Source organism: Cetorhinus maximus, chromosome 18 (genome assembly GCF_964194155.1).
Source record: "Cetorhinus maximus chromosome 18, sCetMax3.hap1.1, whole genome shotgun sequence".
Lineage (NCBI taxonomy): Eukaryota > Metazoa > Chordata > Chondrichthyes > Lamniformes > Cetorhinidae > Cetorhinus > Cetorhinus maximus.
Window position 1 is genome coordinate 17,657,311 of NC_135896.1, and position 144,179 is coordinate 17,801,489.

General features: G+C 44.1%; 1 long non-coding RNA gene across 1 annotated transcript; it reads right to left on the reverse strand.

The window, feature by feature from the left end:
• Positions 1 to 19,676: 19,676 nt before the first annotated feature.
• Positions 19,677 to 93,500, reverse strand: LOC144693454 (uncharacterized). The gene is made up of 3 exons (XR_013579531.1): positions 93,375 to 93,500; positions 86,691 to 86,765; positions 19,677 to 19,732 (listed from the first exon to the last, which is right to left on the reverse strand). It is a non-coding gene; the product is annotated as an uncharacterized LOC144693454 (long non-coding RNA).
• Positions 93,501 to 144,179: the final 50,679 nt, after the last annotated feature.

A 144,179-nucleotide genomic window follows, 5' to 3' on the forward strand; every position in this document is an offset into this window, starting at 1 on the left:
TGCAATTCCTTCCTTCACGATTTACTTAGAAAGGGCTCCAAAGCAATTCTAAACATTATCCGGAGCTGCTGTTCTGAATAGGGCTGGTGTATGGATTGGAGCATAGCTGCATATAACTGCCCCTTCAGCCTGACAGCTGTTCCCTTCACAACAGACCAGAGCAACAACAGATGCAGAAGACAGCAATCTGAGAGGAAGCAGAAATGGCTAGATTAGGGTTGCATTAGTGTAATTAGCAATTAAAAAGAGATCAAGTCATTCTTCCAAAGCAACTTCTGAAGCACTAAAGCGCAATATATGAAATCATATTAAGTAGATTAAAATTAAATTCTTGGTATTGGTTGTGTCCAACATTTTTTTGCCACTTAATTATACTCACCATGGACCAAGTGCAAACATTTAGGAGACAAAACAAAACACTGACCTACTCATTATGATTGCTAAATTAAACACAACTATTTAAGCATAATTTCAATACACATGAAAGCATTAGCTCTGAACTCAGCTGTAAGTGGATTTTGAATTCTTCCATCCATGAGGGGGCTGTGACCTTACCAAACTGTTTGACCTGAGATACTAAAACACCTAAACCCAAGACTGTGAGTGCTAATAGAAACTGTTTTATCAGGGCTCCGTGGGTTCAGTGAGTTGTATTTTGACCAACTTCAGACCTCTGCTTTGTAAGTTGTTATTTTTTTCCCTTTAAAAAAATGTGCAATCATTTCATTTCAAGGCGTAATGAATATTCTTATCACCAAAGAATTAGACGTAGATAGAAATGTAAAGCATTGATGCTCAAAGGTGCAAAATGATTTGCATAAGTACGATAGGACTCACCACCCCCTTCTCAAGGGCAATTAGGGATGGGCAATAACTACTGGCCTTGCCAGCGACACCCACATCCCCTGAACAAATAACACAGACAGATCAAACTGTCTAAAAAAGCGTTATTAAAAAAGAACTTCAACGAGGAATGTGATTGTGAGCAGATATTTGATGAATAGTATAAGCAACTTTGTGGCCAGGTTGTCTGAGGCAGTTACATTCCAAATCAGCAGGTTGTGGGCTTAACCTACTGCAAACATGGGTATCTAATCTTAACTGGCACGCCAGGATGCTGCATTGCTGAGGGTGCTGTCCCATGGGGTGAGTTGTTTAAGACTGACATCTCATCCCTAAGTGTATGTCAGAGATCACATGACAATACCTGAAGAACAGGAAGATGTCCTAGTCAACATTTTTGCTTAATTAATCCGATGAAAATGGAAATTATCCTTGAAAGAGCTGGGCAAATTGAATCCGATGTGCTTTCCGTCCCTAGAATCTAAGTAAGAATTGGTTTGGGGACTGAAGGAGCAACGATAGTGAGATGAGGAGAGCGTAGATCTAGATTGAATACTCGGACATCAACTGGGCAGCTCAGCTTGATCAAAATTATCCCTGTTCAAGCTAATTAAAATGAATACTTTTTTAAATGATGCAATTCTGTGTCATCATTGCAGATACCCAGAATCCAGAGGTGAATAGATGCTGGGAGGGGTAAGCAGCAGGGAAACAAGGTTTTGAAAAAGGCACCAAGACAACTATTAGTGCGAGAACTAATGTTGCCAGTGCCCACTCTCCAAATGTGCAGTGAGGCAAGTTTTCAGTTTGTCATTGCTAGGGAAATAGGTCCTGATTGTGTTTTGGCACCCAAGGCGTGAGGGCATACACACATTGTACAGACAGGGAACGATGCTCTGATATCTTGTGTATTGAAATATACACTCTCACTGCACCCAAAGGACCATGCTATCTCGTGGGAGAGGTAAAAAAAATCAGATAAAAACTCAGGCCAATTGGGGGAAAAGAATCTGGGAATTCCTCTCATGCTTCCCTGCTAGCTCCCCCCCCCACAAAACCCCCCCACCACGTACCCCCGCCCCCCCCACCCCCTCCACCCTCAACACCACACACTCAATGGGATTTGAATAGAATTGGTGCATAATGCCATTTTGTTGGAGTTTAGCCTGAAGGCTACATCTTAAGCACTATTGTCAGGATCAGTTCAACAATTAAAGCGCTTCAGGTTTTGAAAATAACCTGTGGGGATTTCCTAATATTGGACACTACAATAAAGAGGTACATAAGATGGCTGTGGGCTCAAACCCCACTGTATGACTAGAGCATCTAATCAAGACTGACACCTCAGTGCAATGGGATGGCTACACTGTGGGCCTTGTCGTATTTCAGATGAGGCGTTAAAGCAGTTGACATAAAGGACATTTTCCAGAACTGTCCTAGGGATGGAGCATTTTACCTTCAAGGTTAGATTGCAGATGCTGGGGCTGTTCCCATTGGAACAAAGAAGATTGAGGGGAGATTCGATAGAGGCGTACAAGATTGTGACATGATTGGATAAAGTAGACAAGGAAAAACTGTTCCCATTGGCTGATGGTGCAAGGACTAGGGGGCAGAGATTTAAGGTTTTGGGCAAGATACGCAGGGGGAATGTGAGGAAGAACTTCTTTTATGCAGTGAGTGGTACCTGGAACTCGCTGTCCAGAAGCTTGGTGGAAGAAAGACAATAGCTTGTTTGAAAAGGATGGATACTTTAAGAAATAAACTTGCAGGGATATAGGCATAGACTGGGGCAATGGAACTGACTGGATTGCCCCATAGAGAGCCAGCATGGACTAGATTGGCTGAATGGCCTCCTTCTGTGCCTTGAATAATTCTATGACTATGACTTTCTGAGGAGTAACAGGGAAGTTCTCCTCGTGCCTTGCAAAATATTTATCCCTCAACCAAAGTCACGAAAACAGATTGGCCCGGGATCTTTGGCGAAGCTGCAATCCTCATTGGATTGCCACTCCGCTTAAACTTTTCCATGTCTCAACACTGCTCAGTATTTCTTGCCAGGTCTTCCAAGCCCGGCTTCTCCACAAATGTGGAGCACAGCATCCACCGGAGAACTCCACCACAGCACTGAAGCGTCAGAGGGAAGGCAGGGCTTGCCCCCTTTTCACTGCACTAGCTGCCGTATGTTAAGTTTAAAGGTCCTGTGTGAATGTTAGTGAATGAGTAAATGGGTGAATGATTGCGAATAGGTAGGTGGACGAGTGGACGAATGAGTGAATGGGTTGGGTGTTAGGGTGGGTAGGTGGGTGAGGTAAGTGGGTAGTGTGGGTAAATGAGTACAGTGGCAGGTGGGTGGGGTAGCAGATGGGGACAGACAGGTTGGCAAGTCGGTGAGGAGGTAGGTGGGTGAGATGGTGAGTGGGTAGGGTGGTATGTGGGTAAGGTGGCAGGTGGGTGAAGTGTTAGGCGGGTAGGATTTTAGGTGGTAGGATGGCAAGGCAGTAGAGTGGCAGATGGATGGATAGTAGGAAGGGTGGCAGGTGGTAAGGTGGAAGGTGGGTGAGATGGTTGGTGGGTAGGGTTTTAGGTGGTAGGGTGGCAGGTGGGTAGAGTGGCAGGTGGTAGGTGGGTGACATGGTAAATGGGTAGGGTGGCAGGTGGGTAGAGTGGCAGGTGGTAGGTGGGTGACATGGTAAATGGGTAGGGTGGTAGGTGGGTAGAGTGGCAGGTGGTAGGTGGGTGACATGGTAAATGGGTAGGGTGGCAGGTGGGTAAGGTTGCAGTGGGTGAGCTGGCAGGTGCGTGAGGTGTTAGCTGGGTCGGTTGGGTACTTGATTCGGGTCAGGGTGGTAATCGGGCTGGGATTTCAGAGGGATCGGGGGGTAGTTGTGTGGTTGGGGGAGGATTTCAGTAGGTCAGGGGGTAGTCGGTGGGTTAGAAGGGGTTGATTGGGGGTCAGTTTGAGTGATAGGGGGTCAGTTCCTTAGTTACCCAGGAGTTTCCTGGGTAACTATTCAGGTAAGTCCCATGGAACTGTCTAAAGTTTTTGACTCTAACTCAGAATTGGAGACATTTGCGGAGGGTCCCGGGGAGCTGGGGAATTGCCCACCAGAAGTTGAAAGTCCCTGGGCAATTTCCATGAAGTTCAGTGTGTCCGGACTTACTCAAGGTCCCGACCTGCACCTCATGTCATATGTATGGTCTCCAACGATCCACGGACTAGAAAATCTGGGCTATCTGTTCATTTATCTCATTGATATTTGTGAGGCCTGGCTGTGTGCAAAATGGCGGCTGTATTTCCTGACATTACACAGTGACTAAACTTTCATGGGCTGATGATGGGTCTGCTGTATTTTCCCATCATTTTCTTGTTTCATTTCAAATTGTCAGCATTTTCAGTTGCTCTTTGAAACATCTTTATTGATACAAGAATGGTGCTCCTTATGTTCCCAATTCCACAATGGTTTAGGGTTGGTCCACATCTTTCATTCAGAAGTATCGACAAGGATCCTGCAGGATCTTGCAATGCTTAAGATATAGACTGAGCACCCATTTGCCACAGAAGAGGGGAATATAAGCAGGAATTTGGGTCAAACAGAGCAGGAAACAGTTAAAGAGTTAGATGGGTTCTCACTGGTACCAGAAAAGGGTATGATAATTGTTCTCATAATCAGCTCAGTTTAGCAGATTAGCACTTGCAAAGGTGGAAATGGGGATTGGTATAGAATGCAAAACTGCACACTTAACTGAAAACCACCCTTATTATTACATACTTAACAGAACAGGTGTCCACAGAAATGAGCAGAGGAGGTTTTGGTTGTAAGAATACATATATAATTAAACAGGCTGTACACTTGACAAGTGCAATGCTTAGTGCAGCAAATAGGTCTGCTTAGAGTTTGGTATTACCCTTTTAAGAAGGGGTAATGTATGGCTCTACTGCATGAAATGTGGGATTCTCAAGTCTAAGGCTTGTCCAGTGAGTGCCACTGTGTAAAACTAGTGCCCTCTTTTGTCAGCACTTAAGTCTACAGTGTGCATTTTGAGAAGTAAAAACAGAAAGTGCTGGAAGTATTCAGCAGGTCAGACAGCATCTGTTGGGAGAGAAACATTTCAGGTCAATAATGTTGTTTCAGATGGAAGATAGTGTTTGGGCCCCGGATGTTGGGAAGGGTGTAGTTGAAAGGGCAGGTGTTGCATCCCCTGCATTTGCACTGGAAGGTTTCATGGGAAGGGGAGGAGGTGTTGGGGGTGACGGAAGAGGGAATCAGCATGCCACAGAAGTAACTATCCCTTCGGAATGCTGGGAGGTAAAGTGTGCTTGGAGGTGCCATTGTGCTAGATGTAATGGAAATGGTGGGGGATGATCCATTGAATTTGGAGGCTGGTGAAAGGACAAGGTGAATCCTTTTGCCTTCTGCGTCTTTCACACCATCCACAGCTCAAACACTCCTTCCAGGTGACACAGCAATTTACATGCACTTCTTTCATTTTAGTATACTGTTATACTATATAGTATAGTATATTGCTGCTCACCACCCAATCTTCTCTACGTTGGGGAGACCAATTGCTGGCTGGGTGATTGTTTCACTAAATATCTCCATTTGGTCCAAAGCATAACATTGAGTTCTGCACACTTTCCATTTTTAGTTCTCCGGCCCACTCCCACTCTGACCTCTCTGTCCTCAGCCTTCTAGGCTGTCCCAATGAAGTTCAATGGAAACATGAGGAACACCACCTGACAAGAACACAGGAAATAGGAGCAGGAGTAGATCACATGGACCATCGAGCGTGCTCCGCCATTCAATACGATCATGGCTGATCTTCAGCTTCAACTCCATTATCCCTCTGGCATCCCCTATCCCTTACTTCCCTGAGAGACAAAAAAAAATCTATCTATCCTAGCCTTAAATGTACTCAACGATGGGGTGTCCACAACCTCACTATTTGAATTAGGTATTTTGCAACCTTCAGAACTTAACATTGATTTCATTCACTTCAGATCATAATCACGACTCCTATTTCTCTCCAACAGGAGGAAGGAATAGGGAAGTGCAACCCTTACGTCCCATAAACGAATAAAATAAGATGCTGGTAACAATTCTGCTTTTTGCTATTTACAGCTCCTTTCGACCCATCTTTTGTTTCTTTACTTGTCCCATTGCCACCCCCTTCTGCCTTGCACTAGCAACCTTTTGTACTTTTAAACACTCTTGCCTTACATCCCACCACAGATCTTCCTTTTTGCGTTTTCTTCCTCTCTTCCCCGCAACCCTCTTTCCCTCTCTCTGTACTTGCTTAGAGCAGTTAAATCTCCAACTTCTTTTAGTTCTGGTGAAAGGCCAGCGACCTAAAACATGAACTTTGCTTCTCTCACTTCAGACGCTGTCTTACCTGTTGAGTGCTTCCAGCATCTTCTTGTTTTTACTTCAGGTTTCTAGCATCCACAGGAATTGTTCATTTTTTTTTATATAGGTGAACATTCTAAGGCCTGAATCACAAAAGGAAAATGAACATCTTTGGTGTAAGACATTATATGAATACCAATATGTAGTTTAGGCTATAAATAACCACTGCACACTGCTAAATAGACACAACTACAGGAATTCTGCTTAGTAGTTTAAGCAAATGCAATCCTTTCCCTCTCTTGTTTCTGAGATAGCTATGTGACTGCAGCTAGTGCAACATCCTGTGGGTGCTGGTTTTAAACAGCATCATTGTTTACTGATGCTGCTCTATGCTTGTCGTGTCACTGGCATAACCCCTTTGAAAATTTTAATTACAAAGAGTTACTCTTTTTTTTCTCTGCTTGCTTCTGCTGTTGTTTTTCCTTTCAACTTATTGCTGCTTTATCTCTGGCCAGGGTTTTGCAGCTCTCAACTTCTCTATTAATTCACTCACATGAGCCTCAGTGATTCAGCGACGAAAACACAAAATGCTGGAAGTGCTCAGCAGGTCAGGCAGCATCTGTGGAGCAAGGAACAGAGTTAACGTTTAAGGTCAATAACCTTCAGCAGAACTGGGAGGAGTTTGGGATGTAGCAAGTTTAATGCAAACACAGAGGCAGCAAACGCAGGGAGAAATCAGGGAGTGGCGGGAGTGGAGGGAGAGCAAAAGGGAAGGTCTCTGATAGGGCAGAAGGCAGGAGAGATTAAATCTCAAAAGAGTTGATGGGGCAAGGCAGAAGGAGATAGTGATGGGACAAATAAAGAAATGAAAGATGGACCTGGAACATTGAGCAGAATTTTCACTGCCAAGCTGAGGTGGGTTTGGATGTGGGCACAATGAGGTGTTGGGGGGGGTGGGTTTAAAGAACTGAAAAGTGGTCTCGCGCCGGAAATCCAACATGATCCTGCCCTCTCCTGGGTTTAAACTGGGCGGGTTTCAGGCAAGTGGGGAACCAGTTTGTAGATGTCGAGCAGGTAACTTTAATATGCAAAGAAGCAATTCCTGTAACTCAGGATTTAACCCAGCATTCCAGTTTTAACAGCCAGAGCTCAGGTTACCCGTGTTGTGTGGAACTCACCACACGGTAAGTGTGCAGCAGGGAGTGCTACTCCAGTGAAACTAAAGGCTGGGAAAACAGTGAAACAGAGTAACTGCGACCCTGCCTACATGAGAAACTGCAGTTCACAGCACTTCTGCTGAGAGCATGTTCTTACTGGTTGAAAGGCGATTTCCAACTGCCCCGAAGTCAGTTCACCTGTCTTGGACTTCACTCACCTTGATCTAATCTTCCACGCTGTCAACCTTCACTGCAGCATGGGAGCAGAGTATGCAGATCTACCTTTGATCTCTGATGGGATACAAGGGCAGCAGCAACACCCACAGCACTAGGTGCAGTAGCAGCAACACCAGCAGCAGCTGCCTTCTCCTTATGCTCCTCCAGAAGGCAGAGGGGATGGATGCAGAGGTCTTGCTGGAAGGAGGTGAGACCTCGCCCCCCCCACCACTCCTCCAAACACAGGGTATGCAGGCAGAGAATCAGCTCCCTCATCATGCGTGAGCGCCTCAGGAGACCCAAGCTTTCATGGCAGGTCACTGCTGACACCTGCAGCTTCTTGGAACAAGACCTCCTGGCCCAGTGGACCAAGTGTACATGCATTGCCAATGGCCGTCGAGGTGCCAGTCACTGGAGCAAACCTGCCCACTTTCTCTGCCTCTCCCTGGTGTTCTGCCCTCTCTACTCCTACAAGGAGAGAAAAGCAGAGAATAGTGGGTATGGGAAATGGATTGCCTGAAGAGGAGGGAAGGACAACATTTGTGGACGGTGAATGTGAGGCATGGGCGTGAGAGGGGCACAAAGATGAGGGTGAGCGTGAGAGCCAGCTGTTCAGATGGGGGCTTGAGGTGCCCTGAGAGAGGAGGAATGAGCGGAACTACAAGTTTGTTGGTCTGAGGAGTGTTGTCCAGGAGATTGCTGGTATAGCTGGAGTGTGGGACTAGGAAGCTGAAATTGTTACACCGCTCACCATTCCTGGCCTCCTGGGGTCCTTGATCCTCTGGGCGCACTGTCTCTAGGTTTGTGGGGCCACACTGCTGCTGCTGATTCCCCCAGTCACTTCCATCCATACTCTGCTTGGTTGGAGAGATTGGTCTCTTCCCCCCATCCTTGGCAAACATCACCTCACTGCAAGCCCTCAGATCTTGCAGCAGGACCTCCAGGTCACCCAGAGAGAAGCTTTTCTTGGTCTCTTCCCCATAGTTGTAGTTACTAAAGCCACAGGAAACAATGTACAGTTCAGTCATTCGAACCCATGTTGCAGTCTCTTTAATTGGAAATCCTTCCTTTGACAGATCTGATGTGTCGTTCGACCTATCCTTTCTGGTGGGAAAGCCTGTAGGCGGGATACTAATGCTGTGGCATTAAAGATTCATAGGAAAGCCCCAATGACAAACAGGCTTCTGACCCACAACTGGCTACTTTACTGTGGGTGGGTTGGGTTTCAATAAAATTCCACCCGTTAACTCTGTTTCTGTCTCCACAGACGCTGCAGTGTGCTTCCAGCATTTTCTTTATTTTTTCATTTCACATTTCCAGCATCTGCAGTGTTTTGCTTTTCTGTCAGTAATTCAGCAAACCTTTTGTTCCCATTTAATATTGTCAGTGCTTCCTTTTTAAACAAAAAATATTCATGCAATTCACCTCAGAACTCAAATAAATGGACATTAAGCCGTAATCATTCCCTATAACTGCGAACCTTGAGAATCTTTCACTTACATCTAATAGGAGCAAGAGAGACCTATGGTAGTTCCAATGTAAAGCACTCCCCCCATCCAATTAACACCAAACTGTCAGTTGTTTTGTTTTAATTCCCTATGTTGTAGCAGAAATTAGATTGTGAACTTGTTTTCTGCTGCCTCTGGAGATCCAGCTAACCAAACTTAGTATTTCTGTTGACATAAGTTCAACGTGAGCTTATGCAGAAAGAACTTGTTGTTTGATAGGCAACCTCTCTATCACCTTCAATATTTCTGTTGCAACCTTACTTGCCTCTCTCTATTTTATCAATACTACCAAGGTTCTGGCTTCTTTGACACTCCTTGTCCGTTCTTCAGGGGTTCCAAATACACCAGGGGTTATGGTATTGATCTAACCACTCAGAGGTCAGGAGTTCATACTCCCAACATAGCAAGGTGTGAAATTGAATTCAATAAGAATCCAATATATTGCGCTATCATGAGAAAACTAATCATGGACATAATGGATTGTTGTGAAAACCCAACTGGTTCACTAATGTCCTTCAGGGAGGGCACCAGCTACCCCATGTGATTGGTTGCATGTTCTTGGGGCCACCAGGGACTAGAAATAAATGCTGCCTGGCTGGTACTGCATATATCCAAAGGACACATTTTTCAAAATGTCATGGTCAACCTTCCCCATCTTTGCATCCATGCTGTGTTGAAATCCAAACTCTTCGCACTCTCTCTAACTGATTGTTTCCCACATCCTAAGGCAATGGAATTCCTTGCTTCCTTCATTCTTCCTCAGCCTTAACTTTAAACTTGCAGGCTATTAAAACCCAAGATTGCTATCAGCTAACCATTACTCCTTGATCGACCCCACCTTCCCTTTCCAACTTAGCGCTGGCCTGCACTGTGAGCCTTGACTCTTCACCTTGGTTGTTTAATATAAGAAGAAAATAAATGGCACAAGGCTCTCGACCTGCTTCCACAGGTGTGCCATTTTTGTGTGGATTTTGATTCAACCTATAGAGAGGGGTAGAATTGCATCAGTGACAGATAATATACAGAGTTCATTCTGGATCAATGGGGATAAAGTGATCATTGGACTGTAATATAACCTAGGGTTTCAGGTGACAGTATGAAGTTGAACCATGAACATGAAGCTGATACCAGTTTACAAATGTTATTTTAACTTCCCTAATCTTTTCTCCTCCTCTCTTCAGGCATTCAGCTAATCTAGGGGACAGAGCCACAGGAAACAACTAATCTCTAGTGTATCACTCAGGTTTTGTTGTACAGTCGCCAGTTTGTTTTATATTTTATATGTTTGATTTGCCTCAGAGCAATGCAGAGATGACATTAGTTTCTTAGTGTGCCTAGGTTTTATTTACAGTGTTTTAAAATAGCACTGCTATCACAAAATGTCTGCTCCCATGCTTATCCCAGCTAAGCTTCTAGTATCTTTTAACAGCTCTTTTTAATTTAGCATTGAGTCATCACCCAGGCTTAACCAATCAAGCACAGTGAGCGTACATTAGTTACCAGACTCACATTATCGAACACAGATCAATTAAACACTATAGGTTTGGCTGTTCACCATGACTACCTCAATGGAGTGTGAGAGTATTGGTGAGTTAATCTTAAATCTTTTTCTAAAAATCTAATATTATATAGATTTAACATTTAACTGCAACTGCTTTTTAAATTCTAAGTCTCATCCAAGAGCCTAAACAGGGAGATAGAAGCTATCCATTGGCAGTAGCTAATTAATTAAAGGAACAAGCTTGAACTGGCTTGTTCTGTACCTGGGCTCAGTCCCTTTGTTTCACAACATATAAATTCAGACATTCTCAGTGTGACCAGCATCAAGTGCAACTTTAAGGGATCGTGAGAGTTTGGTGAGCTGGGGAAGTTCAGTGAGGAGGAGAGGGAGGTACTCCTTTTGTTCTTTTTTCTAATTTTTTCACCTTGCAGGAATTGGTTCTTGCTCTACTACAGGGAAGAAGCTAGCTGACTGGTATGTATCTGGTAAGCCGATAAATCTATTCTCTTCCTAAGGTTCAAAATAGTACAGAAATTTGTGGTCTGATTTGATAAACACACATAAGAAGATAAATGATTGACTAAAATAATTAAGTCATTAATTAAAGCACATAAAGAGGACAAATGATGTGTCATGGCTGCAGTATGTGGGAGACCCTGGGTGCCAGTGCCATAGGGCAAACATGTCTGCAGTCGGTGCCTGTGCCTTGAGGAGCTTTGGCTCAGAGTCATTGAGCTGGAGGCTGAGCTGCAGACACTGTGTCACATCAGGGAGGCGGAGAGTTACCTGGATGCTTTGTGCCAGGAAGCAATCACAACCCTTAGGATAGGATCTTCTGATTTGGAAGGTGGCCAGAGAAATGAGGCTGTGACTGCAAGTGAGGCAGGTAAGGGGACCCAGAGGCCAGGAGTGTGAGCCTTTGCCATTGTCCAACAAGTTTGAGATTCTCTCAGCTTGTTTGGATGGGAGTGGGAGCTGCAGGGTCAATGAACTGACTGACCATGGCACTGTGGTACAGAAAGTCATTCAAATGGGGGGGAGCAAAAAGGAATGTAGTGCTAGTATGGGACAGTATAGTGAGGGAAATTGACACTATTCTATGTAGTAAAGAGCAAGAGTACAGTCTGCTGTGATGCCAACCTGGTGCCAGGGTTTGGAGCGTTTGCTCAGGTCTGGAGAGGAACTTACAGTGGGAGGGGGAGGATCCAGTTGTCGTGGTCTGTGTAGGTACCAACGACATAGGCTGGACAAGGAAGGAGGTCCTGCATAGGCGGTATGAGGAGCTAGGCACAAAATTAAGAAGCAGGACCTCAAAGGTAATAATCTCTGGATTATTACCTGAGCCATGTGTAATTTGGCATAAGGCAAATAAGATTAGGGAAATAAATGTGCGGCTGAAAGACTGGTGTGGAAGAAGTGGCTTCCGGTTTGTGGGGCACGGGCACCAGTGCTATACCATTGTACCATTGGGACAGCCTGTCTGTGCTGGCATTACTAGGGAAGTGGGGAGGGCTTTAAACTAAATAGTGGGGGAAAGGGATCAAATTTGAGAAGATGTGATAAAACAGTAGAGACAAGGCAAGAGTGAAAGATACTAATATGGGAAATGATAAACAGAATGTGAGAGGAAGCGACAGAGAGTACAACTCTAAGAGTAAATCAGCAGATAAGGCCAGACATTACAAAAATAATAAAAGGACAAAATTAAAGGCTCTTTGTCTAAATGTACATAGCATTCAAGACAAAACAGATGAACTGATAATGCAAATAGAAATAAATAAGTACGAACTGATAGCCATTACAAAGACACAGCTTCAGGGTGACATAGATTTGGACCTGAATGTTGAAGGGTATGTGACATTTAGGAAAGACAGGAAGCCAGGAAAAGTTGGATGGGTGGCTCTATTAATTAATGATGGTATTAACACATTAGAGAGGGATGACCTAAGTTCAGGAAGCCAGAATGTAGAAGCAATTTGGATTGCGATGAGAAACAATAAAGGCAAAAAAACACTTGTGGGAGTGGTGTACAAGCTCCTTAATTGTAACTACATGGTAGGACAGAGTATAAAGGAAGAGATAATGGGATCTTGTCAGAAAATCATGTGGGATTTTAATCTACAGATAGACTGGAAAAATCAGATGGACAAAGGTAGCCTTGATGAGGAGTTCATAGAATGTTTTTGGATAGTTTATTGGAACAGCACGTCTGGAGCCAAACAGGCAGCAGGCTATACTAGACCTGGTATTGAGCAATGAGGTAGGATTAATTGATAACCTCATAGTGAAAGCACCCCTAGATAGCAGCGATCATAATATAATTGAATTTTACATTCAGTTTGAGGGGGAGAAGAGTGGGTCCAGGACTAGTATTTTAAACTTAAACAAGGCCAATTATGAGGGCATGAAAGCAGAGCTAGCTAGAGTGAACTGGCAAATGAGGTTAAGGGGTAGGCCCATAGACATGCAGTGGCAGAGTTTTAAAGGGATATTTCAGAATACACAGAATAGATACATTCCAATGAAGAAGAAAACTTTCAAGGGGAGAACCCACCATCCATGGTTAACTAAAAAAGTTAAAGACAGTATCAAACCTAAAGAAAAAGCATATAATTGCGCAAGATGGATGGCAGGTCAGAAGATTGGACAGAATATAAAGAACAGCAAAGAATGACAAGAGGATTAATAAGGAGGGAAAAATTAGAGTATGAGGGAAAGCTAGCTGAAGATATAAAGACGGATAGTAAAAGTTCCTATAGACATTTAAATAAGAAAAGAGTTAACAAAGTGAGTGTTGGTCCTATAGAAAGTGAGTCTGGGGAATTAATAACGGAAAGTAAGGAGATGGCAGATGAATTGAACTGGTATTTTGCATTGGTCTTCACTATTGAGGATACGAGTAACATCCCAGAAATTGCTATAAACTATGAAATAGAAGGGAGAGGAACTCAGGAAAATCACCAGGGAAGTGGTATTGAGCAAATTGTTGGAGCTGTGGGCTGACAAATCCTTGGGTTCTGTTGGACTTTATCCTAGGGTCTTCAAAGAAGTGGCTAGTGAATTAGTTGACGTGCTGGTCTTAATTTTCCAAAATTCCATAGATTCGAGGAAGGTTCCATTAGATTGGAAAATAGGAAATGTAGTTCCTTTATTCAAAAAGGGAGGGTGATAGAAAGCAGGAAACCACAGGCCAGTTAGCTTAACATCTGTCATAGGGAAAATGAAGGAAGCTATTATTAAAGTTTAATAGCAGGGCACTTAGAAAAGTTTGAGGCAATCAGGCAGAATCAACATGGTTTTTGTAAAAGGGAAATAATGTTTAACCAATTTATTGGAATTCTTTGAATGAGTCACATGTGCTGTGGATACAGGGGAACTGGTGGATGTACTGTACTTAGATTTCCAGAAGGCATTTGGTAAGTTGCCATATCAAAAGTTATCAAAAATAAAAGCCCATAGTGTAGGAGGTAATGTATTAGCATGGATAGAAGATTGGCTGGCTAACAGGAAACATAGCCATAAATGGGTGTTTTATGGTTGGAGGGACGTAACAAATGGTGTGCCACAGTGATCAGTGCTGGGGCCTCAACTTTTTACAATTCATATAAATGACTTGGATGAAGGGACAGATGGTATGATTGCTAAATTCGTTGATGACGCAAACACAAGTAGGAAAGTAAGCTGTGAAGAGGATGTAAGGAGACTACAAAGTGACATAGATAAGTTGAGTGGGCAATGACCTGGCAAACGGAGTGTAATGTGGGCAAATGTGAAATCACCCATTTTGGCAGGGAGAATAAAAAGAAGCTTATTGTCTAAATGGTGAGACATTGCAGATCTCTGAGATTTAGAGGGATCTGGGTGTCCTAGTGCATGAATCACAAAAGGCTAGTATGCGGGTACAGCAAGTAACTAGGAAAGCTGATAGAATGTTATTGTTTATTGCGAGGGGAATTGAATACAAAAGTAGGAAGGCTATGCTTCAGCTATACATTAAGGAAAGATGTAAATGTGTTAGAAGCAGCTCAGGGAAGGTTTACTAAACTAATATCAGGAATTGTCTTATGAGGAAAGGTTGGACAGGTTAGGCTTGTATCCCCTGGGGTTTAGAAGAGTAAGAGGTGACTTGATTGAAACGATTAAGATTCTGGGGGGTCTTGACAGAGTGGATGTGGAGGGGATGTTTCCTTTTGTGGGATAACCTAGAACTAGGAGTCATAGTTTAAAAATAAGGGGTGGCTCATTTAAGACTGAGATGAGGAGAAATGTTTTCTCTAAGGGGGCCGTGGCTCTTTGGAACTCTTCCTCAAAAGGCAGTGCAAGCAGGGTCTTTGAATATTTTTAAGGCAGGGCTGGATTCTTGATTAACAAAGGGGCTGAAAGGTTGTCAGTGGTAGGTGGGAGGTTACAATCGGATCAGCCACGATCTTATTGAATGCCAGAGTAGGCTTGAAGGGCCGGATGGCCTACTCCTGCTTCTAGTTCGTATGTCCATATGTGAGGGCCTACACAGTGACCGTCAATAGACTGTGGGAGTCGTAAGTCCCAAAACTATTCCTGTCTTCATCCAACATATGATCATGAGAAATTTCCACCAGGAGCCACTGGTCAGCAATCAGGAGCAAAGTCCCATCGGCACTAATTGGTCAGTTGCAGCATGCCCATAAGATCATCACAATCAATAATTGAACCTTGACCTAACGTGCAAGATTCACTGTCTTTACCAACATCAGAAGACCTTCTGTGGAATTACATAGAATATACGGCAATGAAAGAGGCCACTTGGCCTAACTAGCCTGTGCTGGTGTTTATACTCCACATACATCTCCTCCTGTTCTAACTACCTCATTGCAGCCTGTCAGCGTATTTTTATTTCCTTTTCTGCATTTAAATCCAGAGCTTAGGTGATACCCTTGAACTAAGTCCCTTCTTTGGTGGTACATTATGTATTGGTTGTCACCGTCTGCTTCAGCTTACTTGCCAGTCTTACAATTTCTAGCTGCAGTCTGGGGCCTGTGTATCATACTCTGGGTAAGCTTCATCTCAGCAGGTGTGATTTTATTTGCATTCCTTTTTTTTTAAGAGGGATGTTATTCTCCAGTAGGTGAATTGAATTATTTCACTCCTATTAGTAATAATGGTACAACGAGAGTCGATGGAAGCTCATTTCAATTTATTTTAATAAGTGAGTTGCTGCTGTTTTAGTACCTGTGGATATTTTGTGATGTAGTAACAGTTTAAAAACAAAGGAGTGTGACCTTCGTGAGGGGGAAGTATATTAATTACTCACTTTGCGTCACTCCTGAGAAATTATCTCCACATAATTAAAAGGAAGGTCGATATTGTAAGATTATAATTATAGTCAAAATTTTCCAAATCCAATTTGACATTCCAGCCAAGGGTCCAGTCACTCATGAGCTAGTTATAGTAACTTTCTTGAGTCAATGAGTCACACGTTCACCTAGTGAAAATGAGAATAATAATTTCGGAGTCATATTAGCATTCACAACAACACCTCGCATTTGTATAGCATCTCTAACATTCTAAAATGTTGCTAAGCACTTCAATAGAAGCTCAATCAGAAATGAATTGATAGTAAGATGAAGAAGCAGACATTAGGACAGATGGCCAAAAGCTTGGGCCCAGATTTTTGCTCCCAGGTTGGGTGAACAGAGACAAAAGAATTCCTGGCTCCACAAACACGACCTTTAAAAATGGCTGCCCGGATGTCAGATTTTCAGTCCGGGGGCATGGGCTGGATTAGAAGTTGGGGCAGGTGGCGCAGGGTGAACTGTGAAGGATGCCAAGTGTAGAGGCAGGTGGAAGGCTTGCCTCGAATATCCGGCACTGTGTCCAAAGTTTAAAAATATAGATTAAAATATGAAACATCCCTTCAACCCTCACCCCTCAACCCCCCTCACCCCCACACACTTCATGCCCCACCCATGCCAACCCATGCCACCTCATACCCTCCCCAACCCCTCATATCCCCCATGCCAACCTGTGCACTTCACCCACACTCCATGGCCCTTTATAGCCCCTATGGCAACCTATGCCCCTCCACCCACTCCCATGGGCTTTAATAACCCCTGTGCAAACTTAGTGCCAACCCATGCCTCCCCACCCATCACCATTTTTCTTATACCTACCATGCCAACATACCTGGTACTCACAATGGCCAGATCTCAGGACCCATGCAGGGATTAAATAAAATTAAGTTCTATGAAATAAAGTTCTATGTATCTATTGCAGACTTTACTATATTGAAAAAACACTCTCATTATTGAAAACTCACGTACTATGTTTAGATTCCTTCAACTACATAAAGCCGTATAACAATAAACATTAAAGTCAAGTGCACGATCCCTTATAACAACAAGCATTGGAATTCATAGTTTCAGTTCAAATAATCTAAAACCACTTGTAGCTGTCTATCAAACAGTGAAATGGCAGGCACCCTACTGTGATAATGTATAGTTGTGCAATCAGTAATGCCACACTCATTCAGTAATGGAAGCTCTCAGGCATATGTCAACAGATAGAGTGAAATAGCAAGCAATCACTTTTCTTCATTCCTCCAGATATTATTTTTCAAAGATTTAAAGAGCTGGACTTTAATTTTTGACAGCTTGACAGCTGCCTCTGACAGCTCCCTCTGACAGGTCCTTCTGACAGCTCCCTTTGACAGCTCCCTTTGACAGGTTTCTTTGACAAGTCCCTTTAATAGATGCTTTTGACAGTTTTGACAGTTGATTGTGATAGGTCTATTGACAGTTTCCAATGGGCTTGACAGTAATGCGTTTATGCATTTTTTACCTACATTTATGCCTACTTATAACAATTCCAAAGGGCACCTTACCTCCCCTAAAGGTGTCCAAGGACCAGATCCAAAGGGGTACCTTACCTCTCCAAAGTTCAGACCTGCTCTTACCTGGTAATCTGCACACTTTGGGTTTAATACTACTACTGACCTACCAAAATCCCACTTCAGTGAAGGCAGTTGATGATTTAAATGGCCAGTTGCCTCCAAAAACTGAAACACTTCCTGCGCCCCGAATCCACCCCCGCAAAAATGGAAAGTGTCGTGTTTCGTGGCGGGACCTAAGATCTTTAAGCATGTCTGCTATTTTCACCACGGTGGAGAGGCTTTTGAAAATCTGGTCAAAGAGAAACATTTTAAGTAGGACCTTTGAAATTTTCTCCCCCTTAGGGCTTTGGATGTTTAGCCGATGAGTATATTTAAGAATGAGGTTGATTGATTTCTGGGCACTAAGGGAATCAAGGATTACAGAGTGGAAAAGTGGCATTGATGCAGAAGTTGAATGCATTGTAATATTAGGTGCCTAACCTGTACTGTCAGACCTGGCAAGGGATGTCTTTCTGAACAGAATGATTAACAAAAAGTTTCCTGAAACTTTTCTTTGTTTTCATTCAAATTTGAGTAACTGAACCATTACATTTGGGAATAAAGTTACCCTAGCTGTATTCCCTTCACACAGGGAACACACGCTATTTGTATAACATAAAGTGCAGCTGTTGTAGCCATCTATGATGAATGAGTTCAGTCTCCTCCACCATTATAACATCTTGTCCTATTCCCAAATATCAGTTCTTCTGCTGCAGCAAGCATACAACTTACACTGTTTCTAGGAATATAGCAACAATGGAATAAGAGTAGACCATTCAGTTCCAGTACAGCATGGTACATTGCACCTCTTCAACTTAGAAGTTATGTATGCATGTTGCCTGCCACCTTGAACACAATGCCATTGAAGCTTTAGTCTATATCTGCTTTTGAGACATTGGCCTGAACACTGGAGTGAAGTTCACGGCCCTTCTAATAGTGCCATGGGATCTTTTATGCCTCTCTCAAAAGGGCAGACCAGGCCTCAGTTAACTTTTGATAATGTAGCACTCCCTCAGGACTGCACAGGAATTTGAAGCTGAACTATGTTCTCAGCTCTCTGGAGTGGGGACTCGAACCCATGGTGGAAATTAAAATAATGAATTGAATGCATTAAAAACAAAAGCCGCTAAATCATAAGACATGTGAAGCTCATAAATGGATAGACTTACATTTTTTTCAGAATAAAGCTTTTGGTATTCAGTTAACATTTTACTAAGTTCGACACAACTGCTTGCTTCCAGACTGGATAACTGTTAGCGCTACTTTGCAATGCCAGATGTGGGTAAACCATTAGGCCTTCTCAGCACTAAAAATTTCTGTTACAAAGATACCATTCCCAGAGGATAAGCAAGGATTGGGAACAGGCTCCCCTTGAGGAATGATGTTGAAAAATTAGACATCAGAATCTGCGTATTCTGCATTTACCCTTGCCGGACTTGTGTGTATGTGCTTTGAAATGAAAGATTATACAAATAGTTACAATTTCTCTTTTTCAACAAGGAATATAATAAAATGAGAAATGCCCAGAGGTTCTGAAGGTTTTCTAATCCTCGATTACTATAGTCAGTGTCAGGAATCAGCAGAATATGATTTTAAGAGATGCTTTATGACCAGAGATAGCTGCATGGTATGAAAAAGTGAGAAAGACAATCGGTGCTGAAACTGTTAAAGTCTATTTCTTATGGGAGCTTTTTGTACATTTATTCCCACCATCTTATGTACAAGCAGAAACTGTGTTTTTACTTTTTTTTTTAACCTAAAATGGTCCCGGGATGTTTCACTTCTTTATGTCAGTGATTAACCTTCATACTAATAAAGGAAAACCTTTACCAAGCCAAATTTACAGGAAAAAAAAATTACAGCGCTTTCCAGTAGCATGTTGATCAAATAAAGAAATGTTTCACAGCATCTGGTACCTAAGGGGACAGACCCCATGCTCAAAGGTAAAAGGAAAAATCGCAAACGTAAATCTAAAGAAGCAGAAAATGCTGGAAACGCACACCAGGCAAGTCAGCACATAGCAGAGAACAGCCAGTCTAATATTTTGAGTGGAGACCCTTCATCCGAATCATATGAAGATTTCTTCCCTGTTCAGAGTAGGTTTGCTGAGAACCTTATAATGAATAAAGTGCCTCATTAAGGAAAGCAGGCACCATCACAGAAGATAACTGTTATTGACCTGTAGAGAATGAGACAATTCATCCGAATAAAGTATCGGTTTCAGTTGCATCAGGTGTTCCATTTGTGAAGTATTGCTGTAAACACAAATTATTGATGAATTTACAAGAAGCAGTGACTGAATATGCGTTAATAATTTTTTTGCTGTAAATTCATCTTTCAGTTATTGTTTTCAGTCCTGTCAGGGGCTGAGGTGTTTTTTTCATGCAGGGGTTTCTGATGCAGTCACTCCACTTGGGCGATTACCTGGCCGGTGACTGCATCTCCGTGAACTGAAACTGAAAATCCACATCCGTTTCCGAGCTTTGCCCATTGCTAAAGTCTCCCTGTTAAATGAATCACCTTTCGCTGCAAAAAAGACTCTTTTTTTTTGCCAAGCTTGCATTATTATTTGACCGCACTTACAGTTGCTTTCTGTGTCATGCAAGGTCTGACTTACATTATTTACCAAACTGCAGAATTACATGACCCAACAGTTTACAATGGAGAGGATCTTCTGCCCTGTCATTCCGTGTTGCTCTGAGCTTTGCCTTGCTGCCCGATTTACTTCTGAACAGACATGAGCCGCTTTCCATGGCGATCCCAATCAATTTAGAAAAAAGGCTTTTATTATGCTCCAAGCATAAGTTATGGGAGTACTTAACAAAGCTAGAAATTCAAAGGAACCAGATGCTTTGGGCATGTGGACCTCTAGGGTGTGACAGGAGTTGGACACATCAATTAGAAAACCCTTCAGAATGCCAAGGGGCATTCATCCAGATGTGCCCCTAGGCCATCAAAGGCACCCATTGACAAGAGCCACCTGGGGAAAGAATAGGACAGATGCATTGGCCTTCGAAGCTGCAAGGTACCAGACACTGGACGTATTGAAAAGCATCCAAAGAGCTTATAATGAAGTGGGTTTGAGAAAAGGCCTCTTGGCCTAATGCCAGATAGGAACAGATGTGAATTTCAGATGAAAACTTCCAAGCACTTATAGCATAACCCCCAAAACATGAAACATTCTTTGTTGTAGTCCTCACCACATGGGCTGCAGTGGTTCAAGGGAAAGGCCAATCACCTTCTTAAGGAGAACCAGGGATAGGTAATAAATGCCAGGATGTCTTGTGGTATAGTGGATAGCGTCCTTGCCTCTGAGCCTGAAGATCTGGGTTTAAATCCCCCTCCAAGATTTAATGGGCAGGATCACGGAGCCTGGTGACCTAGCTGTATGCCTCATGGCGTACAAAGAGCAAAGACAACTAAGAAGAGACTGACTGAGATGTCTGATTGTGCAGAGGGGGGAGCAGTGCCCTTTGAGAACGTCTGCCTCCTGTTTGGCCAAGGGCAGCTCGCTTGTGATCAGGGTCATATCATAAAGGCACAGCCATGAAACTTTAAAAGCACCTGATCCTTTGTCTGCCTTCAACACCTAATTCCTTCAGGAGCACAGGGTCACTGGACACAGATGCTGAAGAGATGCAGGCCAGCCCCACCTTAAAGGTGCTGAGAGCACACAGAGAGAATGGTGAAACTCTGTGACACCTGCCCACAACATTCTGGCAGCAATGACAAGCACCGTTGAGGTGCAGGCTTCAGTAATGTGTCCAGTGAAGGCCAGGCCAGACCATCACTTCAGTCTGAAGGCTCCATAAAGCCCAGGGAAGGGGCCTTGGACTGAGACATCTGCCTTTATCTTGTGTAGAAAGGATTCACATCTGAGTGACATGAACACTGCTCATCAGAACAAGGAGCCATGGGCAGGGAGACATTCTTGGGTGTTTATTTATAATAGTAAACATATGTACAAGTGATTAACACCCGTGCCCAGGCTGTGCAGCTTCATCTTCTTAACCTTCCTAATCCTGCTGCTACATCTTGGTGCTCCCCGGACATCGACAACAGAGGTGGAGGCAGCCTGCTGACTGCTACACCCTGTCGGTGATGACCTTGGCGGGAGTCCTCTGGAGGGCCGAGACTTGGAGGGCCCCAGCCTGCTTTCGGAGTCCTGCTGTGTGGCAGTGGCACCCTCTTCAGCCCATGAAATTGGAGCTGCTGAGGTCACAGGAAGAGGGGATTCAGCTGGGCCGGACACTCCTGGAGTCACCTGGATGGATGGCCCTGGGGGGTACCCCTGCTGATTCTCCTCCCTATAGGTACCCAAGGGCCTCTGGCTGACTTATTGAGAAGGGGTAGCTGGGGTGAGATCGAGGAGCCCCACACCCCTCTCGCATACACATTGTTGGAGACCAACTATTGCGTCAGTGATGGAATTGAGCCCGCGCATCAGTGAAGGAGCGACATCCTGGACCTAGACCTCCATGGTGGCTGCCATCCTACCAGTGTTGACCTTGGTGCATTGGCATGCCGGCACTATCACCTCAGCCTGAAGGCAGACGGACTCTTCCATCGTGCCTTGCAATCTGAGGAGTGCAGCGGACATCCCTTCCTGATGTTCCTGAGCTTGCCTTTGCAGCTCCAGCAACTGTGACATAACCAGGTCCAGAGGCTCGTCATCTGACTCGGACTCAGCAAATTTCTGGCCTCCAGCAGTCCTCCGAGTGCCAGATATCTGGAAGTCCCTGCCGCTGCCTGCTATGGATCAGACAGTGTGATGTGCTCACCAGATTGTGATTCCGAGCTTACCGTGAAGCTAGGACACACTGAGGTGTGTGTCTCTGCGCTGGTGGAGGGTGTGGCTGAGGGCTGTGATGGAGGGTGCCTCTAGATTCTTCTTCAGAGATTTCTTCGGGGCTTGATTGGAGGCCCTGGGTCATGGGCTCTGTCGGCTTTTATCCAGATGTGCCTGCAGAAGCAAGGTGAGATAATTAGTGCATGGCAGTGGCCTGTGAAACAGGACACATCACTCACAGCATGGTTGTCTGATGCATGTTGCACTGCTGTTCCTCACTTGGTAGAGCACCGCCAACCTGACCGCCAACACAGGACTGGTCCAGATCCTCGCCGGCCAGCTGGATGACCCCGTTTTCAAAGTCCGTGAGGACCTTGATTTCAGGCATTCCTCCACCGGTCTGTGACCTCTCCCTGTTGTTGTGTGCCAGCTTGTCCTGCATGAATAGAGATGGAGAAAGCATAAGAAGGATGCCTGCCAGGCCAGGCGATAAGTATCTGGCATGTATTGGTGAAGAATGGTCCCATGGATGGGATGAGGACAATGAAGGTGTGTGTGAGAGAGTGAATGGTGATGTCCCTTGAACTGGCAGTGAGTGAGGGACCTGTTGATGTGTGATGGGTTTGTGAGTGTGTGAGTTGAGAGTGATGAGAAGAGTGACTTACCTTGACAGAATGGAGGAGATTTATTCATCCTCCCGTGGCACTGGGTGGCTGTCCTCTTTTGAAGGGCGTTGGCGCTGACCACCACTGCCACCGCCTCTCAAACTAGATTAGCGAGGTTGCTGCTGATCCTGTGGCCAGAGTGAGGGTAGAGGACATTGCAGCGGGCCGCTACAGCATCCAAAAGGCATTCCAGTGACGTGTCATTAAATCTGGGAGCTGCAGTCTTTTTGCGTTTCATGGACATCTTCTCTGCAGCAGTTGAGGGCTGGAAGCGCTGAGATGTGTGCGCGCAGCTGGACTTTAAACATGGCGCCCGGCATGATGAAGCAGCGAGGTGGTGATGGCGTGGCAGGCGAGTGACGGCCTGCCCACCATGGAAATGGCGTGTTTCCCAGGAATGCATAATTACTGCGGCAGGTTTGGGATGATACGGTGTGAAAAGCCACCATTGTGGCCAACGGGTAAAACGTCATTTTACCCTCCTGCCATCGCACTTAGTGCAAATCTGGAATGATTCCGCCACCTGACACATACTTCACACCTTCGTCAAGGCAGGAGGCTCAACTCTGGCTCAATGTTGAGTGTAGAAAGGGTTGCCGGGGTAACACTGGCCATAACTTGGAATGAGATATGAACATACTGAAGCTACAATGCAGAGTTTAATCTGGGTCTTTAATTTCCGACCATTAGTGACACAATTAACTTTGTGATCTTCCACAAACTCTCTATATAAACCATCAATTATCGGTGATTAAAACACTATTTCTATTCTTTTGAGCTAACCTTACACATTGAACACTGGTTTGTCTGTGAATGTACCCAATTGATTTTTAAAAATGAAAACAAGTTGCTAACGCCTTACCTCCATAAAATTAACCACATATTTTCACAGGACAGGAAACCACGATATTAACCTCTGTGTCTTTCTGCTCTTTTATGCATGTTGTTTTCTTATAATGATTTTATGAGGACATTCTGCGAATTAACAAGTTTTATGCAAAGGTATGGTCGCATGAAAACCTTTTGAATGCAAATGTGATATTACGTACTGCTAGGGATAAGTTATTTGCTGAATTATGACTGAAGTTAAACCAGTTATTTCAATGCCTCGCACCTCAACATTTTTTTCAAGAATATTAAATAAAAAGGGATGACAGAAATGTACCATCTGCTCCCTCGTGTTTATTCACTGAACATTTGCACCATAGACCAGATCACAGATTAGATCCTTGTTCTGTGCTGAGTTAGGTGAGCAAAGGGGGACTTTTTATTTTTTCATGGGATGTGGTTATCACTTGCAACATTTGTTGCCCATCCATAGTTGCCTTTGAACATGCTACACCATTTCAGAGGGCAGTTAAGAGTCAACCACGTTGCTGTGGGTCTGGAGCCACGTGTAAGCCAAACCAGGCAAGGACAGCAGATTTTCTTCCCTAAAGGGCACTAGTGAACCAGATAGGTTTTTTACGACAATCATTTCATGGTCACCATTACTGAGACTAGCTTTTCAATTCCAGATTATTGATTAAATTTAAATTCCACCAGCTGCCATGGTGAGATTTGAAATCTTATCCCCAGTGCATTAGCCTGGGCCCCTGGATTACTAGCCCAGTAACATTACCACTATGCCACCATCTCCACTGAAATGTGTTAAAATCACCCTTAACATTCCGCAGATCAAAGGGAGGTAAAATTGTCCACGGCTCCCAATTTTGACTGATGTCCAGCAACCGCTGGAAGTACATGAATGTCAGGCGAGGGAAGGATCATATACACAGCTGCGGTATCTCTCCCACCCACCATGTTTAAATAGGCTGTTAGTGCTCAGTGACTAAACACATACATGATAAATAAAGGGTGGTCTAGCACCGATGAATCCTACCCTTACATCACAGCAGAAATCATAAAATCATGAAATGGGGACAAAACAGCAGGAGGACACTCGGCCCACTGTGTCCATACTAGCTCTCTGCCAGCACAACATGGCTAGTCACATTCCTCTGCTCTCTCCCTGTAGCCCTGCATCTCTTTATTCTAAAGGTGCTTATCTAATTCTGATTGTATCTGCCTCCGCACTCTCAGGTAATGTGGACCAGATCCTACCTACTTGCTATGGAAAAAGAATTTTTTCTCATGTCACCATTAGATCTTTAGCCAATCACTTTTAATCAGTGTCCTCTGGTTCTTGACTCTCCCACCTACAGGAATAGTTCTTTAGTTAATCTGTCTAGACCGCTCATGATTTTGAATACATATCAAATCTTGTCTTATCGAGACAGAACAATCCCAGTTTCTCCAACATAAAAGCAAAATACTGTGGATGCTGGAAATCTGAAATAAAAACAGGAACTGCTGGAGAAACACAGCAGGTCTGACAGCATCTGTGGAGAGAGAAACACAGTTAACGTTTCGTGTCCATATGACTCTTCTTCAGAGTTGAAGAAAGGTAGAAGTGAGATGAATGTTATGCTGTTGAAGAGGGGGAGGAGCAGGTGGAGCAAAATAGAAGGTCAACGATAGGTGGGAGCTCAGGAGAGATTTGACAAAAATGTCATGGACACAAGACAAAGGGAGCGTTGATGGTAGTGATAAAGACTAAAGGATGTGCTAGTAGTGGCATAAAGGTCAGATCGCACAATATGTTAATAGTAGAACATGGGTCAGCACTTTCTGAAAGCAAAACATAAGAACAAGTCACAAGGGACCTTGTGGTAGGTGGGGGTTGGGAAAAAAATGGAAAAAATGAAAAAAATGATCAAAATGGAGAACAAAGTTCATGGTCTGAAGTTGGTGAATCCAGAATGCTGTAAAGATGAGGTGCTGTTCCTTCAGTTTGTGTTGGGCTTCATTGGAACATTGCAGCAGGCCAAGGATGGAAATGTGGGTATGAGAGCAGGGTGGTGTGTTGAAATGGCAAGCGACAGGAAGTTCAGGGCCATGCTTGCGGACTAAGCGAAGGTGTTCCGCAAAGCGGTCACCCAGTCTGCATTTAGTCTCCCCATTGTAGAGGAGACCGCATTGTGAGCAGTGAATACAGTAGAGTAAATTGAAAGAGGTGTAAGCGAAGCTCTGCCTCATCTGAAAGGAGAGTTTGGGGCCTTGGACGGTGAGGAGGGAGGAGGTAAAGCGGCAGGTGTTGCACCTTCTGCGGTTGCATGGGAAGGTGCCGTGGGAAGGGGGTGAGGTGTTGGGGGTGATGGAGGAGTGGATCAGGGTGTCACATAGGAGCATGAGCTCTGCCCTCCATTTTGATCATTTTTTCCTATTTTTTTCCCAAACCCCTCCCCCCACAGGGCCCCTTGTAACTTGTTCTTATATTTTGCATTCAGAGAATGCTGACCCTTATTCTGCTATTAACACATTCTGCTATCTGACCTTTGTGCCACTATTGGCACCTTCTTTTGTCTTTAACACCATCGCTAACACTTCCTTTGTCTTGCACCCATGACATCTTCGTCAAATCTCTCCTGAGCTCCCACCTATTGCTGACCTATTTTGCTCCACCTGCTCCTCCCCCTCTTCAGCAGTATAAAATCTATCACATTTCTACCTCTCTTCAGTTCTGAAGAAGAGTCGTATGGACTCAAAACGTTAACTCTGTTTCTCTCTCCACAGGTGCTGCCAGACCTGCTGAGTTTTTCCAGCATTTTCTGTTTTTATTCCAGTTTCTCCAATCTATCCATGTAACTGCAGTCCCTTATCCCTTCTCGTAACTTTTTGCTGCACCATTTCTAAAGCCTTCACATCCTTTTTACAATGTGATGCACGGAGTTGGACATAATACCCTACTTCATTTAACTGTTTCCTACCATCTAACAGTTTTTCATGCAGTTGTTAACCTCACTTTAATCCCATAGTCCTTATTCTTCTCTAGTAATCTCCAATTTAGTGGCTTGTCAAAGGTTTTCCTAAAGTCCAAATACACTACACCCACTTGAATTCTCCATCTACTACACCGGTTACCACTTCAAAGAATTCTATGAGATTTGTCAAGCACAGTCATTCCTAAATGCCTGCTGATGAAATACATTCGAGCTGCAACATCTTTTCCTTGGCATCCTAAGACTCAGGATCATTACATATTGGCCCAGATCTTCTAGTCTCTGGATCGTTGGAGGCTGGATGTAGAAGCCAAGATGTGTGTCAGGGCCCGGCAGAAGTCCCGACGCACTGACTTCATGGGAATTGCCTGGGAAGCCTGAACTTCCGATGGGCAATTCCCTTGCTCCTCAGGATCCTCTGAAAAGGTGTCTGACTTCTGAGTTAGAGTGGGAAATTTCAGACAGTTCTGACCTACTTAACTGAATAGTTGCCCAGGAACTGTTAGACAGAAAAATCCTAGTCTAACTCATGGGTAACTATACAACTGACCTCCAATCACTCGCACTGACCCCCTGGCAACCCCCTCAACCCTGACTACCCGCCCCCAGCCCCCTTACCCTGCTATCCACTCACCCACACTAGCCATCTCACCTACTACCCTATCCGGCGGACACTCCAACTAGTTGCCACCTTTCCCACTCACCCACTTACCTCACCCACCTACCCACTTACATACCTACACACTTAGCCATTCATTCACCCATAATTCACACATTCACTCACCCATTCACTCACCCATTCACTCAGACATTCACTCACGCATTCACTCACCCATTCACTCACACATTCATTCACACATTCACTCACACATTCATTCACACATTCACTCACACATTTACTCACCCATTCACTCACCCATTCACTCAGACATTCACTCACACATTCACGCACCCATTCACTCAGACATTCACTCACCCATTCACTCAGACATTCATTCACACATTCACTCACTCATTCACTCAGACATTCATTCACACATTCACTCACACATTCACTCACTCATTCACTCAGACATTCATTCACACATTCACTCACTCATTCATTCAGACATTCATTCACACATTCACTCACACATTCACTCACACATTCACTCACCCATTCACTCACTCATTCACTCAGACATTCACTCACCCATTCACTCACCCATTCACTCACACATTCACTCACACATTCACTCACCCATTCACTCACACATTCATTCATTCATTCAGTCACACATTCACTCACTCATTCACTCACACATTCACTCACACATTCACTCACCCATTCACTCACCCATTCACTCAGTCATTCACTCACCCATTCACTCACACATTCACTCACCCATTCACTCACCCATTCACTCACCCATTCACTCACCCATTTACTCACCCATTCACTCACCCATTCACCGCACTTACCGCATTGAATGTGATTCCCAGGACAAGTGCCTAGTGCCAGATTGCCTTAAAACAAATAAGCTGAAAAAAATCAAGACAAGAGGGTAAATAGGGGCTTGCTCAATAGGAGCAAGTCAGAATAAAAAACCGGACTAGTGTCAAGTTTCTTCTTGAGCTGTGCAGTCCCATGTCATTGGCATGTTTTGCTGTAGCTGTACATGAAACTAAGAGGACAGCAAATTGCCTGGAAGATTTTGAAACCAAATTGACTTGATTAGCAGTGTTCCAGTTTTCAAATTTAATCCTAAAGTTCTGTTCTCCTTTGCCACGTGGGAGGGATCAGAGAGAAGAGCTTGATTGCTATCAGAAACCAGGTCACAAAGGGGGAAGAGGTAGTATAGAAGCTCTACCCACTTCCCACCCTTTTTATTTTGATCTGTGTACAGTAGCTCCATTCTAACTACTCCAGTCACTGACATTGGTGAACCCTGTAGGCAATCCAGGTAATACAGCTTAATGTCTGAATGTACAATGACTGTAATTTACGGTTAATTACAGCAAGTTATTTTTCTGTATAACACTGGAGGCAAGAGAAGTAGCTCTTGTCACGATGTGTAGCAGATCATAGATAATATTAAAAAAGATGTAACTATCAGAATAATTCTTCCCTCCTGGTATGATCCAGATTTCTTGTACTTTTAAGGTCATATACGTGTATAAATATATATGTACTTAAATCCTTCTCTTCTTGAGCTTCTCACCTCTAAATGTCTTCAGTCTGCTTGCTGTTGGGTCAATTAAGGTTGAGTGCTCCATCCCACTGATCCAAAGGTACCCCATTTTCAGTAGAACAAGCTGGACAGTTTTGTTTTTCTTTTCCTGCTTCCTGCTGGTAGGTGTCTCATTGAGTGAATCAGGCTGAAAAGGAACAAAATACATCCTTGCTATGGCAGAAAGACTTGAATTGTCAAGGAGGCCTTGGGACATGTGCCCAGAACCAGCTGGACATCAAGCCAGGACGGCAAACAGTCAGCAACTGGGGCTGCACGAGTTGCTGACTGATTTTTAAAGCATACGTTTGAAGGGAGGGATCAGTGTTGCTCATTTTTGTTCCAACTTTTGCTTCAGGGTTCATAAAATCAGGGAATTGGAAAACTTGGAGAGTCAGATCCTATTTCCAATACTGCACGCCAGCAAACCTCTGCAAAAGATCAGGGAACACTCATATAGCCTCTCAGATGACATTGCGAGGGAGTCCAGATACATTTTTTACCCTCTACTGGCTCAGATTGGATGCAGGCTTCCATTGGCAGATCAACACTCCCTCCTATCAAAGATTGATGAACTTTCTTCCCAGCGTTAAAAGGGAGGGATTGAAATCTGAAAGAAAAACAGGAAATGCTGGAAAATCTCAGCAGGCCTGGCAGCATCTGTGGTGAGAGAAACAGAGTTAACTGTTCAAGCTGAGAAGCTCTTTAGCTCTGAAGAAGAGTCATACAGACTTGAAATATTAACTCTGCTTCTCTCCCCACAGATGCTGCCAGGCCTGCTGAGTTTTTCCAACATTTTCTGTTTTTATTTAGGCCAAAGCAGCATACTTTCATGGAAGAGCATTAGTGAACCAATAGGTTTTTAGAAGAAAGCAGTCATTTTTAAGTTATCTCATAAAGAACCAAATTTGGCGAAGTCAGTTTTGTTAATAGCCATGGCGGCATTTGATGTCAAAACCATTGACTTCCTAGTTGATTAGCACAACCACTGCACTCCTGTATTACCCAATGACATAAAGCATCACCTTAATCTTCACTATTTATTTATGCCAAAATGGGAAGTTGTTTCATACAGCTTCATATGAAACAACGATAGATGGGCAGATGCTGCAGTCCTGGATATCGAAATGAGCTCTTAGCCCTTTTCAATTTTGGGAGGTCAGACCATGAGGTGGTAATTTTGACGTTGTGTGATTATATAAAATGGGTGACAGTAAATCAGTAGCTCCTTTTGCATCGCTCTCAGATATTAATTTCCATTTAAGTCAATAAAAATGAAAATCAGGAGAGATGTAAAATGGGCTGCTTATTTGTGTCACCCATCTTACAATATCCCCCAAAATTAACATTACCTCTTGAGTATTGATGGTACTGAAGACTGTTTCATGTCTCTGTGGGTGCTCAGAAAATATGTCACTGCTATAGCAGAATGGATGTTCTCTTTTAAGTTTGAGGTCATTCTCAGCATGATTCTCAGAGCTGAGCTAAAACCGAGCTTTTGGATCCTTAAATTTACATGAATCGACCAAATCGGGAATAGATTTTGGTCTGAAGTTTGTTATTGCTCACTCCTCCACTTGACTCTACAGCTCCCAATGGGATAGAGAGCTCACCATTTGCTAAATCTCCCAGAGGAAACCTGTTGGAACTTTTCATCCATCTAGATATTACCCCCAACAATAGAGATTTATTTTGAAGTGAACTCCCTAATTTAATTCTCTCCCCCATTTCTGTGTCTTCAACGACCACAAAATAGTTTTATTTGGAGATGCCTTTTAATTAAAAACTGCTCCTTTCATATCTCAAAACCCAATTAAAGTCCAGATTGAAGCACATTTTCACTTGCAATACCCCTGCTAGAAGGAAATCCCCTCCATTTTGTACATTGAAATTGAGCCTGTGACTTTAAGCGCTGGTTGGACTTTTATAGCATCATGTATTCTTACAGTACCAATTTGCAACAAAGTTGAAAATTGCTGCACAAACCACATATGGCATGTTCAACTTCACTTAATCAATAGTTCTAGAAGTAACCAATAAGCCACACGAAATCTTTGTCATGATTCCACAGCAACTTGTTAAACTTTGGTCCACAAAACGACAAGAATAATTTGTGGGTGTAATCAGAGGTTAACCGAACTGTGTTGGCTATATAGATAAATGGCTCAAAGCTGCTCTGCATTATGGGGTGCAATCTGAAGGTTTTGGCACACACTGTCCAGTCCATTTGGCTTGCACATATTTCTGCTACTTTCCATGTGGAATGGTGTGGTGGTCAATGCAAGCCAGTTCCATTGGCCTGTAGGAGCGAAGACGAATGTTAGAGACTTGAGATCACTATGATTAACAGCTGCGTTTATAAACACAGCTCCTATGATGCATATCCTAAGAACATACAACACAGGAGGCCATTCAACCCATCATGCCTGTGCCAGTTCTTTGAAAAAGCTATTCCCAAAGCCTGTTCACCATATGCAAGGCACAAGTCAGGAATACAATGAAATACTCTCCACTTGCCTGGATGAGTGCAGCTCCAACAACTCTCAAGAATCTTGAAACCATCCAGGACAAAACACCTCTGACAACTAAACTCCCACGATCACTCCAGCTGTGACCAGCCAACCAGTGTGTCCAGAACTAGTCAAATCTTCAGGAATTGCTGCATGAAATGTAGTCCTATGAGAATCCGATGGCCATTCAATTACAACGCATGAAATGCATCACAAGACAGTGTTTTATGCTGAACAAGTGCAGCACATTTCATGCTCAACAAGGTTTGAATCTCTAACTTTTTAATAGCCAGATTATCATGTGAAAAATGGGATTTCTATGAAATAAGGGAAGAATTCAGACAGGATTTAGTTTGCCGAAATAGAACAGAGAAACTATGATGCCTACAATTTGTGAAATGCTGGAAATGCACAATAGGATCCATCAGCACCCGAATGGGAGAAGACCAGGTAGTGTTGCAGTTGGTACCCTTCACCAGCACAGTTTCAATTCCCAGCCTGGGTATAAGTTCCCAGGTTTGAAGAAAGTAAGATATAGTGCCGATGAAAGTGTAGTGCTGAAGACGCTAATCTGTTTTCTCATTCAGATGCCAACTGTGCACTTTCTATTTCTGTTTTGCCTTATTGCATTCGTATTTCCTGCCTAACTTTAAAATACATGCAGAGTGATTGTAACACCAAGAGTATGTGCATTATGCCATGAGGTGTATGCATTGCTGAAATTAATACCACAGGCCCAGTGCCCAAATAGAAACAATCTATGACAGATCTCCTGCCTGCCGTCATTATTATTGTATGACATACTTTATTCATCCTATAAAAGCCCTGTAATATTCTTTATACTTGCTACTTATGAGCCCTTATTTATCATAAGAGAATGACGATGAGCGAAGATCGGCATGTCTCCAAGTTGATGGTTGGGCATGCCTGAACTCTTTAACATGCCACAGACTGCTGGTTATTTGGATCCAGTTTCTGTCTGATGCAATTTAAACTGACAGCAACAAGAGAGGCAAGTCATCCAAGTTAATTTAAAAGAGAACCCATCGAGGGGAAGCCAGCTTCTTGATGGGAGCTTCCATATTTGATGCCACTGTGAGGCTAGATGTTCGAGCATCATGGGCCAGATTCTCAAAGCGGGGTCAGGAACCCAACACCTGGATAATTCCTGGGTCCCGACCTCGCACTACCACCTTGTTGTTCACACGATGCTATTTTTAAATGCTTATGCCCCAAGTAGGCCGGAGGCAAACTCGCCGTCCGATTAGTGGTGCTAAGAGTCTTCAGCAAGTGGGGGCTGCATGCACAGCCATATGGGCTCTGCTGCTGTCTTGCTGAAGAGAACAGGCATCACCTGAGAGAGCCAACAGTGTTCGTGAAAGTGGCTAGACAGCCAAAATGAAGGTAAAGCGCACGATCCAAAGAAGATCCCCCCCCCATACTTCTCATTGTTTAAAAACAAACTTTAACTTCTCTCCGCATTAAACTCTACAGCTGTGCATTAAATTGTGCCAGACTGTTTGGGTTCACCAAGCTCAGCTTTCAAACTTGCCTTCTCACCCTCACCGGCCAGTTAACAAACACCTCAAGGAGCTTAATGGGCGTTAATTGGGGGCGAACTGGTTCCCCAATCCCCCCTCCCCTCCCTCTGTCCATCTGAAAATTGTAGTGCACCCATTAGGCATCTGGATCCAGAGACGCCCTCTGGGAATGCAGTTTTTAAATTATACCCACACCTGTTCTCAACTCTGCCGGTGACCGAAAATCCAGCCCGATATTCCTGCATCAACTTTGTCATCCGGGCTCTCCCCTCTGAAAGTGATTGATGTACAGAAAGCAGTGAGTTTTCACTTCTCACTGTTGCTCAGATGTCCGGAAAGGATGAAGACAAATAATGCTCCTATTCCAGGGCCAAATGGCCCATTTCTGTGCTGTAAATTCTGTGTCATTCTTCTCATACGTAAGAATGGTTAACTAATTCATGATTAATCTAAAAACAAAATTCACTTAAAATTAACAATTTACTAAATGGAAGATTGGTCCAGTTGTGGACATTATAACTGTAGATTCTTAGAATATTCTATAGTCCAGTCCTCAACTGAACGATTTCTATTTAAGCGCCCTGTTTAGTGGGAAGATCCCACAAATGAAAGGATTGGGGCTAATGCAAATTATACAACGTCAAATGGGCTGAAATTCAACTTTTAGGAGGCAGAACCAGACTCCGTTATACACCCTGCCTCCCAAATTCCTGCCCATCTTTCTCAGTATTCCATGTTTGTATCCCTCCAATCCGAACTCCCGACTTGCCATAGTACTTGCCAATGCCTATTATTAAAGTTACAAATTATATCCTGTGTGATCTTGACAAAGGTGAACTATGCCTCTTTGTCTTTCTTGTGCCTGGTTGACCATGCCATCCTCCTGCCTGTCCATTACCATCCAGCTGGGTGAGACTGCACTCAGCTGGTTCCAGTTTTACCTATCCAGTTATATTCAATGGCTTTTTTTCCTGCTCCTGCTCCTTTAACTCATGTGCCCCCACAAGGATCTATCTTTGGCCCCCTCCTACTTCTCACATATGAACTGTTCCTTGGCGACATCATCTGAAAACATTGTGTCAGTTTTCACATATATGCTGATGACACCCAGCTTTAGCTTGACCCCTCCATTGTTTGAAAATTTTCAGACTGCTTGACTGACGTAGAGAACTGGACAAGCAGAAATTTTCTCCAACTAGATATTGGAAAAGCCGAGGCCTTGCATTTGATCCCGGCCATAACCTAAATTCCCTGGGCACTAGCTGCATCTCTCTCCCTGGCAACTGTGTGAAGCTGAACTAAACTGTAAGCAACATCGGTGTCACATTTGACCCCGAGATGAGCTTCGAACCACGTGTCCAATGACCATAACAAAGACCACCTCTTTCCACCTCCGTAACATTGCCTGACTCCATCCCTACTTCAACTCATCTGCTGCTGAACCTCTCATACATGCTATTGTTACCTCCAATATAAGAGCTCGAAAGTGCTCCTGGCATTGTCTCTTGTCCATACATGTGAAGTCATCCAAAATTATGTTGCCTGTGTCCTAACTCATTCCAAATCCAGTTCACCATCACCCCTGTGCTCACAAACCTATGTTAGCTCCCAGTTAAACAATATCTCAATTTTATAATTCATATCCTTATTTTCAAATTCTTCCATGGCCTCTGAGCTCTCTATCACTGTAACCACCTCCAACCCTAACACCCCATGAAATATGTGTGCTTCTCCCAATCTGGCCTCTTAAGCATTCTCAATTTTAATTAAATGCTGCACCATTGGTGGCTGCGTCTTCAGTTGCCAACGTCCTAAACTCTGGAATTCTCCCCCTTGGCCTCTTTACCTCTGTTGTTCTCTCTTCGGTTTTAAAATGCACCTTAAAACCAACCTCTTTGACCAAGCTTTTTGTCATCTGTCTAAAATATCTCCTTGTGTAGCTTGGTGTTAGATTTTATTTTATAACTCTGTGAAGTGCCTTAATGGGACATTTCACGATGCTAAAGGTGCTATTTAAGTAAAATATGTTGTTGTGATAATTCATCTGCTCCAATGTCACCGCATTTGGCTACCCACATTATACTTCTGCCAATACCTTTGTATAACCATGGTGTCATGAAAACATATAGGAAATAAATATTGACTGCTGTGTTTCAATGTGCCTTCATCCCACACATATCACTGATAAATTACATTTTCAGTTTCTGGCATAGCTTTAATTGTTTGATTTCACTGGGCTTTAATTTTCATGGTTTTAATTTTTTTGGAACATATTTCCAGCTCTCCATTCCTTGACAAATATAGGCATGAAAATTTGTGAGCCTTTGTCATATGTCGTGATTATGTGGCCTATTTTCGAGCGGTCCTGTTATAGTAGGGTCTTCCTTTTCCTGATGCTCAGAGAGCTCATTGAAGCACAGGACAATCATCAACTTTATTGCTATTTTCTTACTGACAGAATGAAAGTAACACTGACAGGATATCCGCTCTTTGCACTAAAGGTGAAGGCTGATTACATCATTTTTTTTTAAATAATACAAAGGAAGCTGTGGTGTCAGCTGTCAGTAAGGCCTGTATGCTTCTCTAGTCAATGATTTCATGCAATTGTTGCTATAAACCTGTCCAATGGTTATGTTTTACAGGTTTAGCTCTCTGCAGCACTCTATTCATTCCTATTCTTTCGTAGGGCCTCAACCTTTCTCAGGCTTTCCTTTCTCGGATCGTCTTTTTTTATTATTCATTCATGGGATGTGGGCTTCACTGGCTGGGCCAGCATTTATTGCCCATCCCTAATTCCTAATTGCCCTTGAGAAGGTGGTGGTGAGCTACCTTCTTGAACCGCTGCAGTCTATATGGTATAGGTACACCCACAGTGCTGTTATGAAGGGAGTTCCAGGATTTTGATCCAGCGACAGTGAAGAAATGGTGATATATTTCCCCAAGTCAGGATGGTGAGTGACTTGGAGGGGAACTTCCAGGCGGTGGTGTTCCCATCTATCTGCTGCCTTGGTCCTTCTAGATGGCAGTGGCCGTGGGTTTGGAAGGTGCTGTTGAAGGAGCCTAGGGTGTTTCAGTGATGGCAATGCCATTGAACACCAAAGGGCGATGGTTGGATTCTCTCTTGTTGGAGATGGTCATTGCCTGACACTTGTGTGGCATGAATGTTACTTGCTGCTTGTCAGCCCATGCCTGGATATTGTCCAGGTCTTGTTGCATTTGGACATGGACTGCTTCAGTGTCTGAGGAGTCACGAATGGTGCTGAACGTCGTGCAATCATCAGTGAACATCCCCACTTCTGACCTTATGATGGAAATCTTCAGTCTTTCATAACTTAGCTGGGTGCCACCTGATTTACCTCATTTTCTCTCTTACTCTTTTCGATGTCATTGCCCAATGGTTCTTGACATCCTTGAAAGGATTGATATGGGCCTAATGGTGGATCTCAGGAATGATGATTGTAACTTTTCACTTCACAGTGCAAGAATAAACTTTTCTACTCCTGTACCCACAATACAAATGAACCTCCAAGGCCCAAAACAATTAAATCCATGAAAACCCGCATTAAAGCAATGATAAGAATGACATAAGTACAGGCCTTTGCTTGATATACCATATAAGAACGCAGAAACAGGAGGACTTCATTCAGCCCCTTGAGCCTATTCCACGACTCATGGCTGATCTGTATCTTTCCTCCATCCCATCTTGGTTCTGTAACACTTAGGGTAGGATTTTTACCTCGTTAGGCGGGCGCAGCAGGCTGGCCCAGGAGTGGCCGCACAACCAACTGCCGCCTGCAATCGGGCCCCGACCACACTTTCACGCTAGCTGGCCAATTAACGGCCAGCCAGCGTGAATCGCACATTGAAATGCGCAGCGTTGTCTGGGTGGGTTGGGGGGGCAGGGGAGGAGGAGGTCGAGTGCAGAGGTCAGCACATGCGTGCAGGTGCGCTCAGTGAAAGCTCCCTGAAGGCACAGAGCTGTCTCAGGGGGCTGCAGACTTTTAACTTTAAAAATAAAGAATTGAAAAATAAGGAAAACGTGTCCCCTCTGTCACATGAGCAGGGACATCGCTGTCACATGAGCAGGGACATTTTAGAAATGAGTTTTAAAAGTTTTGTAAAAAAAACCACTGATTGAAAGCTCGTCCCGCCCGTGGACAAGGTTTTGCAAAAAATGCAAAGGCTGCTTGGCCTATTCGCTGCCCACCAACCGTAAAGTTGGATGGGCAGGGAAAAATTCAATGTAATTAATTAATTAATGGGCTTAACAACCCTCCTAATTTTCGGCAGGCGCGCTGCTGACTCCCATGTGCGCCCGCCGACCGAAATATCGCCATGGCGTGCGATGACTTCGGGGCGCTCGCCTGACGTCGTAATGTACTATTTTTCTCCCGTTCGGGTTGGGTGCGCAGCCACCCGGTGAGGGAAAAATTCCGCCCTTAATATCCTTTCCCTCATGTGTAAGACTGAGTTCAGTTAGCTCACAGCTGGCTCACGGTGTGCCAAGCATCTGGGGTGCGGGGGGTGGGGGTTGATCCAAAATCCATAGCATCTGTTTGGGGTGGCACCTTTCACTTGGTGTGCCTGACCACATATTGCCTACTGGTTGACATGGGCTGTGTACTTGCTGCGAACATATGCATGTACGATAGCTTTTGTAACTTGTGTTATCCTTACAAATCTGTATAAACCTGTAAAGGTATAGTCAGGGGTGAAGGAGTATTGTAATATAGTTCGTCTTTTCTTGTTTAATAAATGGTTTATATTTTTGTTAAAAGTTCATCATCTGACTCCTGTGACTCTGTTCAGTAGCCGCCCTCCACTTTTCCAAACAAAAAATAAAAGTTAGGATCTATCAAGTCGGGTTCCACCCTGGGATCAGGCTTGTCCAGTGGTAACAACAGTTGGGATCATAACAGTGTATATCTTGTTTGTGATATTGAATTCATTTATTTCTATCATGTTAGGATCTCTTCCAGCATCACGTTGTATGAGCTTGAAGCAAAAAGAAAGTTTGTCACCTCAGGGAGACAGATATCTCCCCAGATGCTGAATCCAAAACCTCTTTTCCCTAATGCCAGGGAAGACAAGTTTAAAAATCCCCTCTCCCCTAAAGACAGCACTGAAGAATTGCCTTTTAACTGAGTGTTCCTGTATGCTGATGGCAACATACCTGTCACCACTAGCTGGGTAAGGCCTGAGTTTGGGGATCAGCAGTGCAAACGCCCAAGCGAAGCAGCTTGTAGGTTAAGACTGACATGCAGCAAAATAAAATACAAACACCTGTGCCAAAGCATTAGGTGAACACATTGGACAATATAAAAGGCTAGTGGAATGTGTATATTAACTCACAGAGGGCAGGTTCTAATGGATCCATCCCTGCTGCGTGAAACCTTCAGCCAAAAAGGGGAAACAGGCAGAAATATGGATAAAAGTATCCTTAATCCCAAAATAATAATTTTCTGCTCAGCAGTAAGTGGGCAGTTACATTAGTGTTTTTTTGAGAATGCCCCTCTTTGAATGTGAAATAAATAGTCTTGCTAGTGATAGCAGCAGCTACTCTGTCGCAATCTCACAATTTCCCTTTTGAGCTGCAAGACACGAGCTATTCAAATCACAGATGATGCTAGGTTTACAGATATATTGTAATCCATAGCTGGAAATGAGGTAATAATCCATGCAGGGTGCATTATATTTGCAGAGTGAGTCGCAGGGCTGCAGCACAGAATAGGGACCCCATGGCTTCAAAAGACTAGGAAACCATGAGCATTTTTACCACCTGAGCAAGAGGTTTTGCTGCTGAGACACCAGCTATTCTGTCATGGCGAGCACATAACTGCACCATTTTATAGTTTACAGGTGTTGACATTAGATGCACAAGACATATGGTGCTCGATAGGAATGAGTCGTCAGAAAGGTGTTGTATAGCATGAGCTTCGGGAGCTAGGTGGTCAAACGTCCAGTACTTTGGAGAAGTCTGTGTAACGTTATCCTTTACACATTCAAAGCCCAAGCACTTGCATCACAGCAGCATAGTATTCAATTCAAATTCACTGCGACAGGAATATCTCCTATTCACAATGAGCAATGATCTAAATCTAAATGTATTCAAATCTCAGAGGTTTTGATTCAATTGCAAGCTGGGTTCAAATTTATCTTCTTGAATTCAGTGTACTGCTACAATCCCAAGGGCTGGAAAGGGTGGGGGAAGGTAAAAATGTTTACAGGTCGAAACAACAGACTGCAACTGTGTGCGTGATAACTGCACAAATGAATGAACATTTAAGAAATGTTTCAGCTCCTAGAAGGATGCACAGATATGTTGGAACCCCAGGGACTATTATATATTCAGCTGTATCTTCGTGGGATAGGAGCGAACTTGTCAGAAGTACTGCATTGAGAGGCAGCACTTGCAAATCAACTGACTTTGGACTGATTTGGTTTGCCAAAGCCTCAACCTTATGCAGTTGAGCTGACACAGGGAAAAAAATGTTCCTCCACATAACAAAACTAAAGCCAAAGCATCCAAACACGGGCCGAAGATCATAGGAACAGGAGTAGGCCATTCAGCCCCTAACCTGATGTACATTCAGTTAAATCATGGCTGTTCAACTTCATTTATCACAACCCCCCCCCCCACCCCACCCAAGCCCCTCTGCCATAGCTCCATCTCTTCATACCTTACCCCACAAAAATATATTGATCTCAGTCTTGAAAGCTCCAATTGTCCAGCATCCATAGTGGGAGGGAGTTGCCGATTTCTGCTAACCTTTGTATGAAAAACATTTTTCTCAGGCTTAGGTATCTCTCTTTGCTGTTGTTTGTCATATGTACATACGAATTAGGGGCAGGAATAGGGCATTTGGCCCCTCGAGCCTGCTCTGCCGTTCAATAAGTTCATGGTTGATCTGAATGTAACCTCAACCCAACATTCCTGCCTGCCCCCAATAACCTTTCACACCTTTGTTAATCAAGAATCTATCTCGCTCTGCCTTTAAAATATTCAAAGACTCTGCTTCCACTGCCTTTTGAGGAAGAGAGTTCCAAAGATTCACAGACCCCTGAAAGAAAAGAATTCTCCTCATCTCTGTCTTAAATGAGTGACCCCTTATCTTTAAGCAGTGATCCCTAGTTCTAAGTTCTCCCAAAAGAGGAAACCTCCCTTCCACATCCACCCTGTCAATACCCCTCAGGATCTTAAAGGTTTCAATTAAGTCACCTCTTACTCTTCAAAATTTCAGTGTATACAAGCCTGACCTGTCAGCCTTTCCTCATAGGACAACCCACCCATTCCTGGTATTAGTCTAGTAAGCCTTCTCTGAACTGCTTCTAACACATTTACATCTTTCTTTAAATAAGGAGACTAGCACTATACACAATACTCCAGATATGGTCTCACCAGTACCCAGTACAACTGAAGCATAACCTCCCTACTTTTGTAATCAATTCCCCTTAGAGTAACTGATAACATTCTATTAGCTTTCCTAATTACTTGCTGTACCTGCACACTAACCTTTTGTGATTCATGCACTAGGAAACCCAGATCCCTCTGAATCTCAGAGCTCTGCAATCTCTCACCATTTTGATAATAATTTTTATTCTTCCTGCCAAAATGAATGATTTCACATTTGCCCACATTATACTCCATTTGCCAGATCTTTGCCCACTCACTTAAAACATCTATGTCAATTTGAAGTGTCCTTACATCCTCTTCACAATTTACTTTCCTACCTATCTTTGTGTCGTCAGTAAAATTATCAACCATTCCTTCAGTCCCTTCATCCAAGTCATTTATATAAATTGTAAAAGGTTGAGATCCTAGTGCTGATCCCTGTGGCACAACACTCATCACATCCAGAAAAAGACCCATTCATGCCAACTGTCTGCTTACTGTTAGCTAGCAAATCTTCTATCCACACCAATATGTTACCCCCTACTCCATGAGCTTTTATTTTCTGCAATAACCTTTGATGTGGCACTTTATCGAATGCTTTCTGGAAATCCAAGTACAGTACATCCATTGGTTCCCCTTTATCTACAACACATGTGGCTCCTTCAAAGAACTCCAATAAATTGGTTAAACATGATTTCCCTTTTCCAAAACCATGTTGACTCTGCCTGATTGCCTTTAATTTTCTAAGTGCCCTGCTATAACATCCTTAATAATGGCTTCTAACGTTTTCCCTATGAGGGATGTTAGGCTAACTGGCCTGTAGTTTCCTGCTTTCTGTCTCCCTCCCTTTTTGAATAAAGGAGTTATATTTGCTATTTTCCAATCTAATGGAACCTTCCCCAAATCCAGGGAATTTTGGAAAAGTAAACCAGTGCATCAACTATCTCACTAGTCACTTCTTTCAAGACCTTAGGGTGAAGTCCATCCGGACCTGGAGATTTGTCAGCCTACAGCCCCAACAATTTGCTCAATACCACTTCCCTGATAATTGTAATTTTCCTGAGTTCCTCCCTCCCTTCCATTTCCTGATTTACAGCTATTTCCAAGAAGTTGCTTTTGTCATCTATAGTGAAGACTGAAGCAAAATATCTGTTTAATGCATGCGCCATCTCCCTATTTTCCATTATCAATTCTCCAGACGCACTCTTTCTAAGATTAATGCTCATTTTGTTAACTCTTTTCTTATTTAAATATCTGTAGAAACTCTTACTATCCATCTTTATATTACTAGCTAGCTTTCTCTCATACTCTAATTTTTCACTCCTTATTAATCTTTTTGTCATTCTTTGCTGTTCTTTACATTCTTTCCAATCTTCTGACCTGCCACCAGTCTGCATAATTATATGGTTTTTCTTTAAGTTTGATACTGTCTTTAACTTTTTTAGTTAACTATGGATGATGGACTCTCCCCTTGGAATCTTCCTTTCTTATTGCAATGTATATATTCTGTGTATTGTGAAATATTCCTTTAAATGTCTGCCACTGAACTTCTATTGACATATCCTTAACCTCATTTGCCAGTTCGCTTTAGCTAGCTCTGCTTTCATGCACTATTTGAAAAGGTGGTGGAAACTGATTCCAGGAATAATTTTATAAGGCAATTGTACAGGTGCTTGAGGATGAGAAACTTACAGGGTTACTAACAAAGAGTGGGGATATGGTACTATATGATTGCTCATTCAAAGGGCCAGCACAGGTGCAGTGGGCTGAATGGCTTCCTTCTGTGGTGTAAGTCTCTACCATTCTATGATTCTATAACTGTGTAGCCCTAGCACTTAGTTCCTCTGTTAATTTATTGCATAGCTTGGGCAGCGAGTTGTGATGCAATACACAGGCCTATACTGATTAGATGAAGGATTACCTGTTGGCCCCCTTGTCTTCTTAAATAATCTCTATGGTAACCACTAGTTGCTTTTATTTCAAATAACCTTACTTAGCATCAGAAATGCCATCATTGTTTTCAGCACTTGCGCTTTTTCAAAAACGTACTGAGGGAAATGACGAGGGTCATGTTTTACAATTATTACATTGAGAAACAGGGCAATCTGATCCGAGTAAAATTATAAACTACAAATGCACAAGTTTCCAAGCCACTGCAAAATCATAATGGTGTCACACATTGTGGTCTCATTCATAGAATCATAGAATTATCAAATGATACAGCATTGTTCCTCATCACTGGTACCATTCTAGTACAGCTCTTCTATACCCTCTCTGAAACCTTGATATTCTCCCTAAAGGGTAGTGTCCAAATTTGAACGCAACACTCCAACTGAAGATTTAACCTATGTCTTATTAGGAAATAGCAAAACTTCCTTGAGCTCTATTTCTCTGTTACTAAAGCCAAGAAACCTGTATGCTTTCTCAACTTTTCCTGCCACCTTCAAAGACTTGTTCGCATACACCCACAGGTCTCTCTGTTTCTACACCCACTGTAAAACTGCACCATTTAATGGGGCGTCCTTACTAAAATGCATCATTTCACATTTCTCTGCATTAAATCTCTTCTGCCCTGTGTCCGCCCAGTTCAACAATCTGTCTTTTTCCTCTGGGGGCTGAATTTTCCAATGGCCGTGGGGGTGGGACCGAGGTTGGATGGGCCTGTAATTTCCTGCCACCAGCCACTCCTTGCAAGCAGCAGGTAGCTAATTAGACATCCTTAAAGGTTTGTTAGGGCCACTCAGCCAGTGCCAATGGCAATTTTCTGGTCAACCTATGAGAACCTGCTGAAGCTGAAACCCGACTGAGGGATGGAGGCAGACTCCCAGCAGCAGACCCAGGTGCAAGTCAGTGGGGCTGTGGGGTTCCAGTGCTCCATCATTAAAGTAAAGCCTCCGCCTCCCACCATCTCTGCTCCCTCCCCACCCCACCCCCCCGCCTATAACCAGAGGGCCACAGCTACAAGCCACCCTGTTCTCCCTCCATGATGATGGCCTAGCAGCTTTGGCCACTTTGAAGCTTCTAAAAAGTCTTCAGAGGACAAATCTCTCTTTCTTTAAATTCTCCCTTGCTGCATTCTTTACATCCAACTCTTCAATTTTTTGCGCACATCATCAGAATTAGGAACAGCGTTAGAATGAGTTGATGTGAGATATGCTGTAAAAGGTTGCTTTGTATTCGCCGTATTCAGATACTTAATGAAATGAAAAGCATGATATTAATCAGACTAGATTCTAGTACTGTGCCTGCTGAATAAGTGCGGGACACTTCACCAAGAGTGGCCTAACATCCATAAGCTCATAATGTTACAATTCAATGCGATTTATGTGGCATTATGTGTTTCTCTGTAAAATGAAAGAAAAAGCTTTCATGAAGGTGATGCCCCTTTGAATCGAGGCGCACATAAACTTCTGCTGATTCTAAGCCCTCGGCTCATTGTGGGTTGAGCTTTCCCACAGGCATCGGGAACCCAATGTTGGGTTTCTATCCTGCTGGTACCTGGTTCCCCTCTGGCGCCACCCCCCGCCCCCCCCACACCATTTTACAGGAGGCGACCAATTAACAAGCCATCCAATTAGGGACGGAGGGCAGGTTCTGGAAATAAGAGTGCAGGATGTCAAGGTCCACTCCGATGGAGGCTTCATGGCAGCCCTCACTGTGAGGCCAGTAGGATCACTGCTGAGTACCAGACTGGGGTTGGCAAGGAGGCACTGCAGCCACCATTAAAGTTCGTTCACTGCATATAGCCATTGGAGACATCTATCCCCACAATTTTATCACTCAATGACAAGGCTGCGATAGGGGTAGACAGCAGCCTTGCCATTTGCTGCTGAGGAGCTCTTGATCAACAACCTTAGAAGTTAGGAGGACTCCGACCTCCCATTGTAAAGCTGCCTCCTCTCTACTGTCAGGGAGCGAATGCACAGGGGTCCCCACGCACCACTCGCAAAGCTTCAACTCTGTCAAAAGACTAGGCTCAATTGTCCTTTTAAGTTTTGGTCTCCCTACCTAAGAAGGGATATACTTGCCATAGAGGGAGGTGCAGCAAAGGTTCACTAGGCTGATACCAGGGATGGCAGGACTGTCGTATGAGGAGACATTGGTTCGACTGGGCCTGTATTCACTAGAGCTTGGAAGAATGAGAGGGAATCTGATTGAAGCGTATAAAATTCTAACAGGGCTAGACAGACTAGATGCAGGAAGGATGTTTCCCCTGGTTGGGGAGTCTAGAACCAGGGGCCACAGTCTCAGGGTATGGGGCAGGCCATTTAGGACTGAGATGAGGAAAGATTTCTTCACTCAAAGAGTGGTCAACCTGTGGAAATCTCTACCACAGAAAGCTGTGGAGACCTGGTCACTCAGTATATTCAAGAAAGAAATTGATAAATTTTTGGATATTAGGGGCATCAACGGATATGGAGAGAAAGCCAGAATATGTCGTTGAGCTAGAGGGTCAGCCATGATCTTATTGAATGGCGGTGCAGGCTCAAAGGGCCAAATGGCCTACTCTTGCTCCTAGTTTTTAGATTTCTATGTTTCTATGTAAGCGCCTTGATTGGCTACTCGGCACTGTCACTAGGACCCCATCTCTAGGAAAAGTGCTCGGAGGCAGGAAGACACCTTGACGTGTGATGTTCCAAATTTTTACATACACGTCACCCCTTCCAACACCCCCTCCCCACAACCCCTCGCCCCCACCCTCCACCCCGCCGCACCCCACCTCCAAAGTTGCCTCTCCTGGAAAAATGGGCTGAGAAAGTCACTGTAAGACAAGTATTTGTAGTTCAGCATAGCTGTGGGGAAGTCTGCAGATTGGACACAAGAACTAAGGAAAATACCTCTGAAAACAAAGGCAGAAGCTTACAGAAGTAATGTATTGTCTCCTCATATGTGCGTTTGTTGGTGGGGCTGGGGTGGTGATGGTGGGGTGGGGGGGGGGTAAGGGGGGAGGGACAACTTACAATGGTGTGGAAACAAGCCCTGAAAAAGGTGATAATCAGCTGGCAGCAGAGTGTCATTGGAAGGCCAGAAGATAAAGCTGAATTCTTCACCTATAGTGCTAAGTATTTCAGTGAGATCGCAGGCCTATTGCTCGAGATGTTAAGCAGTGAAGCCTCATGTTTTGTGAGTGAATTTAGTTGCAGGGTTGCTAGATTTGATAATTCAGTTAATGATGAAAGTATGTAACCTATCCATACAGATCAGGGAGACTGTCCTTCAACCCCTAGTCTTTACTGAGGTAGTAAAACTCAGCCTAGTGATGTTAGGGCACCATGATTGGTCTCAGCAGCTCTGGTTACAGAATCAGCCACAGTGTCTGCTCCTGATCATTATCCAGTGTCAGCGGCTGGAAGGTATGGGGAACTTATTATAGGCCAAACCAGGCCCTGCTTTGATGCCTTCCCTCCATCCGATCCCACATTGTCAAATACCCTGTAGACACACAGGGGCAAATTTTACCTGAACAGTCAGGTGGGAAACCCACGGGATCATGTGGAACACTGGTCAGTGCAGCATTGCTTTCTATTCACTTCCATGGAGATTAAAACCAGGCAGTGCTGTAAAACCAGTGTTGCACCCAATCCCATGGGTTTGCCGATCGGCAGGTTAGGTTAAAATTGCAAAGATTACACACAAAGAACACTTGGGGAAGGCATTCAACAACACCCTAAAATTATCAGTGTCTTGGTAGAATTAGAGTCGAATATAATGCTGAACTTCAACCTTTCGTTTACTGTAAAAAGTGCAAACTTGTGACACAAAGTTTCTTATCACCACAATAAACAGGTTGCATGTTTTGAACTGAAAAAAAAATTGCAAAGTATTTTCAGGAAACTTGTTCTTTGGCTGAGAATTTAAGTCCTCTGTAAGGAGCTGTGTTAGTTTGTAAATCACACAGCAAGGTTGCAGTGAAACACAGCAACAAAATCAGTGATATCATGAGATCATGTCAGTTGTTCATTTTTATGAAAATTGCACATCAAGACCAACGCTAGAAGAACTAAGCCTAAGGGCCGGGCCGGGCTGGGCCGGAGGGGGTGGGGGTCATGGGTGGCAGGGTCATTCTATCTTTAGTCAAGGGAGTGAAATGGGCAATATCGGACTGGATGTCTGGGAGACGCCACACCCAGTTTTGAATTGAGCACGAAGAAAAATTGGACCAGTTGTGCACTAGACTTTTTATGCCATCACCAAAGGTTATGCCATCCTAAAGGATGCCTTAGAAACAGGTATAACAACTGCTAAAACCTTTCCTCAACAGGCAACAGGGTAAACCAGACTGTTTGACTTCCCAATCAGGCAGCAATGCCCCTGTAAGTGACTGTGCTTTGATTGATCCTGTACCACAATGGCTATCTCATTGGGATAAAGAAGCGGGGTTTTGATTTTTAACAATGGTGCATGTCTACAAGAGGCACACTGGTTGGACTAGCTGCACTGTGAAGTACACACTGACGATTTCTTTCCACAGTGTGTGAGTGGCAGGCCGAACTCCCTTGTTCCGCACACAGCTGAGCTAGCACTTGTCTAAACTCCCGTTTTAAAGGTTGAAAGGGGTGGGCAGAGAGTCCCATGCAACCCACTATCAATGCGATCTGGCCTTAAATGATTTATTAGTCATTTTGACCTGGGAAGGGAAACTGATACCTGATCAGTCTGCTCCTCCAGCACTCTGCAACTGAAAGGTTTCAGCTGAATCACAGGATACATTGCTAGTAAAAGATGCTTTAATCTCAAAAGAAGACAAAGAAAAAAAAAAATGACCCTAAATCAGGTCAGTGGATTTTAGCTGTAAGGATCGTAAGGTGACGCACATGATGGCAATGAGCAAATCTTACGCATATGTTTACCTCCGCATTTAAAATGAAAGAGCAATTCTTTTTTTAAAAAGCTGTCGCCATCTAATGATCATTTAGTACAGGGATTTTTCTTTAGCTTGAAATCCAAAAAATGAACGGACGTATAAGTAGCAGTAAGTTTAACTTAACCCATCCATTGAATCCACCAAAGAAAGCAAAACCGGAGAATGATTAGAGAACGGCTGGCTGACTCGATCCTTTCTGTTTGCTGCCAGGTATATTGGAGAGAATAAAGAAAGAACGTGAATTTATATAACACAATTCATAACTGCAGGACGTCCCAAAGTGCTTTACATCCCACTTTTAGTGATGTCTGTCCGCTGTTTAATGTAGGAGGCAAGGCAACCAATTTGCCCACAGCAAGATCCCACAAACAGCAATATGATAAGATCATCTGTTTTCTCAGTGACCTTGGGTTAAGGGATAAATATTGGTCAGGAGACCAGGGAGGGCTCTAAAATTAGTCCCACTATTACCAACCAATATAGTTTAAAAGTATTTATAGCACAGGAACAGGTGATTTAGCCCAATGGGTCCTGGCTGATGTTTATGCTTCATACAAGCCTCCTCCCATACCCTTCAACTAAAGCTAAATGTTTCACAATAATTATCTGTAGATAAACCCAATGACACTTCCAATTTTATGGTTCCTTTAACACAGAGAAACATCCCAAAGCATTTCACAGAGGCAAAAGCAGAAAACACTAGGCAAAGTATCACATGTTGGGAGGGCGGGCCTAAAGCCTGGCCAAATGATTGGGTTTTTAAAAGGGCTTTAAAGGAGGTGAGGGAGGAGGACCGATTTTTGAAGGCATAGCCAGAGATGGTGGGACAAAGTGGGTAGGGATCCTCAAGAAACCAGAAGCAGATGAATAGAAAGTTTAGGAGTGAGGGAAAGTGGGGTGTGGGGTTTGAGGAAATTGCAGAGATAGGTGGCGACGAGGCCATGAAGGGATTTGAACATAGGAAAGCACATCTCAAATTTGTGGCATTGTGAGGCGCAGAAATAAATGAAAGACATGCTAGTGGGAGAATGAGACTTCCAACAGGCCAGGATATGGACAGCAAGGCAATGGAGTAGCTGAAAATGGGAGGGGCAGTGATGGATGATTCCACAACCTGCATTCCAACCAACATATCAACAATGTTTCTAGGTGAGTTTTGCACTTGTTTGGCAGAATCTTGTGCCCTCCTCTGTGGTGAGTTTGGTGGCGGGAGGCATTTAATCAGGTGGGTGTGTGGTGCATGGCGACCTCGCCACCTTCTCATCTCCATCCCCATTGGGTCCTTGATGGGGAGGCCCATGGATGGCCTTCTTGCACAGCCACCAAGTGAGGCTTCAACCCTCTGCCACTGGTAGGTGGGGGGCGGGGCTCGCCAGGTGGAGTATGACAAGCTCATGCGTGTTTGCTTTTGGTCTTCCGAGAGGGCAGGGCGGGGGTCTCTTGTCCAAAGGCTAATCGAGGGACCTGACATCGGGACGGGGCATCCACTGAGAGCCATCCCTCTGCCCTTGCTGTTGACCGACCTCCCCACTCCCTTGCCACCTCCTCCCTGCCCTTGCTTCTTTTTTCCTGGCCCCCTCAGCGATCCACGAGGCAGGAACTTCCCCCCGTCGGGGGCAAAGTTGAAGGGCATACGCGCACAGGTTCGCGCTTCCGATCGAAGCCCCCAATTGGGGGCGCGGCACCATTTTATGTGGGTGGGCCAATTAATGCCCACCCAGAGTGACGTCCGCACGGAAGTGCTATGTGCTCCCTGTGCGGGCAGGGGTGGGGGGGAATCCCAAAATGGAGAGTGTGCTCTTTCGCTCATGCACACAAAAGAGCGCACTCATCTCCCTGAAGCTAAGTGCAGCCTCAAGGAGATCAGCTCTAAATGTAAAAAAGCTTAAAATAGAAAAATAAAATTTCCCTAACATGTCCCTTCATGTGACACTGTCACATGAGTTGGGACATGTCCATAATTTTTATAAAAACTTTATTAAAATTTTTAAAACCTACATGAAATCTCATCCCGCCCGTGGATGAGGTTTCATGCTTTTTCTAATTCCCGCCGGAGCTCCTGGCCTGCCCGCCAACCTTAAGGTTGGACGGGCAGGTCCATTAATTAGTTTAGTTACTCTGTCAATGGTCTCAGTTGGCCATTGACAGGTCGGCGGGTGCACAGCTGATTTTGCTGCGCCCCCAATTACTGGAAAATTGAAATGGGCGTGGTGACGTCGGGTGTTCCGCCCAACATCACCCGCATCATTTTATGTGTCGGCGAGCAAGCCCCACCCCCTGCTTGCCGACGGGAAAATCCAGCCCACGGTCTTGGGTGGCTGTCGTACTGGCAGCAGCCACCACCTCCCCGATGGCGCTGTTGAGTACAGAAGAGCTGCTGACCTCCTGATTGGCTTGCACCTCTCAGTGGGCGGGACTTCTACCCCCAGGGTCCTTGATCCTGGGGGAAGGCCTCCACTGGCCTGTCAAGTGCCTGTGAGGCACAAGATGCGGTGGGCCTTTCTGTAAAGAGGCAACACTTGGGGGGGGGGGGTTCTTATCGATTCTCCAGCCAGGGGCCAAGAGCCCCAGAGCCTCCACAATATTCCACCTGTTATTATGCATGCATTGTATTGCATAGTATTTACTGCACAAAAAAGAGGCCATTCAGCCCAACAGACCCATGCCGGTGTTTATGTTCCACATGAGCCTCCTCTCACCTTTTTCCATTTACCCCATCAGGGTACTCTTTTATTTCATGTCTTTATCTCACTTTCCCTTTAATACTCAATGCTAGTCACCTCAACTACTCCTTATGATTGTCATTTTTTTCATGGTAGGGACAGTCCAGAATCATACTTTCCCTGCAATCAGCAGATACAATATGTCATAATTGCCAGTCCCTAAAATCAATTTGGGACAGTCCCAGCTTTTTTTTTTACATATAGAGTCCCAATTTACAACCGAATAGCCCCGATATGGTGATTCGATGGATTATTTCCTTCCACTTCCTGTTATTGGATGCTCTTGAGCTGGTGCAGTATGAGAGACATTCCACATGAGTTAGGCCCCTTCGGCACTTCAACTCCAACCCGAGTACCTCACAAACACAAATGCACAAAGAGCTGGTCACTTGGATGTTAAAGGTGGCTGACCACAGAAGCAAACTTGAGAGGAAAAGACCTCACGGGCTATACCCTGGTCCTGAATTCTGGTCAACAGACATTTGCCAATGTGATATCCAAATATAAGATAACCGTACCATACACAACTGGTTGTGAATGGAATTTTAGCCATCCATCCGTCCCTTTGATAGGGCATTCTCAGCCTTACCACCCCATTCCTGCAGGCCATCATTTTAACTGCCTTTTGAAGGCTGAGGCACCTAATTTTGGTCCTAATGGGACACTGATTACATTTTAACTTTGGCCTGAGCAACAAAATCATCACAATATTCCTGTCTGGTGAAGGCAGCCTAAGAGGATGAACTGCCTTCTAAGGGGAGTGGAACTCTTTCTTTTGTGGGGGGGGCAGGGTGGAGCAGAAGTGCTCCTCTGGGCTCCACAAGGAAAGCCAAGGCCTCCCCTGCCTCGGACCTCCCCCACCCTCTCTCCCCTCCAGTGACACCCTTCCCAATTCCTTCCCGTTGCTTTGGCTGTTCCTTTGCGACTGCTACACCTTGTGCCTACAGACCAGCTGCTGTCTTCCATTTGTTTTAGACAGGCCTCTGACTATGTAACACACAGGATTAAAATGCCCTAGACCTGGAATTTGGGCCTTAGGTTACGATTTTGATTTGCCTCACCCGAACCTTGCGAGGAGTTAAATCCAATATTTAGCTTTAGTTCGGTTAGGGGAAGTGCCAACAATGCCGACTCCTTTACATGTGCCCCACAAGGTTCGAGTCTTAGTCATAGAGCAAAGTAATACTGAAATTCTGGGCATCCAATTCAGTCTTTTGAATTTGCCTTTCAAAAGTAAATTTCTTGTCTTCCTGTATCCCTCTCCCATATCTACCCTACAACTGCAGAGGCTGTAAATGGATCATCAATTACGTTTACACTTTAAAGAAAATGGATACCTTAAAAAATGCTTCATATTAATCCAGCAGTGGCTCTAAGCACTAAAATTGTTGGGAAAGGAGGAAATAATTCTTAATTGATCTTCAGATTTCACTTTTCTTTTCCTGATTATTGGTTCAGAAAGCCAGGTGATTTCAGCTATGAGATTTTGGGGAACCCCCCCAAAAATATGAATAGTTGTTATCAGAAAATAGAGCAGTAAAACAATATTGGAAGCAACTGATAAGGCACTTGAAATAAATTTCCCAACTGCCTTCAGAAAGCCTAATGTTAAGTACTGAGGTACATAGTGAGCTGTGTCCTTAATGGCTCACACCTCCACCCCTCCCAATCCAGAGGACGTTTATTCAGCTACCTGTACAAGATGCAGGTGAATGGAAGGTATCTCTTCAGCAATTCTTCCCATCATATGGGGAGAAGATGAGGCACATCCATGGAACAGTGAAATCAGCCAGTTGCGGCTCTTCAGAACTGCAGTTTGCTGATATTCATGGGGTATGCTTTAACCCTCATTTTGAAATTTATCCTCAAGGGTAAGTACAGACTTAACCTACAAATCAAAAAAGCTTAATTTATCAATGATACATATTAATGGAAGGAGTGTGAGAGAGTAAGAAAGAAAGAGAGAGAGAGAGAGACATTCTGTGGCTTTCACTGATAGCAGTTGCCATTCTGATCCTATACAATCAAATACTAACACAGGGCTGTTTACACCGAAGTGATAGGCTGGCAAATTTGCAAACAGCACTTAAAATAAAGGAGCAAATTATATTTCATCACATTTTCTGTTAAATTAAGTGCAAGTTTATGCCTTGTCGCGATGGCAGAAGAGCTGATGTTTGAGACCAGGGACAAGCTGTTCCAGTGTTGGAGGAAGAGGATTCATCTGTCCACCACCTCAGGCAGTAATAGCAGTGCATAAATATCCTCTGTTCGCAAACAAGTACGTCTCCAGTATCAATGGTGTGCATCTTGCATGTGTAGTTACACATGCAAAGTGCTGACCAAACATCCAGGTCTGTAGAGTGGGTGCAATGGGTGGAGAGTGGTGATAACACAGTGTCAATCTGTGAGCTGCTTTGACATTTGGAGACTGCCAGTCCTTGCTAACTTGTGTCAACTGCTTTGAGTTTCAGTCTTTTCAAAGTGTGGAATCAAGAATTTTACGCACTGCTTGCAGTGAGAAGTACAGCTCTGTGTGGCCTGGCAGACAAGCGCACAAGCAACTTAGTTGATGCAGGTTAGCAGCCCCAAATTAATATTCCCATGAATTGAAGTTATTCCTGTAGCACTTATGTCTCAGCTCTGTTGGAATTGTGACTGGAGTCCAGGGGAGGGAGGTGACCTTGAACTGCATGGGGACTACACATGCTTTGACTTAAGAACTGGAAGATATAGAGCTTCATCCTGGACTCGGTGGAATGAGCAATGCGTGTAGCATTGTTGACCCATTCTATACAGAGTTAGCTGAACAACCTGCTTCCTGAAACAGGTAAAGGGGAAAGTTCATCCTCCACAGTGGGGGTGGGGTGGAGGGGTTGTTTGTGAGGGTTGTGGGGGGTTGCGGGGTGCAGGGAGTGATGTGCGTTATTTGTCCAAGTTAAATCAAGGCCTGGTTTACAGCAACATTGAATCAACATTCTCTAACCAGCCCACGAGGAGGACATTTGCCTTGTGTCTTGCAGGGAGCAAAAGGCCAAGTTTATAGGCATCTGTGCCCATATGATGCAAATGGAACTCAGCACCATATCCACATCCATCTCTTACCAGAGAGGTTGAACTTAAGTATCACAAGGCAATAATGAGCCTGTAAGGAACAATGAACCTGCTGCATCAAATATCATTCAGGGCGTTGTACTGCAGTGGAGACATCCTGACTTTGGAGAGGGCACTGAGGAAGGCCATTAAAAGGATAGTGGGGACATAGGAACATAGGAATATGCAATTTAGCCCCTTGAGTCTATTAGCCACCTAAATCAGGAGGGAAGACGAAAGAGGCTGGGAATATGTTTACATCAATATTTTAAGGATTGAAGTTAAACTGAATCCTCACCAATGTTTTGGAAGCACTTTAGGTTTTATATGGAAGCCCTGGCTAGATGGGCTAAATGAGCTCCCTCACCAGGACTTGTAATTGGGAATAAAATCAGAAAATGTTGGCGATACTTATCAAGTCAGGAAGCATCCTTGAAGCGAGAAACCGATATTTTGTGTCAATGACCTTTCATCAGAACTGGGAAAAGTTAGAAATGGAATAGATTTTAAGCAAGTGAAAGCAGGGAGGATGGAAAAAGAACAGAAGAGAAGGCCTGTAATAGGATGGAAGGCAGGAGAGATTAAATGACAAAAATGTTGGTGGTGAACAGGCCAAAGGGAGCGGTAATGTGACAAAGAAACAAAAGATGTGTCCAGAGGAGGTGTGAATGGCAGAATGATGAACAACTGCCATCTGAAAGTAGAAACAAGGGAAAAATGAGACGAAAACCAAGACCTGCAAAGAAAATGGGGGCAGGGATTAAGGTTTTGAAATTGTTGAACGCACTGATTGAGTACGGACGGTTGTAATGGAAATATCCCGCAAATTGGTCACCCAATCTGGGTTTGGTCTCTCCAACATGGATCATTGCAAGCAGTGCACTAAATTGAAATAAATAAATAAATACATCGCTGTTTCACCTTGAAGAAGTGTTTGGGATTGTGGATGGCGAGGAGAGAGGAGGTAAAAGCCAGGTGTTGCATCTCCTGTACATGCATGGAAAGATGCCATGGGAAAGGGAGATATGTTGGGGCTAATTGAGGCATGGACTAGGGTGTCATTGAAGGAATGGTCCCCTTAGAATGCTGAAAAAGCGCGGAAGGGATAATTGTCTTTGGTGATTGTATCATGTTGGTGATGGTGGAAATAGAGAATGATCTTTCACTTGCTTAAAGCCTTTAATCTTTCTAACATTTTTCAGTTCTCATGAAAGGCCACAGCTTGAAATGTCACCTATGTTTCTTGCTCCACAAATGGTGCCAGAACTATTGAGTATTTCCAGTATTTTTTGTTTTTATTTCAGATTTCCAGCATCCACAGTATTTTGGAATGCTATTTGGGAAATTGTTGAACATGACTATAGGCAAGTACCTAAATAGAATGATGTGTATTGCACTAAGACAAACGATTACTCAACTGCAGACAGTCATTATTGAACAATGTTATTTACAACTCCCCAACAGAGAGGACAGCAGAAAGGGCTCTACACTACACTCCCTCCCCACTTAAGAAAAAAGACATTATGTATGAAAATGTAAAATGGTACATGTAAGTTCGCAGAATACGGTATGACTAATCCAGCATCAACAATACCTGAAAATTTAACAGATTGGATTGCTTATTTGTTCTTACTGTAATTACAAGCAAAAGGCATATAACTGATACTGCCAAAGTGATTTACTTATAAATAAAATATGTTGTTTCCTTTACTAGTCATCATTTGACAAGAAGAAATGAAAAGAACAACTTACTCCTCCCTCCTTCCCATATACTTTCAATTAACCTATCTGGTATCTTTCTTTTCTGTCTGGGTATCTCCTGCCATTTAAATTAGCTTGATTCTGCTCTCTGAACATCTCTGCACATCTCTGTATCAAACCTGTACTTTGACTGTGGGACTGTGACATTGATTGATTTGTCTTAATCAAAGACCCTGGCTCAATTTGTTCTTTGGGTGCATTCTGTAATATTGGCAAACTTACTGTTTTTTTTGTGACTTTCACTTTATTTCTGACTTTAACTTTGGACTATAGGAGGAATTTGGACAATAGGAGAGTTATCATGCTCTCCCTTTGTCAGATTTCCTCTTTTAAGCAAATCTCTCCAATCACATACTTCTCCTTATCACCTCAGTAGATTTTCACCATGACCTTCTGACCAGCACTGGACTCTCCAAGTTTTATGCTTGGTGTAAATTGACTCTTCACTTTGTCTTGATTTTCTTAACTTTGTTGTTGTCATCAGGCTTAAGCATACTAAACCTCGTCCTAGAAGTGTGTTTAAATATTAAACGGTAAGGTGAGCAACCTGTAGTAGACTGTGAGGTTATTCTGTAAGAGAACACGAAATTGCCTAGCCTGTGTCGAAGAGAAACATGGAATTAACCGCCAAGCTTGTCACCTAGCAATCCTTCTGCAAAGACATCTTCACAATCTATACACTTCTTTCTGCAGCACCATTTGATGTTGGGTAATATGGCATTAGAGTGTGTTTGATTCCATTCTTACTCAAAACATTTCAAATTCTTCTGATGTAAATGCTGGACCATTATTTGACACCAACACCTCTGGCAACCCATTAATTGGGACCCAACTTCTCAAAACCTCAATAGTTTTGAAACTTGTGGCATTTGGCATAGACTCAACAGTTATACACTTGCAGTAGCTATTGACCAAAACAAGATACTCTTTCCCTTCCAGTTCAAAGAAATCAACATGTACTCATTCCCCGCGGCTTTCTTATGTTTGACCATGGAATGAAAGGAATTTTGGTTGGTTCATTTTTCATTCTGAGATATACTTCACAACTTTTCACCAACTCTTCAATATCGCCATCTACCTTTGGATATCAAAATAGCTTCTTGTTATTGCTTTTAGATGAACTAACCCTGTGTGTTCTTGATGAATTTCCTCCAACAATCTCACTCCAAATGTTGGATGAAATAATGACTCTAAAATCCCATGGAAGACAGCCTTGATCTACACTCAGTTAATTTCTATGTGTGAAATACTCCTGTGATTTCTCATAATTTCTCCTGCAATTTCTCATCATCACACTCTTTAGAACAGCCATCCATAACATAAGCACTTTACTAAGCACAACATCCTTGCAAGTTCCTTCACCAATTTCTCTGGCAGACACTGGCATGTCATTTGTGTGTGTAAAGTAATACACAGGTAAGTCAGTGGCCAGAACTGAATCAGTGTTCCTGGGAAATCTCAAAAGAATGTTATTATTTGCATGATCTTCTGACTTACAATAGTTAATATTGCAATGATGGGCCATAAAAATCAACCCTCATCTCTGAAGCCATGCTGCCCTTAATGATGGTACTCCCTTCTTTGTACAAAATGTGATCATAAGGACTTTATGGTCAATTTAAAAAGTAAACTTCCTGCTGTGCAAGTATCTGTAGACCTTAGTTAAACCATATATACTCACTGATGCCTCTTTCTCAACTTGTGAGTAATTTTGCTCAGACTTCATTGAAGTACGCAAAGTATGTGCTTCACACCATCTTCCAGTATGTGAGATAATATCACACCTAACCCCTGTGGCATTATAAAACCAATCTTTTCTTGGTTTCATTGCGGATCAAAACAGCATCACTGGTCAGTACTTTATTCACTTCTTCAAATGCTTTCTGACACTCCACATACCACTTCCGATGAGCAGTTGATACGGTGGAGTGTGTGTATTAGCTAAGTCAGAGAGTAACTTAGAATAATACGCGACAATCTGTATGAAAGTTTTGAGCTCTTCTTAGTTCTCTGCTCTCTTTGCTTTCAAAACCCCCTCAATCTTCTCTTGTGTTGGGTGGATAACATCACCATCTATTTTGGACTCAGGGATGTTACACTTGATACCATGAAGCAACACTTGTGCTTTTTAGCTTTGATGCCATACTCTTGAAGTCTCTCTAGGGCTTCATTCAACCTTATAATGTGCTCTTTCTCTATCTTATTGCTACTTAGAATGCCATTTAAGAAGCAGCGCAGTCCTTTCATCCCACTTAGTACCTGATCCATGATGCTCTGGAACATTGCAGGAGCATTAGATACCCCAAATGGTAACCTTCTGTACTGGTACAACCCTTTGTGTTTATGAATGGCAGCAGCTCCCTTCTTTTGTCAGTTAATTCTAATTACACATTTGCATTTGACAAATGTATCTTACTGAACACCTTTCCAGTGGCTAAATTAGAAAACAAGTCTTCACTGGTAGGCAGTGGATAAATATTATTCTCAATCACCTTATTAATCATTTGTTTATAATCTCCACAATTCCAAACTGACCTGTTTGCTTTTTGAATTACCACAATGGGTGTGGCCCATTCACTGCTCTTCTTAACTGCCCCTGTTTTTTAAAAAATCTGTTCAGCTCTTTACTTACTGCTTCTAACTGTGCATAATGCACTGGCCTAGCCTGGCAAAAATGTTGGCCGCACACTGTCCTTTATCTTGACTTGGGCCTTGCGATGCCTAATTTTATAATTTGGTCCATCTTGCTCAAGACCACTTTCTGCTCTCTTCACACTTTCTCAATGTCAGGCGTACTCTTACTGATCCTGACTGTAAATAACACAGCCCAGTTTAACTGTATCCTCTTAAACTAATTCCTTGCCATCAGGGAGACTTTGTTCCCTCCTGCTGTTAGCAATGGCAAATAATACGGTGCAGCATCATATTCTACACTGACACTAACTTCTCCCAACACTGGAATGCTGCCACTAGGATAACTAGTCAGTTTCACATTGATTTCACATAAAGGAATGTGACTTAGGGATTTATTTTGTACATACCTTCCGAGATAGCAGATACTGCTGCAGCTGTATCAATGATTAAAGTAAATTGCGAATCTCTGGCTTTCATTTTTACTATGGGCACTGGAATTATGTCTTATGCCCTGTTACTCTCATCTTCCATGTGCTGTTTTTCTTGCTCTCTGACTGAGTACAATTCTTGATCTTTCTGCTCGATAACATTAACTTCAGCTTCCATATCTATCATATGTGCATTTGAGGAATTCCAAACTCCTAAACTAACTTTACATCTACCAGGACCTCAACCTGGTGCATGGCTGCAACCAGGAGCAGAATTTTACAGCCCCGTTTCGGCAGGGACAGGGCTGTAAAATGCAGCGAGACATTCTAAATCTCATTGGCTTTGGCGGGAACGTAAAATCCCGCTGCCGTAAAATTTCACCCCAGGGGTTTTACGGCGACCTGAAGCATTACTGTTTCTTCTATTCCTGCATGCCAACTGGATATGACTGAGTTAACACAAGCATAGCACTTTGACTGGAATTGGGGGCATTTAAATGGTTGGTGGTTACCATGGCATTGGTAAAATCTAAACTTCTGGCTCTGGGACTAACTCGGGAAAAGAACTCCTTTTGCAATTTACAACTATCTCTTTCTGCCATTTCCATGGCTGTTAACTCATCACAGGCCCTCCTTCCACATCAGCTTATTGCCTATGCTCAAAAGCTTGCCCTGGATCATATTGTTCTTTAGGCCTCCTGCAAACAGGTTTCTAAGGTTGACTTCTAAGCTTACTCTACAACAACAGTGATGAGAGAGTTTCTTTAATTCGAGAATGTTATCTGCCACAGTCTAACTTGGCAATTACTTCCTTCTATGGAATGCATCTTTCAGTGCAATCTCATTCTTCATTGTGCTGTAATATGAGTCCAGAATCTTATTAATTTCAGGATAGTCCATAGTGCCAAGGTCTCAGGGGCAACACTGGTTAGACACCACCTCAAAAGCATTTGGCCCCATCATAGTGAAGAAAACATTTACTTTATTCCCATCTCCTACTTTATTCACTTTCAGCCAAATGTGTAGCCTTTGTATGTAATTACACCAGGCCTCTTTGTTAGGGCTGAATTCCCTTATTGTCCCCAAATATGACTTCAGTCCTATTTTTTCAGTTATGTACCATGCTAACTCCTATATACCTGAATATGATGTGCACACACACAGCAATCTTTCAAATTGCTCAAACCTTCTCAAATTACCCTTTAGAAGCTCCAAATGTGCGTCACAATGCTCTTCAGTACTTAATTTCTTAAATGAAATGTAAAAAGGAGTTCTATTTTATCCTTGTCCCCATATTTCTGTTGTATATTGCACTAAGTAAGACCAACACTTGCTTGATTGCAAGCAGCCATTATTGAACAAAGTTGTTTATTCCTCCCCAACAAAGGAAGCAGAAGACAGGGCTCCGCATGATACTGGACGAGCAAACTAGAGATGAATTTTAAGTGAGGGGGGAAGGGTCTCCACCCTGCAGCATAGAAGTCAGGGGAAAAGCCACCTCCACTTAGCTGGCTTGTCCCTCAGCCATTTAACTGCAGTTGGGCCTTTAATTGGCTTGTGGTGGGCCTTCTGCCTCCATTGGATAAGAAGTACTGCTTCCTGGGACCAGTGGCCACTCCTGGGACTGCAGTTAGTCCAAGAAAGGACATGTAAATCTGGGTCTCAACAGGACCAGGCTAGCAGGCCCTGATGATGGAGGTTGGGGCCAATGGGATGGACAGGTTGGGGAAGATGTGAAACACTGCACTACAAATACATCCTTCCTGAGCAAAGCAGGCCATTGAAGCGCTTCTGGCACTGCACCCATGTGCGCCGCACCATATCATGGCTGCTCACCATTGCTGCCACCTCCTCCCATGCCACTTGGCAAGGTGCGGTGGCCTCCTCCTCCTACCATTTCTGGAGACAAGGGTGTTCCTCCTGGCAGCCGCCTCCTCCAGGAGGACAGTGAGGCACTTGTCGGAAAAACGGGGGGGGGAGGCTGAGTGCCCACCTGACCTGTCCTCCCGCCTGCCGTGTCCATCCGCGCTCCCCTCCATAACTTCGGCTTGGGAACGTCGAGGAGATGTCCTTCCACGGCAGCCTTCCAGGGGCTGCCTTGGCCTCTTTTAAACCGGCCGCCGGGTCGCATTGGATCCGATGGCCAACAGGCTCCTGCAGTTCTGAAGAAGAGTGATACGGACTCGAAACGTCAACTCTGTCTTTCTTTAACACAGATGCTGTCAGACCTGCTGAGTTTGTCCAGCAATTTTGATTTTGGCTCTCGCCCCCGCTTGGCCCTTCCCGACCAGTGAGGAGCCTCGTTTCACGCTGGGTGGGCCTTAATTGACCCGCCACCAAGAAATCGCGGTCCGGGACCGCTCGCGAGCAGCAGGAGCCTGTTTCCCAGCTGCTTCCAGGCCCGCGCACTGTGCCAACCCGACGACCTCAAAACCCTGCCCTATGAGTTCACATCTTACCATGCTAGCAAATGGATTTGAATAATCTGATGAATCGTGGGCTAGAAACAGAATCATGAAAGCTTCTGGATTATAGTCAAAAAGCCAACTGGTTAACAAATGCCCCATGTGAAAAGGAATTTGCCACCCTTATCTGGTCCAGCCTAAGTATAATGAGTCCCATTCTGCATGGCTGACTCTTAATGTTCTCAAGCAACTTCAGAACAGGCAATGGATAATAGATTACTAATGCTGTTCATATTTCAAGGGATGATTTTTTAAAAAGTCAGTAACCAGGGGTAATGTACTTTAGTTCATAAGAATAGAAGTGACCAGATCCTTTCAATGTAAGGACTTCACAGGGAGGTTGATGATTGTCTGCCCAGGGATTTGGAGGAAACATTTCATGCGAAAAAACTCAAGAGAGAGAGAGCTGAATAATTTCCTTATGAAAGACGTAATTGAGGGGTATAAGGGATATTGTACAGCCAGGCTTTTTCTGATCTTTGGTGCCAGGCAAATTGACCAGAGTCTTGAGCATTCCTAGGTCTTATTGCTCAATATAAAATCTTGATTTGGTCAACATTCACATTAGTTGTACTCTGCCCTTCAATGTTAACATTATTCGCATCTGTCATCTCTCTTAAAATTTTTGCTGACTGTCTTTCTTTTTTTAAAAATGCTCCTGCTGTGAGGCCGTGGTAAATGACTTGTGGTTAAATCAAGATTAGATTAGAGTTTCTTCCTTTCTTCTTCAAGCACAGTATGCTTGCTGATTGGTCAAGGTGCATGCACAGCTCTTACAGATAGCCCTGAAGCTGCACTTTTATGCTCTTTGCGGGCAACTTAGCAGCTGAATGCTGACCTCCGCACACTGACCACACTCAGCGTAATCATTTAGCTGGAGGGAAAGGAAACGAACAGAAATGAATTAAAGCAAAGGACCGCAAGGGCTCTTTAAAAGAGCCAGGTCATGAGTCACACCTTTCGATTTTTATGGCAACTCATGCTCGAGTTTTTGAAGATTATTCTTATTGCAACTCCATGCCCCCAGGAAGTTTGAGACTTGCAAAACTGATCATAGATCTGAAAATCTCACTATTTCCCCATAATGCCCTTCACCCCCCCCACCCTCCGCCCCCCCCCCACCCCCCCCACCCCACCTTACCGTGTCCCAAAGAAAAGATTCTGAATAATACAAGATATTAGGCCACTTCCCTTTCACCATCAAAGCCACCCCATCAAGGAATAGGTATTAATTTGCACAGGCCTCTTTCTGTGTTAACATTTCTATCAATGGTTTCAGTCAGTGTCTAAGGCCTTCCACTTAGACATAACCAGAAGCATCATTGTTGAACCACAGGCTGGATCCAGTGCCTTTTCCACATGCGCAGTGAAGTGGCCCAGATACTTTTCCCATTATATTGCTCTCTGCCCTACATCAACAATCATAGTCACCAATCTGTTCATCTGCTATCTTCCTCTGCCCTCCAAAGTAAACTTTTGAGAGTCGGTTTGAGAAGCACTTCTTACCCCAGTACTGCCCTTTGTCAGAGGGTATGCTGTAGATGATGTAAAGTCTCTGCACATGGTGTGATCCTCACAGGAAGCTCTGAATAGTGATTTAATTGATCTGAGCCTGAGAATCAACCAGGCTGCTGTTGGAGGACCTATCTAATGATCTATATAATATTATCAAGGGTCAGAAATCAGTAACTAGTGCCACTGTCATCAGCCGTGGACTGGATGGGGATTTCCGTTACTTTGCTAAAGCCACAAGTGCTGAACTGCTCTTTGAAGAGCAGAAAACACAAGAGTATCCATCTGGTGCAGGATAGAATGCTACTTTTCATCTTATTTTTGATTGTTTTATTCCTCCATTCCACTCCATTTTCAGGGCCTTTATCTTTAAAATTATTCTTTCAGCCATTTTTGAAATTTATCGTTATCTTATTATTGTAAGCCCTTATCATATTACTAGTTGTATTTATTTAGAAATTCATTCAGAGTGCCCTACATTTAATTTTTTTTTTACTAACACTCATGTTATATTTAACTTTCACTGACCCATTTCCTGTGGACATTGCAAGTATTGCTTCTCCTTGCCCCACATCTCTCACCCTGCCTGCAGCCAAACTGATTATGGTTCTCCCCAGGGTTTATTCTGAGGCCTGACTCTAAATTGGTTCATGGACCAGGAGATATTCAATTACATGTCTGATGCGTGTGCTGAGCTTTGACTGATAACTGAAGTTGGCAGAAGCCTTGCGCTCAGTGATTGTAGCAGCCTGACGTACCGCTCTTGCTTTACTCTCGTGACACAACTATCACAGAAAACTTTTAGTGGGAGAACATTTTTTCCACCTGGCACTGCTTCTACACAGACATACATTAATTCCCCAGTGCCTCGGGCTGCTACTTGCGGCGCTCCTCAATGATATCAATGAGAAACACTAGGAGTCGCACTACACAAACAAATTTCTTCCCCATGAATTCCCCCATCCGATTTGACAAAGCGACTCTAAGGCAATCATAATGGCTGTGACTTTGTAGGAAGCTAACAGTGCATTGGAAATTGCAGGACCAATAATGAGTTGGAAGAGATTTCTGGAAAGATTGGGGGCATCAAGAATAAGGGACAATTAAATATGTCAAGACTGAGATTGGTAGGATTTGTCAGCCAACAGCTTTAAGTAAGATAAGGCTAATAAGGCAGCTAAGTAGAGCTGAGGTACAGATCATGATCTAATTGAAAGGCCAAGCTAGCTTGAGGGGCTGAATGGTCTCCTCCTGTTCCGCATGTTTCTACTATTATTTAAGAGGCTGATTTATAGTTCCTTCTAGACCTATATTTTTAGCATTTTATAAATGTCGCTGGTCTCTATTATTTATGTATATATGCCAATGTTACAATATTAATTTCTTTAATGCTGAATATATGTCTTGTAAAAGTTCATTCATTTTCATGCTTGATGCAACTGTGACATTGTTTACTCTTGCTCAGTTATTGGACCTGGAGATGTTTACTGTGGACATAGCCAACAGCTCACGTATGGTCAAGTCTAAGGAGTCAAACAACAATCCATTTAATTGAACTCATATCCCAGTGTTCTGGGAAGGATTCCCAGGGATCCATATCCTAATGCCATAATAGAAGGTGATGTTGGGGATAGTCATTTCTAGTGCTACAATGGGAAAAGACGCAAGGAATAAGTATCCCAAAATTACAATACAGGATGATGCTGGTGATAAACATGCTGCTGTTACAATGAAACTGATGCTAGGATTCTGGTGATTTTGAGAATATCAATAAATCATTGCATTAGTTTAGTACAGAATTTACATTTTAACAGAGATTTATAAGAGGCTTTAAAGTTTTGTCAGGTTTTCCAGCAAAAGTGACCAGTGTAAAGTCTAGCACTACTAACAGGATAGGAAGAAAACAGTTGTTGTCCGGTAGTTGATTCTTTGCTCACCTCCAATTTCCAAACTCTGTTTCTCAACCTTTGTCTGTTATAAGTTTTCTTTCCATTCCCTATTTCAATTGGTGTCTTTATGGCCAATGCTGGTTCTCAACATAGATCTCCTACTCCATTTCTTCCATTCCATACACTATCTGTTCATATTCACCGTGTTGTAATTAAGGCTCACTGCACACCCTGTTGTTGTTTCCCAGGGCTTCATCAGTGTGAAGCACCCTTTCTCCTTAGCCCCCATCTTCCCCCCAACCAAACTCCATCACCTCCTCACCTCAGTCTCACTCAATTTCAAGACACTTTGGGTGAATTTTCTGAGACCCCACTGGAGTGCCTGACATGGACTGAGTGCTGGATGATCGAAAGTGCAATGCCGGTGACTTTCTGCCTGTTAGTAGCAGATGGCTGCACTGTATGATAACCTGCTAGTCCTGCGATCCCTTGAAAAATTCCGCCATTAGAACTAAAACATTCCCTTTTTTAACATTTTTTTCTTCTACCTTCTTGTCTCCTGCACTATTGTTTCTCAATAAAGAGCAATGCTTTTTTCTAAAAAGCAGCTGTTTAAGAAGTGTTAACTAGTACATTCCCACGGTGCTCTTAAAAACATTTGTCACTCACTGTGATCACATCAGTTCAATGAAACAAGCATGTTTCATACATAAAACCGAAACAATGAACCAATTTGTGTTTGATATCAGGCAAGATTAAAACCTGCAAGATACATGTTTTTCCAGTTTTCTTTCCTTCCCTCCCCTCCTTTCCTGAAGGCACTGACTCATGTTGTGGTCAGTTATCTGGAAGTCAATGGTCCCCCTGCACCTTGCCCAAGTGACCATTCACTATATGGTGAATCTCAGCAGGCCAGTTGTGTATGGCAGGCAGAGAGAGGTAGGGCAGTTCTATGACTTGATATCATTGACAAGTTCAATTTCTAGCAAGGGGTTTGTGATTGGGACCAGGAACGTTTTGCTTTCCTAGTTGGGGACATTGTCAATGTAAAGCCAGATAGATGGATAATGTCAAGAGTGACTTGTCACTGAAAGAGATGCAGTTGATTAGCCAGGCTAGTTGAGAACTGGAAACAATAGAGCTAATGGATTCATGCACCCCCATCTAACTTGCTTAAAGCCATTTCTTATGAGTGATTTAGGCGCACAGTGCATCCACTTGGGAAGATCAGTTTGTAGCCTCACTTAAGTGGAATTTCCATCAATTTTCTTATTGAAAGGCATGGAATGTACAAGAAACAGCCATCGGAAGATTGAGCACTTCTTACTTTGGGTGGACATTGTCAATGCAGAGTTCCTCCCAATATCTCGACACTTGCTCTGTGTTGGTTTGCTGGCACAGTTGCGTTAATATTCCTTGACGTTGCCTCAACACTAGGTCTTCCCTTTAAACATCCTGGTGTAGATTTTGATTGTTTGTGCTAATGTAAAATGGGTGATATGGAATTGGCAGCCTGTTTTACACCTGGGACCATAAGAACATAGGAACAGGAGTAGAGCATTCAGACCTTAGAAACAGTTTCGCCATTCAATTAGATGCTGGCTGATCTCTATCTGAACTCCATCTGCTTGTCTTGGTTTTGTAATCCTTTAATACCCTTGTCTAAAACAAATCTATCAATCTCAGTTCTGAAATTTACAATTGATCCCCAGCATTTGGGGGAGACAGTTCTAGATTTCTACTGTTCTTGTTGTGAAGCAGTGCTCCCTGACTTCACCCAGAATGAGCTGGCTCTAGTTTTAAGGTTATACTTCCTTTCTCTGGACATCTCACCAGCAGAAATAACTTATTTCTATCTACCCTATCAGCTCCCTTAATCAACTTAAACAGCAAACTTAGATGACTGCCTTGATCTTCCATACTCAAGGGACTACAAGCTTAGGTCTGCATTATTTTAGAAAATGATTCTGAAAACAAAAATTGGCCCATTGGAATACATGAGTCACTTTGTGTGTGTGTGTGTGTGTTGTTTTTGACAAGACAGGTGTTCATGACTTAAAGCAAGATTGATTTTCGCAAAACACAGCCAGCTGGATAGTGCAAAGAGATAAAATAGAGAAAACATGCGCCTTTTCCTGAATGGGGTTTGGACTAGTGCTGCTCTGGTACAAAACAGAAAACCTCATAAAACTCGCCTTTATCTGTTGCGATACTAAAGGTACGCCTGCGGTTTTTGTCCTGTGACCCTTTACTGTAATAATAACAAAAACATATGTAAGCTTTTTTTTTTAAAATGCTGGGTATTTTGTGTCTCGCGATTAATTTAAATCATATTCAGAGCAACAGTGCACCCTTCATGTTGGTCAACGTGAATTACCCAAAGAAAGTCAAAGCCCCAAATCTTTCATGTATTTTTATACATGATATTTTTCTTATGTAATTTCCTTGAAATGCAGTAGAACTCTAGCTTCGTGGTCATGATTCAAAACTCAAAGCTTACCCAAACTTTGCCATTTACTTGTCAAGTAGGCTAAGTTGGACAATGAGCTGGACCAACTATGGCCAGGTCAATTTGAGAGGGTTGCAACCAACATAACCTCCATTTTTTTTTTGTAGCACATGGGCAATTCAGTTAAGCGATCGTGCATTTAAATTTTTTCGTGTGGCTGGGTAGGCTCGGTAACTTAAAGGAGCCAACTTGCACTCGACCTGCATGGGAGCATTCAGGTTGCTGTGCAGCCATACAGTTTGATGACAGCATTGGTTGTATTTTGTTTAGTTTTCAGAATTGGCCAATTCAGTTCAGCAGCAAGATGATTGGTAATTTAGAAAATGGCAAATGGACATTAAAATGTCTAATTTTAAAGAAGAAGTTTGCTTTTGCTTCTGGTTAACACTGACATGAAGGCACTGATAGGCCCTTCAAAGACTCTGCATCGGGAGCAAAGAAAATGCCTAGACCCCATCTATTGCCCCATCCTACCCCAATCTATCTATAGGCACACCCTATCTATTGCTCCACCCTATATCCTGCCACAGAATTATTTTGAACCACAGAAAAATTATATCCATTAAGTGCATGTTGGCCATTTCCTATTGGACAGGCCAATGGTGACAAACAAGGAGAAGACATTTGAAGATAATTTCATTTTTCCCCTCTTATTTACTCTGAAAAGACCCAATCTTATTCAAATCTCTGCTTAAGTTTCAGCTTTCCATTCTAATGAAACATATTTTCTCTTCACAGATGTTGACTGACCTTCTGCGCATTTTGAACACTTTCTGTATTTGTTTCTTTACATATCTACAGGACTTGCCTACATTCTATCTACTACACATAAGTAATTAATATGTGGCCATTATATAGTGGTGCCTATGCCCATGTACTGGAGAGAACAATATTTCTGGGTTATTCATCTTACCCAATTACAAGTTGATGTATTGATTTTCCTTTTGTTTTGATAATTGATACTTAACATGAGGGCTAAATTGGCTCAGTATAAACTTGTCAAGAAAGCAAGTGTTGCCTGATATAGCATTAATCCAAGAACCCCCTCTACCTTTCACCAATGAAGGCCTCAGGTTGAAAAAGGTGCCAAGCCTCAATACCTTGCACACAAACCCAATCAACATTTCTCCTCATATCGGTGTGTTTGTTCAAATGTCAGCAGAGGGCATCACCAAATTAATGAACTACCCGGTGGTGTATCAGAGTAATTAAACATTCACAACTTCTGCAATGTGTGTGCTGATAGACAAAGCACTAAAAGTGTCGTGTATTCTCCAGCTGGGTTGGGTAGGTGACCTCCAGATCACTGCTGTGAGTTGGGTTCCTGCTGCACTACCCCAACAATACTTCAGCCTAAATATCGAACACTTCCATTCTTTACTTTCCAGCCTTGACTTCTCAGAACAATTACCCTAACAGGTACCTAGGCCGATTTTACACAGTAAAGGAGTTTATTGCAATCCCAAAATAAAATGAAAGTAACTTAAAATCAGTAATTTTTCAGTATCTTTATTGTGATTTTTGTTTAAAGAGCATGGTGATCTGTCTTATTTAGTTTTCTGGTGGGTTTTTGGTGATTTGGTCAGATATTTTAGCTAGTTTGGGAAAGTAATGATAATGATTGGTTGTGTTGGTGCATTTTGGTGATTTTGTTGAAATATTTGGCAGTTTACTAAGAAAGAAAGGCTTACACTTGTATACTGCCCTTTCACAGCCCCCGAACATCCCAAAGCACTGTACAGCAATCAAAGTACTTTTGAAATGGAATCGCTGTTGTGAATAGTGACAAGAGATCTGGTACATCCACCAAAGAGTACAGATAAAAGCTTATTTAACATCTCATCTAAAGGATTGCATCTCTGACAGCACTCCCTCAGTTACTGCCCTGGAGTGTCAGCCTAGGTTTTTACACTCAAGTTGTTGGAATAGGATTTGAACCCATAAACATCAGACTCAGAGGCAAATGTGCTATCTACTGAGCTATTGCAATGGAGTTATTAGAACTTCTAGTGAATTTCGTGGTGCATTTTAAAGAGTTTGCTGCTGTCCTTCAGTGAGATGGCTGGAACACTAGGATGAGGTTACTGGTGGATTTTGGTGAGTTTGCTGGACTGTCTTATTGAGGTTGGCTGGAATATTTTGACTAGTTTGTTGGTCCACTTTGATCATTTTTGTTGAAATGTTTCTGTCATATTCTCAAGTTTGCTGGCTTATTCCAAAATAGAACTTGATTCAACAAAGTTGAAATTAGGGAATCTTACTTAGACAATCATAGCCATGGAGAATCAAGCATCCACCGTCATTTACTTCATCACTTGATGAAGGTTAGAAGGAATGAGAAATGCGCTTGATGAAGGTTAGAAGGAATGAGAAATGCGCTTGATGAAGGTTAGAAGGAATGAGAAATGCGCTTGATGAAGGTTAGAAGGAATGAGAAATGACGAATCAGTGAGTAAATTTTCACCTAGCTTCTATCTTCAACATTCTTCTGCCTCTGATGAGGAACAGAATCCCTTTGATCGCCTTTGAACATTAAGCAGTCCTCAGACAAAGTCTTCTTTTGATAGGAAATATGGATAGGCGTGACTGTCTTAACCAGCTGCGCCCCCTAGCCCTCCCCACAGAGGTCCGACTGAAGGTTGTTGGAATCTAGACAGATGTGGCTAACTCGCGACCAACGAACATAGGTGGCGGTTTTACTGTTGTGAGTTGTGGCCTTTAAAAAAAACATCTTTTCATTGCAGCAATGAAACCGATATGTTTCTCTTAAGTAACTGCAAGAGATACGCAGAGCACGGCTGGTGTGCGATTCGTTTTGTACCTTTCCTCTGGGTTTTTTTTTGCAAAACTTTGTAAAGCAACATATGTAGGTCAGCCGAAAGTCAACCCATCTCTTTCAAAGAAACAAAAGAAAAAGATATATATGATCTGTTTCCTGTAAATGTTTGCGGACTTGCATACCTGAGCATTGTTTCAGAAAACCGGAGAAACGCCTTGTTATTCCTTTTTACCAGTTTTAACACTTTGCTATTGCCTGACATCTATCTTTAATTTAATGTTGTGGATGCCAATGGTTTGATTCTGCCCCCTAGTTAAGGCAGAGGTTAACAATACAAATTAAGTTAAAATTTTACGGGGGGGATTCAGCCCAATGGTGGTCAGAATGCAAGAAGCTCTATATAGGAACGCATTGCAAAATTCCTTATTTTATGCAATGAACATCTCATAACTGCATCACTGCGGTATTTAGTGAATGGAGTCTTCAAAATAATCTTAGATAATTTACACACCAGAAACATACCCATAACACTGTGAGACCTTACTTAAGACCTCTATTCACAATGGCCTCACATTTTTGTGTTTGAACTGAACAGCATAATACATTTATGTTATAATGGATGCCCATCCATGCCAAACAGGGAAATTGAAGGCAGATGATTGTTGTCTTTTATTGTGATTTGGAACAGCTCTGGGCAAAGGACCCAAGCAGTACATCATCAAGACTGAGAAGAATGGGGTAGAAAATGAGATAGATCAAGTATCAGTGCCCACCTCACCTATTACTTGGACCATCAATGGGTGCATTCCTGACTCTATAGCCTATTCACATGGCAGCTGATATGCTGTTGAGTTACTGAGCAGGAGTATCGCAAAATCCCATTAAAACTATTTAGCTGCTAGTTTTGGCAAAGAGGGCAATCAATCTTATTGGGGTCAGTGGCTGCCTTTGGACATGAATCAAATTTTATCTTTGTACAAATGCACATGTGAAAGCTTTTATTTCAGATGTTTTTAATTTTGACACCAGTATACCGGACTAAAACTTTACTGGGGGTTAAAACTGGTATCACGTAGCAATAGCTCTGAATGTGATAACAGTTTGTGCAGGTATTTGTGTTTTACGCCTTAGTAATGTGCATCTTATCAACACTGAAATCTGGGATCAAATTCATGTTCAACGTTTGAATGTACAGATAAATGTATTAGGAATAGATTCAGCACATAGTCATGTGGAGGACTGCTAAATCCACATTGGGGGGGTTACTCCTCTGAGCAACTCTGCCTTTTTTTTAAACGTAGATTTTACAGGTGTATACTGGACTGCAAAGCCATGTGTGTTCAGACATTCTCTGCTTTAATTTCCCATGGTGCCAATCATAGTCATGAGTCAATGAAAGAGGGAGAATGAATAGGGAAAGAAGCATGCATCCCTGCCCCCTGTCCATTTGGCAACCTGTCTGTGCATTACTTGTGAACTTTTGGTACATCACTGATTCAAGACTCAAAGCTGTCAGGCCATTTATGGTGCAAATATGATGCATTAAGGTATCAGCTGTGGCTCAATGGGTTGCACCCTTGCCTCTGAATCAGAAGGTTGTGGGTTTAAGGGCCCTTCCAGAGATGAGAGGCAGAATCGTCCATTCCCATTGTCGGTGGGTATCATGGCGTGTGCGAATGGACAATATGGCGAGAAGGCCAAAAATCGGTTTTACGCTGTCGTAAGATCAGTTTGTGATCAACCGCTCCACCCGTAAATGGCGGCCTTCATTACCCGCACATCAGGGGCCTAATTTCAATCCTTTAGCATCTCATTATGAGCCCTACTTACTGGAATCATCCTCCTAACTGGATCATCCGGGCACGCCGACGTGTTTCACAACGGTACATAGGTGACATGCACCTGGTGAGCTGCACTTTGCTTGGGACTTCAAGGTTTGTTTGGTGACCGTGCTCCTGGCAGCACTCGCGATCATCCGCGCCAGGCTTCACAGGCACCACCACATCACTTTTAGGGCCATTCACAAACAGGCCTCTACCTACCAGACCCACCGTAAGGTGGGGTGGCTTTTCAAAGGCTGCAGGGCTAGATCTTGCTTAGAGAAGGGGGAGAAGTGGCCTCAGTCAAGGGAAAAGGCTGCAGGGTGAGGGCTGTACTGGGGAAGGGGGTATCCCAGTGTGTGTGTGGGGGCACATGTTGATCTGTGCAAGTGGCCTCAAGATGGCGAGGGCTGAGGAGGCACTTTCCAGAGGAGATGAGGCCAGATGGAGATGTGAGGGTGTGTATGAGCGATTGAGTGGTGATGTCCCTTGAGTTGGCAGTGAGTGAGATGCCATTGAATGTGTGATGGGCTTGTGAGTGTGTGAGTTTAGGGTGATGAGATGGTTGCCTTCCCCTGGCAGCACAGGTGAAATCATTCATCTATTTTCTGCACTGGGTGGCCAACCTTGTCTGTGCAGTGCCAGCATTGACCACCACTGCTACTGCCTCCGAAGCCAGAGTAGTGAGATTGCTGGACCTCCTGCAGTCAGCGTGGGGGTGGAGGACATCACAGTAGGCCTCCAAAAGGCATTCCAGTGACGGGTCACTGAACTCTTCTTGAGTTTCACTGGAACAGTCCTGGGCTGAAAGCACTGAGGACTGTGTGTGAGGCTACAATTTATATATGGCAGCCGGAGTGAGGGAACAGTAAGGTAACAGCATGGCGGGCGATTCAGCGGCCGCCCACCAGCGAGATGGCATGTTTCCTGTGGCTGCATAATTAATGAGATGGGAAGTGGACGAAGGCGTGAAAACCCGCCATTGCGGCCAGCAGGTGAAACGTCATTTTTCACACCCACTACTGCACTTAGTGCAAACCTGGGACAATTCTGCCCAAAAGCACAAATCTTGCCTGGCGCTCCAGTGCAGTACGGAGAGAATGCTGCACTGTTGGAGGCGTTGACTTTCGGATGAGATGTTAAACCTCTCAGGCAGATGTGAAAGATCCCCTGGCACTATTTGAAGAACAGCTGGGAGCTCGCCTGTTGGCCTGACCAATGTTTATTCCCTCGACCAACGTCACTAAACAGATTATCTAGTTATTGTCATATTGCTGTTTGTAGGACCTTGCTACATGTGCAAATTGTCTGCTGCGTTTGCTACTTTATAACAGTGACTACACTTCAAAAGTATTTCATTGGTTGTGCAGCATTTTGAGACGTCCTCAGATTTTGAAAGGTGCTATATAGCTGCAATTACATCTTTCTTTCTCACGAGAACTGGCGCCATGGGTACACCTTCCCACTTGCTGCAAAGTAAAAAAATGTTGCGAGTCTTTTAAAAGTTCATTTCGCAATGGTTTTTTGGAGGATGTTTGGGCAGACTCCATTCCTGGACAGCCAAAAAACAATCAGCTGCATACCCATCCACCTCCGTGCTTCTGTAAAGGAAAACGTATTATACTTTCATCTAGGAACATAAACTGCTGAGGCACAGCCTTCACATAGCCTTGTTAGGCTTGAGATCATTTAACAGAATCTAAGAACTTTTAGCAGCAAGGCATTATCACTGGTGATCGCATCACTGTACAATTTAAAATACTGGCGAACAAGTTACCTCACCAGGCTGACAAGACCCCTTTCAAAGTGAGTTAAAGAGCAATTTACCTCACACTAAGAGCCTCAACATTAGAAAGGTGAATTCCACATTAGAACGTATATGGTCAAGATCACCTTCTGGTGGAAAATACTACTCATCCTTACATATATTTCAGAGGCATACATATCGTTTAAAATCGAACCTTCGCCGGCCAGGCACCTTTTGACTTTCTCTGCTTTTATCCCTGTTTTAAATTTGTTTCTCAGCCCACCTGGGGTGGTGTTGGTGGGGGAATGAATTCTTCCCGTTGCTAACTTGATAGAAAGAAATGCTAGTGTGAGCACAAATTGGAATTTCCCATTTTAAAATTTATATCGGTTGTTGTTAAGATAATTTTGTTTGACTCTCCACCAATCTACTCTTTGGATAGGAGGGCAGAGGCACCTGTTCTTGGGCAATGCCATTCTTACAATGCTTTCACCCCAGTAGAGCTCTGCTGACAGCAGGAGTGCTGCACCCACAACACTAATGGCATTCGATAATACAAGTGGTGAATCTCTCTATAATTCCATGGTGCCTGAGATCCAGCTTTAAGTAGGCCTCAAAAAAGGAGGCTGGAGACACAGAGGAACATGGGCCTCCTTTAGTTGGCTCTCAAATGGAGATGGACAATAAGTGGAAGATAGTGCTGCTCAAGGGTCCTGAATTGCTTCTCGATTGAAATTTCCCTGGGAGCCCTTGTCACAATAAAGAAGTATCTTCAGTTCCAAGAGGTGTGCAAAAGTGAGCCAGGGAGACAATTTTGACAAATGTAGAAATATCTTCATCTCCATTTGGCTCCAGGCAAGTAACATGCTAGGTTCCTCACTCAGTCAAAGTGTAGGGAGATGGTGGAGTGTCTCAGTACATAAACATCATGGCAATCACTGACTACCTTCTGCTCACATACACAAAGTTTAGAGGCAGTGATATAGCCAACCATATAATGAAAGGACCAGCGTAGTCAGCTGCAGCTGACATTATTCTGCTTCAGAAAGCTCACAGGCCCCAAGCTTGGTAGGTTTTGCTGGTGGGTCTGAGAGTTGATGGGAACTCCCAATTTAAGTTTTGAGTTAAAATGTTGTGTCCAAGAATATCATCATTGGAGCATGACTTTGATCTTTTAATTAGTGTCCTGTGTCGTTGGGTTAGGGACTTGACATGGAGCCAAAAAACAGGTCCAATAAAATGGTGCAGGAGGCAGAGAGGAAACAGTGCAGGAAGAACCTGATTAATCTGACATATGGCTCAATACTTGCACAATGGCACCTGTATGTATGGAAAGGGAATTATTCAACGCTGGGATGGAAATCTTACATATTTTAATAGGATTTCTTGCTGGACCAGTACAACATACCTAAAATAGACAAGGCCCAATTAATCTTGATTATGGTGTGCATGCTTTTTATGCCTGGTTGAGACATGTGCCAGTGTTGAAACGTGAATTGAGTGGAGTTGCTCTGTTTTTCTTACAGCTCTTTCACATATATATGAAGGTGTAGTTTTATTGCATTTGTGGCATGCTTGCATATGTCAGACAACAAATGTGTACAGCAACATTAACTTGTATTCAGATAGCATCCTTAACATAGTAGAACATCCTAAGGTGCTTCACAGAAGGGCTATCAAACAACATTTGCCACCATGCAAGCAGATATAAGGACAAGTGACCAAAAGCTTGGTCAACAAGTTAGGTTTTAAGGAATATCTTAAAGGAGGAGGGAATGTTAGAGAGGCAAAGAGGCTCAGGAAGGGAATTCCCGAGCTTTAGGGCCTTGGCAGCTGAAGGTTTGGCTGCCAATAGTAGAGCAAAGGAAATCAAGAATGCGCAAAAAGCCAGATTTGGAGGGATGCACAGTTCTCAGAGTGTTGGACTAGGCTACAGAGTTAGGGAGGTTGGAGGAATTTGAACATTAAGAATGAGAATTTGAAACTTGAAGCATTGCTGGACTGGGTGCCAATGGAGGCCGGCGGGGTGATAAGAGATAGGTACAGATGAATGTATTGGTAGTAGATTTGACAGACTGTCAATTTATATTGTTAAATCCCTTCTTAGTAGTAAGCTAATACTGCCTGTGTTGTGGGATTCTGTCTACCTACATGTGCAAGTACAGGTGCAGGTGCTGAAAATTGCAAGTTCAAGGCTTATGGTTTTTCCCTGTTTACACCATTGCACCATTTATTTCAGTTCAGAGTTTACATCATTATGCTGTTTAGATCACTGTGCTGTTTATATCACTACAGTGCTTACATCATTGCACTGATTATATCACTGCAATATTTACACCATTACACTGCTTATATCAGTGCACTGTTTACATTGCTGCGCTGTTAATAACACATCACTGTTTACATCACTCATTGATCAACCAGTTCACTGAAGCACTAGTATGCGGGATATTGTTCTATTTCAGTACATGTCTTCACCATTATCAGCATATCACTGAAAAAGCCCAAACCTAGGGAGGAATATAGGAACAGGAGTAGGCCATTTAGCCCGCTGATCTTTATTGGTTATTCAGTGAGATCATGGTGGATCTGCAAGCTAACTCCATTTACCCACTTTTGTTCCATATCCACTAGTGTCTTTTGCTAACAAAAATCTCTCAATCTCAGTTTTAAAATTAACAATTAATCTGGCATGAATTGCCAGTGGTGAAAGAGGATTTTAAGCTTCTACCGCTTTTAGTGTAAAGAAATGTTTCCTAATTTCATTCCTGAATGTTCTGCTCGATTTTTTATGACTATGACCCTTAGTCCGAGGTCCCTGCCTAACAGAAAGATTCTCTCCCAATCCACCCTAACTGTTCCTTTTAGTAGTTTCAAAATGTCAATCAAATCACCCCTTAACATTTTACATTTCAGGGAATACAGCCCTAGTTTATTTAATTGCTCCTCGTGGCTCAACCCTTGGAGTCCGTGGTCTAGATTTACATCACCAAAGTGGACAGCGGGAAAGTGGCCACAAAGGCAGGGTACTCATTGTCAGGGGAGCTGGTGTGGGTAGAGTTGGGCCAGCCAACCTGTGAAAGAGGCTGGAGGTAGCCACAGGGGCTGCTGGCTGTGGAGGCGGGCTGTTTAAATTTCCTGGCTCGGTGCTGTGGGACTTTGGCCCAGTTAAAATAAAAACAGAAAGGCTCTCTAGCCTTCGCCCCGCACACCTTCCCCCCCAACCCCCCACACACTCCCTATGCCTTATCTATGCCATATCATTCCCCCCACCACCCCCATGACCCCTCATGCTCCATGTGCCAAGGTGAGGCCCCCACCCAGCCCTATGGCTTCTCATGCCCCCCATGCCAAAGTAAGGCCCACCCAAACAGCCCCAATAGCCCATCATGCCCACATGCCAAGTTATGCCCTCCATTGACTACAGCCCCTCATGTCCCCATGCCAAGCAATGGCACACCCATGCCTATTCACCCACTATACACTGTACAGAAACAATGAACCATATAGTGACAGTAGTAAAAAAAACTTTTAAAAATAGTCATTCATTGCTAATTTCTGACTTTCAATAAAAGTGTCCATCATCCAGACCCTTTAAAGTTTCAATAGCTGACTTCCAAAACACCTGAGCCCCAGGGAAAACATTGCTTGAATAAGAGTTCTGACTCTCTGATTTCTGCTGTCAATTGCACAATATTTGTTTACATAAGATAAAGTAGTTTCAAGTGCTTGCAGTTTCAGCTATTGAAACTTTAAAGGGTCTGTATTATTGACACTTTTATTGCCCTGTAGTAAAAAGTTTTTTTAAGAAAGTTGAGAATTACCAATAAATGAATGTTTATTAAAGATCTTTTAACACATCCTACCATCACTATAGGGTTTATTGCTTCTATACAGTGGGTAAATGGGCATGGAAGTGCTAAAGCTTGGAATGGGGGGCATGAGAGACCATAGGTGGCTTGGATGGTCTTAACTTGTCATAAGAAAGCACGAGGGGCCATAGGGCTTGTTTGGTGGGCCTTTCCTGGGCATGGGAGCATGAGGAAGACCTTTAGAACTTACCCTTTAAAAGGTATCTTCATGCAAGCTATGGTTGACGGGCTCCTCTGAGGGGCCTTGAACCATGAGTCCTTTAAAAGCTGGTCCATGAAAATTACGGAGGACTAGGACATGCCTATGCCCGAAATGGATCCTGCCAAGTTGTGAGTACTGGGTGCAGGCTATTGACCCAGGCCTGGACCCTTTAAAGGCATTCCTGAAAATCGGACAATGTGGGAATGGGGTTGGGAATCACGGAATCGGGACCCACCTGCCATTTTTAATGGCTCCCGAGTCATTGGGACTCAGTGAAGGTCCAGGCTCATGTATTTTTCCAGTAAATCTCAGCTGCACTTTCTCCAGGGTCAATATATCTTTCCTAAGTTGTGATACCTAGAACTGCTACAGTACTCCATGTTTGGTTTAACCAGAGTTGAAACATGACTTGAACCCCCTTATAGTCTCATCCTCCAGATACAATGGTCGGCATTCCAATTTCTTCCTGATTATTTTCTGTGCCTGTCCATGACACTTTAATGATTTGTACATGTGGACTTTCAGGTCTCTTCAGGACTCCACAGTTTCTAGCTTTTCGTCTTTTGGGCAAATGCGAGATGTGAGACAAAAGCGGTGAATTTATCATTCATCCCTCGATAGCACAACCAATCAGGTTCGCCAATGTTACAGCTGCACCACCATTTACAGTAACCATTCTAGGAGGAATCCATGACAAATTTACAGGAAACTGATTCTGCAAAGCCAGGGGAAAAACTTCTGAGTTGAACTTTAAGTACGCAAATTAGGGGCTTCCTTTATTCTTACTAAGTTGCTCAGTGGACACGATGGTTGCAAGAAAACTTTCAGATCCAACTCTAAATGGTATTATACTTTTTCACTGGATAGCACCTTGAGAGAAATCTCTCTGTTATCTTTAGAAAGAGTTAGCGAAGGTCGGGATTTGATTTCCTTTTCGAAGAGTGCCAGCCATATTTGTGTAGTTTCCGTGCACCTTTTGTTATTTATTTTTTTTAACCATAAGAGGTCCTGTTTCCGCTTCAGCAGCATTGCTTTGTGGTATTTTAATCTGATTTTTCATTTCATGAGAAATTAAAAATCAGGTTAAATAAAGAAAACTCACACTACTTAGCAAAAGGAAAATACCAGCGCTTCAATATAAAGTAGAGAGAGAGGGAGAACAGTTGGACCGTAACTCCAGAGCTGCTTTCCACCTTTAGTTCTCAATTCCTGAGGTTTCTCCATGTTATCTCCATAACACTAGGGAATGCGCTTTCAGTCAGCCCCATGAGTGCCTCAACATTTGTCAGCTTTGCAAATTTGCACCTGTTTTCTGCAACATAACAGCTGTAAAATAAATGATTTTCCAGATTTTACTAATGGAGAATTCTATCATAACTTTTTATAGGATATTTTTTCTCCAAAGTGTTTAGAGACTAAGATTGAGACTGGCCATTCACCTGCTTCCCCCATGCCCACCAAGATGAATCTTTCCCACGTTCCCTTCCCTGCCCTAGCCCCAAACCCGTATTTCTCTTTTTTCTTCCCTCTCCAAGCTGATTCTGTCCATGGGTTCTACCTCCTGCCCCTTCAACTCAGTTCTTCTAAACTTCTGACCATCCAACCTCCCCTCCTGGCCCCAGTGTTAACTTCTCTTTACTTAATCTTTCACAGGATGTGGGTGTCGCTGGCTAGACCAGCATTTATTGCCAATCCCTATTTGCCCTTGAGAAGGGCAAATAGCCCTTCAAGTGCCTCTTGAACCACTGCAGTTCCATGCGGTGTAGGAACACCCACAGTGCCGATAAGGAGGAGTTTTCGGTATTTTGACCCAATGACAGTGAAGGAACGGCGATATAGTTCCAAGTCAGGATGGCGTGTGGCTTGGAGGGGAATTTGCGGGTGGTGGTGTTCCCATGCATCTGCTGCCTTTGTCCTTCGAGGTGTAGAAGTCACGGGTTTGAAAGGTGCTGTTGAAGGAGCCTCGGTGAGTCACTGGATTGCATCTTGTCGATGGTACTCACTGCTGCTACTGTGCATCAGTGCTGAAGGGAGTGAATGTTTAAGGAAGTGGAAGTGGTGACAATCAAACAGGTGGCTTTGTCCTGGGTTGTGTTAAGCTTCTTAAGTTGCTGGAGCTGCACTCATCCTTGCACGTGGAGTGTATATACTTCCATTGTAAATGTTTCCCTCACATCAGGTATTATCCCCTTCCTTTCAAAACTATCTTCATCTCCCACTACCCCCAAAAAAAAATCACCCTCCACCTGTCTGCCTCATCTCTAAATTCTCATTCCTTTCCAAAGTCCTTGAACTTATCGCTGCCTCCCAAATCCATGCCCATATTTCCTGCAAGGCTCCAGGCAATTTTTTGCTGTGCTACACTGAAATGGCTCTAATCAATATCATGAATAATGGGCTACATAACTGTGGTGAATTATCTCTCTTCACCTTTCTCAGCCTCTCCATGACCTTTGACATGGCCCGCTACACTATCCTTCTCAGACTCCTCCATTGTCCATCTGAGTGGGACTGCCTTTGATTGCTTCCATTCTTACCTATCTAACCCTAGGCCAAACATCTTCAATGGGTTCTAACTTGGACCCTCCATTTTCTCATCTGCTTACTGCATCTTGGCAGTATCATACATGGGGTCAACTTCCACCCTTACGCTGAAAACACCAACTGCAACTGTCTGCCACCTCTCTTAATTTTTCCACTGCGTCTGCTTTGTTAAGCTGCTTGCCTGACATCCATTCTTGAGCAAATCACAATTTCCTCCAGGTAGACATGCAACAGACCAAAGACATCATGTTCAATCATCACAACATACTCTGCACCCTCGCTACCAATTCCAATCCCTTTTCCAGCCATTGTCCCAGATTGATCCAGATGGTTTGCAGCCCCTGGACCATATTGGACTCTGAGCTGGGCTTCCAACCCCATTTTCTCTCCATCACAAAGATCATCTACATCCAACTGTGTAGCATCAGGTGCCTCTAATCTTTGTCAAATACACCTCTGTGAAGCACCTTGGAGCATTTCTCTACATTGATGGCATTATATAAATGAAAGTTGCTGATGTTGTTGGCATAAAGAAAAAGCACAGTGATACAATATTCAGTGAGAGGACTTAATGCAGCAGAATGCTGTAGGCCACAGGCTCAGAGCTTTTGAGTCACAGCCCATTGGGATCTAAAAAACTTGAAGACTGTCAGTAAACGAGCTGTGGCAGTCTGATCTGGGACACTGGATAAATCACTTAGGTGAAGCAACCCACCTTCTTAAGAGCAGAGAGTAAATTACTATGAAATGTCCCAATGTCCATCTGTTCTGTAGGCTAATCACCAGATACACCAGATACAAATGGCAGGATAACTTAATTGTTTTTAAAATAATTGTTCACACAATGTGGGCACTGCTGGCAAGGCTGATAATTCCTTGCTCTGACAATCTGGTGGTGGGCTTTCTCCTTGAAGTCCTTGAAGCTACAGTCCTTGTGATAGTTCTCCCATAATTTTAGCTACTAAGGAGGGTACTTGAGCATTTTGACCTAGTGACAATGAAGGAACAGCACCCTCAAGTGAGAATGGGATAAATAAAAGAAAGACTTGCGTTTATATCTCAGGTTGTCCCAGAGTACTTTACAGCCAATTTGAAATGTGTAGCTGTTATAATGTAAAAAACACGGCAACCACACAAGGTCCCACAGAGAGTAATGAGATAATGACCAGATAATCTTTTACTGATGTTGGTCGAAAGATAGATATTGGCCAAGACACTGGGGAGATCCCTGATCTTCTTCAGCATAAAGCTATGGGGTCATTTACAACCTTCTGAGCAGGCACTCGGGGCCTTGTTTTAAAGTCTTAATTGAAAGACAGCATTGTTGACAGCGCAGCACTCTTTCAGTTCTGCACAGGAGCAGCAGCCTAGATTTTGTGCACAAACCTCTGAAAGGGAATTGAACGCACAGCCTTCTGACACTGTGCTGGGGATGCCACCAACTGAGGTGCAGCGGACGCAATGTCCAAGGTGGAGGGAGACTTGAAGGTGATAGTGTCTCCATGAAATTATTGCTTAGACATCCGTGCCTCAAAGGTGGGACTTGAGAGCCAACAATGTGGGAGTCAAAACGTAGGGTTTCTCTGGTGGTTGAGTAAATAAATAAATGAGCAGACAGGGAATGCCTTGGGTAATTACACTGTAGTATGAATCAGCAAAGGAGAGACCAGAGTTCAAAAAAAAAGATTTACTTATTTGAAATAAAATTCAACCGGAATGAAACAGGAATCGTGAGCTTGTATTGAAATACACTGAGTTCTTGTGGAAAGTGATTTTCTTTTCCTGGTTGATAAAATTGTGCAGATGAAATGAAAGCACTGAAAATCAGTTAGAAAAACCATATTAACAGAAATTTAGCTTTATTTAAATATTTCTGCGCTTGATTTCAATTATTTATTTTTGTGCTTTTCTGACTTTGAAGGATCAGATTTTGGTTATTTAGGTGGGTAGCTCGTGTTGGGAATGTTCCTGACTCACCGGACTCACCTTGGTAAAAGTGCCTCTACGTGCACAATTTTTGCTCGGGGGATGGGTTGGGATGGGGGTGTCGGTGGGGATAGAGTTGGGCATGCCGACCCTGGAAGCAGAGTATTGACAGCCACAGGGCAAGCGAGTACCGAGGACTGCTGGTTATAAGGCCTGCTTCAGTTCTCTGGGACTCCATCCCAGTTGTGTTAGAAGATTTTAGGCCCTCTACCCCTCGCCTCTCTCACCCTGTCAACCGCCACTCGCCCCCCTCAATGGCCCCTTATACCTTCCATGCCAACTCATGCCAACTCAATGCTCCCAACCACATCATGACCCCTTATATTCTCCATGCCCGCTCAATGCCAACTCATGCACTTTTCATGCCCATTCACCTAGTGTGCACTATGCACATAACCAATAAACCATATAATATCAATCGCAAGTGTGGAAGTGCTGAGAAAAAGAAAACACCCATTCACAAATCTTCTTGTGTAAAAAAAAAATTGCTATTTTTACAACACAAGAGAGAGTCAATCAGACGGACCATTAAAGGTTCATAACAGAGGCTTCAGGCACTTCACACCTCTTAATCTAGTCCAAATAAACATTGACAAAAGGGACGACACAAAGAACAACTTATTATAACCAATTAAAGATGTCAATCAAGCAAAGTCAATGGGCAGAATCGTTCCAGATTTGCACTAAGTGCAGTAGAAGATGGAACAAAGGACGTTTTACCCACTGGCCGCAATGGCAGCTTTCCTCGCCATGTCGTCCCAATTCTGCCTCATTAATTATGCATTCCAGGGAAACACAGCATTTCGATGGCAGGTGGGGTCTCATTCACCGGCCACGCCATCACCTCACCACTTCCTCACGCCAGGTGCCATATTTAAAGTGCAGCCATGTACACACCTGCCAATGCTTCCAGACCAGGGCTGCTGCATAGAAGACATTGCCCTGAAAAGCAAGAAGATTGCAGCCCTCTGGTTTAGTGACATGTCTCTTCAGCGCTTTTTGGACACTGTAGAAACCCACCCTGATGTCCTCTACCCCTATTCTAGACGAGGACCAGCAAGCAAGGTCACCAATCTAGCATGGGAGGCAGCGGCACCGATGGTCAGTACCAATGCCCTGCAAAAGGGGACAGTCACCCAGTGCCGCAAGAGGATGAATGGTCTCACCCATTCCACCAGGGTAAGACACTACTCTTATCTCTCACAAACCCATTACACATCCATAGGGATCTCACACCTCAAGGGGCAACACCACTAACTCTCACAGACACCCTCACATCTCCATTAGGTTCATATCCTCTTGAGCTCGCACTGTCATCCTGTCCATGGCTCCGCTCACCACACAAACAATCCTCACAGTGCCATGTGTCCTGCTCATGCGCTATCTGTTTTCATGCAGGAGAAGCTGGCTCAAAACAGTAGGGAGAAGTCCCAGACCCGTCACTTGCAGGTTCACCTGGGTAACCCCCTTCCAGACTCCTTCCCCCCACACTCCTCTTACCACTGACTCCTCCCCGCTCTTAGCCATTCCCCCTTCCTGACTCCTTCCTCCAGCCTTACTTCTTCCTCCAGACTTACTCCTTCCCCCTTCCCGACTCTTTCCTCCACCCATAATTTTTCCTCCACCCTTACTCCGGTCTCAGTCCGGACTCCTTCCTGCCCCCAGACTTCTTCCCATATCCGGACTCCTCTCCTTCTCTGGACTCCTTCCTACCCTGGACTCCTTCCCCCCTCCAAACTCCTTCCTCCCTATGGACTCCTTCCCCTCCCTGGACTCCATTCCCCATCCGAACTCCTTCCCCCCTCTGAACTCCTTCCCTCACACGTTTTCCCTCTTACACTTACCTTCCCATTTGCCGTATTCTCCCTTGTTACCCTCTCCTCCCCCTGTACTCCCACCCCCTCCCAATCTCAGCCCCCCGACACCTTCATTCACCCCTCACAACCTCGCCCCCTGACACTTTTGTTTCCTCCCCCCTTCAACCTCACCCCCCAACACCTTTGTTCCCCCAATTCCCAACCTCACCAACCCCTGACGCACCTTCCTCTCCCGGTCAAACCTAGGCCTTCCTCTCCAACCCCCTGGTACATCTACCCTCAAACAAAGCTGAACCTTCCTCTCCACCCTCTCAACAATCATCCATTGCAGACCATGGCCAAGGCACTGAACAGATTCTAAACAGTGACTTTCCACCTTCCATGAGCTACTTTGCAGCAGAGCCATGTCCATCAGAATCCACCCAGCATGTGATGGACATTCCTCCAGGGTCCTTTGCTGTCGGTCTCAGCATCTTTTGCTCCTTGAATGCCTGCGATGTGAGCAAGGCCCAGACAGCAAGCTCCAACTTCTGCACGTCACATTTGTCAAGACATGTTCTGCACCAGTGTGTTTTCCAGTTGACATGGGCAGTAAATTTGATGTGGGAGGATGATTCTAGCGAGCTGGGCTTATAATGATGTGCAGATGTTTTACAACAAAGTTCCCGAAGTCCGACGGCAGAAAACGCAGCCCACCATTGGCGGGCAGAGCGGACGATTGCAAACTTGGTTTCACAACCTCATGAAACCAATTTTTGGCCTTCTTGCCATATTTTCCACTCACACCGCCAAACACACCCACCACCAACGGGCACAGAAAATTCCGCCCAATGATTCACTTCGGCTGTCAAAACAGACCCCCTTTTATTGGTGTACGCTCACAGCCAAGCATGCATAATGAGACTTTCTGACTCTCTACCAGCTTCAGGTGAGGTCCCACAAAGACTGAGTGCATGACAATTCTGGGATTTATCCTGATCAGTTAGGATTCTTAGAGGAAAGTAGCAGTTGTAATCCTGGTAAAACGCTTTTGCAACCCAAGGATTCCATATGATCCTCAGCTGAGCTTCCAGCCTCTTATCCTCCCCATCACTAAGATTACCTCCTTACACCAATGTAACATCACATGCTTCTAATTTTTGTCAAACCCGCATTTGTAAAGTGCCTTGGGCCATTTTTATTCAAATTTTGACTTTGGGTAATAATGTGAAATGGAGGGTATTGATTCAGCTACTCAATCTGAGAGGAATGTGTAGCGGGAGGCTGAATTGATATCTTCAGTTTCATGCTATCATCCAAAGTCCAAATCATCCTTCTTGTTTCTTTTATTGCATGTTTGCTGCATTTTGCTGTATGCGTTCATAGATTCTGCTGGGTAGTCAGTCATTTTAGGAATATTTTTCATTCTGCCAATGCTGTCCCAATTATTTTCTTGGTTGTTGCTGTCATTTAAATTGTAACATATAAAGCGTGAGGATGAGCCTTTAGACCATAATATAAAAGCAAAATACTGCGGATGCTGGAAATCTGAAACAAAAACAGAAAATGCTGGAAAAACTTAGCAGATCTAACAGCATTTGTGGAGAGAGAAACCGAGTTGCCATTTTGAGTCCGTATGACTCTTCTTCAGAGCTACAGAGAAGTAGAAATGTGATAGAAATTTATACTGTTCAAGAGGGGTGGAGCAGGTGAAGTTGGATGGAAGGCCAGCAATAGGTGGGGGCAAAGGAGAGATCGATAAAGGTGTCATGAACGAAAGGACGAAGGGAGTGTTAATGGTAGGGGTAAATGCTAAAAAAAGTGCTGATAGTGGCATTAAGGTAAGAAAGCAGAATGTGATAATAGCAGGACTAGGGTAAGCACTCTGGAAAGAACAACATGAACAAGTGACAGATGGCCCTTGTAAAGCTGGGGCGGGGGAGGAGACAGTTGGGGGGGGGGGAAACGGATCGAAAATTGGGATAAAAAGAGGAGGATAAAAAAGGGGATAAAACAATGAATAAATGAATGTAAATATAAATGAATAAAAATAAAAATAAGTGGATAAAACTAAAAATGAATTTTGACAAAAGAGATAAAAAGGGGTGTAGATAGAGGAGAGGGTTCATGATCTGAAGCTGTTGAACTCAATGTTATGTCCAGAAGGCTGTCAAGTGCCTAATCGGAAGATGAGGTGCTGTTCCTCCAGTTTGCGTTGGGCTTCACTGAATCATTGCAGCAGGCCAAGGGCCAACATGTAGGCATGAGAGCAGGGTGGTGTGTTGAAATGGCAAGCGACAGGAAAGTCTGGGTCATGCTTGCGGACAGACCGAAGGTGTTCCACAAAGTGGTCACCCAGTCTGCGTTTGGTCTCTCCAATGTAGAGTAGGCCACATTGGGAGCAGTGAATGCAGTAGACCAAATTGAAGGAGGTGCACTTGAAGCGCTGCTTCACCTTAAAGGAGTGCTTGCATCCTTTGAGGAGGGAGGAGGTAAGGGGGCAGATATTGCACCTTCTGCAATTGCATGGGAAGGTGCCATAGAAAGGGGGTGAGGTGTTGGGGGTGATGGAGCAGTGGACCAGGGTGTCCTGGAGGGAATGGTCCCTACACAATGCCGACAGGGGATGGTGAAGGGAAGATGTGTTTGGTGGTGGCATCATGCTGGAGTTGGCGGAAATGGTGGAGGATGATCCTTTGAATGCGGAGGCTGGTGAAGTGAAAAGTGAGGACAGGGGAGACCCTATCATGGTTCTGGGAGGGAGAGGAAGGTATGAGGGCAGAGGCTCGGGAGATGGGTCGGACATGGTTGAGGGCCCTGTCAACCACCTTGGTTGGGAAACCTCGGTTAAGGAAGAAGGAAGACATGTCAGAAGCACTGCTTTGGAAAGTGGCATCATCAGAACAGATGCGACGGAGGCGAAGGAACTGAGAGAATGGGATGGAGTCCTTACAGGAAGCGGGGTGTGAGGAGCTGTAGTTGAGGTAGCTGTGGGAGTCGGTGGGCTTGTAATGAATATTGGTGGACAGTCTATCACCAGAAATGGAGACAGGGAGGTCAAGGAAGGGGAGGGAAGCGTCAGAGATAGACCATGTGAAGGTGATAGAGGGGTGGAAATTGGAAGCAAAATTGATAAATTTTTCCTTTAGTCCATGTCCATTAATGCTGCATCACCTATGATTAAGACCACTCGACACTGACTCGATAGACAAGATTTGTCTTTACTATCGAAACAACAACTTGTATTTGCATAGCATCTTTAATGTTGTAGATCATCCCATGCACTTCACAATATTTAGCACTGGTCCACATAAGGAGACATTAGGACAGATGACCAAAAGCTTGGCCAAAGAGGTAGGTTTTAAGGAGTGTCTTAAAGGAGAAGAGAACGAGAGGTGGAGAGGTGTAAGGAGGGAATATTAGAACATAGGGCCTGGGCAGCCCGAGGCATAGCCACCAATGGGGAGTGAGTAAATTAAAATCAGGGGTTTGTTAGAGGCAAGAAATGAAAGAGTCAAGAGATCAGGATTGAATGAAATTACAAAGATAGTGATGGGTTTCACAAACATGTCTGCAAAAGAACTGTAGCCTCTGCTAAAGAATAACCTGCAGACAACATCTGGAACATGGTGGGCTCTTCCCGCAAGTTGGAGGCTTACCACAGCTTAAGGTTTTCCGGCCATCTTCACACCAAAGAGGGCAGCTTTTACCGCACACAGTCCTGCAATGCGTACCTGTGACAAACAATTGACAACTTTAAATTTAAATGGTGGCAACAGCTGTGTTCGGCCATACAGGGCGCACGTTTGCTGGTGGAAGAGTTCCTTTGAATAGGGGGTATTGGGTATTACAGATTACACCATTTGGGCATCATTCCATATTGAGCCTATATGAACAGAAAGTGTTTGTGTTCCATTACTTTTCAAGTAACGCTTGGCCACAGAAAAATTGATATACATTTAAATGGCCACTATCCGTGATGCACTCATTACGTGGCATCATTTGAAGGAGGAGAAACACTGAACGAATGGCTTTTAAAAGGCCTCTGTGGTTGCAGACATCACTGTGAAACCTCCTAAATACAGAAGACCACCTTAGGCTGGATACCTCATGGCCTCTTTGCTGTTCCTTAGTTGCTGCATCCAGTTGTAAAAGTGTGACATGCGGGTTTGGCACAATGAAAGAGTGTGGGGAAAGGGGGAAAGGTGGTGTTTGAAGTATCCTAAATGGTGGGAGTTCCTAAGTTAGGATTGTGCCATGTTTAACGAGCCTCATAAAGAACCTGAGGAGTACAATATTTTTACCTTCCAACTAGAGGCCATAAATATAAGATGGTCCCTGACGAAAACAGAAGGGCATTCAGGAAAAACTTCTTTATCCAGAAATTGTTAGGTTGTGAAACTCACTACTACAGGGAATAGCCAAGATGAATAGCACAGATGCATTCAAGGGGACGCTAAATATGCACATGAGGGGAAAGAAATAAAAGGCTATCTTTTTAGGGTTAGATAAAGAGAGGTGGGAGGAGGCTCATGTGTAGCTTATCACCAACCTGTATCTGGTGGGCTGGATATCCTGTTTCTGTTTTGTAAATACTTTGGATTACCTTTTATTTGGAGCCATGTATAAGGTAAGTCAGCAATTGCACTAAGTCTGCTGGTGATCTATCCCCATGGAGCATGTACCTGGGTTTTTACCGGAACAGATCTTAGCTCTAAAACCTCCGTTGGTGTACCTAACCCTAACCTTAACCCTAACCTCTAGCCTTCCACATCAAAAGTAGTGCTGCTTCCCGCATGGGTTCACTGCACCATTATAAATATGTGGTCAACTTTCTTGTCATCACCAGAACTTTTCCTTTAATGGCGAGTCCCAACCTGCCATATTCTCTGCTCCCCAGTAAAGCTTGCGACAGGGCAAGTCATCTGTGAGAGCTTTTCACATGTCAGTTAGCTACTCAAATCAAAGGCAGAGGAGGGTGAGTAAACCTGACCCTACCTCAACTAGAGCTTTGCCATTACCTGAAAACCAAAGTGTAAATGTCCTTTTAATGGAGTTTTTTTTCAATATAGGCAAGCACAGACTTAATAAATGTAAAAATGCTTCTTCCAAATGTCAAGTTCCAGTATGTTATGAACTTTTAGTCAATACTTTAAATTTTGAACACAGCAGTCTATTAAAATGGCCTCTCTAAATCATATGGCCTTTGGCATTCTGAGCTCCAGACAGTCCTTTGTTTCAAGCAAATACCTAGGCTGAATTTTGCCGTCGACGAGCAGGGGGCGGGGCCCGCTTGCCGATGCATAAAATGACGCAGGATGATGTTGGGGGGGAACCCTCGACGCCATCCCACCACATTTAAATTTTCAGGAAGCCGGGGACATAGCCAAATCAGCTGTGTGCCCGCCGACCTGTCAATGGCCAATTGAGGCCATTGACAGGATCATTGAAACAATTAAAGGACCTATACGTCCAACCTTAAGGTTGGCGAGCAGGCCAGGAGCCCCGGCGGCAAATAGAAATAACATGAAACCTCATCCCGTAGGGATTTAAAAAGTTTAATAAAGTTTTAGTGTAATTTATGAACATGTCCCATCTCATGTGACATTGTTAAGGATTTTTCTTTCTATTTCTAACATTTTTAAAAGTGTCAGTGATCTCCCTGAGGCTGCACTTAGCCTCAGGGAGATGTGCGCTCTTTTGTGCGCATGCGCGAAAGAGCGCACTCTCGCTTTTTGGGAATCCCCCCCTACCCGCACAGGAAGTGCATAGTGCTTACCAGCAGATGTCACGCTGGGCGGGCCTTAATTGGCCCGCCCACGTAAAATGGCAGTGGGGCCTGCTTCTCCGGCGGGGATTGGCTCCCCGCCCGCCGGAGATTGGGTCGGGCCCGCCCGCCCGGCAGGCAGAAAATTCTGCCCCCTAATTTAATATGGATATTCACAGCCATCCAGGAAATTCACACATCCTTTTGTTTAAGAATGGACAGTCAACAAAAGAACAATGGCATTCCAGCCTTTCTATTTTACCCTGGACAAAAGAAACATCGAGACTCAATATGCATTAGATGAATGTGTAAACAAAGCACCACCCCCTTTTGGAAAAAAGACTTTGAACTTGCACAAGTCAGGTGGTAAGGGGGCCATTTTGCGGTCTCCTTTTAAAAATAACAGCAAGAAGCTGTTCTACAGACAGAGTTCCATCAGAAGGCATCGAACCAGCTGTAAATCAACTAAGCATCCAAGCTAATAAACAGCAATACCTTGAAAATGGAAAAAAGGCTCTCCCCAACCTGTTACAACTTCAAGTTCACCTGAGAACCAACCTTTTGGACATTTGACTGTAAGCAGCCTCACAGTTTACTGAGAAACTGCTGCTTTACAAGAATTTCACTCCAACTAAAGCATCAACTCATCTAAGAAGCTACAGGCCTGCCACAAAAGAAACTGAAACACTCCTAAATTGTAATTGATTATTTTTTTCCCCCTGCAACTGTATTTAATCTTTGTGTGTGATAGCGTGTGTGAGCTGAATGAGTGAGATGTCGCATTGTTAAACTTCTGGGACAAATGTGTGATAATAAATAACCTTATTTGTTTTAAAACTCATTTAAAAAGCCTTACATCTAGGTTTGAACTCTGAATCCAGAATCCCAATGGTGACCCTCACTGGACTTTACTCCATAATCCTCAGGACAGTGCCCATGACTGACAAGGAGTTTGTATCAAATTCCAAATTAGCTGCTGGGTTAATTAAATTGGGACAATCAATCTAAGGGTAAGAAAACACACACCCTTTACAAAAGAACAGGCTGATCTCAGGCAGAATTATAACACAAAAATTCTGTCTGTGGCACAAATTACTTACAGATACAGACAGCCTCTACCCAGAGTAAACACCATCGAATGTGATCTCTTCGAGTTCATTGGCTGTCTGTTTTTTAAGTGATTTCTTGACAAGCATTTTTTTTAATAAATATTTATCCCTAACAACGGCAAGTGAGCCTTCTGATGGGCTGATTTGGAATTTGATTAACAATAGTGTAATGGATGAGCAGAATCACTGCACAGCTGTAATATGAAGGAAGAACTCAGATGATAATGGTGACTGCAGCAGTGGCCTAGTCGAAGTCTGAGATTGTGTTATTGATTTTGCCTCCCTCCTACCTACTTCTATATTTACATTACATGTAATTCTGATGTATATACGTAGAATCTGCAAACCGCTTGTCAGTCATGGGCCCTGCCCTGAGAATTATGGGGGAGAATTTTCTCCCTGTTGGGCGGGCTGGTCGGGAGCAGGTGCAGGTGGGGGTGGAGCCGATCGCCGCCCGTGATTGGTGGCGCGCCGCCATTTTACGTGGATGGGCCAATTAAGGCCCGCCCAGCATGACGCGCACCTGGAAGCGCGCGGCGCTACCTGTGTGGGCAGGGGTGAGGAGGGAGAGTCGGGGCCTGCGCTCTTTCGCATACGAGCGCGAAACAATGCAGAAATCTCCCTGAGGCATGAAGCAGCCTCAGGGAGATAAATTTGATGATGAGAAATTGAAAAAAAAGAAAAAAAAAATTATTCAGACATCTCCCCTCATGTGACAGTGTCGCATGAGCTGGGACATGTCTATGAATTTTAATAAAATTTTTATTAAAGTTATAAACCCTTTATGAAACCTCAACTCACCCATGGACGAGGTTCAATGAAAAATGCAAAGGTCGCCTGGGCTCTTCACTTGCCCGCCAACCTTAAACTTGGATGGGCAACTCTGACAGCTACTTTAATTAGGTAATTAATGGCCTTAACAGGCCTTTGACAGTTCGGCCGGCGCGTAGCCGACTCCAGTGCACGCCCTCCAAACTGAAGATCGGAATGACGCGCGGTGACATCAGGACGCACGCCCGACGTCACCTCGTGTCATTTTATGCGTTGGCACACGGGGCCCACCCCCGCACGCCAAACAGAAGATTCTAGCCATGGTGTAAAATCCAGTAAGGGCCACCACTGGCATTCTGGATTCAGAGTTCAAACCTAGATTTAAGGCTCCAATGTTAGCGCGCATTGCATTTTGGATAGGAAAAGAGTGCAGACCTGGGGGGAAAATGCCACAGCTTTCCAACTCGGCATGGACTTATTTCCATTTCTCTGCATTGTCTTATAGGAACTTAAATGGGAAGAAAGTCAAAGTCCAGCTAACTCAATCATCCCAGTAGTCGCATGATACAGTGATAATGGAGTTCCTGACTAACTTAGCATTACAATCTCTGTCAATTGTTACATAACAGACCCAGAAGTAATTTTAGAAAACCTCAGTGGTGAAGTCTTTGAGAGCCCTAACCTTGAAGTTCATCACCTCCCTTCCAGGCACCTACCGTATGTCATCTCACAATTGCCTGTCTACTGTATTCCAAAATTTTATTCTCTGAAAGAAATCTATGTAATTTGTATTTCACTGAATCAATAACAACTGCTTCTAATGTCTCCCTTGGCAGTCTTGTTCTGTCGGTTGACTCACTGAAATTTGGGGGAATTTTAGCTGCCCTGGATGGGAGGGGGAGGGATGGAGAAAGGAGGTTAACATTTCAAAACTCTGAAACCTGACCTTAGCTGGTCTCCAACACACCCACCTCTGGTTTGAACAAAAGTGTGTTTGTGAGGTTGGGTGACGGCAGACAAATATGCTGCTCTTGAGAGGTAATTGAGTCATTTAAATATTTTAACGAGGACGCCTGCAGCAATTTTTACCAGCATTTTTGACTTCGCAGTTCTGGGCTGGATTTCCCAACATTCGGGAACTCTGGCAGCCGAAAGGAGGTGGGATGGGTGGATCCAACTGGGAAGTGCTTTTCCAGCACTGCTTGTGGGCTAGAAGGAGCAAGTTAACCTGCTTCCCTCCCTGCCATTGACCACCGCCCCCCCATGAACTGAACCCCCTCCTTGCCGCCCCCCCCCATTCTGAAACTGTTCCCACTCACGATCTCTCCTTTCCCCCACACCTCTGCCCCCCCACTCCATCCTTGCTTCCCACTCTCTGAACGTGGCTTTGTGCTACTGCTGTTCTCACCTGCCAGCCAGCCTAACCTACTTACTCTGGTCGTCTGTCAGCTGGGTAATAGTGACAAAAAAACTAAAAGGTGCACTGCTATTGAATTCAGCAAGACCTCTGCATTATCTGGATTTCCAAGGTTTCTGTCCACTAAAACCACCACTTGTCCCCTCCACCACTTTCCTCTAATATCAGATTAGATGCAAATTCAACCTTCACCTTCAGGCACTGCCATATCCTCTGGTTCTGGACAAGGAGAAATAGTTTGTCATGATCTACATTATCCAGTCCATTTATAATCCTATTATACGCCACGATTACAGCACCTCTTATCCTTCCCATATCCAGTAAGAACATTGCCAAGTCTGCCTGAAGCTGGCAGACAGGGAATGGCAGAACTATCGAGTGGGTATGGATAATCAGACAGGAGGCCTGACATTGCCAGGGACCCAAAGGAAACAGTCCTTGGCAAGTGCGGAGTGCTCGGGATCCAGACAGATTGCTTCCAGGAAAGGAGGAAAGGAAAGTCTGGGGGAAGAGGCCCAAAGTTTCTTTGTTGAGACAGGAGGTGTGCTCTTGCTTAAACGACTTTATGAAAGCATTTGTTAAAGACACTCACAAGGCTCCTTCAGGCCCAATGTTAATTGCATGTCCAACACTGCGATTCTTCTGATCCTAGGAGTTAAAATTGTGTGGGTGTCCCTGTGCTGTCACTAAGATGTAACTTCACTATTTAAATTAGGCCTCTGTCTTCTGCCCATGGGTGCCTTTCACATCCCTGATTTCAGGGTTGTTAAACCATTAATTCTGTGGCTCTGGGAGTCACTGATGAAGCATTTACTGCCCATCCCTATTTGCCTTGAGAGGATGATGGTGGGCCTGCTTTCTTGAAACACTAGGAGTTGTTTTATGCATCTAAGTGATTTGCTAGACCACTTCAGAGGGCCCCTGCTTACCTCTCCTAATCTCTAATTACGCTGCAATCAATCATGACCTACTATCAGAGTAGGGCCTGAAATAGGCTTTTGATCATGGATTTTCATAGACAATAAGAATAATGCTTGTTTCAGGTGGGCACCCGAGCAGGGAAGCGCTTAATGAGCACGAGCACGCTGCATATAATGTTGGTCCCTTCATGTTTTGTACCTGAAAAACAGGCTGCACCATCCAGTTTTTAGGCCTAGCTTTTTTACTTAACACCACCCTCTGCAACAGATCTGAGGCAGTAACCCAGTAAAATGGAATATTGAACCCTCAATCCACTTTGCCACAAAATCACGGTATAGAGCTCCAGCAAAGCACTCACCAACCATCCTTGAATGCAGATTCTCCCTCATCCTTTTGTTTATACTCACAGCCATAGCTTTTCAGGTCAAGGCGGAAACATTAGTGAAAGGGTTAAAGGAACTGAGTTCCTCACTGTCTGTTAGACCATGCACCTGCTGCAAAAGAAAAGGAGCTGAGATAAGAATCTTTATCCTCTGCTCACCCCACATTCATACTTTTAACAAGCATTTGCAAATTGTGCAGAAAATGTAGTGACTGGCTGCCAACTGGGGTGTGCAAACCTTCTCGATTTAGCTGAAGTACAATTTGCAGGTATTCCAGTCCAACTAAGAACAAGTAAGATGGGAGAACGTTCCTCATAAGATAAACTTGCCCGTGTCGACCAATTCCTTTTCCTTCATATTAAATGTAGGCTGGTTTTACTTACTTAATTCTTTGTGAAATGCAAGCACTGATGAAATTCAATGGGGGTGTCGGGAGGGGGTTGGGGAGCAGGTAAGGGTAGTGTGAGAGCATACACTGTGGATCCAAGAAAGACAAATCTAAACATTTTCTCACTGGTGAAAGCCCAGGAGCTGTGGAGGAGCAAAGCCATGTCAGTGTCAATATAAACAATTCACTAAACTCTAGCATAAAGGTATAAAAAGCGATCAAATAGCTAAGACTGAATGCAGTACTAAGGCTCTGGACAACTTAAAAAAAAATTCTTTCCTGGAATGTAGGCATCACTGGCAAAACCGGCATTTGTTGCCCATCCCTAATTGCACTTGAGAAAGTGGTAGAGAGCCATCACTTCTTCACTATCCCAACTCTCTTAAGGTTCAGACACATAAAGCTTTGGCCAGACCCCATCTGCATTCAATATGAGGCAGCCCCCACTCCCACTGAAATCCCACTGGCGCTTGCATTTCACAAAGAATTCGATAAAACTGGCCTACAATTAGCATGAAGGAAAAGGAATTGGTAGATGTGGGTAAGTTCATCTTCTGAGGAAAGTTCTCCCATGTTATTTGTTCTTAGATGGACCGGAGGACCTGGAGATCATAGTTCAACTAAAATGAGAAGGTTTGCACACCCCAGTTGGGAGCCAGTAGTCACATTTTCAGCACAGTTTGCAAATGCTTGTTATTGGCCTTGGAGAGGGTACTGTGCAGATTCACTAGAAGGGTAAAGGTTTGCATGCTGTGGACAAAACTGGGCTTATATTGGCTTGCGTTCAGAAGATTGAGTGGTGATCTAATTGAGATGCTTAAAATGATAAAGGGATTGGATGAAGTAGGTATGGAGAAGCTCTTTTTTTAAATTCTGTTTTTGTTTTGGATTTCCAGCATCGCAGTAGTTTTTTGTTTTTATCTATGGAGAAGCTCCTTTGGTGGGAGAATTCAGAACAAGGGAACATGATCTTAAAACAATCACAAAATATCTAACTGGCATGAAGAGTCATGAAAAGCTCGAATCCTCTCCCCCACAATTCCGTGGATGTTAACACACTTGAAATATTCAAGACTGAGAGTGATATCTTTTTTAATAACAAAGGACTATGGGTCAAAGGCAGGCAAATGGAATTGAGGTGGAGATCAGCCATTATATAAATGAATGGCAGAATAGGTTTGAGGAACTGAATGGCCTACTCCTGCTCGTTTGGGGATGATGTTGCTTTTGAGTTGTTGCAAAGATAGGCAATAGTGAAGTTGCAGCTGGCTTTACACCTTTCTTGACATTTCTTTTCCAAAGGACAATGGGCTGTTGATTCACTATTGCCTGTTTTGCAGTCGCTCCAAAGACCCATTCCCCCTTTCTGCTCCTAATCTACAAGCTCATCATATCATTGGGCTGCACATTGCTAAATCTTCCCATCTAATCCCACGATAGCACTTCACTGAAACCCAAATATTGAATAAATTCGTCCTTGTTAAGAATCAGTGGTGTGTTTTCCAGGATTTTTCTTCACACATAAATAAGCTTTCTCTCCACGTTTAAAATGAATTGGCCTGAATTGTGATTGTGCAAAGGCAGTGTGGGCGACGGACCAAGCTTTTCATTAGGAATTTCAATTGGCTCCATATTGATCAGTTATGATTACTTTGCTGAACTGGTGTCCATGAGTTGAGTGTTTGTTCAGAATAATAGTTCATTAATGACATAACTGTCATTACTGGAGTCCATCACATCTCAGTGGTGATTTGTTTCTGGACATTCATGGTGCAGGAAGCATTTTGTTTTCAATCCACAGACTGTATAGCAGGCAGTTAAAAGTATTTATCTGATGCAGCATCACCGTTGAACATAATGTTACTGAGCTGACATTAATTAGCTCACAGTGAAGGCAAATAAGATAAGACCAAGAGAACTAAAGCTGCAACTATTTATCATTTCATAATTTATCTAACTCATTCGCATACATAACTATCTTCATAACTGTCCTGAACGTATTGACAGTTCAATGTTGCTGATAGTTTTTTTTCTTTCATAGGATGTTGTCATCGCTTGCAAGGGCAGCACTTGTTACCTGTCCCTAATTGCCCTTGAGAACATGGTAGTGAGACACCTTCTTGAACCACTGCAGTCAATCTAGTACAGGCGCATCCACAATGCATGTTCGTCAAGTGAGCATGAAGTTTGATCCCCACAATTTAATTAAAATATATCTGCCCTCAAGTGATCAAAAACTAAAAACTGAAAGAATCTTTGTGGTGTTAATATGGTAAGCATTATTACAGTGCACAAAACACATGGAAGGAGAGTTTTTCAATGGACATCATTTAAATTAAAAGTTTGTTTAGTTGAGCTTTCCTTTTAAAGTCTTTTGTTTTGGTTAGAAAGAAAGACTTGCATTTATAGCACCTTTCACGACTTCAGGATGCCCCAAAGAACTTTACAGCCAATTAAGTATTTTTTGAAATGTAATTGCCGTTCAACAGCAGTGCCATGCCATACCTAATAGTGGATCAACGCACTGAAGTCCATGGTCGCCAATGCCCTCTTATGGCATGGCGCCCGAAGAGAGAGAAAAAGTGTTGACATTAGAATGGTTACCTTTCAAAGAGCCCCTCCATTCCACTGGAGGGCAGCCCATTCATTGCTACAATATAGATAAGGTAGGGATGTCAGGAATGGCTGTAAGGCTGTTTTGGTCCTCTCTTCAGCAGGTATACACGGCATGCATTTGTATACACGGTGGAATAAAGAGTGCAAATAGAGGCAACAGCGTTCAGAGCAAACACCTCGTAAAATTGCTCATTGAAGAGACCACATTAAGTTCGGAGGATTTTTACCATATGTTACGATAAGGACGGGAGGATTGCGCAGTTTCTCTAGCCCCACTATTCCACAGGTTGCAGTATTGATGCAAATCTTTAATTCACTCACCAAAATGGCCAGTTGTTTACTTTCACTATTGTTAGACACAGAATAAAAAGGACTTTAATCAGGCTTTTTTCTCAGGACAATTGATTTATTATGAAATGAAATTTCTTTTTAAAAGCAAGTTGCAAAAAACTGGTTAACATACAATTTGTAATCCAGAAGTGCAATTATACTCCTTTTAAACCCCAACACACACATACACATACAAACAAAGGACAAAACAAATAGAATCTCTGCAGAGGTTGGCGTGGGGAAAAAAAACACCTTTTCCCAGTGGAAATACTTTATAAAAAAGGATAAGGTTCGAAGGGCTTTGATGCTGTTTATCATGTGGCCTGGTGTGGGAAAACCCCTCACTGGACACAGTAGTAGTCTGTAATTTCTTTCCAAAGAAGCTTCGGTGAAGCACTATCCTTGGGAATTCTCTAGCCACAGCCTCTCAGGCTTCCAAATGCGATGAGCGACACTGAGATGACGGTTCTCTGGCTGAAGGTGTACAGACACTGACCTCCGGGCAAGATAGAAAGACAGAGAGAGTGAGAGAGAGCAACCTTCCTTCTCGGTTTGCTCCCCAAAACACTTTGAGACCAATAAAGCATGTTCATACAGAAAACTCATCTCAGGTCAGGTGTTTTCCAGAAAGTCAGCAGGGGTCCACAGCCTGTAAACAAACAGCAGTTTTTTTTTCCCTCCAGCAGTTAAAGCTCAAATACAAATAGCTCTTATCTGCCCAGGTGCCTTGCTGGTCATTTAGCTGAAGTCATGTGATTTCTTTGAAGAAAATAGCCTGCTCACAGTTCACAGTGAACTTATAACCCTTTTAGAAATAATCCAGGCCAGTTCCCAAGAAAGTCCAAATAATTCAATGTCCTTCCAAGTTAAAATAAAATATAGTTCTTGGAGATATGGATTCCTAACGCAGGGGTCTCAATGGTTGGAGCTAATGCCTGCCTGCTCATGGTCCGCAAGCAGTTCTATCTCAATAACTGATACTCAACTCTGAGCTTCAATGGCTGTACACAAGAATCAGAGTTTGAGGTGCTGATACTGTTTGGAAAAATGTCCTAGACAGGAAAAGAAATGTATGGCATTTGCTGCATGCGTTTCATGCAGGCTTTCAAGAACTAGTGGTGAATGTTGAGGTGCTGCTGTTTTGCTGAAATCATGGGCATCTGGCTGAAGGACTAGCAGCTTTGTGTTGTTGCCGTCAGACTTGTGGAGGACTGATGACCAATCTCTTCCGTTTTAATGGGGAGATATTCTGGAACTCATCTAATCCAAGAGTTTGAATTTATTGAGACAAGCAGCAAATACAAGCTAGCTTTGCTGCAGCATTCCAAACAAGCCTTCAGTATTCCATCACTAGACTTTGGAAAATCCTTAGTTTAACGCGCTTTTATGGCTTGTTTCCTTAATAAATCACAGGCTGTGGCTGCGCAATTCTTGATACTTGTGCCCAGGCGACACTGTCCTGAGTCTCAGCGTGCCAAAATAGGAAGTCTCCCTTGAAACATTTAAGCCTTCATTAAGAAGATCTTACATTTATATAGTGCCACTCCTATCCTCAGGATGCTTCAAGGTGCTTCATGGCTGTACACTACTTCTCGAAATAGAGTCACAGCTGCCTCAAAGAAAAGTTGGATAACTATTTGCTGCTAAAGGAAGGTGCAAGGAAGCAAGGAGATGGTTTCAAATAGAGATTTTTAAAAATTCATTCATGGGATGTAGGCTTCGCTGCCTGGACCAGCATTTATTGCCCATCCCTAATTGCCCTTGAGAAGGTGGTGGTGAGCTGCCTTCTTGAACTGCTGCAGTCCATGTGGTGTAGGTACATCCACAGTGCTGTTAGGAAGGGAGTTCCAGGGTTTTGACCCAGTGACAGTGAAGGAACAGCGATATATTTCTAAGTCAGGATGGTGAGTGACTTGGAAGGGAACTTCCAGATGGTGGTGTTCCCATCTATCTGCTGCCCTTGACCTTCTAGATGGTAGTGGTTGTGGGTTTGGAAATTGCTGTCAAAGGAGGCTTGGTAGATTCCTGCAGTGTATCTTGTAGATGGTACACACTGCTGCTACTGTGCGTTGGTGGTGGAGGGAGTGAATGTTTGTGGATGTGGTGCCAATCAAGTGAGTTGCTTTGTCCTGGACAGTGTCAAGTTTCTTGAGTGCAAATGGGGAGTATTCCATCACCCTCCTGCATTGTGCCTTGTAGATAGAGGACAGGCTTTGGGGAGTCAGGGGGTGGGTTACTCATCGCACAATTCCTAGCCTCTGACCTTCAGTAATTATATGGCTTGTCCAGTTCACTTTCTGGTCAATGGTAACCCTCAGGATGTTGATAGTGGGGGATTCAGTGATGCCAATGCCATTGAACATCAAGGGGTGATGGTTGGATTCTCCCTTGTTGGAGATGGTTATTGCCTGATACTTGTGTGGTACGAACATTATTTGCCACTTGTCAGCCCAAGCCTGAATATTGTCCAGGTCTTGCTGCATTTGGAATTGGGCTGCTTCAGTATCTGAGGAGTTGAAAATGGTGCTGAACATTGTGCAATCATCAGTGAACATCCCCATTTCTGACCTTATGATGGAAGGAAGGTCATTGATGAAGCAGCTGAAGATGGTTGGGTCGAGGTCACTACCCTAAAGAACTCCTGCGGTCATGTCCTGGAACTGAGATGACTGACCTCCAACAACCATAACCATCTTCCTTTGTGCTAAGCATAACTGCAACCGATGGAGAGCTTTCCCCCTGATTCCCATTGTCTCCAGTTTCCACCCCAAGTGGCTTGCTGTTCAGCCGGCCTTCCTGAAAAGAGGCAGCACGGGCCCCTCACCGATTCTCCAGTTGGCAAGCGAGACCCCCCTCACCTCAACAAGACTCCACCCTGTGTTTCTAAGCAGAGTTAGGTTGGTTTGAGATTGCTGATTCCAATCAGATATAATAGGCCCAATTGTAAATCGAGGTAATGAAAAATTAGAACAGCCAAGCTGGTATGAGGCCTGGGCCATTTTAACTCCCAGGCTTCATCATCATATCTGATGCCTTACTTTTTTTATTTAGTCATTCTCAGGATGTGGGTGTCACTGGCTGGGCCAGCATTTATTGCCCAAGTGCCCATCCTATTGCCCTTGAGATTCAACCACATTGCTGTGAGTCTGGAGTTACATGTAGGCCAGACCAGGTAAGGACATTAGTGAACCAGATTGGTTTTTACAACAATCAACAATGGTTTCATGATCATTATTAGACTTTTAATTCCAGATTTATTTTATATTGAATTTACATTCCACCATCTGGCATGGTGGGATTTGAACCCAGGCTGCCAGAGCATTGCCCTAGTCCTCTGGATTACCAAATCTAGTGACAATACCACGAACCACTGCCTCCGCTCCCACACAAACCTGTTGGAAATGATGAGGGAGCAGTTGGGAACAGTTCCCAATGCTAAGTTAAGACATCATTTAGGGGGAGTGAGGGGAGGGCAAGAATCTTGAGGTAGCTTGGCCTAAGGTTTCCTTCTGGGGTCTACAGGAGCAACTGCTGCTCTGCCTGACTCAGAAGGAAACCATTAAAAAATTAAGCTTGCCTTGTTGAAACTTTTCTGGCCTTGGACCCAACTGCGCTTACCATTCCCTGACGCTCTTGACACTCAGCTAGAATAATGTGGTGTCACAGGATTATGTGTTTTCTTATTGTCAATGAATAAGTATTTTTTGTGAGTGTGTTTTCTTACCCTCAAAGTGCTTTGTCCAAATTAAAATCATTTCCAGCAGCAAGCTTTTGGTGAATTTTAAAAATAAAGAGGATTATTTATTAACACACATTTGCCCTGGAGGTTAAAACACACACACTATCATACACACAAAGATTAAATACAGAGGAAGGAGAAAAAAATACAATTACAATCTGGGATTATTTCAGTCTTTTTCACAGTGGGTCTGAAGGGCTGAATTTTCACCGAGTCAGGATGACCTTTTAAAGATGGCAGGCAGGTCCCAATTCTGGGATTCCAGATTCATCCCGGATGCTCTGGTTTTCACGAATGCCTTTAAAGGGTGCAGGCTGGCTCCTGTCAAACACCGCACCTGGCACTCCCAGCTTGGCCAGCTGCATTGCTGACACAGGGGCATATCCTACTCCCCCACAGTTTCATAGAGTCAGGCCAGGTTTTAAAGTGTCGTGGTTTGTGGTCCCTCAGAGGAGTCAGAAACCCTGCTCTGCATGAGGGAACCTTTTAAATGGTGAGTTCAGAGGGTCCTCCTCATGCCCTTTATGCCAAGCTATGCCACTTCACCCACTCCCTATTCCCCTAGTGCTAAACTATGCCTGTCCATCCACCTCCCTTGGCCCCTCATACCTCCTATGCCAAGCAATGGCACTTGTGTGTCCATGGACCCACTATACACTGTATCAAATCAATGAACCCTACAAGGGCTCTCAGCCAAGCTTTGTTGTGTATGCTTGTCTGAGAGCCCAAACACTTATTACCCTTGTTGAAACAGCTGCACCCCAGAGAAAACATTGCTTGATTGACAGGTCAGGCTCTCTGATCTCTGCTGTCAATTTCACAATGTTCATTTACACAATGTCAAGGGCTTATGATTTCTGTTATTGATACTTTAGAAGGTCTGGTCTATTGACACTTTTATTACCTCCTAGTGAAGTGACATTTTTTTTAGCATAGTGGAAAGTTATGCACTCATTACTTTTTTAAAGCTTTTTATACTGTCGTTATAGAGTTCATTGGCTCTATAAAGTGTATAGCTGGTCAATGGGCATAGGACTTCAAGGGTTTGGCATGGGGGCATGAGGGGCAATAGGCAGTGGATTAAACTGCATAGTTTGGTATTAGGGGCATGAGGGGCCATAGTGGGTGGGTAGAGGTGGCATGAGGTGGCATGGATGGGGCATGGAGAATACGTGGAGGATGAGGGGTTATGAGGGGTGTGGGCTGAGGCCCTTTGTGTTTTAATTTTAACTGGGACAAAGTCCCACAGTTCTGAGGCGGACCTTTTAAACAGCCGGCCTCAGCACCTGGCAGCCCGTGGCTGCCTCTGACCTCTTTCCAGGGTCAGCTGGCTCAACTCCAGCCCAGTCCCATGCCACCCCCCCATCACTGCCCCCCATCCCACGCCGCCCGCCCACCACCACCCCCCCACCCCGAACCCTGGCCATGAAGATTCCACCTTTGAGGCACTTTTTCCCGAGGCAGATGGGCTGCGCCAGGAATTTTCCCAACTATCCACCTTGAGGATGAAAATTCAGGCTGTAGTTTCTTAGGTGCATTGATGCTTTAGCTGGAGTGGAAGTCTTGTAAAGCAGAGAATTCTTGGTAAATTGTGAGGCTTCTTGTAGTTTAATTGACAGGAGGTTGATCAGCTTCTCAGGTGTTAATGACCATAACTAATGTTAATTGCTGTGCAAACCAATGCCAGGCCATACTCTTGTGTTTTTTTATATATTCTGAAAATGAAAAGAAAACATACTGATCTCAGCAGCAAGAAGTGCAGAAACAATTTTGGGGTTTTAAAAATTAAAATTGAATGTCTTATTAACAAGAATAAAAGAAAACTTAAGCAAGCATTCCCCCAAAAAGACTCTCTACTTGGTCAGACCCACAAGTAAGCATCTTCCAGGCAACATTCCCTTACAGATGTTTAACTATAAAAATTCAGTACTATTGCCCAAGGCAAACTGCTGAAGCTTTAATAGAGGCATACCAGATGACCTCGTAAACTCTCTCTGACTTTTTTGTGGAAATCCAAAACTTCAGAACAAGACTGCTTTTTGCAGCCCAAGACTTTTCTGGCTTGGCTGGATGGCTGATTCAAACTGTATCTTGTCCCAGCCTAGAGCTACAGCTAATAGCTACAGCTAACAGCCAATGGCTACAGCTACCTAAAGCTCTTCACAGTAAATCTAAAATACGTTTTTCCCCCTTTCACCGTAGGCTCCATTGTTCTCACACCTCTTTGAAACTCAGATCCTTCCAAATATAAAATCTATCATATTTCTATTTTGTCTCTGCTTTCGGGTCAATAAATATAATATACCCTCTACTGTTTACCTATGGAACTCCTCAAGATGCAACCATGTTTCTTGGTACCTCTGACTTCCCTTTGATATTCAAATGAACCCTCAACTTATCTAAAAATGCAAATGTTAGATCCAACCTATTCAATTGTACCTCAAACCTAACGCCTCTATCCTTTTCCTCAAGAAAATCCGTGTTCTGGTAACTTTTCCCCAGCTTAATTAAATGATTCACACACACACACACACACACACGCGTTGGGGAAGAATTCTTCTCCCACTTTCCAGGTGTATCAGCTTTGCTTTCGCTGTGTGGTGGTGGTTCCATGGTTTAGATGGTATCTCTCATGGTGTTTTTGATGTATTTTGATCTCAACAGCTTTTGCTGTTATTTTTTTAAAGAACAGGTAACAAACATGGCCAACTTAATCATGGAACCAATTATGAGCCCCAAAGCTTTTCTTCTAAAAAAAAGGTATTGGGTTGGGCTATACACATCCTGTGTTGTCGCTTTTCACATGTTGATAATTTTTGAGACAGCCATGTTTTTTGTACTTGAGTGCCCATTAATTTACCTTACCCTTTTGAATATTTTTTCAGGGAAAAGACATATTAAAGCAACAGCAGTCTGGACAGAACCTTTTGTCCTCTGGAAACAGGGGAGCATTTCAATCCACAAGATAAGTCAGGTGAGCCCCTTTTTGAACTTTCTTACGGCTAATTTCATTTTTTAATGTATGACTTTAAAATTTCATAACATCTCCGTGCCTATATTGGGCACGGCAGTGGGCTGGGCGTCAAAATTGCATTGGTGACCGAATGTCAGCCAACCCCAACTTTTAAATATTGATGGGGCTCTCATCTGCCTGCAGTAAGTTCCTTGCACACCTCCTGAAGCCCAATAGTTTTAATAGTGGCCTGCAGTGCCAATGGGGTGATCAGTACCCTTGGTTCCATTTTAGACATCCTCAAACCTGGTTCTCATTGGTGATGTGGGTGGGAGGTGCAGGCTGGTGGGAGTTAAAATTAATGTTGATGAGCCGAAAAGCCTCCTATGTAATCTTATAAACGTCAATAATTCTACAGTTCAAAGTGTAGCTGGCCAGGGGAATGGATATCAATCCATCCAATATCCACAACTAAATTTGAGCTGCGTACTCTTGACTCTAAAAGCAACATCAGTACAGGAGTAGGCCTCAAACCTGTCCTGTCACTCAATCATGGTTGATGTATATTAGCTCCATTTACTCATCTTGGTTCCATATCCATTAGTACCCCTGTCTAACAACAATCAGTTGAACTCAGTTTTGAATTTTGTAATTGACCCAGCCTCAACAGCTTTGTGTGAGGGATTTCCAGATTCCCACTACACTTTGCGTGATGAAGTGCTTCCTGACATCGCCTCTGAATGGCCAAGTTCTCATTTTAAGCTTATGCCCCCTTGTTCTGGTTTCACCCATCAGAGGAAATAGTTCCAGCCTAGCCACCCTATCAACTTCTTTTACCATCTTGCACACCTCACATCTAAATTAGATCATCTCTTAATCTTTGATACTCGAAGGAATACAATCCTAGTCAACAAGGGGGAGCTCTGGCAAAAGAAAATGATATTTGATAATGAGATTCCCCCACCCGGTGCAGAATAGAAGAAAATCATTTCTAGCTGGCCAGTGAGAAATGTTTAATTTGATTCTTAAAAAAAAAAATCAACCTACGATTATAGAAATGATCAGTGTGTACAGATAAGACTGATAACTGGGGACAAAGAAACTTTCACTTCAGAGTATATGTAACATTTCCCTGCCTTAATTCTTGCCAGCCTACACCCTCCTGTGGCTCCAAAGCATAAATTGCCCAGCGTCTACACCGCAAGGGATGAGAGCAAGTATCTTCTATGACCTGTGCAAAGGGGTTGAATCAATCCCCTGGGGTTCATTGAGAGTCCAAACACCTTGCGGGGGTATGATACTGACAGTGGCTGTAATTTATTCTGTAATCTTTGCGACGTTTATAATCTGGCATTAAAGATTAATTTCACAGAGAAATTTACAGCAATATTTATGCAGCCGAAATCCATTGGCCAGGAGAGGATTTCCTAGACGTGAACCTGTTCCATATGAGCCTGTTTATCATTTTAGTACGTAGAGTGCACAGAGGGAATTTTACTCCACAGTTAATAGGGCACAAGCACAGTTTAACAAAGGCATACACACACTCTCTCTCTCTCTCTCTCTCTCTGACTGTTTACACGGTCACTTTATATAAATGGAGATCCAGTCATGTTATTGCCAAGGCACTATAGCCTTCATTCATTGTTTGTGTTAACTTTTGTTGCTATTAGCCTTTTCTATAAAGCTGTACCAAGCATGAGTGTGAATTGAGCCGAAAAATTCAGTCAATACAAGTATCCTCGTCACTGCTCAAAGACTTAAATCACAATTACTTAACCAGACCTTGTAAATTGATTGAGCCATTGTTTTTGTGAGCATATTAAACAAATCAGTGGCGCAATTCAGTTTGTTGCCATAATCTTCCTATAGTAATAAACTAGTAACAATAAGAGCCTCATATAGGTTGGGGTGGCATCCATTTCCTTTATGAACACTCTGGAACATAGAAGTAACTTTCTTTTTAACACATCAGATCATAAAGCTGGCAGCTCCACCAACACTCAAGAAGCTTGACACCATCCAGGACAAAGCAGCCCGCTTGATTAGCACCCCTTCCACAAATATTCACTCCCTCCACCCCTGACGCACAGTAGCAGCAGTGTGTACAATCTACAAGATGCACTGCAGAAACTCACCAAGGCTCCTTAGGCAGCACCTTCCAAACCCACGACCACTACCATCTAGAAGGACATGGGCAGCAGACACATGGGAACACCACCACCTGGAAGTTCCCCTCCAAGCCACTCACCATGCTGACTTGGAAATATATCGCTGCTCCTTCACTGACGCTGGGTCAAAATTCTGAAACTCCATCCCTAACAGCACTATGGGTGTACCTACACCATAAGGACTGCAGCACTTCAAGAAGGCAGCTCACCATCATCTTCTCAAGGACAATTAGGGATTGACAATGAATGCTGGCCTAGCCAGCGATGCTCACATCCAATGAACGAATAAGAAAAATTGTCCAATAATGTAGTCCCTCACTTTCCCGACTAGATTTTCTGCATGTTGCACACTAAGATTGTAAGCTTGAATTGTATTTTGCATGGAACCTTATCAATCTGTCAACTGTAATAAACTGTCCCATTGGTGCACATTGCAAAGGGTTGCTTAAAGGTTAGCTGCAGTGTGTTTGATAATAATAGAAGAGGAACCATATAGAGTACAATCGTATTTCGATTGAGATGGTCACAAAGAGAAACGAACTAAAGCACATGTTACAATCAGGTATCTTTAAATCAGATAATGTAGGACTAAAGCTCTCCTAAATGGCAGGCCAGAGATTTCGGTTGGGATTTAACCTGGGACAGAAAACAAGCTAATCTCATAGGATTGCATCATGGCTGACAAAACCAACCCTCTTTCCAGTCTTTTCTCCTCATTTCTCCCCTTCAGGCACCGATCCAAGGAGGTATGCTGTTCCATGGGTGCCAGCTGTCTTTCTCCGAGGGCTTATTAACGTCTAAGTGTGTGTGGGAAGTGTTCCTCGATCCTGGAGAGCATCATAATGGAGCTTTGCTCTAATCCTCACCGAAGGTTTACTTATATCTACTTTCCAGTAAATAGCATTGGACAGTGAGCAGGAACCTTCACTCATTACTTTCTTTTCAAGGGGAGAGCTTTATTTAAGTTCACTCTTGAGTTATAGGCATCTCGATTGGCCATTATTGCCCAGTCCTAGTTACCCTGACAGTTTGGCATAGCTAAGTGACTTGCCAGGTAGTCACGAGTCAAGCATGTTGGCATGGGACTGGAGTCACATATAAGACAGACCTGGTTCAGGACAGCGGGTTTCCTTCCTTAAAGGACATCAGTGAAACAGTTGGGTTTTTAGAACAATCCAACAATTTAATGGTCACGCCAGCTTTTTATTTCAACTTTTTTAAAACTGAGTTCAAATTCTCAAATTGCTGAGATAGATTTTGCACTCACGTTCTTCAATCATTAGTTAAGGCCTCTAGATTGCTAATCCAGTAACATAATCACTACAGTACAATACCTATGAAACTATAATTGATCAGCACCAGGTTTAGTGTGGTATGTGTAGTTAGTCGGCTCGGATACTCTGGGATAAGTATATCAATGGTGAAAATGAGAAAATAACTACGATAGGCAGCTGAAACTTGGTGATAGATACTGCGGATGCTGGATATCTGAAAAACAGAAAACACTGGAAAATCTCAGCAGGTCTGGCAGCATCTGTGGAGAGAGAGAGTCAGAGTTAACATTTTGAGCCCGTATGACTCTTTTCCAGAGCTCAGAACGTTAACCCTGATTCTCTCCCCACAGATGCTGCCAGACCTGCTGAGTTTTTCCAGCAGTTTCTGTTTTTATTTCAGAAACTTGGCGATTTTCGATACTGCCAGGATAAACCACATTCTATACCAGGCGACTTCAATTTGTGGCTGCTGAGCTACCCAGTGAGACTCTGCTCATTATAGAGCCACAAATTAGAAATCAGCAAGTTAGAAATTTAAAAAAAAAATAGTAAGGGGAATGTCAGAAAGTTAGAAGGTTATAGTAGGTGTTAGTTAATTGAAATTTTGGTGGAGTTTTAACAAGCCATTCTACAAATCTGTGTTCTCAGTAGGAAGCCACATTCCCAGGGAGTTAGATCTTCCAGGTCACAATGTTGTCCTATCTTCAGCCTCTGCTTGCAGCTGAGATTATAGAATTACACTGCATGATTCTGGTAAAGCATTGAACATAAACCACTCTTGTACATTTAACACACATATGGTATAAAAAGAGATAACAGACTTATATGGTCAGGTCTGCTGCATAAACCTCAAATATAAAGTTTATTTATAATGTCATCTGGCCCTCCTCAATTGGGTGACTGCCTCACATCACAATCAGGATATCATTCAGTCGTTCATTATCTAAAATATTCTAGTAAGCACATCACAAAAGCCCATAGCCTGAGTCCCCACTTCATAAAATATATAATCTATGAACTGCTACATCATACTTCCTGAAATTATCCGCCATTAATGTTATTATGACAACTGAAAATACAGCTAACTCTTGTTTATGACATACACTGAAATATAAAACCTGCTTTGCATGAACATTTCACCATTCTCCATATAATAAATAACAATATCAGGTAGCATTTGGTTAATACAAGACAATAATACAACGTGAGACTGTGGAACATGAATGCTACAGCAAGGACATTGTTGGGCGCAGTTTATCAAATTATCTGTACCCCTTGATTGGAGTGATGTCTTACAATTCATTGAGTGGCACCCAGTAACCCCTTTGTAATTGCTCGCAGGTATGCATTGTCTCCTACACAATACTCCTGTCTATATTACAGTGACACGAAGAGATAAATAATTAGTGAGGGCGGGGGATGGGAATTTAGACGGGACAAAAAATATTGCAACAAAATGTGGCCATAAAATAAATTAGAGATTTCTAACTCCGTTGAAATCGTAGCTGTTTTAGAAACGGTACAAAAAAAATGGCAGCAAACTACAGACCTATATGGGGAGGGAAGGAATAGAAATCAGGACTGAGCAGGTTTAGATGCCTACTTGTAAATAAAAGTAATGTAGAACGTTTGCTGATGAATCATTCAAGACCTTCTGTATTTACTGAGCTGTAATAGCATTCATCATTCTTGCTAGAGTCAAGCATGTTGAGTAGCCTTTCATCTCCCTTTGAACGAACACTAATACCCTCTCCTTCCACCAGCTTCTCAATCGAACAGATTTCCACTTAATCAATCTAACAGCACCATTGTCCGACACAAACGAGCACAAAAAAAAACCCCACAGACTCAAGCCTTTTCGCCCCCCCTCTCCTCTTCTTCTTCTTCATCTCCCCTTAATTGTTTTTCACCTCTGAGGGATTAGTTTGGCCAGAGAGAGAAAGAGAGAGAGAGATGTCTCCAGCTCTGGGCCTTTTTGACATGTATTGCAAGGCTGCAAGTGAGCAAGCAGGGGCTGAGTTCTGACAAATTTGCATCTCTTTGAATGTGACGCTTGAGAAGCCGAGCCGTTAGATTAAATTTTGCCTGCTGGAAAATGAGCAAGCCGCTATCGTAGGTCTACTGGGAAGATCTTTATTCAGATTCTTGTTAGACTTGTTTATCAAGCTGACAGACTAGTCTTCTATGAGATAAAGGGCTTCTCCATCACTGGCCCTGACAGTGGTAAGACATGCAGGGAAATGAAAGAAGCAGGGAAAATATTATTAATAGATGCTGAGTTGATTTTCTTCTATTGCACGTCAAGAAGGAGCTGAGGCTTGATTGCAGCCTATGAAGTTCTGTCCAAAAAGAAGCTATTTTTCATTAAGTGATAGAAGGTCTTTCATGTTCTTGCTGAGTAGCTGAGATAAGTAATGCAGTCCTTTTTTAAAAAAGCCACTGATTTCCTATCAGTAAAGTACTGAAAGGCGGGACACAGCGTTCCTTCTCCAAGGTGCGGTAACCCCTTTTCCAATAATTTATTTGCCCATTCCAGGTCAGTCTTGTATATTTAGAAAAACCCTGCTATTTTGTTCGTCTCTAGGTGTGTACACAGGCTGATTTCCAAGTCAGACTGTCTGTAAATATATTACTGAGATAAAATGTTGGTAGCAAGTATAAGAGAAATGATGTAATAAATTTCAGAGAGAAATATAAACAGTGGACAATATTCCTTTACTAATCTCAGCCAGAAAAAGAAAGGCTTGAATATGCACTGAAGATTAATGCACCATTACTGAATATGTACCAAAACTGCGTGTAATTTTAATCAAAATGTGTTGGGGTTATAATATCGCTTCTGTTCTGGTGTTGGTCTTAAGACTGAATTACAGGACATTTAGGAGTGCAAGTACTTTGGACACTACTGCTAGTTAGTCCAGCTAGTTCTAAAGCAGTACAGATATGGAGTACAATATTACAGGTTATAAATTAGTGCAGACACAATGCACACATATTCTCGACAAATGCAGGTACTCTGTCTAATATACTACCAGGTACAAAGCGGTGCAGATATTAAACATCATATTACTAGGTATGAAGCTGTGCTAGGATTGTGTGTAATGTAGAATCATAAAATGTTACAGCACAGAATTAAGCCACTTGGTCCGTCGTGCCTGTGCCAGCTTTTCAGCTAGCCAATTAGTTCCACTCCTCTGCTCTAAACTTGTAAATTTTTCCTCGACCAGTATTTATCCAATTCGTTTTTGAAATTCATTATTGCATTTGCTTCCACGATTCTTTCAGGCAGTGCCTTCCAAATCATAACATCTCGCTGTGTGCGAACATACAAACATACAAACTAGGAGCAGGAGGAGGCCACTCGGCCCTTCAAGCCTGCTCCACCATTCAAAAAGATGATGGCTGATCTGATTGCAACCTCCTGCCTAACCCCAATAACCTTTCACCTTCTTGTTAATCAAGAATCTATCTAGTTCTGCCTTAAAAATATTCAAAGAACCTGCTTCCACTGCCTTTTGAGGAAGAGAGTTCCAAAGACTCACGAACCCCTGAGAGAAAAAATTTCTCTTCATCTCTGTCTTATATGAGCAACCTTTTATTTTTAAACCGTGATCCCTAGTTCTAGATTCTCCCACAAGAGGAAACATCCTCTCCACAGCCACCCCGGTCAAGACCCTTTAGGATCTTAAAGCTTTCGATCAAGTCACCTCTGATTCTTCTAAGCTCCAGTGGATACAAGCCTAACCTGTCCCACCCATTACTGGTATTAATCTGGTAAACCTACTCCAAACTGCATCTAATGCATTTACATCTTTCTTTAACTAAGGAGACCAATAATGTACACAATACTCCAGATATGGTCTCACCAATGCCCTGTACAACTGAAGCATAACCTCCCTACTTTTGTATTCAATTCCCCTCACAATAAGCGATAATGTTTTATTAGTTTTCCTAAAGATGTTTTTCCTCATGTTGTCTCTGATTCTTTTGCCAATTACCTTAAGTCTGTGTCCTCTGGTCACTGACCCTTCTGCCACTGGAAACAGTTGATCCTTATTTATTCTATCAAAGGCCTTCAATTTTTGAACACTCCTATCAAATCTCCCTTTAATCTCCTCTACCCTTAGAAGAGCAAACCAGCTTCTCCAGTCTTGGATGATCAGAGTTTGAAGAGAGTGGAGAGCATTTGAATGTATCTGGAGTTGACAAAAGCATGAATAAACCTGTTTGCAGCAGTTGGGTTGAGGCAGGTGTGGAGGTGGAGTCTCAGAGGTGAAAGTAGTCCTTCTTTTAATGTCAAAAGCTCACTTCAGGGTCAAACAGGACAACAAGGTTACAAACAGTCTGGCTCAAACTGAGGCAATGGACAAGAGGTGTTGGGAAAGCTGGGACGGCTGACTGTACCTTAGTTTTCTGAAAAGGTCAAGGAGGATGAGGAACGATCGCGTACCACCAGTCGCTGGAATTCCCTTCCTAAACATCTCTGCCTTGCTACTTCTCCACCTTCAAAAGCCACTTCAAACATCTTCAAACATGCCTACGGTCCCTCTCTCCCACCTCATCTCTCAATCCTCCCTGACGCCCTTGTTGAAAGCGTTAGGACATCCTGCTACATTAATGGGCACTGTATGAGTGCAGGTTGTTTTTCAGTTACTGTCAGGGCAAAAATAATTTTAATCTTCCAGAGACACTTTAAAGTAACACTACTGTCACAAAACTAGTATTCCTTCTACTTCTGAGAAAAACCTGTCAGAGAGATAAAAAGCCACCATTCAACAACTCACTCCTTAAAGGGACAAATTAATCCTGATCAGTCCACTCATTGTTATTAAATTTGCTGTGAGAATTTTTGGAGATGTTCCCTTAAACGTCATGCAGAAGATGAAAAGCAGAATTCCTTTGGGACAGGCATTTTTTTCATCATTATAGGAAATGTTATAACCATAAAATGCTCCATTTACTGATAATGCACCATTTTTACCTATTTTGCATAAATGCACTTTTAACAAATTGTCCAAACTGCAAAGAGGAATGTGAGTCACACTTTCTCTACAATTGTTTTGTCTAGGGAATTCAACCTGCCATGATGTGAATGCAAAAGCTTTAACTGAAGCTCTAAAGTTACTTTGTAAAGGCGAGCTCCACCCTAATTACAGTCAACCTATTCTCAGCGCCATTGACTAACTGATTGATTAATCACACCTGCTTGAACACTACGGGGCTGATTTTAACCCTGGACAGGTTTGGGCAGGCAAGAGTATAGCAAGTGTGAAATGCTTTTTTGTTGCAGAAAATGTCAGGCCTGGGGTATTTTAACTTCTGTTGCAGAAATGGAAACATGCACACTTTATTCGTGCAATTTCCAATGGGCCTCAAAGGCCTACATAAAGCTTAAAGGGACGTTGCACTCTGTTCCACCTGGCAACCTACATATGATCTAAGATAAAAGCAAAACACTTCGGATGCTGGAATTCTGAAACTAAAACAGAAAATGGTGGAAAAAATCAGCAGGTCTGGCAGCATCGGTGCAGAGAGAAACAGAGTTAACGTTTCGAGTCCGTATGACTCTTCTTCAGAGCTAAAGGGAAGTAGAAATGTGATGGAATTTATACTGTTTAAGAAGGATGGAGCAGGTGAAACTGGATAGAAGGTCAGTAATAGGCGGGGGGCTAAGGAGAGATTGACAAAGATGTCATGGACGCAAGACAAAGGGAGTGTTAATAGTAGTGGTGAAGATTAAAGAAGGTGCTGATAGTGGCATAAAGGTAAGAAAGCAGAATGTGTTAATGGCAGGACAAGGGTCAGCACTCTGTGAAAGAACAACATAGAAACAAGTGTCAGATGGCCCTATGGGGTGAGCGGGGTGGGGTGGAGGGGGGAGTGGGGGTGGGGGCAGAGGTGCTTGGGGAAAAGGATAAAAAAATGAATAAAAATAAATAAATAGGAAATAAAAATAAATGTGAAAAAAGGATTTAAAGAGGGGTGAAGATAGAGGAGCATAGGAAAGAAGCATTGTTTGTGCCTTTGTAACCCGCCCCACCACCCCCACAGGGCTATCTGACACTTGTTCCTATGTTGTTCTTTCACAGATTCACCCTTGTTCTACCATTAACACATTCCGCTTTCTTACCTTTATGCCACTATCAGCACCTTCTTTAGTCTTCACCACTACCATTAACACTCCTTTTGTCTTGCGTCCATGACATCTTTGTCAATCTCTCTTTAGCCCCCACCTATTACTGACCTTCTATCCGGCTTCACCTGCTCCATCCCTCTTAAACAGTATAAATTCCATCACATTTCTACTTCTCTTTTGCTCTGAAGGAGAGTCATTCAGACTCAAAACGTTAACTCTGTTTCTCTCTCCGCAGATGCTGCCAGACCTGCTGAGTTTTTCCACCATTTTCTGTTTTTGTTACAAATGACCTGCATGCCTGTGGCTGAGTGCCGCTTTACCTGGTGCTTCCAGCCAAATCAAGTCAGTTTGTGGAGACGATCCCACATGGTTTTACTCAGTAAATTGGCTTCTTGGATGTGGCTTCCAATCTGCCCAGTTAAATTCATGGCAAAGACTTTAATGCATTAAATGACCCATCTGCAGAATGGAGCCCCTGCCAATTTCCATCTGATGTACACCCCTAATCAGCACAAGATTGGAAGCATTTCCAGCTGAGTTTTGAAGTTTGTTGTGCGGTGAATCGCTTGTTGATTTCTTTCAGTCTCTCCCCAGAAAAGTTTTTTTTTTAGACGTTCATGAGATGTGGGCATCGCTGGCTGGGTCAGCATTTATTGTCCATACCTAATTGCGCTTGAGAACTGAATGGCTAGCTAGGCCATTTCACAGGGCATTTAAGAGTCAACTGTGTTATTGTGGTCACATGTAGACCAGACCAGGTAAGGATGGCATATTTCCTTCCCTAAAGGACATTACTGATCCAGATGGGTTTTTACAACAATCAGCAATGATTTCATTGTCGTCAGTAGACTTTTAATTCCAGATTTTTCACTGAATCCAAATTTCAACACTGAAACTATCTACTGAGTAAGCATGTCTTCAATTTTTTTCTCCCAGTGTGTAAGGTTTTGCATATATCTGTTAGAATTTTGCAATGATAGGACTAGAAAGGAGGTTCTGCTGAAAGAATTTGAACAGTTAGGAACTAAATTAAAAATCAGAACCTCCAAGGTAATAATCTCGGGATTACTACCTGAACCATGGGCAAACTGGCACAGAGTAAATAAAATCAAGGAGTTAAGTGCATGGCTCAAAGATTGGTGTGGAAGCAAAGGGTTTCAGCTCATGGGGCACTGAGGTAGAAGGGAACTGTTCCGGTGGGATGGGATTCAGTTGAACCATGCTGGGACCAGTGAATTGAATAACTAGGGCTGTAGAGAGGGCTTTAAACTAAATAGAGGGAAGGAGGATTCTGGAGAGGGGATAAGTAGGCTTACAAAGCAAAAGAATATGGCAGCATCGCAGGGCAGCTAGTTAGGTAATGATACCCAGAGTGTGACAGGAAGGGACAGTGTGTACAATCATAAAAAAACAGCAGAAAATAGGGTCAAAGGTGGAAAAAATGTTAAAAAGGCAAAATTAATGGGTCTTTACTTAAATGCACGTAGTATTCAGAACAAAATAAATGAATTAACGGCACAAATAGAGGTTAATGGGTATGATCGTATAGCCATTATGGAGACATAGGGCAGAATTTCCTGCCTGTGGTGTGGGCGGGCTCGACCCAATCTCTGGCGGGCGGGGAGCTGATGCCCGCTGGAGAATCGGGCCCCGCCGCCATTTTACGTGGGCGAGCCGATTAAGGCCTGCCCAGTGTGACGTCTGGCGGAAAGCGCTATGCCCTTCCTGTGCGGGCAGGGGGGATTCCCCAAAAGCAAGCATGTGCTCTTTTGCACATGCGCACGAAAGAGCGCACATCTCCCTGAGGCTAAGTGCTGCCTCAGGGAGATCACTTACACTCTGAAAAATGTTAAAAATAGAAGAAAAAAATTCCCTAACATGCCGTCCTCATGAGATGGGACATGTTCATTATATACCTACTAACTTTATTAAAATATTTAAAACCCTGCATGAAACCTCATCCCACCGCTGGATGAGGTTTCATGTTTTTTCTATTGCCCGCCGGGGCTCCTGGCCTGCCAACCTTAAGGTTGGATGGGCAGGTCCTTTAATTGTTTTAATGATTCTGTCAATGGCCTCAATTGAATTTCCCACTGAACACGGGAGTCTGAAACGCGCTGGGCGGGCCTTAATTGGCCCGCCCACGTAAAATGGCCACTATCCTCGTGGCCTAACATGCCATGGCATCGCTGCTGCACATCCAAAGACTTATTGCGTCTTAGGAGGGTTTGTACCTCCACCACCCTTTCAGCCAGTGCATCCCACATTACTCTGTCCAAAAGGTCCTCAGCACCTCACCTGTCAACCTCATGACACGCAACTGAAATAAATGCCACCACATTAGTCATCCCTGCGTCAAGGAGAAATGTTGCCTTCTGTCCACCCAGTCTATGCCCCTCATAACGGTATGAAGGTTAATAATGTGACCTGTCAATCTCCTGTGCTCCACGGCAAATGTCGCAAGTGTTTGCAATGTTTCCTCATAACTCCAACTCTCCAGGCCAGCATGCATCCAGGTCAGGAACCCCTGCACTCTCCTCACTCCAATGCCATCCCTCCGATGAAGCGCAGGTCATAAGTGAACGCAGAAGTGTAGATTTGGCCTCGACAGTGTTTTCTGCACTTGCAACATGACCTCCCTTTTCCTACATTCTATTCCTCGGCTAATAAAGGCAAGTCTGGCTTTGACCTTGTTAAACACCTTATGTTCCTGTTCTGCTACCTTAACGGGTCTGCCCAGCAAAGTCCCTGTAATCGTCGTGACTTTCCACAGTCCTACCATTACTCATGTATTCCCGCACCTTGCTTGTCTTGCCCAAGTGCTTAACCTCACACTTATCCACATAACATGCCATGTAGCATTCCTTAGGCCATCTGACCAGCCTGTCTGTTTGCACGTGTAATGTTGGGGCCTCCTCTTGACTATTTACCACCCCACCAATGTTCGTCTCCTTAGGTTCTTGAAGGTTGAGCGCATTATGAGCCTGGAGGGGAAAGGGATGAAAGGTGTTTCTGACTGAACACTAACTGATGCACTGTCCTTGTTGTTATTTCAGCATCACCACCACATGGCCGCCAGGAGGACGTCCAGAGCACCCCCTTCCACACCTGAGGGGCATCACTTGCAACTTGCGTCACATCCTTTCAGCGAGCCAGGCAACAGCGCAGTGACAAACACTTCAGTGGGGATTATGACACCGGCTAGGTGGAGAGGGCACTTCACAAACGCTGGAGGAGATGGCACGGACAGAGAATGCCAGTGGCGCCAGCAGCCGGAGGACTGCAGGGGACCAGGCACATGCTGAGTCAGGCAGTGATGATGTGCCTCTGGAGATGTCAACCATGCAGCAGCTGCAGGACAAGCGGCAGGGTGCGCGGGAGCACCTGGCAGGGTTGCATGAGAGTGTGCTTCAGTTGGTCTCTGTGGTGGAGGAATCCAGGCAGAGTGTCAGTGAAGGCATGAACATCAGGACAGAGCTTCAGGCTTCCTCCACTGAGAGATTGGCCATTCTCATGGAGAGGGGCTTCGATCGGATGGAGACTCTTCTGATTGGGTTACGCTCTGACCTGCAAACCCTCACAGCGCTAATGGCCATGGGTGGTCATTCCCAATGTGAGAGATGTTCTGGGCACCAAGTGTCGCCGCTCGGTGCCCATCCATCTGCGGTGAGCAGGGAGGTCCAATGTGACCTCATGTCGGCGCAGCAGCTGCCTGTCATTGCTGTGAGCTCCTCTCAGGGCGCTCCGGATGAGGGCAGCAGCTTCTCCGCCCCTCTGCCAGTGACCGTTGCATCCGTTGAGGCTGCGACAACTGGGGACGTGTCCTCCCAGGTGGGGCCATCACAGGCTCCACGGGCCAGAGGACGCCCGCCAAGGTCATCGAGACCAACAGGACAGCAGAGTCAGCAGGCTGTCTCACAAGCCACTCCGAGCGATGGGGCGGTACCTAGACGCAGCACCCGCAAACAAAAGCATAAGGCACGTTAGGCACTCAACGGGTATGTCACTGGTGATTTTGTGTTGGCTCTAGATTAGGTAATATATCATTACGTACGTCAGAGCGATGTTTGTTGTTTATTTTGCTGGCAACAAAGTCCACTTTTCTGACCATGGCTGAGGGTGTTTCCTTTGTGCTGCATTTGTATGTTTCACAGACATATCATGAGTGTTTGAGTGGACATTGATGTTTCTGTACTAAGCCCTTAGTTGCAGCTGATAAGGTGGAAGATGTAGCACCTAAGTGCCACGTGTGGAAGCGCCAGGCAATGCTGTTCCTGCTGATCCATGTGTGTGGAGCTAGCTGAAGGTTCGTTGAATTAAATTGTCCCGGGTGTCCCTGCCTCCTTGGTGTGGTAGCGGGTCGGCGTGCTGCCCCTCATCATCGCCCTGTGCTTCCTCATCCTCTGAGCCACTGCTGGATTCATCATGTGTGTCAAGGTCTTCATCGTCAACTGCATCCCCCCTTTCCAGCGCAAGATTGTGCAGAGCGCAGCATGCTACCACTATCACAGAGACGCGATCTGGGGGGTACTGGAGTGCGTCCCCTGAGCGGTCCAGGCAACGAAAGCGCATCTTGAGAAGACCGATGGCTCTCTCCACCACAGCCCTCGTGGTGCCGTGGCTCCTATTGTACCGCTGCTCAGCTTCTGTTCTTTGATGGTGGAGAGGCGTCATGAGCCACCTTCTGAGGGGATAGCCCTTATCACCCAGCAGCCAACCATCCAGCCGAGCCAGAGCACTGAAGAGCCCCGGCACCTGGGAGTGTCTGAGGATGTAGGCGTCATGGGAGCTGCCTGGGTACCTTGGACAAATTTGCAGAATCTGCATCCTGTGATCACACACTATCTGCACGTTCATGGAGTGGAAGCCCTTCCTGTTGACGAAGGCACCAGGCTCACCTGATGGCCACATGTCTACAGTCTATAGCACCCTGGACACGGGGGAAGCCAGCAATGGCCGCAAAGCCTCTGGCTCACTGTGCCTGACTTGCCTGGTCGCAGCAGAAGTGGGTGAAGGTCAATACCCGTCTAAACAGAGCGCCTGTAACCTGCTTGACACAAGTGTGGACAGCTGATTGGGAGACACCACAAAGATCACCCACCAAGCCCTGGAAGGAGCCAGATGCATAGAAGTGGAGGGTAACTGTGAGCTTCAGTGCCGCTGGCATGGGGTGTCCACCCACACAGTTAGGGGAGATCTCAGGGCCAATCATCTGACAGATACATTTCATTGTCCCCCTTGACAGTCGGAGCCTCCTTTGGCACTGCACCTCAATCATATTGAGGTAGCTGCTTCACCGCCTGTAAACCCTGGCAGCAGGATAGTGGCATCTTCTGTGGCCCCTTCCACCTTGGACAACCTCTTGGCCCTGCACCCCTTGTGCCTGCGCCTGGCCTCCCAAAGGTGGCTCCCCTGGAGGCTGATTGTCCACACCTGGCCTCCTCCTTATTCTATCCCTTCCTTCCTCCTCAGAGGAGCTGCCTCCAGTGGAGGTGTCAGAACCCATACCCCCAGGCTAAATGGAGGCCTCCGGAAAGCTGCAGGCCCGATAAAGATTACAGTCTGCAGACTGCTGAGCTGAAGCTTCAAAGTACAGAGAAAGCTGTTGGAAATCGATCTGAACTGCTAACAATCACACAGGCAAGTTTAAAACACTTTCTGCAATAAATACTTCAGATAAAACTTTAACAATTCCTCTGAACCCACATATTCTGCCCATGGATGAGGTTTGTTAAAAAAATCAGTTACCCGCCTGCCCGTTGCGCCCATGCGCCGGGGCGAAGATCGCACGAGCTCTTCAAAATCGGTATTGATTGCTGAGTTAAGGGCCTTAACAAGGTTTTTAATTAATGGCAGACACGCGTCGCACTTCATAGCGTGCCCGCCCAGCTAAATATCGCGATGTCGCGGGCTGATGTCGGGACGCTCGCCCAACGTCAGTGCGCGACATTTTAAGCGCTGATGTGTGGGCTCCACCACCCGCACGTCAGCCATAAAATTCTGCCCTATAGGCCAATTAGCTTAACGTCTGTCATTGGGAAAATGTTGGAGTCTGTTATAAAGGATGTAATGGCAGAGCATTTAGAAATGCATAATATAATCATGCAGAGTCAGCATGGCTTCATGAAGGAGAACTCCTGCCTGTCAAATTTATTAGAATTCTTTGAGGAGTAACCAAGTAGGATAGGTAAAGGGGAACCAGTAGATATAATATATTTGGATTTCCAAAAGGCGTTCGATAAGGTACCACACATTAGGCTACTCAATAAGGTAAGAGTCTATGATGTTGGGAGTAGTATATTAACATGGATAGAGGACTGGCTAACTAATAGAAAACAGAGAGTTGGGATACGGGGGGGCATTTTCGGGGTGGCAAGCTGTAACTTAAGGAGTGCCACAGGGATCAGTGCTAGGGCCACAATTGTTTACAATATATATTAATGACTTGGATGAGGGAAATGAATGTACTATCGCCAAATTTGTGGATGACACAAAATAGGTGGGAAAACAAGTGGTGAGGGTGACACAAGGAGTCTACAGAGGGATATAGGCAGGTTTAGTGAGTGGGCAAAAACATGGCAGGTGGAATATAATGTAGGAAGGTGTGAGGTTATGCACTTTGGCAAGAAGAATAGAAGAGCTGAATATTATTTAAATGGAGAAAAACTGAAGAAAGCTGCTGCACAGAGGGATTTGGGGGTCCTTGTGCATGAATCCCAAAAAGCTAGCATTCAAGTTCAGCAGGTAATAGGAAAGGCAAATGGAATGTTGGCCTTTATTTCAAAGGGAATGGAGTATAAAAATAGGGAAGTCTTGCTAAAACTATACAAGGCACTAGTTATACCACACCTAGAACACTGTGAACAGTTTTGGGCCCCTTACCGAAGGAAAGATATACTGGCATTGGAGGCAGTCCAGAGAAGGTTCACTAGGTTGTTCCTGGGGGTGGAGGGATTTTCTTATGAGAAGAGGTTGAGTAGGTTGGGCCTGTACTCATTGGAGTTTAGAAGAATGAGAGGCGGCCTTATTGAAGCATATAAGATTCTTAGGGGGCTTAACAGGTTAGATGCTGAGAGGTTGTTTCCCCTTGTGGGACAGTCTAGGACCAGGGGGCATCATCTCAGAGTAAAGGGGCACCCATTTAAAACAGAGATGAGGAGGAATTTTGTCTCTCAGAGGGTAGTCAATCTGTGGAATTCTTTGCCGCAGAGGGCTGTAGAGGCTGGGTTGTTGAGTATATTCAAGGCTGAGATAGACAGATTTTTAATCAGCAAGGGAATCAAGGGTTATGGGGAAAAAGCAGGAAAGTGGAGTTGAGGATTATCAGGTCAGCCATGATCTCATTGAATGGCGGAGCAGACTTGATGGGCCGAATGGCCTGCTTCTGCTCCTACGCCTAATGATCTAAAACATGAAAATTTAGTCTTGGCCCTTCTGAAGTTTCTCGGTTTCTTCATCTATGTTACTCAACCAACTCTCATTACATTTCTGAACCCAGGTCAGAAATATGCTTGGGGCTCTCCACTTAGAGTACCAGGCTATACTGATTCCTCCCTTTCAGCCAATTTGTTAAATACTTACAAGTATTACCCAGGATACCCATTACTTCCAACTTGTATGGCAGCCCTTCAAGCAGGACTTCGTCAAAGACTTGTCAGATGCCTAGGTGTGCTATACGATAACCAATTGGGATGTCACTTTCTCAGAAAAGTTAAGAAACATTATTGGGAGTATGGAGACCTTCTGAGACTATGCTGGCCCACCCCCCTCTACCAGCTTATATTTCATCACATTTCTATATTTCTTTAGTTCTGATGAAGAGTCATACGGACTCGAAACGTTAACTGTGTTCCTCTCCGCAGGTGCTGTCAGACCTGCTGAGTTTTTCCAGCTATTTTTGTTTTTGCTGGCTATTTACTAGGTATTTTCACATATGTAGCTCTCAAGATTCCCCATAACAATCAATTCCATTTATCCAGTTATTGACACAAGATTAATTGCTACCACATTGATTGTTTCCAACTGAGTGGGCCTTCCCTTGTATTCACTTATGATCATCAGCGCTTTATAGAGTTCATTGCTAATCTCATTTCACACCCTTGGCTATGCAACATCTCTGGATTTACTGCTTATTCTTGGCCTTTTGAGTCTGCCTAGGTAACTGGCTGGGGCAGAACTAGAGTTGCCAAAATCAGCTCCGGTTCCCCTTGTACCGAGGTGGGGAATAATCAACCTGATTGACTACTTCACGTAAACTGCAAATGCATGGACTTTAGGTAAGGAGAGGGTTGGGTTTGCTTGTAACATCCATCATGGTTACTTCTTGTTTTCATGCTGTGCTCTTTTGAAAAGGCTACGGATTAGTGACGGGATGAATCAGAGATCTGGGAAGATTTAGATTTATTTCAGAATCCTTAGCAGACCATTTGGAATTTGAGGCTGTCTGTATGGGGAAGGACACAGCGGTGGGGTGGTAGGGGGGGTGGGGGGAGGAGAAAAAGAGGAATACCCATGAATATGCACAAAGGCACAAATAACGCTTCTTTCCTATGTTCCGCCACCGATGCATATACTTACCGTGGGGACATTGAGTTTTCTCTCTAAATCCTACTGTTTTGTGTTTTGTGTTATTAGTTTCGTGCCCGTGGGATTTTCAGTTTTGTGATGTTAAAGGCTAGGCTGTTTACTGTTTAGCCATTCAAATGGATGGGAAAGATCCTATGGCAGTTTCCAAAGAAGAGCAGGTAATTCTGCTCATATCTTCATCAGCATTCCTCCACCAAATATTGTCACCAAGAAAACAAATGCATTCTCATTACTGTTTATGGGACATCGCAAACATAGAATGGCTCACATGGGAGAGTCACCTCACTCCAAAAAAGGTTAATTGATTGTCTGAAGTGCTTTGAAACATAAAAAGGTTCTATATAAGTGCGAATTTACAATTATTATTGTTTATTATTGTCTCATCAGGCATGTATATAAAAAGTCAATCAAGAAAAGTTCTTCGGCTCATTGAGCCACAAAGGGACAGTTGCAATTTATACCACCATTCAGCCTCCACTGCTTATTTAATCTTTCTTTACTGGAGACTCCACAACAATCCTGGAGGGTTGACAACACTGCTAACTCAGCGCCTCACACAAAGCTGGAGTCTTAGAGGGAAGGGTATTGGCATTCTCACTTCTCCATATGCAACACCCTATAGCAGCCCATCGGAGAGCAGCTGAAAATCAATCTAATGAAGCACAACACATGAGTGACAGGAAGCCTTGGACAGTGCCCACCTGGCTTTTTTGTTGGGACTATTATGGGGAAGCACTTTGCCTATCAGGCCTTCATTATGGCCATTACTTTTCATGAAACCGAGTTACTATGCAGCCTTTTACGAGTGGAGTGTAGAAATGGGGGAGGGGGGCAGATGGCTGTCAATTCAACTATATTCACTTGTATTTTACTATCTCAGCCCTTAACTCCCGATAAGATCGGCCAACCCAACAACTTCTCCAAACAAAGCCCATTAAGGGTTAACCCTTTTACTGGGTCATATCACTTGAAGGCACAAAGCTGGCAGATTGGTTGCTTCCTAATACATGAAACTGACACTTTCCATCACTGAGGGAGATAGAGACACTGCAGGTGTGCGAGGCTGAACTCACACAGTGCCCCAGTGGAGAAATAACACTTTGATAATTCATGCTAACATCTCACAGCACAGGTTGACTCGAGGTTTTTTTTTTTTGCTGGCGAGCGTCTCATGCTGTTTTCCCTGATTCCTGCTTCCTCGTTAACCTGAGCCTGGTCCATGCAACATCTGCGGGATCTGTACTATTAGCTTACACAGATTGAGGTGCCAGCCTAGGGACTTGGGGGCCAATAGCATATGCAGATTGGGCCGCAGAGCAGCAAGGTAACTCGGCAGCAGGAGAGAGGGAAAAAAAGTGCTCTCTCATTTAGCTTCAGCCTACTACCTTCTGTTTGAATTCGATTAGATCTCAGAGCTATAAAGTCACAGGGTGGGGAGTTCTGTGTCATTACATTTCATGGCTCCTGTTTAAGGCCATTTGATTACAATATGGAAGCACTTACAAGCAGCCGTTTGCAGATGTGTAAGGGAGCCCGCTGGCATTAGTCTAAAATTGATTTGCTTAATACGGAACAAGACATTAACTTCTTCAGTGCTGAAATACTTTTCCTATTTGTGAGGGGTTGGGGGGAAGAAGTAAATGTGACGTTAATTATTTTTAATGATCTTTAATGGGATTTTCCTGGAATCTACCGTATGAAAATAATACTGCAGGTCCTGTACATTTTATCACTTTGCTCTGTGCTTTGTATGACCGTTTTCAAATTTAATTGTGATTAGAAACATCTCTGTAAATATACCTTTTTAAAACTACAAAATGACTGCCTGAATTATGTGTAAAAGTGTTTTCAGATCCTACCTTTGCCTAATGGTTTGTGTTAGATATACCTAAGTTAACTTCTGTGGAGGTCAGATGATGACTGTAAACTGCTAGAGCCCATTTACCCCACCTCTCGATTGAGTGGCTATTTTGTTATCCATCTCTAGGTAGCTGTTATCCTCTGTGTGAGTGCATCGTGGCTGTTGCATAGAACAATAAAGTAAACTCTCTGCCTGCCAAACATTACTTTCATTATGCAATGTATGGTTTCATATTATCAAGCTTTCTGTCTTTGTTGGTCACATGGGGTATGCATCATGGAGTCTAGGGCAGATACATAAAAATGGCACCCCTTTTAACATTAACTTATAGACGTCTCAATTTGCTAATGCTAAAACACCTTGTTGTTCTGATTCAGGACATATCAACTTGTGACGACCTTTGACCCAGAATCAGTACAGTAAGGAAAATTTGTAACTTCTTTAAAAAGTCTGTGGAATCTGTATTTGTTTTTAAGAATGTTTGAAAGGGACTTTTAAGATTGTGCATCAGTTGTAAAGGGACCGATTGTAATTTTCTTGAATAATGAGACATACTGGTCTATGTGACCTGACAGCCCTTCAGCTGGAAACAGTACCAACAGGGAAGTAAGTTAAGGCCAGAGGCCATGTAGTTGGCAGACACAAAGAAGAGCTTCAGACAGAAAGGAGAAATACAGGCAGAGGAGCTGGAGGGTGAAAGTGATCAGCGCACAGTTGCAAACACAAAGGGCTGTATCTTCCAGTCAGTGAGCGGGGGCGGGGCCCACCTGCTGACATGTTAAATGATGCGGGGTGATGTCGGGCAGGTGTCCCGATGTCACCCTGCATCATTTAGATTTTCAGGTTGGCGGGCATGCAACCAAGTCAGCTGCACACTCGTTGATCTGTCAATGGCCTATTAAGGCCATTAACAAAGCAGTTGAAGTCATTAATGGACCAGCCCATCCAACCTTAAGGTTGGCGGGCAGGCCGGGAGCCCTGGCGGGTTTCAGAAAAAGCACAAAACCTCATTCACGGGCGGGATGAGCTTTCATGAGGATTTAAAAATCTCACAATATTTTAAAATAAAGTTATGGACATGTCCCAACTCATGTGTCAGTGTCATGGGGACATGGCAGTGAAATGTTTTTCTCAGCTTTATTTAAAGTTTAAAATCTGAGCTGATCTCCCTGAGACAGCACTTTGCCTCAGGGAGATCTGTGCGCTCTTTTGCGCGCATGCACGAAAGAGCGCAATCCCAGCTGAGGGAATCCCCCCGGCACGCACAGGGAGCGCATAGCGCTTCCTGGAGGATGTCATGCTGGGCAGGCCTTAATTGGCTCACCCACATAAAATGGCGGCGCAGCCCTGACCGGGAGGCGCCAATCAGAAGCCCACCTGTCTGCACCCGTTCCCACACTTTCCCCCCAACTGGTGGGAGGGGGAAATGTTGCCCAAAAAGAAAGGAGTTAGAGACAGAAAGAGTAATGCAGAGAAGAAGCAAATCATTCTCAGGAAGAGGTCAGTTTTTCTGTTTGGCAGTAAAAGAGACAGAAGATCTTGGAGGCACTTTGCAAGCTGGCTAAAGAGATCTAAAACCTGGAAAGCTGTGTGAATGGCTTGGAGACACGAAACAGCTTAGTGTTTTCCCAGAAGTGGCCAAAACCGTGAACTTTGGTGTAATTGGTTAGTAGGTTGAAATGGAACTCTGGAAAGTGACACCATCTGGACTATGATGACCCAAGGGACAGAGGGCTTATAGATGATAATCATACCCGCGAAGCTTGAAGATGAAAGCTGAAGTTGAATAGGGCTCCTGACCTACCCTGCATGAATAAAGAACAGCATATTGTGGAACTAGGTAGCAATGTCGTCCCACATTTATGTGGGGTGTGACGCAAATGCTTGTGGTTGCTTAAGACGTCTCTTTGTTGTGTTGTCTAATCAAAAAGAAATTTGCTGTTTTATTTGAAGCCTCGTTTACCCGTTAATTCCTGTTTAATTTACATTGGTTCTGATTCGTGTCAAAGCACAAGTTACGAAAAGTGAAATCTTGTTGGTAAATTTCGTCATTTGGGGGTCATTTGATAAACTTGGTTATTTTGGTTTACAGCTCCCCCCACAGGGATCATAACAAACTAATGAAAATCCCCAGGGCTACAGGAAAAGAGTGTTTGGACAGTTCTTTCAAAGTCACGATGAGCCAAATGATGGTCGGGTCAGGGCAGATCGCCAGTGTTCAGGGATTAAATGTGGCACTAAGACCAATGGCTGGACACCCCTGGATTAATGTACACCAAGCAAAATGCTGCATTAATGACTGACATCTTTGTGCATTTGTTATTTAAGCAGATGCTGCTGTTTGTAATAGATGGTATATTCTTTCACAACCCCTGTGGCCTGCTGCTCATTAACTTGCTTATATACAGGTAATGGTGGCTGTAAAAATGTCTGTGTGGTTCCATGAACTTTGATCCACATTGGAAAAAATGTGTCATTAATAGGTCTATTTTAGGATTGTCAACCTTCCAGGATTGCCCTGGAGATTCTGAGAGTTAATATATTTTTTTTATACCCTGGAGAGGCAACTGAGACCTGTGGCTTTTAATTCCTACACCATGTGGGAACTGCAGGACACTTCAAGTAACTTGGGGCACCATGAGCGTAGGAAGTCCCTCCAGCTGTTTGAGCTCAAACTCTGGATTTCTGAGGCTGAAAGCCAGCTGGAGTCACTGCAGAGCATCGGGGGGATATCAGTGTTTCCTGGATTTCATACTCAGGTGGGTGGCTACCTCAAAGGTAGCAAGAGTTCAGAATAGTAGATAGGTGGCCACCTGGAAGAGTAGGAAGAGGCAGGAAGTACAGGAATCTTCAAGGTATGTTCCACTCTCAGACAGGTACTCAGCATTGGAGAATGCTGCGCGAGATGACACTTTGAAGGAATTCAGGCCAGAATATGGCACCAATGGACAAGGGACTGCACAGGAGGGAACAAGAGTAGGAATGCACTTGCTACAGGGGATTCATAGATAGGAGGACAGACAAACATTTCTGTAACTGATTTTGTAAGTCACAGGGTGTGGTACCTTCCTGGTGCCAGCGAAGAACATCATGGAGAGGGTGAAGAATATTCTGCAGCGGGAAGTGAGTGAGCACAAAATTGTGTTACAAATTGGTGCCTACGACCTAGAGAGGGCAGGTACAGGAAAATCTCTGTTACGCAGCACACTGTGGAGGAGGTGCCACTTCAGCAAATGTGCCGGTTATCTGAGGTGTAAAGTGACTTCCATGTTTTCATCCAGTGAGAAAGCTCCAAGATGATCACATGGGCGTTGAGGTCACAAGAGGTCTGAGAATTCGCAAATCAAGCGGTGCCAAGGGCCAGTAGTACTGCAGGCCAGTGGGAGGCTGAGACCAGAGTGAGGATAGGCAGCCAATAACTGTTACCGGTGAGTCTGACATCTCCAATCAATAAAAAGACCCAAATCCAGAATTCGGTTAATAGAAAATTGCTTTAGTAGAATGCTGGAGAACAGTGTCAAGGTCCTAGGGTCAGATTTTCAGGAGGTAGGGAGGAAGTTAAAAAGTACAACCTCAAAGCCAGTAACCTCTGGATTACTTTCAGTGCCAAATGCATAGCGAGAGTAGAAATAGGAAGATAGGGAGGATCAATGCATGGCTTGAAGCATGGTGCAGGATTCATGGGGCATTGGAGCCACTTCTGGGGCAGGATGCACCTCTGCATGACTGGGACCAATGTCCTTGTGCTCGCTAATGTGCTGAGGAGAGTTTAGATGAAATTGGCATCAAATGGGAACCAGCATATAGAGATAGAAAAGAGGAATAAGGTGTATAAAGGAGTGAAGGCGTACTAGAGAAGGAAGTTGTACCATATTAGAAAGGAGCAGACAAAGAAGAACTACAATGGGTAAAAAGACAGGTTTAGAATGCATGTCTGTAAATGTATAAATTGTGGTAAATAAAGCTACAAGCACAAATAGCCATGTGGGAATGCATGAAGTGGCAATAACAGAAACGTGACTTAAAATTGGTGAACACTAGGTGATTAATATTCATGGATACAGATGCCTGCAAATCCGACTCGGGAAATGTATCCCGGAATTTCTGATTTTCAGTCTGGGGGGCTAGCGGGTGAAAACAAGAGTCAGATCGGTAAACCCAAAAAGAGTTCGGAGGCTGCCTGATGCTGAAGCGGGATTGGCGGAAGGTCTGCCTCAGTGCCCAGGCACTTTGTCAAAAAGATCAAAAGATGAATAAAACAAAAAAACAGCTCTCCAACCCTCACCACCACCTCCCCCCCACACACTTCTGATCTATGCCAACTCATGCCCCCCACCCATGCCCCATGGCCCCCATACCCTCCACGCCAACCTATGGCCCTCTAATCACCCCCAATGTCCCTTTATATCCCCTATGCCAACTTAGTACCAACTCATGCTAACCCATTCCCTCACCCACCAGCCTTTGCCTTTATACCTACCATGCCAACTCATCCAGTATCCACCACAGGCAGATCTCAGGGCTCATGTTGAGATGAAATTAAGTTCTTAAGTGTCTATTACTAGTCCCAGATCTAAAGTGCACAAGTTGTGTTTTGGACATCCCACTAGCCAAAATCAAATCTGACTGAGGCAGCTGCACTTTAACATGTGCAGTTGTCTCCGTGAACCAAGGGTGTGCACACTAGAATCCATTCCCATTACCCCCCTCCATGCGAAAATGGTTCGGGAACAGGACATCCAGATCCTCCACTGCCATTTTCGCAAAGGTGAAAGGTGCTCCCTTAGCACAAAAATCCTGGCCAAAGTGTTCAGAAAAAGTAGTGAAGGGAAAAAGGAAGTTGGATTGGCAGTACTGGTTAGGGAAGACATTATAGTGCTGGAAAGAGTGAGGCAAAGGTAGAATCATTTGGTTACAGTTGAGAAAGAAGAAGGGTGTGATCATACTATTGGGGGTATTCTATAGGTCTCCAAATAATAAGAGAGAGAGAGAGACAGACAGAGGGGCAAATCTGCAGGGAAATCACAGGGATGTGCAAGAACTATAGAGTGATGATAGTGAGGGACTTTAATTAACCAAATATCAATTGGGATAATGTTAGAGAGAGAGTAAGAGTTAGAGAAAGGAGAGGAATTTCCGAAATGTGTTCAGAAGAACTTCTTTGGCCAATATGTTCTCATCCCAATTAGGAAGGAGATATTTTTGGTCTGGTGGATTAAGTTTCTGTGGGGGAACACTTCAGTAAGAGAGATCATTGTATGATCAAGTTTGGATTAGTAGTGGAGAAGAGCAAGCAACAGTCTGAAGTAGAATTTCTAAATTGGAAGAAGGCTATCTTCATATTGATAGAAACGGGGAAGTTAGAACTATTGGGTGGGGTGAAAACAGATAGGCAGGATGTACTGGAAAGGCTATCTATGCTCATATTAGATAAATTGCTTAATCCAGATGGCTTGCATCACAGGTTACTAAGGGAAGTTAGGGTGGAGATAGTGGAAGGGCTTGCCAGAATCTTCCAAGCTTCCTTATATATGGGAGAGGCATGGTAAACGTGACACTTTTGTTCAAGCAAGTGTGTAAGGGCATTCCTAGTGACTACAGGACAGTCAATTTAACATCAGTGGTGGGTAAAGTTTGAGAAACAATAATCAAGGAATAAATTAGCAGGCACTTGGAGAGTTTTGAGTTAATTAGGAGAACTAGCATGGATTTGTAAAAGGCAAATTGTGGTTGACTAACCTAATTGAGTTTTTTTTTGATGAGGTAGCAGAGAATGTTGATGAAGGGAATGCAGTGGATGTTGTCTCTGTAGATTTTAAGAAATCTTTTGACAAATACCACATAAAAAGCTGATTGACAAAATTGAGGCACATAGAATAGGAGGGTCGGTAAAACCTTATATAAAATTGGCTTAAGAGCAGAAAATAGCAAGACATAGTAAATGGAGGATGGTAGGCAGTGTGTTCCCAAAGAGTCAGTGCTAGGAGCACTGTTTTTTATATATATATATATATATATATATAAATGACCTGGATATTGGAATACAAAGTAAAATTTCAAAATTTGCTGATGTTACCAAACTTGAAGGTGAGGCAAACTGTTAGGACGATACCAATCGATTGCAACAGGACATAGATAGACTGGAAGAATGCATAGTCAAGCGGCAGATGGAATTTAATAGCAAGAAGTGCAAGGCGATGCCTCTTGGCAGAAGGGATAGTGAGAGGCAATATAAACAAAATGGCACAGTTCAAAAGAGTGCGCAAGGTCAAGGGACCTGGGGTTCATGTGCATAGGTCTTTGAAGGTTGCAGCACGTATTGAGAGAGCAGTTAGCAATGCATATGGGATCTTGGGCTTTATAGAGAAATTGAGCCCAAAGCTAGGAAGTTATGCCGAAACTTTATAAGGCTTTAGTTAGGCAAGAACTATTGCATCCAGTTCTGGTCTCCACAGGAGATTTACCAGAATGGTTCCAGGAATAAAGTATTTTAGCTACAAGGTTGGACTGGAGAACCTGTGGTTATTCTCCTTGGAGCAAAGGGGTTTGTGGAGAGATTTGATGGAGGTGTACAAGATTATGACAGGTTTAGAACTGATAGACAAAGAAATGCTGTTCTCATTAGCTGATAGTACAACGATCAGGGCCCAGAGATTTAAGATTTGGGGAAAAAATTTCAAGGGGGATGTGCAATAAAACTTTTTTGTGCAGCAGGTGGCAACGAGCTGGAACTTTCTGCCTACACGATGGCAGAAGTGAAGGCAATCACTCATATCAAAAGAAAATTGGCTAGGCACTTGAAAGAAATAAACTTTCAGGGCCATGGGGGCCAATTGGGGGGATGGGGCTGCCTGGATTGCTGTACTGAGAGCCGGCACAGACTCAATGGGCCAACGACATCCTTCTGTAATGGCTCTGGGCTGAATTTGCGGCAGGCTTGTTTTCAGGTCGGAAACCCACCTCCGCGGAGAAACTGAGTAAAGTTAGGGTTTTCAAGTGGGTAAACCCTTAATTGGCATGGAGGTGGGTTTCCTGTCCAATTAAGGGTGATGGGCAAGCTCTTGAAGGATATTTTGCCCGCCAGCTGTAATGGCGGCTTTTCGCACTGTACCGTCCCAATTGCTGGTATGTCTCGCCTCATTAATGATGTATTTACGGGAAACGTGCCAGATCGCTGGTGGGCGGCCTCAGGTTTGCCCGCAACACCGTGATCTTGAGTGCTTCCTCACCCCAGGCGCTATTTTTTAAGTGTATGAGAGCACATGCTTACTTCGTGCCTTCAGACCGGGATTGATTCAGGCGTTATGTGGCCCCGAAAGCAAAGAAGACAACAGCCCCCAAATTTAGTGACTCCTCTCTGGGATGCTTGCTGAACGCAGTGGAAGGCCCCCCACGATGTCTGCCACCCCTGTTCTGGTCACAGGAGGTCCAGCAGAGTAACCAATCCAGCCTTGGAGGTGGTCAGCACCACCGGAGCTCAGAGGAGGTCAGCCATCCAGTGCAGGAAGAGGATGAATGCTCCCATCCGTTCTGCCAGGGAAAGTCAAACACTTCATCACTCTCAACTCACACATTCACAAACCCATCGCACATCCACAGGGATCTCACACCTTAAGGGACAACACCGCTAACTCTCACACACACCCTCACATCTCCATCTGATTCATATTCCCTGGACCTCGTGTCCTCACCTCGTCCACTCACCACACAAACATTCCACGCAGTGTCGTGTGTCCTGCTCACACTCCCTCCACCTGTTAACATATAGGAGAAGCTGGCTCACAACAGCAGAGAGAAGTCCCAGTCTAGGGGTGGAGTGGCCCCACATTAGGCCCCTCACTCATTTTGAGGAGCGTGCCATCGCCACTGACCAGTGAGGACCTGGACCGCGCCTGCGGCGACAGTGAGGTCGGCAGCGAACACACAACGTGGGGCAGGATTTTCCCCTTGTGCGGCAGGCAGACCCAGGAACGGCCGTGAGACCAACCACTGCCCGCAGTCCGGCTCCAACCGAGATTTCACACCGGTTGGCTAATTAACGGCCAGCCAGTGCGAAACTTGCGCTAAGACCCTCAGCGCTTCCGGGGTGGGCGAGCGCTTAAGTGTGCACATGTTCGGGGGAGCACGCACTAAAAGCTCCCTGAAGGCACAGAGCTGCCTCAGAGAGCTGAAGAATTTTAAATTCAAAAATAAACTTTTTACAAATGATCTAAACGTGTACCCATGTGTGACTCAGTCACATGAAGAGGGACATGTTAAAAAATGATGTTAATAAATATTTTTTGTTTTTTTAGTAACCGTTGGAAACCTCATCTCACCCGTGGATGAGGCTTCGTTACAAATGCGAAGGCCGCCTGGCCTATTCGCCCGCCCGCCAACCGAATGGTTGAGCGGGTAGTGAAAAATACAACTTAATCGGCCTCTTAGTTGTCGGGGGGGGTGCGCTGCTTCCTCTCATGCGTGCCCGCTGACCAAATGGTCACGGAAGTGTGCGATGACGTCGGTACGCTCGCCTGATGTCATGGTACACTATTTCACTCCCATTCGGTCCATCGCACGCCCGCCCGCAAGACGAAAAATCCTGTCCATGAGGATCCTGTCCCCCATCATCCCACTCTCAACTCAACTGTGAGTGCTCTCTCTCCTGCTTTAGACTCTGCTGCCATGCACTTATTATCTCTACTTTGGTTTACAGAGAGCTCTGCCTAGTGACCGACACCCTCAGCCAGCCAGCCCTTCAGCTCCAGCCACACTCTCACCTCCAGCCAAGAGGACTCTTCCTCCATTGAAGAACTGGAAATAAGCAGCCAGGAAGACCTGTCACAACGCTTACCCACACCCTCCACCAGCACAGAGACACACACCTCAATGGGGCCTAGATCCAGAGCAGGCTCGGGTTTACAATCTGCTGGTCATCGCACGGACACGTGTCCACAGTAGGAGGACACAGGGTCAGCCGAGCTCCTTGGTATTCGGAGGACTGCTGGGGAAGATGCATCTATGAGGCCTGGGTCAGATTACGAGTCTCTGCATTTGGCCTTCCAAATCATTGTGGAGAGTCAGCGGAAGGTGGGGAAACATCAGGCAGAGCTGTTGGAAGCCCTCAACAGAGTGACATTCGAGGCAGAAGAGTGTGTCCACCTGCTGGTGGTGCCCACAGGTGCGCATATGGAGGTCTCCATGGGAAGGATGGAGGACGCCATGGAGACCCTGGTCCAGCAGAACGCGTAGATGCGTACAGACCTGCACTCCATCTCGGGGGCCATGGGTGAGTTTCTGCAGTGGCAACACAACAGAGAAATGGGGCTCCAGGTGCCCCACCCACTCAAGGGCCAGAATCTTCGGCTCAGCGAGCGGGGACAGGCGTGCAGTGGAATCGCCTGCGTGTCTGCCGAACTGTCCAAGGCCTATTAAGGCCATTTAAAGTCCAATTAAAATGATTAATGGAGCTGCCTGTCCAACCTTAAGGTTGGGGGGCAGGCGAAGAGCCCAGGTGGCCTTTGCATTTATCATGAAACCTCATCCACGGGCGGGATGAGGTTTCATGAAGGTTTTTAAAGTTTAATAAAAAATTTTAATAAAATTCATTGACATGTCCCAGCTCACGTGACACATGTCTTAAAATTGTTTTTTTTCTTTTTATTGAAATTTTTAAAAACTAAACTAATCTCCCTGAGGCAGCTTTGTGCCTCAGGGAGATTTCTGTGCTCTTTCGCGTGCAGGCCCCGACTCTCCCTCCTCCCCCCTGCCTGCACAGGGAGCGCTCAGCGCTTCTGGGTGCGTGTCACACTGGGCGGGCCTTAATTGGTCCGCCCACGTAAACTGGTGGTGTGCAACCAATCGCGGGCGGCAATTGGCTGCGCAACTGCCCATGCCTGCTCCCGACCAACTCCCCTGATGGGGAGAAAATTCTCCCCAAGGAGTCAGGACAGGTCCTCAGGCACATGAGGGGAGGAGCGGTGGCAGCTGGACACACCTGGGTCATCCACTCAGGAGTCTCAGAGGTTGTCCTCTCCCCCTGAGTCCCCTTTGCCTGTGACCCCCCTCAACCTTGTTCTCTGTCACCACAGAGGGGGCAGCTGATCCACAGGAAGACATCCAAAGCAAGCCGGGGCCCCCAAGGCCTCGGCTCTCCGGAAGACGCACCCCGACGCCATCAGAGGCAACAGGGCCAACCATTGCATAGGCTGTCTCCACCCCTGCTGCAGATGTCAGGGCAGCACCGAGAATATGTGGTAGGTCTAGAAAAGATAAGAAATTCTGATCACAAGTGGTTGCACAGGTGAACACACTGTGTCACTTTATAACCTGAAAATAAATTCACTTTCACTAAATAATGTGTAATGGGGCAAGTTGAAAGTGCGAGGTTCAATGATGAAATCTCCAGTTAGACTTACAACTAAAATTGGTAACCCTAGCCCAGAAGTGCAGTGCAATAGCAATGTCATTGTTTGGTAAGCATCTAGTGTTACTTTTAGTGCAGTAGTAACCTGCGCACTTTGAATTCCTGTGATTATCAATTTAAAAGTTCTAAACCATTGAAAATAGATTGGCGATTTCTACAAACCAGCAATCTGAGAGAAAAACATATGCACCGTTTCATTGGTCAGTTTAATAGATATTGAAAGTGCTTTTATTTCAATACAAGTGGAAAATAAAACCGACATATTTTATCTGGTATGTCTACTGCCTTTCACAGATGCTGCCTATCATGTCAAAGCCGCCCAATATTGAGACCTCTAAAACTGTGGTCAAGAGTAGATGAAAGACCCCAGAACCCCGTATTGGGTTCACTATCATTTTCATTCTTCCAGCTAGCAGAGTGACAGTTAGCAAGAAATGACATCAACGAAGCTTTGGCTCCAATGGAACACAGTTTTCCTTCGGGAGACATTCAGGATGAACCATCTTGCAATAAAACCACCCTCGAATAATTCAGTCACACAGTGACTGCTGGCTGCAGATTTTGCGCAGATTTTGATTACATGGTCCATTTAGAGAAAGCTAGCACCTGACTAGTGTGACAAGAAGATGACAATTAAGTGTAGATCTGCATGAAAATTGTGTGGAAGGAAAAAAATGTGCAATAGGCAGGCACTGACAGTAAAAGGGACAGAGAATGAATTGCAAAGAATCGGTCCTTAATTAGAAAAAGGTGACAGTAAGCAAGAAGTGACAATAAAAGGGATGACAGTAGGTTGAATCAAATATACATTATTCAATGACTGAATCCAATTTTTTCCCCCTATAACTGATGATTGAGTTTATGCTGCTGTAGGTGTAAAGCTATGACTTAGTGAAAATTAATTCACTCCATGAAAAGATGTAGCCAGAGTTTCATAATGTCACAGTGTGTTCACACTCCAAGACACTTTGCATAGTGCTTTCACCTCTGGGGTTTCCCCAAAAAACAGCGAGTTCCCAATCTCAGTCTTGTGAACGTGAGGTGCGCGTTACCCTATGTGGGAAGCTGGAGAATTGTCACACCTTCCATACCGGGCTCCTCCACACTACTCCTAAAGAGTTTATTAAAAAGCATCATCGACACAGGTCTCCGACCATTCCACTGGTTTTCTGTCTGGGGTGGCTGCGAGGTACAAGGTGAGATAAATGGGTGATAAAAGCAAAATACTGCAGATGCTGGAAATCTAGAACAAAAACAAAAATACCTGGAAAAACTCAGCAGGTCTGACAGCATCTGCAGAGAGATTCCTCTCCACAGATGCTGTCAGACCTGTTGAGATAAATGGGTGCAACTTCCTCTGTTTGTGAATGTTAGTAAACAGAAAAAGTCTACATGGGGATAAAGCAGAGTAAAATTAGCAAATACCTGGAAGGGGAGATTTAAAAATAACTTTAAAAATAGCAGCTTTAGAAAAGCTCCAAGACTTGCACACACACTTGCCCTGCTGGCTTCAATTAATTTGTCACCATGAGGAGATTAGAAGAATCGTATCCCACAAATAAACTTACTATTAGCTTTGGTCAAGGGCTTAAGACAAAAGGTAAGAATTGCCACTTGTAATATAGATTAAGTGCACTCCCCTGAATTTCCTGCAAATCCTACAATATACGACCCCCATGATGTCAGATCCATGTTGGCATGAATAAAGAGTACTGCTCATGTCAGCATTCAAAATGCTATTGGAAGGAACAGTTCAGATTTAAGCCACCATTTTCAAAACATAAGACAAGGTAGATTCAGATGGAATAGTGGTAAACTTGCAGATGTATCTGTTTATTATATTTGGTGTTATGGTGTAATCAATTATTTCCCTTTAAGATACCACTTCAGTACATTCCTTTTCACAGGTTTCACCCACATTAACACTGCATGAGGGAAATAAGAAAGGTACTACACACTGTTTGTGTCACTCAGGAAAGTACAAAAGGATATGTCTATCAATCAAGAGCAATAAACAGTAGTAAGCCATAAAACAGCACAATGATATGCTGGTTACTGGTAATCAATAACCTTAGAGGATGAATGCATGTTTGAAAGTTTACATCAAATAGCTCATAATAAGTATTATTTAGTACATGACTTGCAACAAGAGCTCATAAAAGGCTGTTACATATAATAATAAATGAAAATAAAATATTAATACTTAAAACTAATTGTGACAAATGCCCAAATATTGAATTGCTGATAGTAAGAAAGAATTTGCTGAAGCATTTAACACAATTTAATTTGTTGGACTTGCTGCTAACCTTGTTTGAAAATTAAATGATAGAAGTCCACCAATGGTTTTGAAATGTCATTGAATGGTGAGCTCAGCCACATAGACCAAGCATGTTTCCAGTCTGCTCCTCAGGCTGTGCTCATCCCAGCTGCAACAGCAGTAAGGAAATTACACTTGCACTCAGTGCATATGGATTATGAAGGGAAATAGGCGGATGGTAGCATAATATTACTGGACTAGTAATCGAGAGGCCCAGAATAATGCTTTGGAGACATGAGTTCAAACCCCACCACAGCTGTGGGTGGAATTTAAATTCAATTAATTAATAAACCTGTGAGAAAATGCTCGTCTGATCTTGAAACAGCTGGATTGTCATAAAAACTCATCTGGTTCACTACTGCCTTTCAAGGGAGCAAATTTGCCATTCTTACTTGGACCGGTCTAGAAGTGACTCCAGACCCAGGCCGAGCTAGTCACTAAATTGTATTAAACTGCTACAGGAAGAAAAAACACTGTGGGTGTACCTACAGCACATGGGCTGCAGAGGTCCAAGAAGATGGCTCACCACCACCTTCACAAGAGCAATTAGGATGGACAATAAATGCTGGACTTGGCAGCAACGCTCAGATCCTATTCCTGATTGATGTCTATTCACCCCTTCTGGAAATGTGGGCATATGGAAATCAGGGAAGGATAGGATTCAGTTTGGCTTTGATGCCCCCTATGTGATGGACACCTTGCTCACACTCACTGTCGATGCTCGGTCATGAATGATGGTCACATAGGTGAGGTACTGGAAGGCAACCGATTGCATATGGACAGGGCATCCTAGCAAAGAGTCTGAACCTTCAGAAAGGGGTAGGAAGAAAGCTGGCAAGAGGTCAAAAACGAATAAAAGCAAAGATGTCATCTTCTCCTCGTGGACATCCTTTTTCTTCTCATATCCGGTAAACCTGGGGAACTTTCTTATCCAGAGAAGAATCGGGTAATCAAACGCCAAAACGCACACCAATCTTCTGGAATGAGAAACGATTCTCAAACTATAAAGCTTCCAGAGTGTATTTGTTTGAGTGAATCCTCAGCCTGCAGGAAGGCTCTTTTCAACAGTATGAAAAGAGTTAAAAACCACTCCCATCATACTTTGGAGAAGAGCGAGGTGGGTGCCTCTTGTATGGGGGCGAGCAGGGTGTGGGATAGGGACATGCTCTGTTAAAGTCACCCAGAAAAATCAAGCATGATTCTAGGCGAGTATGAATATCAAATATTTCATAAAGGTATTAGTCTTAATTCTATTTTGTAATCTTCATGATTCTGTACTAATGCCCGTAGGACATACACTAAAATGCCAACTGCTCACTGACATTTGAAACATGAGTCATCTTTAACCACTTTTTTCTCTACACAAGTGAGCGAGAGTCCAATAACAATGATGGATGCTCCTCTGCTGTATTAATTTAGTCCGGAGCTCCTTAAAGATGGCATCAGCATTTCTCCAAATCAATTTCCATCTAATGGGGTCCACCGATATTTCAAGATCTACCTCCTTGCCCTTTTTAAGGTATAAGTGATCTGGATTAAAGGTAGTTACCAACCCAGTGCTGTTTCAGTGCCACCTGATTCAAGTCGAGATAGGAAAGGTTTCTGACAGGCAATGAGAAGGCAGCCATTATTAGACGTGAAAAGCAGGTTAAAGGGCAAATTTAGGTAAATAGCAAAATCTGAATGATCAAAGGAGGCTTCTCCTCTCCTGACTAAATATTAAGGAGAATTATTTTTCCCTCTCTCCTTTTTTAGCAACTAAGGAGACAGGTCGTCTGCTTGTTCCTGATTTTGTTGATTGTAATGTGTCCTCACAATGAGAGGTGTGAGATTCCACAAGGATGAGGTTTGAGATTTTGTCCTATAACTGCTATTGGAAACTTCCAGAAACTGTAACCAACTTGTGAATCATGTGACCTGTAGCACCCATCTTTGGGTTCAACAAAGTCCATTTTTTTAATGAGCAAAAAAGTAAGGTTTAATCTAAACAGTTTATGATCTCTTTCATGGCTCAGGGACATGACGCTTGTAAAGCCTGTTTTCCTCAGGAAATATGTCTATATTTAATTGACTAGATTCTTTATTTCTCATCTAAAAGGAGCATCAGTGATCCTTAAGCCCCATGCAAATATTTGGTGGCTGCTTGTCATCTGATAAAAGGACATAATTTTGGCACCTAAAGGGAGAATCTTCTCCCCGTTGGGCGGGCGGTTCGGGAGCGGGCACGGGCGGGCGCGTAGCTGATCACCACCCGCGATTGGCTGCGTGCCACCATTTTACGTGGGCGGACCAATTAAGGCCCACCCAGCATGACGCGCACCCGGAAGCACTTAGCGCTACCTGTGTGGGCGGGGGGGGGAGGAGGGAGAGTTGGGGTCTGCGTGTGTGCGAAAGAGCGCAGAAATCTCCCTGAGGCACGGAGCTGCCTTAGGGAGATTACTTTGATTATGAAAAGTTGAATAAAAGAATTTTTAAACATTTTCAGACATGTCCCCTCATGTGACATGTCACATGGGGCAGAATTTTCCCATTGGCATGCGGGCGCGGGCCCCCACATCTGCACGTAAAATGACGTGTGGTGACCTCGGGCTCAGTGAGGTTGCGAGTGTGCACTGTCAAGTATTTATTTTTCAAAGTTATTGAAACTTGCCTGTGTGATCTGCAGTACTTCAAAACGCATTCCAGTTGCTTTGTCTGGACTCTTAACCTTCAGATCAGCACACTGCAGTGAGGAATCTTTTCTGGGCCTGCAGGTTTCAGGAAGCCTTCCCTTAGCTTGGGAACGGGAGCTGAACTGTCCACTGGAGGCAGCTGCCCTGGGGAGGAAGGGAGGACGAGAAGGGGGAGGAGGCCAGGAGTGCACATTCAGCCTCCAGGGGAGCCACCTTTTGGAGGACAGGCGCAGACACAAGGGGTGCAGGGCCAGGAGGTAGTCCAAGCCGGAAGGGGCCACAGAAGACGTCACTATCCTGCTGCCAGGGTATACAGGCGGCGAAGCAGCTACCTCAATATGTCTGAGGTGCAGTGCCAAAGGAGGCTCCGTCTCTCAAGGGAGACCGTCAACTATACCTGTCAGATGATTGGCCCTGAGATCTCTGCTAACTGTGTGGGTGGACACTCCATGCCAGCGGCTCTGAAGGTCACAGTTGCCCTCAACTTCTATGCCTCTGGCTCCTTCCAGGGCTCAGTGGGTGAGCTTTGTGGTGTCTCCCAATCAGCTGTCCACACTTGTGTCAAGCAGGTTACAGACGCTCTGTTCAGGTGTGCATTGACCTTCACCCACGTCCTTTGGGACCAGGTAAGCCAGACACAACGAGCCAGAGGCTTCGCGGCCATTGCTGGCTTCTCTCACATCCAGGGTGCTATAGACTGTACACATGTGGCCATCAAGGCGCCAGCAGGTGAGCCCGGTGCCTTTGTCAACAGGAAGGGTTTCCACTCCATGAACGTGCAGATAGTGTGTGATCACAGGATGTTGATTTTACAAGTCTGTGCAAGGTACCCAGGCAGCTCCCACAACACCTCAGACACTCCCAGGTGCCGGGGCTCTTCCATGCTCCAGCCCGGCTGGATGGTTGGCTGTTGGGTGACAAGGGCTATTTTCTGCGAAGGTGGCTCATGACGCCTCTCTGCCATCCAAGAACAGAAGCTGAGCAGCAGTACAAGGGCTGTGGTGGAGAGAACCATGGGTCTTCTCAAGATGCGCTTCCGATGCCTGGACCGCTCAGGGGGCGCATTCCAGTACCCCCAAAATCATGTGTCGGTGATAGTGGTAGCATGCTGTGCTCTCCACAATCTTGCGCTGGAAAGGGGTGACGCAGTAGACGATGAAAACGTCAACGCAGTGGCTGCGGCTGCACACAATGAGTCCAGCAGTGAGTCCGAGGATGAGCATGCACAGGGAAATGCTGACGCGGTAGACACTGACCCAGGCATACTCCAGGGAGGCAGAGACACCCGGGAGGCTTTAATCCAACAAACCTTCAGTGAGCAACCACAGATGGACCTCCAGGACAAGCCTGGGCTGTCGGCTCGATACTTGACACCTAAGTGCCAAATCTGCCAGGTTAGGAACAGTAACTAAGGGCCTTGTTAATAAAGCTGAATGTCCAACAAAGCACTCAGTACAGTTTTGGAAACCATCCAGATGCAGAAGAAAAGAGGCACCCTCAGACATGGTAGCATATCTGAATTTAGTAATGTCAAGCAAACAAAGTTATGCCAAAAAAAAAGTGTTACAAATCAGAACAAATCATGAAGACCTAATCTCGGGCCAACACAAAAGCACCAGTGAAAAACCCGTGGTGTGCCTAAGGTGCCTTATGTTTTTGTTTCTGGGTGCTGCGTCTTGGTGCTGCCCCATCGCTCGGAGTGACATCTGAGACAGCCTGCTGACTCTGCTGTCCTGTTGGTCTCGGTGACCTTGGCAGTCGTCCTCTAGCCAGTGTTGGCCCTGCCTGGGAGGGAGCTACCATTTCCACAGCTGGCATCTCCCCAGTCGTCGCAGCCTCACCAGATGCTACGGTTATTGGGAGAGGGACGGAGGAGCTGCCGCCCTCATCCGGAGCGCCCTGAGAGGAGCCCACAGAGACGCCAGGCAGCTGCTGCGCCAACGTGAGGTCGCTTCAGACCTCCCTGCTCACCGTGGATGGATGGGCACCGAGCTGGGAAACTTGATGCCCAGACCATCTCCCACACTGGCAACGACCAGCTGAAGTCAATGCCGATGTGAGGGCTTGCTGGTCAGAGCGTATCCCCAGGAAAGTCTGACAGGTCTCCTGGAGGAGCCTCTCCACGAGAGTCGCCACTCTCTCCATGGGGGACGCATGGCGCTCGGACATGTGGCCCATTGCTTCAGCAATCGTCCGCGTAGACTCCTCTACCACAGACACACCAAGCCAAGCATAGCCTCATGCATCTCCTTCAGATGCTCCTGCACACCCGGCCGCATTTCCTGCACCTGCTGTGTCACGGACGACTCCAGAGGCACATCATCAGGCACCCACTGAGCATGTACCTGGTCCCCTGAAGCCCTCCGGCTGCTGGCACCGTGGGCACTGTCTGTCTCTGCCAGTTCCTCCAGTGACTGTGAAGCGCCCTCACCGCTGAGCCCCGGGACACTAGCTGATGTTCAAATTCCCACGAGGTGCTGTTATCTGCACTGGTGCCTGCCTGGCAGAGATGGTGTGACGCTGGTGAGACTTCAGGCCCCTCAGGTGTGAGAGGGGGCCTCTGCTGCTCCTCCTCCCGGCCCTGTTCCGCTGATGCTGAAAGGAAGAACAAGGACATTGGGTCAGTTAACGTGGAGACAATGTCAATGTGTATCCCTGTCCCCTGGATCATTGTGCGCTCATCCTTCCATAAGTGTCAGCGTGTGGGGCCTGCCCCTGCACGCCGAATGAAAGATTCAGGCCTAAAAGTTTATTTAAAAATATTTATTCGAGTTTTGCATAATGTTACCTCCTTTGTATACAACAAGTAGCTGAGGCTTACATACTAGGGAGGCCCCAGGCCTGACCCTGGCAGAGTTAACTAACTCGAGCCTGAGCAGGGATAGACACGTCGCTGAGTTTGTAATAGATTCAGGCAACAACAACAACAACAATAACAACTTGCACTGTATAGCACCTTCAACATAATAAAACGTTCCAATGCACTTCATAGGAGTTATTAAGTGACAAAATTTGACACTGAGCTACATAAGGAGATATTTGGGCAAGTAATAAAAAGCTTGGTCCAGGTGGTAGGCTTTAAAGAGCATCCTGAAGGATGAGAGAGAGATAGAGAGGCAGAGAGGTTTAGAGGGGATATTCCAGAGTTTATGGTCCAGGCAGCTGAAGGGATGACCACCACTGCAGGGGTGATTAAAATTAGGGGTGTGCAAGAGGCTAGTGTTGGAGGAGCAGAGAGATCTCAGAGAATGTCTTTATTCCATCTAGCTTACCTATCTAGATTATTTCTCAGTGTATTTCGAATATCTGCAATACCCTGGGTTAGCGAGAGGACAGTTGTCTAGGGTTCCCACTCCCCATTTTTCTAATAATATGCCAGTTTGAATGTAAGGAGTAAGAGATGTTCCTTAATACCAGAAGTGGGCTATGAATGTAGCAATTTAATTTAAACCTGGCCTTCAGGATAAAGTTTAAAAATTACCAGGAGCCGTTCATTGTTGTTAAATCTGTTTGAGAATGTAACAGACCAATCCTTCATTAATCTAGGATCTTAATGAAGCCTTGGACAAGTTCAACAAAATAATAATGCCATTACAATCCAGCAATCTTTGAATGTTGGGTGAAGGGAGTATGAGGCAGGGATATGATGGCCCCCATAGTCCAACAGCCAACATGCATTTAATGACTAAACCCGCCCATGTAGAATTTAGCTGATGTATTGGAGGGCGCTGTGGTGCTATGACACAGTGAGGGGTCAACATCTTCTGGAGATAAGGGAGAAAATTTGCATAAAAAGAAAGCTAAAAATATAAACATAAATATATACTTGCATTATATATATATATTATATATATATAAAATGCATGTATAAATGTGCATATAATTTTAGTTCCATTAATGCATATTAAAATATAAACATTTGGGCAAGTAGCCAATTTGATGTTGGCAGCAACATTTGGCTGCCTGGAATTCACTTTATAATTTTAAGGTGGAAGACATTTTGGCAGCCACATGGTGTACGAGGGTTAAAGTGAATCGAGTGTTTTTTTCAAACAAGAGTCAGTTGTTAGTCAATCTCTTGCAGAAGGTGGCAGATCAAACTGAGATGAGACGGCATATAATAGCTCCTTTTTGTTTCTTTCTCCCCCCCACCCCCCAACCCCCACCCCCCCCTGTACCTTGAAGCCAGAAACCAGACCCAAAATGCTTCCTCTGGGTTCATCACTAAATGGCGCTTTAAGCAGAACATTCATGCTAAGCCACGCTTGAATGTAGAGATGGGCATTTTGCCAAGGTGTCCTAAGGTGGAGAAACCACACTAAATTACCCATAAAAGCAAGAAGTCAGGATGGAATGCTGCCTTTCAATTTCAAACAAAGCAAAAAACTGCCAGAAGGTTAGGCTCAAAAGGCCTGAGCTCTGTGTGTTTACAAATCGGGTTTTCAATTCTCTACCTAAGAAAGGTTTCTTTTTTTTTTGTTGAACATTGTCCTTTCTTTGGTAGTTATTTACACTTTTCAGATTTTATCTCTATTGTTTCCACTGTATTTAAGCAAAACCCTGGCAGCCATCATCTGTGAATAAGTTTAAACCAGGCGTGAAGATAGAACTTGATAGCAACAGGGAAGGGAGCTGTCAGAATACCTGAACCCACAGAAAAAAATGAATGAGGAAAGCTTCCCTGCTGCTGTTGTGGAATCTACGCTTTTGGTATCAGCTGCAGCTCAATGGGTAGCGCTCTTACCCCCTGAGCCAGAGGTCGTGGGTTCACGTTTAACTCGAGCGCAAAATCCAATTTCAACACTGAGCAAGGGGCTGCCGATCTGATGGAACATTAAACAAAGGCCCCGCCTACCCTCTGAGGAGGCCCCACGTCACCACTTAGTAGAAGAACCAGGGAGATCTCCCCAGTGTCCTGGCCAATCCTGCAGATATCTCGGGTTCTTGACCTTGTAGTTAGGACCTGCAGGCTGTTGATGGATATTGGCAGCCAGAACATCCTGAATAGGTCACAAGAACCTGAGGTGGGTGCAGTTGGGAGTGGTGGTGCATTGCAATGGAAAAGCAGTTTCTTTTTAACACAAAGATTTAACTTGCTACCACATTATCTCTCTTCACAATCCAGCCAGTTACTAAATATGGTCACAGTGAGCTGGGAAACCCTCAGTCCAGGTCCATTGCTTATGTGTTAATTGCTTACTGTAGTGAGTTGTCTGAATGTTCTGGGCTGGAGACCTGCCTCAGCTGGGGTCTCTTGTCTAAAGTGATACAATTAAATGGTCGGTAGAGCCCCCTCTCAGCTAGGGGCCATTGCTTATGGTGATGAGTTTAA